The sequence below is a fragment of the Dermacentor variabilis genome, chromosome 8 (genome assembly GCF_050947875.1).
Source record: "Dermacentor variabilis isolate Ectoservices chromosome 8, ASM5094787v1, whole genome shotgun sequence".
Classification (NCBI taxonomy): Eukaryota; Metazoa; Arthropoda; class Arachnida; order Ixodida; family Ixodidae; genus Dermacentor; species Dermacentor variabilis.
Window position 1 is genome coordinate 17612070 of NC_134575.1, and position 144179 is coordinate 17756248.

The 144179-nt window shown below is 45.4% G+C and overlaps 3 protein-coding genes and 1 pseudogene across 5 annotated transcripts; all 4 read right to left on the reverse strand.

Annotated features, from left to right (window-relative positions):
- Positions 1-3924: 3924 nt before the first annotated feature.
- LOC142589730 (uncharacterized) lies at positions 3925-20988 on the reverse strand. Its single transcript, XM_075701293.1, has 9 exons — positions 20923-20988; positions 16252-16298; positions 15594-15632; positions 14378-14413; positions 13665-13761; positions 12486-12628; positions 10245-10292; positions 9638-9673; positions 3925-6419 (listed from the first exon to the last, which is right to left on the reverse strand). Exons 5-9 carry the CDS (start codon positions 13747-13749, stop codon positions 6228-6230), a joined length of 504 nt encoding a protein of 167 aa, XP_075557408.1. The 5' UTR covers positions 13750-13761; positions 14378-14413; positions 15594-15632; positions 16252-16298; positions 20923-20988; the 3' UTR covers positions 3925-6227.
- Positions 20989-28418: 7430 nt separating this feature from the next.
- On the reverse strand, positions 28419-56754 carry LOC142589729 (uncharacterized). 2 transcript variants are annotated; one of them, XM_075701292.1, is made up of 18 exons: positions 56681-56754; positions 50706-50822; positions 48670-48716; positions 48011-48049; positions 46717-46752; positions 46009-46105; positions 44832-44974; positions 42594-42641; positions 41986-42021; positions 39510-39705; positions 36510-37618; positions 36395-36433; positions 36245-36277; positions 34314-34413; positions 31602-31714; positions 31220-31267; positions 30011-30046; positions 28419-28643 (listed from the first exon to the last, which is right to left on the reverse strand). In XM_075701292.1, exons 2-18 carry the CDS (start codon positions 50773-50775, stop codon positions 28434-28436), a joined length of 2400 nt encoding a protein of 799 aa, XP_075557407.1. In that variant the 5' UTR covers positions 50776-50822; positions 56681-56754; the 3' UTR covers positions 28419-28433. The 2 variants fall into 2 exon arrangements, 1 of the variants encoding a protein (XP_075557407.1); XR_012829918.1 differs by lacking the exon at positions 56681-56754 and having other exon boundaries at positions 28472-28643; positions 36385-36433; positions 50706-50957.
- A 1826-nt stretch (positions 56755-58580) lies between these two features.
- LOC142589728 (uncharacterized) lies at positions 58581-86719 on the reverse strand. Of its 2 annotated transcripts, none has more exons than XM_075701290.1 (15): positions 86685-86719; positions 86111-86207; positions 84420-84565; positions 81502-81549; positions 79398-79433; positions 75399-75594; positions 71217-73114; positions 71102-71140; positions 70952-70984; positions 69093-69192; positions 67828-67940; positions 67444-67491; positions 66171-66206; positions 64642-64807; positions 58581-58719 (listed from the first exon to the last, which is right to left on the reverse strand). In XM_075701290.1, the coding sequence occupies exons 1-15, from the start codon at positions 86697-86699 to the stop codon at positions 58712-58714; spliced, it is 2979 nt and encodes a 992-aa protein (XP_075557405.1). In that variant the 5' UTR covers positions 86700-86719; the 3' UTR covers positions 58581-58711. The 2 variants fall into 2 exon arrangements, with proteins under 2 accessions (XP_075557405.1, XP_075557406.1); XM_075701291.1 differs by having other exon boundaries at positions 71092-71140.
- A 36509-nt stretch (positions 86720-123228) lies between these two features.
- LOC142590844 (uncharacterized) lies at positions 123229-125105 on the reverse strand (annotated as a pseudogene).
- Positions 125106-144179: the final 19074 nt, after the last annotated feature.

Consider the following 144179-nt stretch of genomic DNA (forward strand, 5'->3'; position numbering starts at 1 on the left):
TGACATTCTGAAACGTTCCGGCACATGCCTGTTCAAGATTTCCTCATTACAGCGATACGCGTTAAGAATACTTTATTAAATTTTTCTCGCGTCTGTCACACAGGTCCCCACTCTTCCTTTCATTGTCGTGTTCTTTGCCCCATAAATCGCCAGGAAAGACATTTCTTCCCCAGCCATGATTGCGTTCCGAGACTGCGGTGGGCGAGCCGTCCTTCTGTCGTCGTTCCGTCGTACCATGATCGCGCTTTCGCCGTTGTGCGTGTTGTTGTTGCCACAGGAGCGGCTGCCCCTGATTTCGGGGGCCATAGAAATGGTCTTTCTTTGTGCGAGCCTCTACAATGCCTATTCCTTCACAAACAACGCAGGTTCCACAACAACTCAGCATCGTTTTCGCGTGGATACCGGAAAACTAGTTGAACAATACAGCTCCGTACAGAAACTTTCGCTATCAAGTTGCTTGCGCTAGTTACTGTGTCCAAAATGGCTGCACCGTATTATTGACATAGAATTCAAGGCCTCCCTTCGCGAGCCTTGTCCCTTGGAAAAGTTTTGTTGTCGACAATAGGCACTGTTTGCGTCGAACATTTTTTTGTTGTGCAGGGAGTGACAGCTGGGTGTTGTCGGTGCCGCTTTAAGAGTGAATCCTCCTGTCAAAAGCCCGCTTCCGGAATCCCCACGCCGCGTAGTTGAGGTGGCCGTGAATTTTTGAACGAGTAACACCAGGCACTCCCTCCCTTCCCTCCTCCTCTATATCAGTCTAGGGGGATGCTTTGCGCTTAAAACAACGTGACAAAACCGTTACACAAACTTTCCACCGTAGTTAAACAAATCAACGCAAAAGGATGGCGGATGACAGCGTTCGCGTGACGCTCTTATCTACATAACACGCCGCTCAAGCTACTGTCATCCTTTCGTGCGGGTAAAAATTAAAGAAGAAAGAAACAAATGGCCGCCTATAGCCTATTCAAGTGTTACTGTAAGCTTAGCACACGCCTATCCAACGGATGACTTCGATTTGTAAGGTTTGTCGAGGACGATTAACATGCTTGAGAAATTGGCAGCTTTGCCCTAAGGGCGAAGACACTGACAGCAATAGCAAGGTTTAGCGTTGGACTCAAACTCATCGGACGGTGTTCTTGCTATAAGCGGGTGGATTATACGCCGGTTCAACATACGCAGATGCGCGCAAATTTCTGGCGCCCTTAAAACGTTCACGTCGTGCAAGGAATGTAGTGACATTGCGCAGGCGCCACTGTGCTGCCCGTAAATAGCGGTACCAGTAACATTACATCACTTTCATATTGTGAGCTGTTATGTTGTTTCACTTTATTCGACAGTATGTGAAAATTAAGATAAATGGCACGCGCTGGGAATGAAATTTTAAATACTTCTTTTTCGCGCTGCAACTCAAACAACTTCTGGGGAATGAAAGGAGCCAAGAACATGAGGCCTGGTTTCAGCAACATCTGTGGCTGAGTGGCACAGCACCTACCTTGCATCTGCGACATACTTCAACATATATCTTACATATACATAAATATATGCGATACGTCACGGTGAATGCGACAGCAAGAAATCACCTGGAGTGACCATATAATTACTGTCGGAATATTAAACTGCTTTACCAGATTGTATAGTCCGCAGCGGACAAACAGCCTCAGCCTGAATCCGGAGCTAAGGCAGACGCTTTGTTCTCCCACTGTTAATAACTTAATATCTCTATCTTCCTGTGGCCCCTCTATCTTCCTCAGTAGATAACAAGGAGGTACCTTTGCAGCGCCAGCATACCAAAGAGATATCACGTATGCAATCGCAGAAATACAATAAATGGTGCCCGTTCTACGATAAACGTCTTACAGTAGTTGTATGATCGCACTGTCAGGCCAATAATTGTAAAGTCTGTATAAAACTGTATTAGTTAGGGCACTTGGTTGTGACTGTGAAAAAGGAAGGCCCGTATTCACAAAAGAGTTTTAGAGCCAGAACTGGTCGCAAGCGCAATCGTCAACCATTTGTTATGTTAGACGTAATGGACAGTTAAAAGGAGTTCCAAAAGGCCTATATGTTTAGTGAATGTGTGGTTGGTTTGGATTTTCTTGTGCACCTAATTGATGTCGCGCAGTAGAGAGCTTTAGATTGTCCGTTAAACACATTACCCTTTTAGGCATAGCGAGTTACCAGTGATGTGGACTGGAGCGAAAAATGCTGATAGCGCCATCCCGTGGTGAAACGTTAAATAAAATATGGCGCAAAGCTATTATATTGCAGTGACCTGCCACATCCAAAGTGGTGTAAAGCGCCGGTAGCGGCGTAATTGCTAACTTTCAGCCCTCTTGTGATTTTCCTGCGGTGAGACCACTCACGCAACAAAGAGACACTTCGGACGCGCTACTGACAGACAAAAGCTTCACTAGATGTCGCTAGCAGCATTGCGCTACTGCCGGCAACGGCACATGCATCCCGGTACTTCATACGTTTGTGGACAAGCTTATTTTTGGCAAACGCGGCGGGCCAATGGCAAACAGCACTTAAGAACGAAAAGCTTTGTGAATTCGGTCCCACGTGTGGACATTGTGTTTAAGATAAAATTTGATGACTTGGAGGACTACATTGTCTTGTAGAACTCGGACAAGGTGTGCCGTTGTCTTCAGAAAGCACCAGTGCTGTAAAACGCCAGCTTTATATATATATATATATATATATATATATATATATATATATATATATATATATATATATATATATATATCTTGATAGCACCTTGATTGCGTTCGTGCGAACCATTTTCCTTTTTTTACATATCTTAAATTTCCTCCTCACCTTTCTTGCCCGGTTCCCCGAGTGCAGAATAGTCAACTGAACAGTTACTGTGATTAACATCTGTGCCTTTATTCTGCTATTTGCTCTATCTTCATCCGTTCTGAAACGTTTCTATGCGTTGCAGAGTAGGTCAGTAAGTTAGTATTTTTGAATCTGGTAGGCACTTTGTTATAATTCATTTCGAAATGCTCTATTTTTAGACATCAGCGCCGTGCGCCGCCGCGAGCCATACCAGTAGAGATTGTACCTGAACCCTACTAAAAATTGCGTAAAGGTCCCTCAGAAACCCATGTTGACGTGGCCGCTGCACACCAGTCGCATCCAGAATCCGTATTTCCATGTGGACGTCCTCCTGGACTTTCGAGCGAAGAAGACAGCCACATCCCCAGATTTCACCTTGGGTATGCTTCTTTCGTAGTGAGGTAGGAAGTTGGGCTTCTTCAATTGGCGCATACTCCAAATCAGCGTGCGAAAGGAAAGCAACGGGACGAGGACACAGGACGAGCCTTGTCCAACAGGTGAATTTTATTAGAGCCAAAGCACAAACAAAGAAACACCACCCTTCACTGCGCCGAAACAGCGCTTCATAAATGCTTCAGAGTTCGAAGCAAGCTCATAACTGTAAATTTTACCACTGATGATTTCGTTCTGAATGAATTAACTAATCTCCATAAGGGTCAAGGAATGAAGAAAGCAAATACCTGAAGGCATGAACAATTGTTTTTTCACTAAATAACGGATTAATTAATTTGTTCATTCATTTTTGAAAACGCAGCTGGTTTACCTTTCTTTAGCGTGCAGGCGAGTTTTCACGTAGGAATTGTGCCAGAATATTCGCTTTCAAGCAGATGCATCACCGCCGTTAATTCGTGGAATTACTTGCAATTCACCTTTCAAGAGATTGTCGGTGCATCGAGCATGTGGCTAAGGCAATGGCATCTATACTTCAAAGGTAGGTTTTTATTTTAGGCTTAATTTTGCGTCCACAGTTTCGCGTACGCATGTCGCGCACACAGGGCTATCTGCACACTGTCCCTGAGATTGCCACAGACATGCGTCGTAGCTCAGTAAATTTGCGATAATAAACACAAAACACATACCATATAAGCACACGAAACATTTTATTACTTGCATACGGAAGAAACGAATACAAAAATTCAAATGGACTTTAAAACGATAAGTTTGCTTGATAACGCTCTGCACAGATGAAAGCTAAAATGCCAGAAAGACAATTCAACAATATTCGTTTGACACCGGTGCTGACACTAGGACAGGCACGGTCCAATCATGCAAACCATTTTAAGGGTAATCGCCGAAAGCTATTACGTAGCATCATGCTGTTCAACTCATGAATACGAACCGTGATTGTTTATTCAATGTCCCGGATAGTTTCCGGCTTAATGTCAGGCACAATGTCACACAGTATGTCAGAATACTGAGCTAGCTGAGCCCGGTTCTGCCCGGCAGCTCTGATGTTTGTATAGCAAACGATAAGCCAGCTAAGAACACTCTGGCCATCCAAGAAAGATAAAAAAAAACTGAAATCTCAAGTTTCTGAGTATATACAATCAAACATCACCGAAAGGACATATTTATGCAAACGCTTCTGCTCTGGTACTCATAAAAATATAAACTGGAATGAGCCAAAGAAATAAAACACTTTAGCAGGTCGTTTAGGAAGACAAACAATTTAGCGAGGGTCCCGTTGCAGTCATTGACTTTAGGACCCGCATCTGCATTCCATCTGTTACATATTCATTGCTTTTGAACAGAGAATAAACTGAAACGGCAATTTGTGACTATATGCACTGAACACTGTCGCACTCATTCCCTATAAAGGATCATATGTCCATTGTCCACCTTTATTCATGTTTTGGCGCCCATGATAAGTGTGGCTACGCTACACAGATTGCATTCCGCATGAGCGAAAGGATATGTAATTTCAAGGTGTGTAACTTCAACGAACCAACAAGCCCACATTGCAACTCTCGTGAAGGATATGTAACGTCATAATACAACCGTGATTCTAGCTGTACACATTAATTAGAAGATACTTCTTTTTTTTATTTAGCGCTGTGCAACGTGACAGGTAGGAACACGAGATTTTTTTTTCGCTGACAAGCTGTGGGGAATTTACCGGCACACTGGTGTCCTTGCACCTGTGGACCTACGCTTCCTAGTATCCCCGCTCCGGGTAAGGGTGGAGACAAGCTTGCATGATAATTAATGGCAGCGTTTTAAGTCAAAGCGAATGACACGGTCTTTAATAATATGACACGTACACCATGTTGCGCAGGACCGAACGAAGATTCCCGGTAAAGGTACTGTGATGATAGCCCTGTATGGCTAGGTTGTACAAATGGCTGTAAATGTGTTTCCGCTGATACTGCCGTGAATGACAATTAATAGCGAGTTAGCGCCTATTCCCAGTATGTTTCCTTCATAGTCCAAAGTGCGCGCCTATTTAATGGAATGCTATTGACATGATATTTCTGTCTTGTCATTTTTTTATTATGATTTAAGTTCCGCATGGGGGTCTAAACCACAGAAAATATACTGAATAGTGACAGCGCGTCATAGATAGTTTAACGGTACTACTTGTTTTGTACACCGGCCTTGGTGGGCGCAATGCCTTTATCGTTGCGCTGCTAAGCACGAAGTGATCGTAAAGTCGTTACTTGTTGGCTCTCATTGTTTCTGCAATCGGGGCAGCGGCGACACAACATCGCCGCCGAAAGAAACATGCACAACATCATTGTTCATTCTTTTCTCGTGAGCAGTGCCACTGTAGTCGACCTTATTGCCACACGACGGGAAGCAGTGTTATTGCTCGGCGTCATGACGCCACAGTAATGTCGATGACGCCGTATTTGCGATTTCAAGACCAATGTTAGTATTGAGTTAATTACCCTATAAGTGCTTACCCACCTTCGGGCTTGCTCAATTTCAACTATTTACGTCTTCTTTAATCACAAGATACAGTATCTAAGACTTCAAATATATGTATTCCTTATATTTTAAGCATGTAAATGTGAAAGAACCAACACAGCAAACGCGTTCCTTTATGCTCTAAGCTTATTTATCTTGTTGTCAGTATAACTTAAACTTATTTGTAGGGTTTACTACCCTGAAACTTCGTAGTGTGTTGTAAGGGACGGCCTTAGGGAAGGTTCGGGAGTCATTTTTGACCACACGCGGTTTTTTAACGTCAACCTTAAGCTTGGTTCTTAACCGCCATCCGTTAACCTTGAATCTAGAAACCGGTACTAGCGTGCACCCGTCAAAACGTCGTCTGTACAGCCTGGAAAAAAGTCGCACCCACGACCTCGCGCTTGGGCAGTCCCGACGCCATATGGTCGCACAACTGTCGTACACGTAGGGAGGCGCTCCTTGCCGTCACAGTGTACTCAGAAGCAGCGGGCGCGCATCGCCAGCTCCGTGCTCAGTCGGTTGGCCGACATCTGAATTCCGGCGGCCAGCAGCAGAAGAGGAAACGCGGCGCTGAATTGCTGCGCCGAGAGCTGCACCAGCTGGGCGAGTGCGCAAGCCAGCCGGCCCGCAAGCGTGCCACCGTCACCGGGAGACCGTCTCAGGAGACACTGCAGCGCGGTGAAAGGCGACGATCAACTTCATTTTTGAGAGAAGGGTCAGAGACAGACTGGCAGAGGTTTGGGGAAGCCCACCAAGCATCACTGAATAATTGAAGAGGGCCACTGACACGACAGTCTTAAGCGCAGCCCCCTCCTCCCCCCCCCCCACACACAAGAAAAGAGATGTAATAACCACTGCAGAAATGGTCCAGAGCAAATTAGTGCATTTCCTTATAGTTGGAGTCTCCATCCCGACAAGTGTTCGCCACTTGACCGAGTTCTAGGCAGCTGTACTGTAAGGATTCCATTCACTTTATTCTGCTCCTTTCTTATCACACTGCATTCGCGGCCTGTTCATACTGTTCATTACGTTGCTCAGCTCAGTAAACAAGCGCGAAAACAAATAACATTGGTATAGGCATATTGGGCAAATAGCGCGGACAGGCAGGACTAAGCAAAGACGACAACATGGGTGCTCACTATCACCTGGTGGTTCTCTTCAAGGGAACGGAAATGTACTCTGGGGAGAGGTGGGAGTCAACGAAGGTAGCCAACGTCAAGCAAAACGCGCAAGCAGCGAGTTATCAAGTACCGAATGAGATCAGACTTACGGCCGGCATGCAACTATCACAGCCCATTCCAAGCTAGTGAAGCGCGTTATTTCAACTGCTGCACTGAAGAACGATCTATGCAGGTCGCTCGTGCATCCCTTACAACAAAACTTCGAATCCCAAGTTCGCCGCCTGAAATCCGCTGGATTTCATGACGAGCATTGAGTATGAGCAGTCATGAACCTTGAGGGACATTGCTGAACATAGCCCACTCAATATTTCCAGGATTCCTAGACAATGACCTAGGAAACGATCCGCCCCGACAGCTCTGATTCATTGTCTGCGCTGTGCCGCACAATATCAATAAATCAGGATGATGTATCGGCATTGAAATTGTTAGTGCCCAGCACACTAACAACCTTACGCGAACCCGTAAATGGTGATGATAAATTGCGACCAGCCTGGGACAAAACAAAAAAAACGCAAGAACCCGTTTGTACCCTTCAAGACACAGGCCGTTATGCTACCCTCTTGACTGGTGCCGAAAGCTATGTTGAGCAGATTGGAAAGGGCTTAAATAATATGTTACGTGAACCTCGCTAAAAGCAACAGCAGGCAGCACCTTGATCTTGCATTGTATTGAATGTGAATGTTCGCTTCAGCTGGATAGGATCTGAGCAACTGGCAAATACCGCCAGCAGCGAGCGCGTGAAAGCTGGGAAGCGTATATCATTCAAAAGAAAGGTTCTACATGTATTAGCACGCCATCCATTTTACTGCATAACAAGGAGAATCTGTATCTCGGCAACTGGCGACCACGTGAATTTGCATGCATATTGTCACTCACCACCTCTCTTGTCATTTTTTACGTTCGCGTTTTTTAATATTTTTATTAGTTGTTTACAGGCATTGTCTGTTATCTTCAATTCTTTTTGCTTTCGTTTTTTGTCGTCGTCATCGTCGTCGTCGTCGTCGTCGTCGTCGTCGTCGTCGTCGTCGTCGTCGTCGTCGTCGTCGTCGTCGTCGTTGTTGTTGTTGTTGTTGTTGTTGTTGTTGTTGTTGTTGTTGTTGTTCGCAAGTGCGCTTAGTTGTCCCGCGCGATGCAATTTGTCATAGCTGCTGGCAGGTCATAGCTCCTGCCTCATTTGAGGTTGGATAACCCACCACTTTTCTTGAGTGTGTTCATTTTTTTTACGTTAGCCATCTTCATTGCTTGCCACCTGTTCCCCCGGATATATTCCCGCTCGTGCCACTTGAATTGATTTCTGGGAGTTTACAAGCCGAAACCATGACTTGATTACGAGGCACGCCGAAGTGGGGGATTCTCGATGAATGTCGCCCACCATGGGGATCTTTGGTGCGCACCCAACGCACGGGACCCGGGCGCTCCTGTATTTCGCCCCCGTCGAAATGCGGCCGCCGCGGCCGGCACGTGATACCGCGACCTCATGCTCAGCCACTGCGGTGGTCCGTTCCTTCCACCGCCAATCGATAATCGGTGCCAGTGTTGTCGTCTTCCTTTAGTCCTGTCTGTGTGCACTGTTTGCTGAATATGTCAAGGTTCAACCAACCAGCCCAAATCCGCACTCTTGGTATACAATCATTAAAATAACATTGGAATAGAATCTTTACACAATGCTCATGACGCCGTGCTAGCCACCCTTCGGTTGCTATCTGCGATCACGAAGTGATCTTTTTTTGCAAGGTTGGTATGGCACTAAGTGAATTTTTGTTATGAAGTTGTGCCATCTGATTAAAATACTTTGCGTCTGATTTCTCTCTGCAGGTTTTGCGGGCGTAGCGCGCGGATGGCAGGAGTGACCTGGTGGGGTTTATGAGCCAATGTTTACAACTAATAAACTCAGTTGGTAGTCAGCACGCGACCTGTATTCTTTCGCTTGTCGCTGTCACAGGCCTATGAAGGAATGTTTCGTTTTTTTTTTTTGAAAGAGAGAGAGAGGAGGGAATGCAGAAGGAGACCTGGGGAAAGGGGGCTGAGGGGAAGTTATCCTGGCGCACAAAAATTTCGTAACTGGTGTGTGCCCCTCCCCCTTCATGGCTACGCCTCCGGTCCCTGTCGAAAGGGACACGGGCATTTCTATGGTTCATGAAGTCGATTGGCAACAGTGACCGATTGTAGGCGTGATGGACAATCACACGTGTTCTCACTCTCTCTTTTTCTTTCTCTTTCTCTTATTTTATCATCCCTCTCCCGCTTTCCCTTGCGTAAGATGGTAACCGGACGCACGTTTGGTTAATCTCCCTGCTTTTCTTTCCTTCTTCTCCTCATACTTCTCTCGTCAAAAGTTCTGCTGCTGAATATGGATTGGTACCTACTTGTCCAATTTGCAATCCTAACATTATTGGTTACAAATGTTCTGAATGTATGACTTTACGTTCCTTCTTGAAATAAATATAGCGATCTAAACTTTCAGTTGTGAAAGTTATCTATGTAGCAGATAGACAGAATCCTGTAAGCTAAACTAAACTCAACCGATGCACACAGACATTACTGTCTGCTGCTCTGCTTGCTATCCCAACACAAATGTGAGTCTCGTGAAGATCTTGATGACAATAAGAGGGTTTTCTTTGCAACAACCCAGGAAAATTCTGGTGCACTACCGGAGAAGCGATAAAACAATGTTCATTCGCGCTTAGCGGCAGCCATAAGCTTACCGCAAGGAAGTCGATGAGCTCGGTCATAGTTTCATTCTGAAAAACAAAAAAAACGTTGGTGGACATTTTAGCATTAGGCCAAAAAATTTTACGGCGTGAATGGTCCTTTTTTTCTATTGCTTGTGCTGTATCTACAGGTGCGCTATCCTATGGAACCTTCAGAGCAATGACAGATTATTCGTCAAAACACAGAGGTACGAGCTAGGAAAAGATTTATGGAATCACTTGTCAAAAAAATATGCTAAGTTGAGGTTCCATCAAGGCTTTGAGTTGAGTATGAACATTCACGGTTACTTCCTATGATACGCCAGCCTGCCCCGTTTAAACCGTAGTTCACAACTCGGTTTCCGGGCCAGGACATCCTTTTTTCCTATAGTTCAATGTTAGCTTTCTGTAGAACATATACAGTGATCGTTTGGGCCATAATACATGGTAATATCATTTGGATGGCCATGTATTCTGAGTCACCTTTACCTTTCAAATTTTCACAGAATGGATTTGGTTAATACGTTATCTCCGATACTTCACAGAGGTTAACAGCATCTCGTACTGGTTGCTGGCGTCACCACGTCCTTTAGCAATGTGTAAGGTCTTCGTTTTTACTTACTGTGAGCGTTTCGCCTTCCAAGCAGACCAAGCGGGATGAATTGATGCACTGAAAAGGGAACACTTGGTGTTGGTAATGAATAAGTGTGCTATAATACATTGCTCGTATCAATTTCCTACTATAGTGCAAAATGCGCGAAACAATACCAAGAAATGACAATGCACCAAAGAGTTGCCAGGAAAACATACAAGACAGAAAGAAACGTTATTTCCTGTCTCGCCGTTCCTTCTCATTGCTTCGTGTTTTTACACTATAACAAGTATGAACCCACTAGCTCAGGTTCCGGCAGCAATATATTACGTTATCAAAGAAACATTTTTTTTTTTTGCGAAAAGCTCATTGCACTGAACGATAGGGACCAGAAGTGTTTGGAAGCCGCGCTGTGTTCTCTTAGCAGTACGTTTTCTTTTATCTTGGCAAGAAGAACGAAGTCAGACAAGAGTGTGACATCTTTTAATATGGTATGCATGTGGAGCGCCGTTGCACGTGTTCTAAGATCCGACAAAGTTTGTGCAGCTATTTCCATACTCTCCTCAGTCTCGCATTGGAACTCATTCCGGGTATTTAGTCACTGCTCAATTTCTACCACGTTTTCTCCTTCGAGTTAACATGGAAAGGCGTGATCTCCCTTGAAACTATGGTTTTTAAGTCGTGCCATTTACAAAACTCGGCTTCAAAATCCAAGCATGTTCTGATTATCACTCCCTGGGACTAGATAAACGGTTCGATGTTATCAGCATCCAGGTTGAAACACGTTGGTAATTGATGCCGCCAAGCTCGCTTTTAATCTTTGTACTGTTTTTTTTTTCATCAGACTTCAAGCTTTGTTTTTCATGATAAGAAACCATTAAACCAGGAAGAAATTGACATACGCACCACCAGTGCACGGCAAGGTAGAGCATCCTTTCGATGCTTTATCGCCTATCGCTTACAAAAGGAAGAACAATTTCTCAATGTGACATATCCGGCTCAAAAATGCTGTTAATTTCGTGATTATTTCTTAAATGTGGCATAGGGAAAGTGTAACTTTATGGTTATCTTTACTGTGCATATGTGATGCGACAGTCGGCAGGCAGACCGCCCACGCCTTCTGCTAATCACTGTGTCTGTCCATATTCTTAGACAAGGGGATGATGACGAATTCCACAGCTGGTACAATCGAGGAGCTCTGCCTTGGCACCACTAGGCAATAAGTCGGAATGCGAGATGCGATGAAATGCCCGGAATGGAGGCACGATTTGTACTGTTCCTACCGACGTCTAGCCCTCTCGCCATACAGAATACCTATAACCAAATCCCAGTGCAATTAAATTCGCTTATGACTCGCGACTACGAAAGCATTTAACCATTGGCTTCTGGGGGAAAGGAGGTGGGGATTCTGTAAGCGGCCACCTTGTGGACATTTCCATTTCGTCTGCCGCTGAAATGCTGATTGGTTGGGAGCGCCTCTCTTCTTCTGACATGTACCCCAGCCCAGGCAATGAGTACTTCAGCAGCAGAGCAAATGGACATGCCTTCTAGGTGGACACTTACAGAATACCCCCCTCCCCCGAACTGTTCATTGAGAAATCTGTCAACTACGCCGTGGGTGAACTCTTCGGTGGCAGCGCAAGCACAACGCACCACTCGTCCCCCCCCCCTCTTCCCAAGCCGTGGCTCTACAATCAAGTGCGCTGTCCGTTTACTGAGCCCATTGCCCGCCTGCTCGGCGCCAATCTCCCAAGCTATAGCATCGCACCATAACTCAAACAATGAAGCCAAGCAGAACTCCACAACGTTCGCATTTCGCCCTGTGTTTCTATGGTGCCATGAACCAAGTCGCCTGATTCAGGATGTAAGAGAGGACTTTGGGTCTATGCAGATAATAAAAAACCAAAACAAGAAAATTCAGCTAGCAGCGAGCTTAACCAGACAGAGATCCATTTAGTTACCCTGCACGGGAAAAAGACGATGAGGGATGAAAGAAAGGATGATAAAGCAGAAGGAGAGAGAGTTCACGAACGCACAGTTGCATACATGGGAAGACTAGACGCGTCTTCTAAGGTCTTTGATTCCTAACAAAACAAAGAAATCCACTGAACATAGTTGGTGAAGCTCGCCTCACTTAAAAATGGGACTTGATGTCAACCAAGTATTCGAAGCAAAGTTTGTGCTGGTCCGTTCAATCTTAATCAGACAATGCCAAAATTACATTTAGTTGAAAGTGAAGCGTCAAATTTGAAACTCCTGCATTCAACTTACGTCACTGATCCCGAAGGAAGTTGGCAGACTGATGTTTATGGGTGGCCCGCACGTTATTGGGCCGGGAAGGCCATTGTCACAGCGAAACAAAGGCAGCCCGAATGGGTTGCATAGCATGTTGGATACAGCGATGGGATTGACATCTGAAAAAGCCACAGGTTTTACTCACAGTTAGCAATTCCCGAATAGGCCTTATTATCCGAGTAGTTATCCTCTTGAAATACTGTGACAAGAGCACAAAAAATCCCCAATCTTTTTTTTTTTCGGTGAGTGACAGAGCCATCCTGAACAGAAGCTCGCATCAAGCTTCTATTTAGCCCCTTGGTATCAAGGAACAAGTATTTACTCTATTAATAAAAAAGACTCTGGTCATGTTCAAAGACTTCGGGCAGTTGTTTGAAAGTGGCAGTGCTTTCTTTCAGACGTAGTGCTCATTGTGCTACATTTTTCAATGTAAAAATAAATGCTAAATTATCATTTTGCTATGGATAACAAATCAGTTTTGTCACGGTAGCGCGGGCAACAAGTTTCAACATTATTGGTTTACCAAGCGCGTAGTATCAAGTCATTTTTTTATCATGAAATCCATTTACGTTCACATCATGCTTCTCTGAATACTGGTTAGGTGTTCCCACCCACAGTGGACCGTACTGTACGTATTTTGTCGTACTTTATATCACATCCCTTAGGCTACATTTCACATTCATATACGTGTAGTGTCGTTGAGGGCAAATACGGGTGGGAAGAAACGGAGTGGACAGGACAGAACGTCTGTCCTGTCCACTCCGTTTCTTCCCACCCGTATTTATGCTCAACGACACTACATAATGCACCAACTGGCCCCAACAGTGCGCTTCTGAACTTCATATACGTGATTTCTATTGCGGATAATATTCGCATATTTGCCTAAGCTTGTATATCATACCTCTAACGTTAATGCTATGCAAGCTCGAACATGTCGCACACTTTTCTTTAGTTTGTTTGACGACATTACAGGTAATGCTTGTTTATTTATGGGATCCCGATTTTATGAAAGCCAGAAATGTTGTCCTGTTCATTAAGCGTCTCATCTCAGTAATGTTGGCATGACGCTCTGGCGTTCAAGAATGCGTATTAATTCGAACAAAACCGCAATTTTTTCTCTAAAACTTCCTTACACAAAGCCTAATTTGAGCTAACCTGATTGCGCCCTGGAAAGCAGTCCGGCGGTTAACGCTCTTAGGTAGAACAGAGATTGAATGGGTCCCGTGACTTGCGGCATCATTCTAAATACACACTGTAAGAAAACGAGAAAACATTGGAAGACATGAGAGCGCATTCCCCACTGGCCTCTCTTTTAGCTTTACATTGTAAACAATGCCTCTAAGACATCATGGTTGGCTCACATAGTTCTTATGGACACTTATATAGCCTAAGAACTCTGTCACTCCTGGCCCGGCAGGTTCTACATTCTCTTACAATGACTGAAGTAGGCGAAACTGCCTTACAGCTTCGGCGAAGTCTTCTCTTCAACTGAGCCTTAGAAACATTGAAATACAGAATTTTATAGGCTTAGGACCAATTCATAATATATCATCAACGTTTCTTAACGTTCTAGATTCAAGGAAATTCCTGCGAGACAGTGAGGAATAATAAAAAATAATATCTCTGCTGTGTAATAATTTAACTTTTTCTTCTACGCTAATCAAAATTCGTTAAATTTGTCTGGTTGTTACGTAGCAGAAATAAATTTCTTGCCCTGCAAGTATTTAACAACGCACAGACCGCGGTATAACGCTCCATCCTAAGACCAACGCTTTCATTTTTTTTTTCTGCAACGCGGAAACAACACGATTAAGGTCAAGAATAAAGATATCAGGATTTCCTGACACTTCATTAATGTGACTGCTTACCGTGAAAATTCTTATAACTTCCACCGTCGCATTTTCCTGAAATAGAAACGTCGGACGTTAGAGATCACACCAGTCAAAAATGTTACATCGTTCCTTTTCTACGAATAAAATGAAAAGAAAACAAGAAATGTAAGAAATTAGGCTAGCATAATAAAAGAACAGCGTCAGATGAGAGAAACTCACTGAAGGCCTGCGAGAATGTCTAAATGCAATGTTTAGTTACAGCCTTGACAAAGTGACTCAGTTGAGCTTGCAGAGACCGAGTTCACAAATCGTTTCGTTCTCAAGTACTGTTTGCCATTTGCCGGCAGCCTTCCCTAATGATATTTCAAACATCATAATTCGCAGGCATATGCTCTTACCGACAATTATATTGTAAGAAAGAAGAAGAAAATGCTCGGGAAAGTATCTCCTTTTGTCTGTGTGTGAGTTGCGAGCCCAAGCGGCACCTCCTAGATAGCACAAGACATGTGCACTCTGATCCATGACGTCGTGCTACATGGCTCGACTGCCATGGAATCTAATGACGATGCTCCTGATGAAGCGGTGGTGATTGTCGCGTCAGCACTTTCGTCACACCGAGCTTGGTCGCGGAAATTTCGGGCCTAGTAGCAAGATGTCATAAATCAGAGTGCACAGGTCTTGTGCTATCTAGGTGGGTATGGCCCAACGCCCACATTCACAAAAAACTCTAGCACTGGAAACTTTCACAATAACAAACGGCAACCTTTCATAGCGCTGGGCATTAGTGAAGGCAGCAGACCAATCACAACCAATGCTTACGAACCAAAAGTTTTGGGAATTTGTCAGAAGTTTATTGAATAACTTTGTGAAGACTTAATGCCTGTGGCCGTGGTGTGGGCTTGTTCTGCCGGAATTCATGGCAACTTTCGTAATTATGTGCAGGAGTTAAGGTTTCACCAGCCACTCTTCAGGGGCTTCCAGTGCAAGTTGTCTACGCATTGCTTACTGCGTTCCTTTGAACAATCAAGTTGATAAGCTTTCTAGTCTACCTGCGGTGACCTTTTGAAGCTCACCTCCAAGCACCATCCTCACGAGCGTAAATGAGCTCTAGCTTGTGTTTGGGCTACGTGCACGTATAAAGTGTGCCCCAGGTACACGTGGTAGCAGAGTAGTCAACATGAACGTGAGAAGACGGGAGAGGTTCTAGCTGAAAGCGAACATTGCAGATGATGGTGTAAAAGTGACAACTCACAGGTCGGTCCAAGCAGTAGTCGGGAGTCAGGCCGAGACACTTGAAAAACAAAATGGAAGAAAAAGTGAAATTAAAGAATGTTATTCACGGCGAGCTCTGCGACGTTGGCAACCGATGTTACGTCGTATATGGGGCGCTCTCTTTCGCGAGGTAATAAGACCATGATTTGAGAGGTTGCTTCAAATATGAAACGAAACAGTTTGAGCTAGTAACACGGGGCCCTCAAGTCTTTTGCCTTCTTTGTAACACACCTGATTCACCGATGTTTCAGCTTCTAAGGAATCTGCTTCCTAAAAACCAATATGTTGAAAACCATTTGCACCAGTGCTTAGCAAGAGTTAATAGTTCGAGAGGGCTAATTACCAGTTAAAGCAAACGTTTCCTGCTGAAAACACTGACACGAGGATTTGGTTCTGTTCACGTCGGTGTTTTCGGCCGGCAACATTTTCTTGCAATGTGCAGCCAAGAAGCGCAGCCAAACATTACTTTCAAGCTGATTAGCAGGTTCTGCTAAGTTCCATTTTCACCAGTATTATATCGTAAGTTCACTTTAGATTAAGAATGCAGTGCACCAAATAATACAGTACGTGAACTATTGGATAACAAGTAGTGCAAATGAGCGTCGCTCTTGCCATTCGTTCTAGAGTTGTCTACTCACCGTTCCCAAGGCAAGTACATTGGGCAGTTGTGTTTCGGTACACTGGCCTGAAATTGTACACATGTCACTCTAAAATGAAGGGTAAAACAAATAAAAGGCAACAGCTACATAAAACCAACAAACAATGGGATTTAAGAAAACACTCAGGAAGTTATCTGTTTATTTCAAAATAACAAGTAATACTGGAAAGGCAAATCACAGTGACGACAATTTGCGGCGGTGGGAGTTACGCCAACATGTGCAAGACAAGGTGCCAAGAAACATGCAGTGTAATGAAACTATGTTTTTCTCTCTTGCTGTTGTTCGGCCTAAATTGCTGTTTGCTGTTAGAACGTGGCAACTAGACAAAACTTTTGCCCTTTCCGCAGTATCCGTCATGCAACTTAGCACATACGTAAGGGCGAACGCAAATTAGGACAAAGCTAAATCTGAGACTGAGCGCGTCGGGCTGAAGATGAGTTTATGCATTTATTCATTTAGTTAGTTTACTTCTTTCAGTTACTCGTGGCACTCGAAATGTTTGAAATTTTTCTTTCTGACTATCGAACAACACTTCATGTTCAATAGACCGATTCGAAGGAAATGGGACACAATGAAAAACGCAAGAACAACGGCGGATCATTTTATTCCCACGTGCTTGAAGACGCCTTGTTCTGCACTACACAGTCTCAGCTTTGTCGTCATGCTAATGCTCGCACATGATTAATTAGCTAGAACAATGTACCAATTGCTTGGGCGTTAAATAGGTAGAGAAAACAGACTCAAACGATGGACGATGAATGTCTAGTAACGATGGTTACACAGTCTGCCCCACGTCAACGTTCGTTCATTATGTGTGAAGAAAGTGGTTAAATCGAGCTCGGTTCATTAGACTTTTCGACTAGCTTGAACTCACTGGAACTACCGGCGAGAAGCCATAAACTACGACGGACAGCTTCTTGATTTGCATAATTCGACTACCCCTCACTATGCGCCACAGTAGTTATTAAAAGCTTGAAAACAAAATAACTTAAGCAGTCTGCGCTGCTGGTTCGCTAAGCCACAATGCCATAATGGTAGCGACTTCTTCTGCAGTAATCTTGACGAGTTGCGCTGTGCCCATTAGACAATTTTGTCAGCAGCCACCATAGTTTTTAGGCATTTAGTCAACAGACCATCGATGACGTGTATGGGTGTTGTATTACTGTGTTGAAGTATTCTGTCGATGACGAAATAGTTGAGGCAATACAAAATATTTGAATCCCGGTTATTTTTCCCCGTTTTGTTATTCCGACCTTTTGAATAATTGAACCTCACTTTGTCGTCTCGCAAGTGTCTATGAGTACTTAACGGGAGTAGAACGCAATGAAAACGACCTGTAATCTGTGATGAAGGTTCACAGTAACGTGCTGTCAAGGCTTACAAAGTGGCAGGTAAGTGTCAACTACCATCACAGCAGCATCTCAGCGCCAGCACAACGCATACTGCCACTCTTTTGCGGAAACTCTGCTTGCTTTATCAAAGTTCAGGGTCAGACATAACTGGACTTTGTTGCCCTGGAATTTCGGCAAGCATTATTAGCACTCTGCTTCTCTGAGGATGTCGACGTCCTACACCACAACAAGCTTAATTTAGCCATTAAACAAGCTGTGATTAGAACAAGCTACGACATTTTGCCGCCATAGAAGTCCCCAAGTTTTACTTGACCAAGCGGATTCATCCGTATGTTGCCTGTAATGCACCTCGAATAGAGTAGTGAGAAAGTTTGATTGTAAGATATAGTTTCCGTAGTGCCATCCATATCACAATGAAGTTTAGTTGAATCTCTCCACGTGTCAAAGTATGATAGTGCAGTACATAGTGCGCAAAGTTGTCTACCTCATTGCTTATAAAAATTACGCGCCTAACTTCTTGTCGTTTGCTTTTTTCTCTCGTAAAAAACCACGCAGATTTCTGTCTCCTCAAGCATTCGAGCACTTCGGTTCTCACCTTTTACATTCGTCGAGGTGAGCAATAAGAACAGCGCGAACAGCGCGAAGCTCCAAATTGCAGTAGGCTTCGACATCATCTTCGTAACGACAATTCTGCAAGCGCATCGGTTTCTTCCTTCTATACCTGCAAAGTGGCAGAGGATAAAAAGCTTCACAATGGGCCAGCCTGTGGCGAAAGCTTGCGCAAGCCTTTCTGATCGGCTGGTGTTTGCCACTCGGGTTCCCTTTAAAAGATTTTTTTCTACGCTTGAGTTTTAGTGAGTTGTTTACGGCACGCGCTGCCACAGAAGCTGTCATGTCCGCCATATCAGCGCTGTTTACTTTGGCACGTGGCCACGCACCCATGCCTTGTAGCTACGTCCTTTGCCCTTCGTTGTCGATCGCGACGACAGCTGAATGCAATACATGATTGTGTAGCCCGCGTCGCGTCAGTTTTCAACGACAAAAAGGAGAGTGTCGCATAGCTCCGCCGCTGTCGCACAAGTCCGCGATGCTTGAAGTTTCCGTGCCCACTGTTTGCGGCCTTGTAAGAGTGGAACAGGCCGTTGTTTGCGCCGCAAGTGCAAGATTACTATTAATAGGATGGAAAATCTGAGAGGGTCGGCTTGTCCCGTTGCCCAATCTGGGCAAATCTTTCGTGGACATAGCGTCTTATCGCCCCCTTAATACTGTGCAGTTTCCTGGGTAAAGTGATGGAGAGGATCGTGATGACTCATCTGGAGCCCTAGAGATATACGTTCACGCTTTGGCTGGGTTTCGGCGCGGACGGACGTCTATAGACAGCGTAAAGAACCTTGTTTTTCTGTACAACGTTATGGTATAGGCGCATACGATAATGTTAATGATCTTGTTTTATCTGCGCAACACTATGGTAACGGCGCATACGATAATATACCACATGAAGTCATCCTCGAAACATTGGGGGATGTTAAATCAGGAGGCCACTTCTACTGGTGGATACAGAGAAACTTGAAGTGGAGATCGTTCTTCTTGCAAACAAGGGACGGGGCAAAACTGCACAATTGCAACTGCCATGGCGTGCCCCTTGGGGAAATCTTGAGCCCCACTCTCTTTAGCCTTGCGTTCATCGGCTTTGTTGATGCAGTTCCTTGGTCTCTTAAAGTGTCGATGCATGCAGTCTGCATCTGGGCACCTGGGGTTACGCGCCTCCGCGTGCGTGCAAAGCTTCAGAAAGCGGCCGCAGTGGCGTCTGGGTACCCCAGAGGACGAGGACAGGAGCTGTCATCTGAGAAGTGCTGACTGCTTGCCTTCACACGATATAAAATGATACTAATTAGACCAATGAGACAATAATTAATAGACAGGTGATCAGTTATTAGAAGACCCACCGCCTTCTGGGGGTAATAATGGATCGTGGTCGGTGCTGCAGCGCTAGCATCTCTTATTTGAAACAGAGACTCGACATGGGTCACTCATGTCTTAAGCTTTCTAGTGGAAAAGTCGTGGAGTGCATCGCTACAGCAGGGCTTTAACCATACGCCGTGCTGCTCCTGGGTTTCCTAGGCTACAGATTGTCTGTGATGAGCGGAAACTGCAAAACGAACATTCATGCGGTCCTGTCGCTCCAAGCTCAACTTCCGAGACTATGGCTTAGCTTTCCGAGGTGTGCATCTTCGGCGGCCACTGTGGCCATCGCGCACGATCGCACAATCACGACATACATAAGCGTCGGCGTTTTGAGGGCGCACATCAGATCTCTAAAACGAAGCGTTCGAATGAATTGCCCGCGAAGCCCTTCAGAATGTGTCCAATTAACCTTGCTGATATTGGCCATAACAACGGTAATGGATCTGTTATCTTGTACAAAGCCATCCTGAATGTACGACATGTGTGACCCCTCCGACGTCCGAGCACAGTATGTAAGTTTTCCTTTCGTCGACAGTTGACAACCAACAGGCTTTCTGAACCAGTCAGTGAGCGTCTGTATGCGTAAGCGCCAGTTTGTGAGGTCATTCTCCTGAGCCCCGTACCGCACGCTGGCGCCATCCCTCGTAAGCAGGAACTGACATTCGCCAACGTCAGCGTAACTTCATACCTGTTTTGATTGGTATCACTCGTGATGTTGCTCGCTTTTACTTAGCTACACAGCTGTTGTCGATGTCTCAGTTTTCTTGAATTTGGCAACTTTCAACTGTCATTTTTTGTAAGAAAATGTCCATGTCCATAATATGACGAAGCGATTCTGGAGAAGTTCCCAAATTAAGGAGAGGTTCATGAAAGGAAAACTTGTCCTCCGCCCGACTGCACCACGAAGCTAGAAAAGAAACCATGTAGGGGCTTTAGCTAGCTTTGTAGGAAAAATACGAAAAGAAAGTATTCTGCTTGCAAGGGGTACATTACAATCTGCTTTCCAGTGCAACAAGCCTCATGAAATTCAGTGCATTCGATGCCCGTCCAAACGATTTCTCCGTTCCCGTACCTTAAGATAGGAGCTCCTCGCGTAAATATTACTGTATTCGTCTCTTGGACCCGTGTCCTGAAGATACTTCTTACGCAGGGGCCGCTTTAAGAACAGGCATCTGTTAGCAATGGTAGCAAACACGTTATTACTCACGGTTGCGGGGAAACCACAATCATTTCATAACAACTGTGCAATATATAAATTGAATTCAGTCCCTAGCCAAAAGTCCTTGGACACAGAAAATAGTTTTACAACCTGAACTATGGTGTGCAAACTTACCCGGTGGAGGTATGACAGCTCTACGGAAGCCCGCGCGGAAGCAGCGGGGGTCGTCACCTGCCAAGTGTTAGTTAGCGCTATGCTTCGGTAATAGATGGCGCGAATGTGGCTTCGCTACGGTTGGCGCGAAAAGAGGCTTTTTGCCAGCTTTCAGAGTTGCTTGACCACGACAACTAACATATGCTAAACAGCCTTGGAAAACTTGACATGTGTGTCTGAGGCACGACGCCAACTTCACTTTTTCGGGAAGGAAGGGGAGAGGGGAGAAATGGTGCTTGGAAGTTCTGTTTTTACGTTTAATGCTACAGTAGTCAAAAAGCAGGCACTGAATTTGCTGTGTTCGCTCAGCCGTCCTTTCTGCTACACCGTCGGCGTCATAGGGCCACGTCCTGATCCTCCCGTTTACCTCATCCGTATAGACAAGAACAAAAATTTGCCCACCGTTACGTATCTAACTCCTGTTTATTAGGCAATTTGAACAGAGTAACCAGGCCTCCTAAACACTCCGCTTTGGCTCAGTTTGCGAGGTTGAGAACTTGAATGTAGTTTTATACACCACGCATACTCCTGTGGGTGTGGCGTCTGTGAGCGTATTTCAGAGCCCAGAACAGTCAATGCTGCAGCGGACAAAGTTGACGCTGTGCGCATCGCAAAACAAAGTTCTTGAGAATGTAGCCGTGCCCATATGGCGTAAATATCTACTGCTGCCGCAATAACTGATTTCGTGGAGAGATCAATTGCGCCTCTTAGTGGTAGTGCGGGTGTTTTCGTTGTTGCGTTTTGAATTTTAGCGGCCCATTATTGCTTACTCTCCAACTGCTGTGGTGTTACTCTATTTTGAACACTTTGGTTCCAACATTAAACTGTTAGTGCAGTGGGCGTGTTGCGGCCACCTCGTGTTGTATTTCATATATTATATTTATTATATTTTGTTACCAGATTCTTCACCACTCTTCCAGAGTGGCAAGTTGGCCTGCCAATTCTTGTAAGGTTTCTCCATTCTTAGCCTTTTATTCAAATACTAGATTGTTTGAGCAGTGGGTACGTTCACCAACGGTTGTATATTACGTGTTATAATTGATTATATTGGAGTACCTTATTCTTGACCAATCCTTCAGATTCGGTATCACTCATTGAGTCATAATGCTCTAGATCGACGATTACATCTTCGTGTTTTGAGTGTATTGCTCCTATTCCGCAGAATAGCCTACCGTGGGCGAAAGCTCTGTCAAGCTCCAACTCTCAAATGTTTCTTCATTAGTTGATTTTCTTGTAGAGAAGCAAAAGTAACAAAGACAGACAGACGGACGGACAGACAGACAGGCAGACAGACAGACCGACATAGATAGATAGATAGATAGATAGATAGATAGATAGATAGATAGATAGATAGATAGATAGATAGATAGATAGATAGATAGATAGATAGATAGATAGATAGATAGATAGATAGATAGATAGATAGATAGATAGATAGATAGATAGATAGATAGATAGATAGATAGATAGATAGATAGATAGATAGATAGATAGATAGATAGATAGATAGATAGATAGATAGATAGATAGATAGATAGATAGATAGATAGATAGATAGATAGATAGATAGATAGATAGATAGATAGATAGATAGATAGATAGATTCCAGCAGTTCAAATGCTTCGTGTTATACGCATAGAAACACAACACCATTCACTATGCACATAAGCTGCCTCAAAACTAGTAATGTCTATACGTGAAGTAACAAACTCGAAGAGTCCACAATTGCATCTGGCGGTTTCATGTAACAGGCTGGAAGCACGAAATATAAAAAGAATTATAACAAAGAAGTCGTGATACATCCAATTTTAATGTTGCATAATGAGATCCAAGCGAAAAAAATCACTTGGCGCTGCAAGCGACTTTCGCTCTGTAAAATATACGGCGAAGAAACGGCAGTAGCTGGATACATGGGGTGGTTTTCACTGGCCTGTAACGAAACAAACAAATAAGATTAATAAAACAATTCCCAAATTTGCCAGAATAGATGATAGCATAAAGAACACACACGATAGAAAGTGCCAAAAATAATTTTACCATAGATAAGACATTAATATAGTTTTACTGCTTGATAAAACGTCGGAACAAGATAGCTTGTCGTTGACTTTTTACATCAGAAGTGCATGTTCTTCGTGTCCTTCATGAAGAGGAAAAGATGCCCTTGTTCTGACATGCGACGTCACTATAGCGACAAAGCGCGTAGGTTCCAGATAGGTGCTACAATACAACGCAGAAAAGACAACGATGGAGTGTCATCTGTCCACTCACGTTCTCAAAGAATGTGATGTATGTTGACTCAGGTGAATGCATTCATTGCCAGTGGCGTCGACCGTTGTCACACATGTGATGACTTCTTAATAGAGAAGGAATATCACACACGAAGATGAATGCGTTATCAAGGGAAGCTTACGTGTAGTTTAGCACGTTATGACCGTATATTTTTGATGTAGCATTGAGAACACTTCTAACGAGGTGTTCTGTCATGTTCAACAGGAGTATTCCAAGAATTCAGCGCCGAATACAACTAGCGTAAATCTTGTACACATGCCAATGCGAATCCCCACGTACTCAGTTTCTGCACCGGCATGAACGTCCTCATTATTTCTAGAGGCAATGGGGCTGTTTTTTGTTGACGCACTTTGCTTGCCTTTAAATTAATTTAATTGCCTCGGTCAGGTACAATGTATCTCAACTGCAGCACGCACATGTTCCCTGAAAGAACGAGAAGCATTGCCAGTATAGGGCCAACATCAGACTCCATTTGCCTTGCCTACATAAGACTACGTTGGGCTCACTCAAGTCGACGTTAACTCGTTTTTCAGAGCTTCATACTTCGCATTTAGCGCTCTCCTCAGGATTACTGAAAGGTTCCCCGGGCGAGGTGCCAGGATAATTCCTTTCCAAATCTTCTTTTTGCAAACTCTATGGTATTAGAGTTGAGCTTAGCTTCATTTTACTTGCTTTTAGTGAGGCGAGGACGCCAGACTGAGGAACTTGCACATAGTGAAGATCGGCATGCAGATACACTTACACTTAATAGAGGTTGTTGTTCATAGGACAGCACTACGAGTGCTCGGGCCTACCCGAAAACCCGAACCCGGCCCAGTCGGGTAAAGTAGCTTTAAGGGTGGGCTTGGGCTGGGCTCAAGCCAAAGTTGGGACTGAAGCTCTAGGCTTCATGTAGGGCCCGGGCTTCAAGCGACGGGCACGGGTCGGGTCTGGCTTGTTATCGGTACGCTTTCTATTTGTTTTCACATAGTTTGCGTACACATACATACGTTCCAGAAATTTTATCAGAAACAAGCGGTTTTTTTATGGGAAACAAATCACTTGGAGAAGTTTTATCTGGAATACCAGATTTGTTTTGCTTGTTGATGCTTGATTTAAGAAGACCGGAAGAGAAGCAAGTGCATCAGCCGCTCGTTCCAGTTAACTTCTATTGCCTCACAGCAAAGATGTTGCCGTGTATCATCTATCTCGCTATTTTCTCAGTGCTCTTATTTGCCTTTTTCAAATTATTTTATCTTCTAAGTATTATTTTATAATCGCACTGATAACTGTAATATGAGAATTATTGTTTACCGCTGCAAGAGGGTTGAGAGGGTCCGAAAGCTGGGAACTTTCGTGAAAACTGTCGTCATGCACAAAACGAAAGGTATGCTCGAAGTCTCGTACGTTCACTAGAGGAATATTTTCCCAGGGCTCTATCACGGCTCCCGGTTGTCCTGGGGCGCGGGATGGACACGCGGAGGTCGCTTCCGCGCGTGGCCAGGTTAACGCGTGCGGTAGCTTTAAGGCCCATCCAAGTTACCGGCACGGCAACTCGCCGCACGCAGTTTGCCGCTCGCGGACCGCCGTCCTACGGCGGTTTTGCAAGCGAACGGCAAGATTTCTTTGCCGTAGAGATGGACCGGGACCCATCTGTGCGGTAGACGTACAGCGAAGTGGCCAATCATCGACCGACTCTGGCACCGCCGGCAGCCTCTCACCGCGGCTGATCGCTAAGAACATGGGAAATTTGAGTAGTGGGCAAAAAATGCAGAAATTTAAATACGGAAATGTTCGGGAAACAAACCTCTTCGTAAAATATAGGTTCCCTGTATCCTAGTTCAGCTGCTCTGCAACAAAGCCTATAAATTTGGCTTTCATTGTCGGTTTCTTTTGCTATGGCAGCCTCCTACTAAAGTAAGGACGGGTGCAACAAATAATTTTGCCGGCTGCAATGTCTGCTCGAAAACGCACTTAACGGTACCCATCAAGGTATTTCCATAAAGTTAAGTACAGTGCGGCCGCAGCTGAATAAACGCCCCTCGTACCCTTTATATTTCGTCATATTTCTCCACTCTGGGGCCTCTAGTAAAATAAACAACTGAAAGTTAGAGTAGTGCCAAAAAAAAAACCTCAGTTATTGCTATTTGAAACACAATGCTCTCGAAAGAACATTCGGGCCTCGGTCGGGCTTGATTAGCCGTCAGGTCGGACCGGGGAGTTTGTTTTCGGGCTCGGGCCGGACCCGGGTTTCGTTTTAATCCGGCGGGCAAGAATCGATCTGGTGAACATTTACAAGTGCCTGGCCCAGGCTTAGAATCAAGGCTCGTGCAGTCTTCTAAGCCATAAATTCTGCAGACTTTTCGTGACAGTACGTAGGTTCTTAATCTGAACTGCTTTCTTCGTTGTCGAACTTGGCTGTAAGTGTTTGCGTTGCGCGTAACCGCGGCCATGTTTATTCTCGCTTAACTACTAAGGAGGTTCTCCTTCTTGCACGTGTAGTTTGTGTGTGAGTGGCTTTTTTGAAGTGCGGAGGATGGCAAACAGAGGCCGCACAGTTTCGTGGCTCGGACCTCTCGTGGCCTATCCTCGACTGGTCGCTGACCAAAAAGTTCTGCAGCATGTTGCACTCCTGTAACACGTGAAGGCGAAAGCCTGCTGCACACTTGGTAATGCTTTAAGTTATACAATCTCATGGGGTCAGACTTCTAGCAAAGCTTAACGAGCCGCAGTGGGAAATAGACGTGTGGTAAGCCGTTGTCTGCGAGCTCCGGCTTCCTCTCCACGTTGCCGTCTCGCATCGTCACGTTGCTTCCTTCATGTTTCGGCTTCTTCGGCCCGTTGTCGTCACTTAGTTGCAGCTTCGCGCGCTCTTATAGCGGGGTCAGACTCACGCCAACGACGATCCTCTTCGACTTTACGTTACATCCTCTCAGCAGGGGAAAGCATCACTCACGGCCAAACGCCTTGCTCCTGCCGCTTCGCACGTCGCAACTCGTTTCTCACTTGGCGAGCATCCTCGACCGGAACGTGCTTCGGAGGGGGATATGGAATGCTTTGATAGTTCAGATGGTTGTTTTGAGCTTGTTCTTTATTAAAACGTATGCTGTTCTGTGTGGTGTGTGGGCGATTTCAATGAATGTATGCGCTGTTCGCTTCACTTTACTGATGGCTTGTAGCCTCTGGCTTAAGGAGGTATGCGCCATTGCATTTTTGCTTGCGTACGAGGGCATGAGCCATTGCTGATGATGATAACTTTAGTACCACTCGACTAGGCATCACGTATTTTTTCAATGCCATCACGCAACTATCCACTCAAGACTTTCGCCTTTAAAATGTCGCTCTCCTGTTACCGTTGCCTGTTGCCGTACGTACTTATCCCCGCTGTGTGTGCAAGTTGTGTATAATGTGTGCGTGTGTGCTATGCATGTGAGTCATTTAGAGCGGGGCCATTTAGCATCTTAGGAATATGGCCAGACCAGTCCTTCTAGCGTCGAACAAACAACAAATCTTGTTAACCTCCAAATTTCCGCTCGTCCGTTCATGATCTTGAATTTCGGACAGCACAAGAGGAAACAGAGAGACAACTATGAGTGTACAAAGCACTGACTTTCAACTTCTTCATTGCAACAGAACAGACACGAATAATGAGACAAAATGAAAAGCAAGTAAGTACGAAAAAATTACACTGATATGTATTCGTTTCATGCCACTCCCGTTGAGGATATGATTACTGATCAGTTACATTGTTTGGGCTTCTTTTTTCTATTTTTTTCTTTCTATAGATGTATGCCCTTTCGCAATATAAAAGCTTTGGAAGTCAGTGCTGTGTGTATGATTTATTTCTATCCTTATCCAATGTTGCACTGTTCAAAATTTGAGATTAATGAAGACTGAGTACGAGATCTTACAGCGCGACCCCCCCCCCTCCCCCCGGACTGTACAAGAAGGGAACACGAAAGTGACCTAGCCAGGCTCTGTTTACTATTTCTTTCTTGTCCTGCCCGTTCACGCTGCCATATCTCGTACTGAAGAATTATGTTGCAACTGGCCAATGAAACAATTCTTGAAGAACATATTTCTTTACGCGCAAGCGTACATGACCAGATAGAGCAATCGGCGAATGTTTGTTCGAAGCCGCAAGGGAAGTGGAGGAGGAAGGCGCCTGAAGGGAAAGCAACGCCACCTATAGGAAAGTCTAGGTGGCGTTGAACGAAGTGGGGAAGGAGAAACGAGGCGAGGCGTCGCGGAGGAGGAAGGTAGGTGGAGGCGCGCTGGGTTGAACTCCTCTGGCAGTAGCTACAGGTTTTGTTTGCGATACGGACGTACCGGGTTCGTCTCATGATAACATTGTCCTCGTACGCATAACGTTTTGTGCGGGGGTGAAAGCGTGCGATGGTGAGCCGAGGTGGTGGCTGAACCTCGCATGCGCAAGGGATGAAAGGGAGAGGAAGCTCGCATGGCGTCGGGGGAGGGCAAGAAGGGGGGTGTTGTACTTCGGCTGTGCGCAGCTACGCGAGGTTCATTTCGAAAGCGATCTTCGTTGGGGGACAGTCTAGATCGGCCGATGTCTCGTAGCTATGCGTGCGCTGTGTTCTCGCCGGTCAGTTTGCTTTGAAGTGATAGACATCATGACATGAACGTCACTTCGCTCGCTGCTGCTGCTGCCGTGATTCCTCACGCCTGCGTTTTGACAGCGAGCGTCCGCGGTCATCGAGTGTGATGGGCTCATGTTTAAAATTAAATTATGGGGTTTTACGTGCCAAAACAACTTTCTGATGATGAGGCACGCCGTAGTGGAGGACTCCGGAAATTTTGACCACCTGGGGTTTCTTAACGTGCGCCTAAATCTAAGTACGCGGGTGTTTTCGCATTTCGCGCCCATCGAACTGCGGCCGCCATGAACGGGATTCGATCCCGCGACCTCGTGCTCAGCAGCCCAACACCATAGCCACTGAGCAACCACGGCGGGTGTGTTCATATTTGCCTGTGGGCGCTGACACAATGCTTGTTAATTTAGTTAGTAAGCGAATGTTTACGACGAGGAGGCGTTCTACTCCAGCGCCTGTTGCCTATGACGCGGCCGCACGAGCCCTGTCTTGAACACGATCTGCGATGGGAACAGTGTAGGCGTGGGCCGATAGCTTCGTGTGCGCTACAGCACCCATACGCGTGCATGTCACCCGCGTTCACTAAGTGAAATGTCACTCTAACGTTTTTGCTCGCTCCACCACGGAGTGGCACTCACATCCGACGGTCCTCCTGAGAATATTCAGAACCGGCTTGAGCAACCTGCGCAGGAATCCGAAGTAGGGCAGTTGGCGGACCTTCTCGGCCAGAACGGACGACACCTCGCAGAGGATTTCCGAGAGGACGCTCGTAGGGGCGTCGCCGACAATCGTGAGCAGAATGCACTGCAAGTAGCAAGAAAAAAAACGGAACCTGGTTGAAGCCACGCAGTAGATTAGCCCAATTACGGGGTGTTCTAGATGAAATGCGCTAATAGAAAAAAATAAGCAGGAAAAAAATTACACGCAAATCTGAAGCTCACATTTGTATGCATCTGAAACGAAGCTTTCATGAAGTGCGTAATGAAATGCTACACAAGAAACGGTAATGCGCATAATTCTGTTTATTTTCATCTTCTGCAACGTGTAGCCTCGCGTAACGTTTATTTAAGTTCATGCACCGGAAAAGGTGCCAACAATTATATCACGCAATTTCCATATTCATGCGCTGCACCGTTCACAAGCTATGCTGAAATTCAAGCAACAAGGCAAGCGAATGCACAGTGTGAGACGCAGTAAAGTCACATGATCGAACGCTATGTAAGGTGCTCGTTGAATGGAATAATGGCAATCACATGGGCATGTAAAAACACCACAACAATGTTTTTTTAATAATTTTGTGCCATACAGGTGTGGCTTGCTAAATCATATCACTGTTGTTAAATTCTGCGTCTTGCATACACACGCTTGCACTTATGTTTATTTTTGTTCGGTGTTTCCCCATTATTATAATTCCATTATGTTTAATCAATAGCTATTGTAATCTGCTAAATCTGTGTCTAGTAATAATGCTGTTCTAGTATTATTTTAAAAATTTCGGTATTTCATGCTTGATATTTTTAAAGAACCTGTCACTACTTTGCAGCCCAGTAGGCAGTGGCTTTTCTCCCAGCATCAATCACGTACAGCACATGAAAATAAACATTGAATTCAAATTCAAGTATGACACATGTGTCTTGTGTCACAGGGGCACATCTCCATTGCGAAGAACGGGCGTAGTGGGAAGCTCAAGCTTAATTTAGACCTTTGAACTTTAGGCCCTCTGGTACTTCTGCCACTCAATGTTCGAGTAATTAGTGTTCCCTAACCGCTCCCGCCGGAATGCTACGGCCTCCACCGAGAGCTGGAACTCGTGCTCGCCAGCAAGACACCACAGCTCCCTTTTGTTCTTGGCCGTTCGTTCCACACTAAATTTGTGTCATTGTCACCAAAAATTCGGCAAACTACAGTCATACCACCTTTAAAAATACCACTGGCATACGTATTTAAATAAGCGCATTGCTTTTCGGTCATCACTTTCTTTCATCACACTCTCAAATATCTTACGTTTCCCGCTCCTTTAGGGTAGAACAGCAGGCTAGAGTTTGCTTCTTTGGGCCGACACACTGCTTTCCTGTCAGTAAATTATCAGTCTGTCTTTCTCTGCCTATCTAAAGGGAAGAAGCCGTACTTCGGATTGCACGTGTAGTTAGTTCTCCTAACAGGCTACTTACCTTGACTTGGTTCATCAGAGAAGATACCAGAAATTCCTGCAAAGAAACAACATTACTCATCGTTCATGACACACACGGGGAGTCGGAAGCATCGGTGCATAAACTTACTGATTTGATAAGTTCCATATATAGATACATATACATATCATCTGCACCGGTACACATGCTAAATTAGCTACTGCTGTGATGCCCTCGCAGGCCAAAGAATAATGCTGCTAGAACTATGGGGACTGCACTGCGAAATGTCAGGTTAGTGTCACTATAACTATCGAGATGTCATACGGGGTTCTATCTATGCGGATACGCTGCTGTAGAATAATTGTAATCCCCACTATTTCCCAAGGCTGCTCGTTACCGTCAAGTCTACCCAAGTAGCACTCGGATTGGGGCTCAGGTAGGCGCCAGCTTGGGCGAACGTGCCCTGACATTGGAGCAACACTGGCCCCGCACGCGGCGCACTCTGACATGTTCTCATACAATATCAACAGAGTCAAATGTCAATTTACTTCCCTTCATTATAATGCGAAACTACGGTTCGATACGTTTAGAGCAACTTTAGCATGCATTACTTCTGGACATAGGGAAGCACGAAGACTCCAATCTGGAAAAGATAAACGCGAAAACTGCGCACGACGAAATCGTGTTCTCTCTTTTCTTTCTAAAGGGCTACCACAATCTTGTTCCTGAATTGAGAAGTGTTCGGCTGCGTCTCGATGTTTCCCGCTATTAAAACACTTTACAATTGCAAACTCGAGAGGGCATGTGACTTTGAGGAAGTAGGTGTACTATCTGAACGCATCAGAGGCTTTTATCCGGTGCTTTCGTCTTGGCCACGTCCACGTTTTAATTACAGTATTTGGATTGCTGTCAGTTCAAGTGTTATCACTCCTCACTTCTCTTGCAAGTTTTTACCGCTAATTATGTGACTGGGAATCATACGACGCGTCCAGTGTACTATATATATATATATATATATATATATATATATATATATATATATATATAGGGGTTTCCTCAAGGTTCAGCACGCAGGACCCGACTGTACTCTGACGACAGCTGGTCCAGCAGCCGAAAACGTTTAGTAAATAAGTCTTCCGAAAAGTTCGTTGTCTCTTCCTAAGTGTGTATATATATATATATATATATATATATATAAAGGTATCGTTTGGCAGAAAAAGGTATCGCAAGGTAGCTAATCAAATCGCTCACCTGAATAGGCTCCTGTCCTCTGCAAACTTCAGTGCTTCCGTTCATGCACTGCGAAGGAATTAAAGCCAGTTTAATAGTATACGCGCAGCAAGACATCGCATTAGAGAGCATCTTTCTTTTTTTTTATGTGAAGCATCTTTCGGTTTGGTGAACATAGTTTCCTAAAGCCGCGTGCAGCAAAAACAGGTCACATTATTATCCTTCACACCTTTTCAAACCCACTATCCACATGGCTTACTTTGGTATTGTTGTGTAGAAGAAGAACGTGATTACTTCATCGTTCAAAGGTCGACTACGCACGTGACGATAATTATGGCACTGATGATGGCTTCACTATACAAAGGATGCCGCATTTTTAATCGCTATTTTTCCGCTGACGTACCTTCGCGAACCTTCTTGGAAATGTCAAGCTCAAGTTGCCGCTGCAGAACAGCCCGCCTAGAGCCATATTGTTGCATGTGAAAGGACTCAGTACACTCGCGAGGCTGTCGTCTCCTGCAAAATAGGCGTTTGTACAATAGTACACGTTTGAAAGTATTATTAATACTGGACACATCACACCTGAGAAAATGTTGTCAACGGCCCACTGAAATAGTTAGGCGTCTCTAGCGATACAAGTTTACAGGAAATGTTAAGCTCAATTCTTTCCCCATCAACGAATGAGCCCATTCTAACTGAATTCGTGCTTCTAAAGAAATATGGCGTTTTCTAGCACTTGCTCTCAGAATTTTCCTTTATTTTGTTGGGATCCAATAGCTTTACAGATATTAAAGAAATAGAAAAACAAAAAAACCGGAGTATCAGGTGTGCGAATGTGTAACCCCTTAACACAAATACATGCCTCAATCTTGTTAGCAGTCATGGAGCGTCTATCAGGAAGGGAACATTTTCTACATTATAACTCCAATTCGACTTTATTGACGAGTGTACCCAATTATGAAAATGTGGGGATTAGAGAAAGAATTATGATTTTTGCTATTCGACATTCACAACTTTTCACTTCAGTGCTTCGTTAAGAAACAATGCTGTAATATATGCGTTCATAGTTCCTGTACTGAAGCTTTGTATTGTGCCTATTCGGCATTCTTTTCATCCCGAAGGTATAAGACATACTAATTTTTTCTTTAGATATTACGTACCTTGCTTGAGTTGGAGAAACCGCGTGTTACTTATGGAGGACGAGCGCGAACTGACTGCTGTGATTGTGCCTGTGGACACGTACGCACATAAGCTTTCCTACGCTGCATTGTTGTCTGTAAGAAGAAATAGCCAATCGTGGCCCGCATTCACAAAAAAAATGATTTTAGTTCATATGTTCTGCTCGCGCTGCGCGAGCCTCAATCGCTAATTATTATTCCTAACATCCATATTAGCTGGTAATCCAACCTTGCGCACAATTCTAGCGTAAAAAAGAACTTTGTGAAGGAGGGCCTTATAGGATAGACTGTTTTCCGAGGAGCGTTCTTATTTATTTATTTATTTATTGATACTGCGGTCCTGTTTCCAGGACCTTAGCAGGGTGGATACAAAGTGAAAACATCCAAGTAAATATACAGCGATACATAACATAGGTCACTCGCGATGTACAAATGCAAGCAGTTACAGTAAATCACTCGCTACATAAACATAGGTGCGACTCAAATAATGGCAATGAGCATTGAGTTACAACGTCATCAGTAAGATTATTCCATTCAACAATAGTTCTGGGGAAAAAGGAAAATTTGAAGCAATTCTTTTTAGTAATTAACGGTGTTATTGTCTGTGAGTGTCGATGACGTGTAGCATAACCAGTAGAGAAAGTGATAAAGCGTGACGTATCAATGTTGTAGTGCCCCTTTATGAGCTGAAATAAAAACTTTAAACGGCATGTTTGGTTCCTTTGTGTTACAGGTGGCAATCCACTTCTCTTGAGAAGCTCCGTAACTGAAGTGCGGCCATACGAATTATATATGAATCGTACTGCCCTTTTTTGAACTTTTTCTAGTTTAGTAATGTTTCTTTTAGTAAAGGGATCCCATATGACAATTGCGTATTCCAACATTGGGCGAATGATGGCATTGTAAGAAAGAAAACGCACAGGAGGCGTAGCGAATTTTAGAGAGCGTCTTAGGAAAAATAGTTTTCGTAGGCAGGTTGCCGTGACAATGTCAACATGTTTGTTCCATGAGAGAGTGTTAGTAATCAAGAGGCCAAGGTATCTATATGCGGTTACCTCAGAAAGCATGATGTTTTCGGCATTGTAGTTGTACAATAAAGGCTTGTTTTTTAACGATATTCTCATAAAGACAGTTTTATCGAAGTTAATTTCCATTTGCCAATCAGTGCACCATGTTACTATGCTTTTAAAGGCATCATTCAGTCTAATTTGATCGTCAACAGAGGAAATTTTTTCGTACAGAACACAGTCATCAGCGTACAACCTAATACCCACAGAAATCTGATCCACAATGTCATTTATGTAAAGTAAAAACAGAAGCGGACCAAGAACTGATCCTTGGGGGACGCCGGAATCAACGGGCACCTTATCTGAACTGGCTGAATTTAGTGTTACAAATTGACGTCGGTTAGTCAAATAACTCTTTATCCAGGCGAGTAGTTTGTTATTTTGCAGAATGTAGCTTAGCTTATGCAACAATTTGTTATGCGAGACTTTATCAAACGCGTTACGGAAATCCATGAAAATTACGTCTGTTTGTTTACCCTCGTTTATGGCTGCTGCAAAGTCATGAATGATTTCTGCAAGTTGAGTATTAGTTGAAAATCCTCGCCTAAAGCCGTGCTGCATGCAGGTAAGTAGCTTATGTTCTTCAATAAAAGCAGTTATATGTTTGTGAATAATATGCTCTAATATTTTACAAGCTGTTGAGGTTAGCGAAATTGGACGATAATTCTGAATGAGTGTTTTGTGACCAGATTTGTGTAAAGGCACGATTCTGGCATCCCGCCAATCATCAGGTACTGCAGCTTCGTTTAAACACCTAGTGTACAGAACACGTAAGTATTTTGCACACCACTCAGCATAACGTAGCGAACAGATATGCTATGGCTGTTCGGTGAATGCTCCTAGCGCGAGCGAAAATGTAGCAAACATTACCTTCTGAACTGAATCTCCTGAACGCCACAACGATGATGTCCTTGACTGCAGCAAGTACGCACTGCAGGCTCAGGGATGTGCTGAGTACCCGGATTGTGCACTGTAACAAAGACGTGCGGTTCGGTATCGCTCACTCCGGTCAGCACGCGTAGCCTGTTAACTCAAATCGAAACTTGATTTGCTGCCCTGACAGGTGAGGTTACAAACATTATTTGGCCTGACTTCTCAACAACAGACCGCTGCACATAGCAGCACCTTTTTCACGCTTAACTAGGCGACGGGCGACCACATCACTTGAGAGGGCGCTTTAGTTCAGGCCCAACTCCGACGCGGCCTGTTCAAATACATGTAAAACGCAAAAACGCTTTTCTGAGATGACCCCTGAACCGATTTTGATGAAATTTTTCGGAATTGAGAGAGAAAGGTCAATTCTAGTGACTGCTGGAAGCGGAATTTCGATTTCAGGCTTGAATTTTATTACATAAATTTTCAAAAATTCGAATGTTCAAAAATATAGAAGCACAAAGTTTACAATTTCATAGCTCTGCATCAGGTTTAGATATCGCTGTTCTGTAAATGGTACTCTATTGATCTCTCAAGGCGAACAAATTTCATATGTCGATTTATACCCTACGTGAATTCGTTACGTTGTGTACAAGGGTTCTGCAAAAGCTGTATTTCCACATTGCTGCATTTTTGGAGATATTAGTGTAACATATCAATTTATACCGCTTTAGATGTGCTATGAGATGGAGTTACAGAATTGTGCTATCATTTTTCCTTGCTTAGTTACAGAGTTGCAAACTTGATAGTTTCGTTTTCTGAAAATTTTCTGTATTTGACACTCTTTAATAAAAATTGACGGCCCAAATCTAAAATTCGAGACCAGCAGTCACTGGATCCTAGGTTTTTCAATTAAATTCAACAAACCTCGTCAAATTTGGTCCAGTGGTTGCCGAGGAAAACGGGTTTTCATTTTACATATATTTAGATAGGAGCACCCGAGCTAAAGCTTCCTCTTAAGCAGTGGGCTCAGCACAAAAGTTGATTCTCTCTCTTCTGTAATCTGTACATTCTTATACGCTGTTTCCATAAATTCAAACCATGTAAACGAACATTGTTGTGCATGTGTCTCTGAGTCCAGCATGTTGTGCACTAAGCATTTTGGGCTCACATTTCTTCACTGCACTTGCTAATAACTTTTTAAAGAAAACAACTATTGAAATTTACACTATTTCGCCTTTATTTTTTCCTTATTGTGCTGCATTTGATGTGTCACATGATCGCTCTTATTACTACGCGCTCCTATTTTTTTTTTTTTTGCTCTTGGTGCTGTCGTTTTGTTTTGTCTTGTTAGTAAAGTGCCCCTTATCATTATTCTGCGCTTATGTTCATGCACAAATGCAGTTAGCTGAAGGAACAGTGGGCGACCGTCAAGCCCTACTGTGGCTTTTATACCACGGCCCTCAACATCTGTACTATTCTTATCGTAATGTTCAAATGATGTGATTTGACTTTATTTTGATTGCGCGTTTTCAGAATTTCTTGGATAAAGCAGTGCGGGGAATAATTGAAAAAGAATGCCTAGAACACATTGTAGTTTCCGCTAGCGTACTACCGCTGCAATATTTTATATCAGACAAGCAAAAAAAAGTACACGACAATCAAACAGCAGCTAGCACCATAAAATTCATGTGGTAGGTTTCCAATACTGCTTGCTATATTATGTTTTTTTTGCGTTGTAAATAGTGCCTTGCGCAATCTCTAGAGGTTGTCGTTTGCGAAACGTCACACATCTACGCTCATCAAGTAGATTAAAGTAACTCCACTAAAGTGAAGGAAAGGGCATTTATTAACGCTGTTTTAATTCGCGCGTCCAGCTTAGCACTTTTTTTGTCTTTCTTTTCTGCCCGTAAAAGCACGGCACTTACCGTGACCACGCTTCCAGCGATCTCGTAGACGTCCTAGTGAATGAAATGAAAGAAACTGCATTCAATGTGATCCTCACGAAGCTCCAAAAGTGCTCACAAACCAATACGCAACATGCGACTCATACCAAGAGGAGGCATACCGCAACTCACGTTGTCAGTAGGGCAAGCATCAAGGGTGCGTCCAAGGCACTGGAAAAAGTAAAGCTTCAAGTCAACCACCGCGCATGTCATGTGTGTGGTAACTGCATGACAGAACTCGGCTTACCGTGTCGAGACCGAAGAGGTTTGGCAGCGTAACGTTGACACATGATGCCGATGAGCCTGTACTCGGGCTGGCGGATGTCACTGCCGTTGAGACAACAGAGGTCCGTTCTGTCGTTTCGTTGCTACCTTGCATCGTCGTGGCACTCGTGGAAAGACTTGCTGTCGAAGTCACGGACGATACGGTCATAAATGACGTCATGTTGGTGCTGCGAGCTGTCGACGTCGTAACCGGTGTGGAGTTGTTGGCTGAACTCTGGTCGGAAACAGTGCTGGAAGTTTTGGGATTAAATGTATTTGAGGAAGATGGCAACGACGGCCAGAAGCTTGTGCCGTCTGAACTGGCGCCCGGGCTTGAATTGCTCGCCGTTGTCGTACGACTGATAGTTTGACCCTCAGTCATCGACGTCCCATTAATGCTGCTGTTGTCGGAAGGTACGCTGACTGTGTAACAGGTGGGGATATTTGACGTCGTAAAAATTGTAGTCACCCTTATTGGTGTATTGCTATTTGGAGGCTCGGTTGTTTCACCTGTCGTTGTTGTCAGGTTGTATCGAGAAACTGTCGTTAGAGAAGATCCTCTTGTTGTCAGTGTTGCAGAAGTTGTGACCGCGTTACCATCAGGTGGGCCGGTGCTTGTTCGTTGAGAGATCGCGGAAAAATTCATAGTCCTAGCGCTTGTCGTAGGCGTGCCTATGTTTGTTGTTGGCAAGCCTCCCTGGCGACTTGTAGCCGTCGCAGACGCTGTCTTTGAGTTTGTCGTTTCAGAATACGTTGGCACGATTGACGAAGATTCTTGAGTGCGCGTGCTGCTCAAGGCTGTAGAGAGCGGAGTTTGATTTGGGGAAGTGGTATTTGATTCAGAAGCAGACGAAATCGTTGTCCCCGTACGGTCGCCCGTCATATTTGTAGTGTTCGAGCTTACTGTAGTTGCTTCACTGGAGTTTGTCGTAAATAGTCTCGTGTTCGTGGATGTGCTGTTTGAAGTCGGAGTGTTATACGGAGAATCGGCCGAGGACATCACTGTTGCTGTTGCGGAGCTTATCCGTGTAGTTGAACTTGGCAAGGTAGTAGTGATGCTGCTTGCACTGCCACTTGTTATGGTAGCCATTTCTATGGAAAAGAAGAAAGCAAGCAACACGCTGATCATAAACTCGGGCTTTTTGCTTGATCACAATTATTGTAGCATGAAGAAAGAGGCAGTGGTCTCTTAGATAAGATCATCTCATTCCGTGTCAGTATCATTTTTTGTTCATGCAACAGACATTGATTGACGCGCTATTAGATAACTGCGTTTATGAAAGTGCAATTACTGTCTCGTTTTGGTGGAAACACAGTATTTTTTATATCAATAATGACAGCAAGCACTGCGGGCTTAGAGTGACCTGCACCTTTACTATCTGCATGAAAAGCGAAGACAAAAGATGGCGCGAGCTGATTTCCGTTCTTTCTTTTCTTTTTTCCTTTTTTTCTTTTTTTTCTGCGAGCTTCTACGAGTAAATCAGCCTATCAAAGGACAGGGGAGGCGGGGTTTACCTAAAGTAATATAAGACATATAATCGTTTACTGCTTTGCGGGTCCAACCAAAATGGCGCGAGTTTCCTAATTAAGATGAATGGAGCTCGGACGCTTCTTGCTGTTTATCAGATTTTATTAGACTTCATTTTATGTTATGTATATTAGATTTTATTAGAATAAGTATTAGACGTCGTTCACACTGCATACGTGGCATCTAATTGGAGGCTGGCAGCTGTTATGACGAGAGGCCACGTGAGTGGTCACGTGGAAAGAAGACTGCAAGGGTATCGTGATGGCAATGCAGAAGGCCATGGCGTTCCTTATTGGTACAAGATGTCTGTAGCTTGCGCGTTGGTTGGAGGATCTACTGTGACGAAGCATGCAGAGTGTTTCCACCGCCTATAATAAACAGAGAATAATTCGTCGTTTAGACGAAATTACATTGGCGCAGGGTTTCGCAATTAAATTACAAGAGCCTAATCTGAAACCAGCGGTTCCGCTAGCCGACAATGTATCAACGATGCCAGCGTGCTAAACGATCACTTTAGCTCCGCTTGAAGAGCCAGTTCCCATGATCTATCAGAAATTTCGGTTACACACAACAATTCGCAAAGTTTCACCTGGGCATCGTTTTATCGCAAAAATTATTTACATTCGTTCATTACTAGAGGATATACGTAGGGAAAATTATTCCTCCCACACCGGAAGGAAGGGCCTCGTCGCGTTTACGTCACAAACCCCCAGTATCCCTTTTTTTCTCTGCCTCTTCCTTTTTCGCTGCTCGCCGCAAATCGTGGGGCAGTTTTGTGCCTTCTGCGTTGGATGAATAACCGTAGTCGCGTGCCATAGTCGGTGACGTTGCTGGTGGTGCGTCTGACGTAAAGGCGTTTCTGCGCGTGAACTCGACTCTGCAGCAATAAGTCGGGTTTCTCAAAGAGGAAGGCTGCGCGGGCTTTCGCTTGAAATTTGCGCTGTTCTTGCGCCCTGCGGTGGTTTGACACTTTGGCGACACGATCGTCAGCGCCTGAGCTAGGCTGCATGCTAACATGTTTGCATTGTGCGAATGTGGTGAGGGGGGCCCTTTAAAAGAAAGCTGTACTGTAAGAGCATTTTGACTTAATGAAGTGCTCACGGGTCACCGGAACGTATCCCTATAGGACCTAGGGATTTAGAAACCTCGAAGAAACGAAGTGACTTTTACGTCTAGCCCGATTTGATGACTTTGTTTGAAAAATAGGAGTAAGACAGTAGGTCCCTGGAATTCTGTAGTCCTTAAAATGCCTCGAGAGTTCAAACCGCTCAAACCTAATTTTGCCAATATGTTGTCCATCCTACCTCATTTAAAGCGGCCGTAATAGTCGTGATGCGCCGTATTAGTTCCTAGAAAATCTCAAATTTTATTTAGCTCAACGGGTTAATTCAAATTTAGATACTGGCACGACGAATGAGCGTCGATGCTAAAAATATATATATATCCTTTGCTCACCGCTCTGGCATTTGGCCAAGTGAAGTAGCAGCGTGGCCAGCTGTTCCACCGAGTCCCGGACCTGCTCGGCGAAGAGGGGCCACGTGATCACCTCGGCGAACTGCTTCAGAGCGAGCCTTAGCAGTTGTACCAGTGGACAAGCCAGGGAGCGCGCCAGTCGTGGTCTGAGGTTTTCAGGGGCACCTTCGAAGACGCACTGCGAGAGTTGAAGACTCCCCTCAGAGTTTTGCACAAGAACTAAGGAAGAACTATCGCTGCCACTACTAGAGAGACATAATACAAAGACTTTAAATATAAATTAGGAAATTCGCGGGCGCTAGTTGGAATCGCTTGGCACAGGACAGGGGTAATCGTCGATCGCAGGGAGAGGCCTTCGTCCTGCATTGGACATAAACTAGGATGATGATGATTACAAAGACAAGTGATGAGCAGTCGCACTCCCAGCTCGGAGGCTTTGCGCTAACCACCCAATTCTGGGCCAATCCCCCTCAGTGGTTATGTGTAACTTGTGCAAACGAAGCGTTAATGGCAGCAAAGTTGCCCTCCTGACTGACCACCCTCTGTTTAAAGCCTACATCGCTGTCTGGCCTTCCTTCGCATCACATTTGCGGCAAAACCCCACATGTGATGTCCCACCGTGAGGCTTCCTAGCTATGATACATGAATAAATAAAAGCACAAATAAGTTGTGGATGAACATATAGTAAGACTCAACCTGGAGCCAAGACAATGACCAATTTATTACGTCTTTGAGAACAGTCAGGCGGACAAGTCGTCACGACAAAAAAATATTTGTTGTTGTTGTTGTTGTTGTTGTTGTTGTTGTTGTTGTTGTTGTTGTTGTTGTTGTTGTTGTTGTTGTTGTTGTTGTTGTTGTTGTTCGCAAGTGCCCTTAGTTTTCCCGCGCGATGCAATTTGTCATAGCTGCTGGCAGGTCATAGCTCCTACCTCATTTGAAGTTGGATATCCCACCAATTTTCTTGTGTGTGTTCATTTTTTTTACGTTAGCCATCTTCGTTGCTTGCCACATCTTCCCCCGGATATATTCCCGCTCGTGCCACTTGAATTGATTTCTGGGAGTTTACGTGCCAAAACCATGACTTGATTATGAGGCACGCCGAAGGGGGGGACTCCGGAAGAATGTCGCCCACCATGGGGATCTTTGGTATGCACCCAACGCACGGGACCCGGGCGCTCCTGTATCTCGCCCCCATCGAAATGCGGCCGCCGCGGCCGGCACGTGATACCGCGACCTCGTGCTCAGCCACTGCGGTGGTCCTTTCCTTCCACCGCCAATCGATAATCGGTGCCAGTGTTGTCGTCTTCCTTTAATCCTGTCTGTGTGCACTGTTTGCTGAATATGTCAAGGTTCAACCAACCAGCCCAAATCGGCACTCTTGGTATAGAACCATTAAAATAGCATTGGAATAGAATCTTTACACAATGCTCATGACGCCGTGCTAGCCACCCTTCGGTTGCTATCTGCGATCACGAAGTGATCTTTTTTGCAAGGTTGATATGGCACTAAGTGAATTTTTGTTATGAAGATGTGCCATCTGATTAAAATACTTTGCGTCTGATTTCTGTCTGCAGGTTGTGCGGGCGTAGCGCGCGGATGGCAGGAGTGACCTGGTGGGGTTTATAAGGCAATGTTTACTACTAGTAAACTCAGTTGGTAGTCAGCACGCGACCTGTATTCTTTCGCTTGTCGCTGTCACAGGCCTATGAAGGAATGTTTTTTTTTGAAAGAGAGAGAGAGGAGGGAATGCAGAAGGCGACCTGGAGAAAGGGGGCTGAGGAGAAGTTATCCTGGCACACAAAAATTTCGTAACTGGTGTGTGCCCCTCCCCCTTCATGGCTACGCCTCCGGTCCCTGTCAAAAGGGACACGGGCATTTCTACGGTTCATGAAGTCGACTGGCAACAGTGACCGATTGTAGGCGTGATGGACAATCACACGTGTACACACTCTCTCTTTTTCTTTCTTTCTCTCTCTTATTTTATCATCCCTTTCCCACTTTCCCTTGCGCAACATGGTAACCGGACGCACGTTTGGTTAATCTCCCTGCTTTTCTTTCCTTCTTCTCCTCATACTTCTCTCGTCAAAAGTTCTGCTGCTGATTATGGACTGGTACCTACTTGTCCAATTTGCAATCCTAACATTATTGGTTACAAATGTTCTGAATGTATGACTTTACGTTCCTTCTTGAAATAAATATAGCGATCTAAACTTTCAGTTGTGCAAGTTATCTACGTAGCAGATAGACAGAATCCTGTAAGCTAAACTAAACTCAACCGATGGACAGAGACATTACTGTCTGCTGCTCTGCTTGCTATCCCAACACAAATGTGAGTCTCGTGAAGGTCTTGATGACAATAAGAGGGTTTTGTTTGCAACAACCCAGGAAAATTCTGGTGCACTACCGGAGAAGCGATAAAACAATGTTCATTCGCGCTTAGCGGCAGCCATAAACTTACCGCAAGGAAGTCGATGAGCTCGGTCATAGTTTCATTCTGAAAAACAAAAAAAAACGTAGGTGGACATTTTAGCATTAGGCCAAAAAATCTTACGGCGTGAATGGTCCTTTTTTTCTATTGCTTGTGCTGTATCTACAGGTGCGCTATCCTATAGAACCTTCAGAGCAATGACAGATTATTCGTCAAAACACAGAGGTACGAGCTAGGAAAAGATTTATGGAATCACTTGTCAAAAAAATATGCTAAGTTGAGGTTCCATCAAGGCTTTGAGCCTAGTATGAACACTCACGGTTACTTCCTATGATACGCCAGCCTGCCCCGTTTAAACCGTAGTTCACAACTCGGTTTCCGGGCCAGGACATCCTTTTTTCCTATAGTTCAAAGTTAGCTTTCTGTAGAACATATACGGTGATCGTTTGGGCCATAATACATGGTAATATAATTTGGATGGCCATGTATTGTGAGTCACCTTTACCTTTCAAATTTTCACAGAATGGATTTGGTTAATACGTTATCTCCGATACTTCACAGAGGTTAACAGCATCTCGTACTGGTTGCTGGTGTCACCACGTTCTTTAGCAATGTGTAAGGTCTCCGTTTTTACTTACTCTGAGCGTTTCGCCTTCCAAGCAGACCAAGCGGGATGAATTGATGCACTGAAAAGGGAACACTTGGTGTTGGTAATAATACATTGCTCGTATCACTTTCCTACTATAGTGAAAATGCGCGAAACAATACCAAGGAATGACAATACACCAAAAGTTGCCAGGAAAGACATACAAGACAGAAAGAATCGTTATTTCCTGTCTCGCCGTTCCTTGTCATTGCTTCGTGTTTTTACACTATAACAAGTATGAACCCACTAGCTCAGGTTCCGGTAGCAATATATTACGGTATCGAGGAAACATCTTTTTTTTTTTGCGGAAAGCTCATTGCACTGAACCATTCTCTACGATAGGGACCAGAAGTGTTTGGAAGCCGCGCTGTGTTCTCTTAGCAGCACGTTTTCTTTTATCTTGGCAAGAAGAACGAGGTCAGACAAGAGTGTGACATCTTTTAATATGGTATGCATGTGGAGCGCCGTTGCACGTGTTCTAAGATCCGACAAAGTTTGTGCAGCTATTTCCATACTCTCCTCAGTCTCGCATTGGAACCCATTCCGGGTATTTAGTCACTGCTCAATTTCCACCACGTTTTCTCCTTCGAGTTAACATGGAAAGGCGTGATCTCCCTTGAAACTATGGTTTTTAAGTCGTGCCATTTACAAAACTCGGCTTCAAAATCCAAGCATGTTCTGATTATCACTCCCTGGGACTAGATAAACGGTTCGATGTTATCAGCATCCAGGTTGAAACAGGTTGGTAATTGATGCCGCCAAGTTCGCTTTTAATCTTTGTACTGTTTTTTTTCATCAGACCTCAAGGTTTGTTTTTCATGTTAAGAAACCATTAAATCAGGAAGAAATTGACATGCGCTCCACCAGTGCACGGCAAGGTAGAGCATCCTTTCGATGCTTTATCGCCTATCGCTTACAAAAGGAAGAAAAATTTCTCAATGTGACATATCCGGCTCAAAAATGCTGTTAATTTCGTGAATATTTCTTAATTGTGGCATAGGGAAAGTGTAACTTTATGGTTATCTTTACTGTGCATATGTGATGCGACAGACGGCAGGCAGACCGCCCACTCCTTCTGCTAATCACTGTGTCTGTCCATATTCTTAGACAAGGGGATGATGACGAATTCCATAGCTGGTACAATCGAGGAGCCCTGCCTTGGCACCACTCGGAGGAGGCAATAAGTCGGAATGCGAGATGCGATGAAATGCCCGGAATGGAGGCATGGTTTGTACTGTTCCTACCGACGTCTAGCCCTCTCGCCATACAGAATACCTATAACCCAGCGCAAATAAATTCGCTTATGACTCGTGACCACGAAGGCATTTAACCATTGACTTCTGGGGGAAAGGAGGTGGGGATTCTGTAAGTTGGCCACCTTGTGGAGATTTCCATTTCGTCTGCCGCTGAAATGCTGGTTGGTTGGGAGCGGCTCTCTTCTTCTGACATGTACCCCAGCCCAGGCAATCAGAACTTCAGCAGCAGACCAAATGGGCATGCCTTCTAGGTGGACACTTACAGAATACCCCCCCCCCCCCGCCGCGAACTGTACATTGAGAAATCTGTCAACTACGCCGTGGGTGAGCTCTTCGGTGGCAGCGCGAGCACAACGCACCACTCCCTCCCCCCCTCCTTCCCAAGGCGTGGCTCTACAATCAAGTGCGCTGTCCATTTACTGAGCCCATTGCCAGCCTACTCGGCGCCAATCTCGCAAAGTATAGCATCGAAGCATAACTCAAACAATGAAGCCAAGCAAAACTCCACAACGTTCGCATTTCGCGCTGTTTCTATGGTGCCATGAACCAAGTCGCCTGATTCAGGATGTAAGAGAGGACTTTCGGTTTGTGCAGATAATAAAAAACAAAAACAAGAAAATGCAGCTAGCAGCGACCTTAACCAGACGGAGATCCATTTAGTTACCCTGCACGGGAAAAGACGATGAGGGATGAAAGAAAGGATAATAAAGCAGAAGGAGAGAGAGTTCACGAACGCACAGTTGCATACATGGGAAGACTAGACGCGTCTTCTAAGGTCTTTAATTCCTAACAAAACAAAGAAATCCACTGAACATAGTTAGTGAAGCTCGTCTCACTTAAAAGTGGGACTTGATGTCAACCAAGTATTCGAAGAAAAGTTTGTGCTGGTCCGTTCAATCTTATTCAGACAATGCCAAAATTACATTTTAGTTGAAAGTGAAGCGTCAAATTTGAAACTCCTGCATTCAACTTACGTCACTGATCCCGAAGGAAGTTGGCAGACTGATCTTTATGGGTGGCCCGCACGTTACTGGGCCGGGAAGGCCATTGTCACAGCGAAACAAAGGCAGCCCGAATGGGTTGCATAGCATGTTGGATACAGCGATGGGATTGACATCTGAAAAAGCCACAGGTTTTACTCGCAGTTAGAAATTCCTGAATAGGCCTTATTATCCAAATAGTTATCCTCTTGAAATACTGTGACAAGAGCACAAAAAATCCCCGATCTTTTTTTTTTCGGTGAGTGACAGAGCCATCCTGAACAGAAGCTCGCATCAAGCTTTTATTTAGCCCCTTGGTATCAAGGAACAAGTATTTATTCTATTAATAAAAAAGACTCTGGTCATGTTCAAAGACTTCGGGCAGTTGTTTGAAAGTGGCAGTGCTTTCTTTCAGACGTAGTGCTCATTGTGCTACATTTTTCAATGTAAAAATAAATGCTAAATTATCATTTTGCTATGGATAACAAATCAGTTTTGTCACGGTAGCGCGGGCAACAATTTTCAACATTATTGGTTTACCAAGCGCGTAGTATCAAGTCATTTTTTTCTCGTGAAATCCATTTACGTTCAAATCATGCTTCTCTGAATACTGGTTAGGTGTTCCCACCCACAGTGGACCGCACTGTACGTATTTTGTCGTACTTTATACCACATCCCTTAGGCTACATTTCACATTCATATACGTGTAGTGTCGTTGAGCGCAAATACGGGTGGGAAGAAACGGAGTGGACAGGACAGAACGTCTGTCCTGTCCACTCCGTTTCTTCCCACCCGTATTTCTGCTCAACGACACTACATAATGCACCAACTGGCCCCAACAGTGCGCTTCTGAACTTCATATACGTGATTTCTATTGCGGATAATATTCGCATATTTGCCTAAGCTTGTATATCATACCTCTAACGTTAATACTATGCAAGCTCGAACATGTCGCACCCTTTTTTTAGTTTGTTTGACCACATTACAGGTAATGCTTGTTTATTTATGGGATCCCGATTTTATGAAAGCCAGAAATGTTGTCCTGTTCATTAAGCGTCTCATCTCAGTAATGTTGGCATGACGCTCTGGCGTCCAATAATGCGTATTAATTCGAACAAAACCGTAATTTTTTCTCTTAGACTTCCTTACACAAAGCCTAATTTGAGCTAACCTGATTTCGCCCTGGAAAGCAGTCCGGCGGTTAACGCTCTTAGGTAGAACAGAGATTGAATGGGTCCCCTGACTTGCGGCATCATTCTAAATACACACTGTAAGAAAACGAGAAAACATTGGAAGACATGAGAGCGCATTCCCCACTGGCCTCTCTTTTAGCTTTACATTGTAAACAATATCTCTAAGACATCATGGTTGGTTCACATAGTTCTTATGGACACTTATATAGCCTAAGAACTCTGTCACTCCTGTCCCGGCAGGTTCTACATTCTCTTACAATGACTGAAGTAGGCAAAACTGCCTTACAGCTTCGGCGAAGTCTTTTCTTCAACTGAGCCTTAGAAACATCAAAATACAGAATTTTATAGGCTTAGGACCAATTCATAATATATCATCAACGTTTCTTAACCTTCTAGATTCAAGAAAATTCCCGCGAGACAGTGAGGAATAATAAGAAGTAATCTCTCTGCTGTTTAATAATAGGACTTTTCCTTCTACTCTAATCAAAATTCTTTAAATTTGGGGTTGTTACGTAGCAGAAATAAATTTCTTGCCCTGCAAGTATTTAACAAGGCACAGACCGCGGTATAAGGCTCCCTTCTACGACCAACGCTTTCATTTTTTTCTGCAACGCGGAAACAACACGATTAAGATCAAGAATAAAGATATCAGCATTTTCTGGCACTTCATTAATATGACTGCTTACCGTGAAAATTCTTATAACTTCCACTGTCGCATTTTCCTGAAATTGAAACGTCGGACGTTAGAGATCACACCAGTAAAAAATGTTGCATCGGTCCTTTTCTGCGAATAAAATGAAAAGAAAACTAGAAATGTAAGAAATTAGGCTAGCATAATGAAAGACCAGCGTCAGCTGAGAGAAACTCACTGAAGGCCTGCGACAATGTATAAATGCAATGTTTAGCTACAGTCTTCACAAAGTGACTCAGTTGAGCTTGCAGAGACCGAGCTCACAAATCGTTTCGTTCTCAAGTAATGTTTGCCATTTGCCGGCAGCCTTCTCTAATGATATTTCAAACATCATAACTCGCAGGCACATACTCTTACCGACAATTATATTGTATATTATACAATTATACTATTAGACAATTATATTGACAATTGTATTGTATATTGTAAGAAAGAAGAAGAAGAACATAGATTTTATTGAAAATAATGCTCGGGCAAGTATCTTTTTTTTGTCTGTATGTGAGTGGCGAGCCCAAGCAGCACCTCCTAGATAGCACAAGACATGCGCACTCTGATCCATGACGTCGTGCTACATGGCTCGACTGACATGGAATCTGATGACGATGCTCCCGATGAAGCCGTGGTGATTGTCGCGTCACCACTTTCATCACACCGGGCTTGGCCGCGGAAATTTCGGGCCTAGTAGCATGACGTCATAAAGCAGAGTGCACAGGTCTTGTGCCATCTAGGTAGGTATGGCCCAACGCCCACATTCACAAAAAACTCTTGCACTGGAAACTTTCACAATAACAAACGGCAACCTTTCATAGCGCTGGGCATTAGTGAAGGCAGCAGACCAATCACAACCAATGCTTACGAACCAAAAGCTTTGGGAATTTGTCAGAAGTTTTGTGAATAACTTTGTGAAGACTCAATGCCTGTGGCCGTGGTTAGGGCTTGTTCTGCAGGAATTCATGGCAACTTTCGTAATTATGTACAGGAGTTAAAGTTTCACCAACCACTCTTCAGGGGCTTCCAGTGCAAGTTGTCTACGCATTGCTTACTGCGTTCTTTTGTATAATCAAGTTGATACGTTTTCTAGTCTACCTGCGGTGATCTTTTGAAGATCACCTCCAAGCACCATCCTCACGAGCGTTAATGAGCTCTAGCTTGTTTTTGGGCTACGTGCACGTATAAAGTGTGCCCTTGGTGCACGTGGTAGCAGAGTAGTCAACACGAACGTGAGAAGACGGGAGAGGTTCTCGCTGAAAGCGCACGTTGCAGGAGATGGTGTAAAAGTTACAACTCACAGGTCGGTCCAGGCAGTAGTCGGGAGTCAGGCCGAGACACTTGAAAAACAAGATGGAAGAAAAAGTGAAATTAAAGAATGGTATTTACGGCGAGCTCTGTGACATTGGCAACCAATGTTACGTCGTGTATGGGACGCTCTCTTTCGCGAGGTAACAAGACCATGATTTGAAAGGTTACTTCAAATATGAATCGAAACAGTTTGAGCTGGTAACACGGGGGCCCCCAAGTCTTTTGCCTTCTTTGTAACACACCTGATTCACCGATGTTTCAGCTTCTAAGGAATCTGCTTCCTAAAAACCAATATGTTGAAAATCATTTGCACCAGTGCTTAGCAAGAGTTAATAGTTCGAGAGGGCTAATTACCAGTTAAAGAAAACGTTTCCTGCTGCAAACACTGACACGAGGATTCGGTTCTGTTCACGTCAGTGTTTTCGGCCGGCAACATTTTCTTTCAATGTGCAGCCCAGAAGCGCAGCCAAACACTACTTTCAAGCTAATTAGCAGGTTCTCCTAAGTTCCATTTTCACCAGTGTTATATCGTAAGTTCACTTCAGATTAAGAATGCAGTGCACCAAACAATACAGTACGTGAACTATTGGGTAACAAGTAGTGCAAATGAGCGTCGCCCTTGCCATTCGTTCTAGAGTTGTTTACTCACCGTTCCCAAGGCGAGTACATTGGGTAGTTGTGTTTCGGTACACTGGCCTGAAATTGTACACGTGTCACTCTAAAATGAAGGGTAAAACAAATAAAGGGCAACAGCTACATAAAACCAACAAACAATGGGATCTAAGAAAACACTCAGCAAGTTATTTGTTTATTTCAAAATAATAAGTAATACTGGAAAGGCAAATCACAGTGACGACAATTTGCGGTGGTGGGAGTTACGCCAACATGTGCAAGACAAGGTGCCAAGAAACATGCAGTGTAATGAAACTATGTTTTCCTCTCTTGCTGTTGTTCGGCCTAAATTGCTGTTTGCTGTTAGAACGTGGCAACTAGACGAAACTTTGGCCCTTCCCGCAGTATCAGTCATGCAACTTAGCACATACGTAAGGGCGAACGCAAATTAATACAAAGCTAAATCTGAGACTGAGCGCGTCGGGCTGATGATGAGTTTATGCATTTATTCATTTAGTTAGTTTACTTCTTTTAGTTACTCGTGGCACTCGAGATGTTTGAAATTTTTCTTTCTAACTATCGAGCAACACTTCATGTTCAATAGGCCGATTCGAAGGAAATGGGGCACAATGAAAAACGCAAGAACAACGGCGGATCATTTTATTCCCACGTGCTTGAAGACGCCTTGTTCTGTACTACACAGGCTCAGCTTTGTCGTCATGCTAATGCTCGCACATGCTTAATTAGCTAGAACAATGTACCAATTGCTCGGGCGTTAAATAGGTAGAGAAAACAGACTCAAACGATGGACGATGAATGTCTAGTAACGATGGTCACACAGTCTGCCCCACGTCAACGTTCGTTCATTATGTGTGAAGAAAGTGGTTAAATCGAGCTCGGCTCATTAGACTTTTCGACTAATTTGAACTCACTGGAACTACCGGCGAGAAGCCATAAACTGCGACGGACAGCTTCTTCATTTGGATAATTCGGCTACCCCTCACTATGCGCCACAGTAGTTATAAAGATTGAAAACAAAATAATTTAAGCAGTCCGCGCTACTGGTTCGCTAATTAAGCCACAAAGCAATGATGGTAGCGACTTCTTTTGCAGTAATCATGACGAGTTGCGCTGTGCCCATTTGACAATTTTGTCAGCAGTCACCATAGTTTTTAGGCCTTTAGGCAACAAACCAACGACGACGTGTACGGGTATTGTATTACTGTGTTGAAGTATTCTGTCGATGACGAAATAGTTAAGGCAATACGAAATATTTGAATCGCGTAAATTTTTCTGCGTTTTGTTATTTCGACCTTTTGAATAATTCAACCTCACTTTGTCGTCTCGCAAGTGTCTACGAGTACTTAACGGGAGTAGAGCGCAATGAAAACGACCTGCAATCTGTGATGAAGGTTCACAGTAACGTGCTGTCAAGGCTTACAAAGTGGCAGGCAAGTATCAACTACCATCACAGCATCATCTCATCGCCAGCACAACGCATGCTGCCACTCTTTTGCGGAAACTCTCCTTGCTTTATCAAAGTTCAGGGTCAGACATAACTGGACTTTGTTGCCCTGGAATTTAGGCAAACATTATTAGCACTCTGCTTCTCGGAGGATGGCGATGTCCTACACCACAACAAGCTTAATTTAGCCATTAAACAAGCTGTGATAAGACAGCCGCTCGAGTGAGCACCTTGTGGAACTTAAACGCGTGTTCACTTTTCTCGACATTACTTCGAGTGTCACTACAACATTTTGCCGGCATAGAAGTCCCCAAGTTTTACTTGACCAAGCGGATTCATCCGTATGTTGCCTGTAATGCATCTCGAATAGAGTAGTGAGAAAGTTTGATTGTAAGATATAGTTCTTGTAGTGCCATCCATATCACAATGAAGTTTAGTTGAATCTCTCCACGTGTCAAAGTACGACAGCGCAGTACATTGTGCGCAAAGTTGTCTACCTCATTGGTTATAAAAATTACGCGCCTAACTTCTTGTCGTTGGCTTTTTTCTCTCGTAAAAAACCACGCATATTTCTGTCTCCTCAAGCATTCGAGCACTTCGGTTCTCACCTTTTACATTCTTCGAGGTGAGCAATAAGAACAGCGCGAAGCTCCAAATTGCAGTAGGCTTCGACATCATCTTCGTAGCGACAATTCTGCAAGCGCATCGGTTTCTTCCTTCTATACCTGCAAAGTGGCAGATGATAAAAAAGCTCCACAATGGGCCAGCCTGTGGCGAAAGCTTGCGCAAGCCTTTCTGATCGGCTGGTGTTCGCCACTCGGGTTCCCTTTAAAAGTTTTTTTCCACGCTTGAGTTTTAGTGAGTTGTTTACGGCACGGGCTGCCACAGAAGCTGTCATGTCCACCATATCAGCGCTGTTTACTTTGGCACGTGGCCACGGCGCCCATGCCTTGTAGCTACGTCCTTTGCCCTTCGTTGTCGATCGCGACGACAGCTGAATGCAACACATGATTGTGTAGCCCGCGTCGCGTCAGTTTTCAACGACAAAAAGGAGAGTGTCGCATAGCTCCGCCGCTGTCGCACAAGTCCGCGATGTTGGAAGTTTCCGTGCCCACTGTTTGCGGCCTTGTAAGAGTGGAACAGGCCGTTGTTTGCGCCGCAAGTGCAAGATTACTATTAATAGGATGCAAAATCTGAGAGGGTCGGCTTGTCCCGTTGCCCAATCTAGGCAAATCTTTCCTGGACATGGCGTCTCATCGCCCCCTTTATACTGTGCAGTTTCCTGGGTAAAGTGATGGAGAGGATCGTGATGACTCATCTGGAGCCCTAGAGATATACGTTCACGCTTTGGCTGGGTTTCGGAGCGGATGGACGTCTATAGACAGCATAAAGAACCTTGTGTTTCTGTACAACATTATGGTATAGGCGCACACGATAATGTTAATGATCTTGTTTTATCTGCCAACCATGGCATGTATGGTAATGGCGCATACGATAACACTATGGTAATGGCGCATACGATAATATAACACATGAAGTCATCCTCGAAACATTGGGGGATGTTGAATCAGGAGGCCACTTCTACTGGTGGATACAGAGAAATTTGAAGTGGAGATCGTTCTTCTTGCAAGCAGGGGATGGTGCAAAACTGCACCATTGCAACTGCCATGGCGTGCCCCTTGGGGAAATCTTGAGCCCCACTCTCTTTAGCCTTGCGCTCATCGGCTTTGTTGGTGCACTTCCTTGGTCTCTTCAAGTGTCGATGCATGCAGTCTGCATCTGGGCATCTGGGGTTACGCGCCTCCGGGTGCGTGCAAAGCTTCAGAAAGCGGCCGCAGTGACGTCTGGGTACCCCCGAGGACGAGGACAGGAGCTGTCATCTGAGAAGTGCTGACTGCTTGCCTTCACACGAGATAAAATGATACCAATTAGACCAATGAGACAATAATTAATGGACAGGCGATCAGTTGTGAGAAGACCCACCGCCTTCTGGGGGTAATAATGGATCGTGGTCGGTGCTGCAGCGCTCGCGTCTCTTATTTGAAACAGAGACTCGCCATGATCACCCACGTCTTAGGCTTTCTAGCGGAAAAGTCGTGAAGTGCATCTCTACAGCAGGGCTTTAACCATACGCCATACTGTTCCTCGGTTTCCTGGGCTACAGCTTGTCTGTGATGGGCGGAAACTGCAAAACGAACATTCATGCGGTCGAGTCGCTCCAAGCTCAGTTTCCGAGACTATGGCTTGGCTTTCCGAGGTGTGCATCTTCGGCGGCGACTGTGGCCATCGCGCACGATCGCACAATCACGACATACATAAGCGTCGGCGTTTTGAGGACGCACATCAGATCTCTAAAACGAAGTGTTCGAATGAATTGCCCGCGAAACCCTTCAGAATGTGTCCAACCTTGCTGATATTGGCCATAACAACGGTTATCGGTCTGTTATCTTGTACAAAGCCATCCTGAATGTACGACATGTGTGACCCCTCCGACGTCCGAGCACAGTATGTAAGTTTTCCTTTCGTAGACAGTTGACAACCAACAGGCTTTCTGAACTAGTCAGTGAGCGTCTGTATGCGCAAGCGCCAGTTTGTGAGGTCATTCTCCTGATCCCCGTACCGCACGCTGGCGCCGTCCCTCGTAAGCAGGAACTGACACTCGCCAACGTCAGCGTAACTTCACACCTGTTTTGATTGATATCACTCGTGATGTTGCGCGCTATTACTTAGCTACACAGCTGTAACGTCGATGTCTCAGTTTTCTTGAATTTGGCAACCTTCAACTTTTTTTGTAAAAAAATGATGTCCATAGTATGACGAAGCAATTCTGCAGAAGTTCCCAAATTAAAGAAAGGTTCATGAAGGGAAAACTTGTCCTCCACCCGACTGCCACCACGAAGCTAGAAAAGAAACCATGTAGGGGCTTTAGCTAGCTTTGTAGGAAAAATATGAAAAGAAAATCTTCTGCTTGCAAGGGGTACATTACAATCGCAATCGATAATCGTGGATCCATCGCCAGGCCAGCGGCCGAACGCTGGCCTATGAGGAAACGCTTGTACGTAAAAGAAGTTTTCTGAGTACAGTCCCAGGGCAATTACAGTGTAAGCTCATTGTATGTCATGGCAGCTGATAAGAGTTAGCGTTAATGAATGGCGATGATGCGAAGCCCGAGAAACGATATCTGTGCGCCGCGCCATATTCACAAAAAAACCTCCTATGCTAGATCTGTGAAAAAAATATGCCACGGTCTGTAGAAACGTTGGACCTGTTATTGGAGACTACGGCTACCCAATGGCAAATAACTCTTACGAAAGCAAAGGTTTGTAAAGGTTTGTCGATCCAGTCCAAGCTCATTCGAACTCTGTCGTGCACTGCAAGTGTCGTAAGTTCAAGAGCCATAGAATGGCATGAAACAGCCAGGCATGCAGCCATGAATTGTAATCCTGAAGCAGTCGCGTATCAGGCGTATCAGACCAACATATTGTTGTGCTACATCATCGGCAGCACGCGCATGTTGCGCAGGGATTAAGAGGTCGAAACCACACAGCTTTACATTCATAAGCGCTGATTTCCAGTGGCGATCATTGGCGTGAGCTCTTACAAACCTTTGCAGCGTAAGTACTTTTTTTGTGAATGTGGGCCGGCAAATTATATTTCGTGCAGTCTCACCCTGTAAGCTTCTGACGCTGACTGTGCGTGAAGTCAGCGCTTAGGAATCGACCTGCTAGCTCCAAGACCGTTCCCGCCAGCTCCGCTAGCTGTACCTTCATAAATAGAAGGCACACAACGGAATCCTTTGTTTCCATCCCGTTTATTGACGGTCAGTGCAACGAGCACTGCAGCCGCTCCTCTTTAGCACAACCAGACGGACTGGCGAACGGGGGAGGGGGGGGGTCAATATATTTCTACCGGTCTCACGTTGGCCATGCCACGTGACACTACCGCAATAGCTAGCCATTACCATCCAATAGGAGCAACCCAAAATATTCGTCGCCCAATGGGAAGCCCTCACCGCATTACTATCCGATCTGAGCTGCGGTCCCCTGTCAACGTCGCAGCGACCAGCCGTTCGTCCTCACTGCAAAGAGCCTTCGCCACTAGCCCATCTGTCTTTGTTCCCTTCCTATCGCGGCCGCTATTTTCCAAAAATAAACGCAGTGCAGATCCTTGAAGTGAGACAGCATTACTGGGTAAGTTACTGACAGTAATGTCGGCGGGTAAGTTACTGAAGGTAACTTACCATTGACAGTGACAGTGACATTACTGTCACCATTATCCATTATTAGTTACTGAAGGTAACTTACCCGCCGCTACCTAATCTACGAGGGCGAATCAGAGAGCATTTTCCCCTATATTTCTTTAGCCAAATTGCTGCTGTCCATTCCCAGCGTGGACCCAGCGGTGGACCTTTATCCATTATCCATTCCATATTCATTCCCAGCGGTGGACCTTTATTGGACAGGCCCGGCCTTATCTGCCGGTAGCTCCGCGGCACGGCACTGCTGTCAGTTGTTGAAGATGGAAATTGTGATTCACACGTCCACGGCGTACGTGCAATGAAGTGTGATTCGTTTTCTATGGAGCGAGGGACAAACGCCCACCGAAATTCACACGCAAAGGCAACCCACGTTAGGGGAATGGTGTCTCGCTTTGAGAAGTGGGAGGTGGAGGTGTTGCGAGTTCGCGAAAGGCTACGAAGACTTGCCTAACAATGAGCTTTCGGGGAGTCCGCGTGCCTCGCTGACTGACAATTGACGACAGAGGCACCTCAAATCTTGTGCGGCGATGGGACATATGTTTGAACCTGTGTGAGGACTACGTGGAAAAATAGTGTAAGGTACGTTATATCTGTAATTACCTGTACGTACCTTACTTTAGCTAATAAAAAGTAGGGGCAAAGACTTTCTGATTCACCTTGGTGTATTCAAGTAGACAGTGTTCCAATTACAGTAATTGTCGACACTAGAGCCCGAATCTCATTAATGAGCATCGATCCGTGTAATCGACTCCGAATAGTTCTTGAATCGGCTGACCAGTGCGCACTACAATTTTCAGATTGTAGCTCACTAGCCGCTCTTGGGCCGCGTACCATTCTTCAGAGCATTGCAGACCACCAGATCAGACTCGTATTTGCCATGCTCAAACGCTGCCGTCATGGCTTGATTCTCGGCCTCCATTTTCTGTTGACATACTCTACTCTCACTGACTGTTGGCGAAGGAAGCCGGCCAATTATAAAACGATTTTGTGAAACAACACCTTCGTGAACTTGAGGCGGGTTCAGTATTCACACTAAAGCTCTGACGGTAGGTCTGTTCGCAGAAGCCGATTGCTGGAAATCGTAATATCCAACAAATTGGTAGCGAACACAATCAGCCAATGTCAAACAGCACTTACGAACGGTGGGCTGTGTGAATTCGGATCTAGCATCTTTATTGACAAAACCCATTTGCGACAGAACTGGTCGTCGAGGCATCTGCCAGTCATTCGGTACTTCTCTCCGCTTTTCCTTTCCCCAGTGCAAGGTAGCCAGCCGGCCTCAGTCCTGTTTAGCCTCCCTGCCTTTTATTTATGCGTTTGCTCTCTCTCTCCCTCCCCCTCGCCTCTCTCTCTCTCTCTCTCTCTGTCTCTCTGTTATTCGACATATTCGCGAACGTTGCCCATGAATGGAATAGCAGCTTTAACAAATTAAAAGAGCTTGCAGGATGGGGATCCTGGGCCCGTATTTCCGAAGCCGTTCTCACTCTTCGCCAACTCGTAAGCATGAAAAGATGAAGTAATCCGAAACGAAGTCGAAGACAGACGTAGAAATACGTAGACAAGAGAAATGCTCACTTCCAACTATTTATTATCTTTGAAGGTTTGCGTGAACGTCTGTACTTTGTCCACCAAAGAAAACATTGTTTCATTAAGAGGATTAAGAAATTTCTTGTCATTGCCAAGCAAACAAACCATTGTTTTACGAATGCTTTTATAATTTCATGTGCTGTTTTATGTGCAGTCTCGCCTTGAAACTTGACTATCTGAAGTAATGGTTGGCACACCGCAATTTTGGCGATGCAAAACTAGGTGGGCCCATTTGCTACTATTCCTTAGACATAACTTTTGCGTGGCTTTACCTAAATGCAGTTGTTTTATTTTGTCTACAATCTATAACAGTAAGCAGCCAGTCTTCGAAATAAAATATTTGTAAGCGAATATTTCCTTTGCGTCCATTTAACTTTTGAAAAGATAGATTCCAATATGCCTAGCATGAAGCAAAGTAAGAACGAGTTCTAAGCAATAAGGATTGCGAGCATAATATTAGCAAATTCAGGTGGCTAATAACAAACCTTTCTTGAAGAAGAAAATATTTGTGTGTCCGTCTCTTGGACCCGTGTCCTGAAAATACTTGTTACGCAGGGGTCGCTTCAAGAACAGGCATCTGTTAGCAATGGTGGCAAACACGTTATTACTCACGGTGGCGGGGAAACCACAATCATTTCTTAACAACTGTGCAATATACAAATTGAATTCAGTCCCTAGCCAAAAGTCCTTGGCCACAGAAAATGGTTTTACAACTTGAACTATGGTGTGCAAACTTACCCGGTGGAGGTATGACAGCTCTACGGAAGCCCGCGCGGAAGCAGCGGGGGTTGTCACCTGCCGAGTGTTAGTTAGCGCTATGCTTCGGTAATAGATGGCGCGAATGTGGCTTCGCTACAGTTGGCGCGAAAATAGGATTTTTGCCAGCTTTCAGAGTTGCTTGACCACGAAAACTAACATATGTTAAACAGCCTTGGAAAACTTGACATGTGTGTCTGAGGCACGACGCCAACTTCACTTTTTCGGGAAGGAAGGTGAGAGGGGAGAAATGGTGCTTGGAAGTTCTGTTTTTACGTTTACTGCTACAGTAGTCAAAAAGCAGGCACTGAATTTGCTGTGTTCGCTCAGCCGTCCTTTCTGCTACACCGTCGGCGTCATAGGGCCACGTCCTGATCCTCCCATTCACCTCATCCGTATAGACAAGAAAAAAAAAATTTGCCCACCGTTACGTATCTAACTCTTCTTTATTAGGCAATTTGAACGGAGTAACCGGGCCTCCTAAACACTGCGCTTTGGCACAGTTTGCGAGGTTGACAACTTGAACGTAGTTTTATGCACCTCGCGTACTCCTGTGGGTGTGGCGGCTGTGAGCGCATTTCAGAGCCCAGAACAGTCAATGCTGCAGCGGACAAAGTTGACGCTGTGCGCATCGCAAAACAAAGTTCTTGAGAATGTAGCCGTGCCCATATGGCGTAAATATCTACTGCTGCCGCAATAACTGATATCGTGGAGAGATCAGTTGCGCCTCTTAGTGGTAGTGCGGGTGTTTTCGTTGTTGCGTTTTGAATTTTAGCGGCCCATTATTGCTTACTCTCCAACTGCTGTGGTGTTACTCTATTTTGAACACTTTGGTTCCAACATTAAACTGTTAGTGCAGTGGGCGTGTTGCGGCCACCTCGTGTTGTATTTCATATATTATATTTATTATATTTTGTTACCAGATTCTTCACCACTCTTCCAGAGTGGCAAGTTGGCCTGCCAATTGTTGTAAGGTTTCTCCATTCTTAGCCTTTTATTCAAATACTAGATTGTTTGAGCAGTGGGTACGTTCACCAACGGTTGTATATTACGTGTTATAATTGATTATATTGGAGTACCTTATTCTTGACCAATCCTTCGGATTCGGTATCACTCATTGAGTCATAATGCTCTAGATCGACGATTACATCTTCGTGTTTTGAGTGTATTGCTCCTATTCCGCAGAATAGCCTACCGTGGGCGAAAGCTCTCTCAAGCTCCGACTCTCAAATGTTTCTTCATTAGTTGATTTTCTTGTAGAGAAGCAAAAGTAACAAAGACAGACAGACGGACGGACAGACAGACAGGCAGACAGACAGACCGACATAGATAGATAGATAGATAGATAGATAGATAGATAGATAGATAGATAGATAGATAGATAGATAGATAGATAGATAGATAGATAGATAGATAGATAGATAGATAGATAGACTGATAGATAGATAGATAGATAGATAGATAGATAGATAGATAGATAGATAGATAGATAGATAGATAGATAGATAGATAGATAGATAGATAGATAGATAGATAGATAGATAGATAGATAGATAGATAGATAGATAGATAGATAGATAGATAGATAGATAGATAGATAGATAGATAGATAGATAGATAGATAGATAGATAGATAGATAGATAGATAGATAGATAGATAGATAGATAGATAGATAGATAGATAGATAGATAGATTCCAGCAGTTCAAATGCTTCGTGATATACGCATAGAAACACAACACCATTCGCTATGCACATAAGCTGCCTCAAAACTAGTAATGTCTATACGTGAAGTAACAAACTCGAAGAGTCCACAATTGCATCTGGCGGTTTCATGTAACAGGCTGGAAGCACAAAATATAAAAAGAATTATAACAAAAAAATCGTGATAAATCAAATTTTAATGTTGCATAATGAGATCCAAGAGAAAAAAATCACTTGGCGCTGCAAGCGACTTTCGCTCTGTAAAATACACGGCGAAGAAACGGCAGTAGCTGGATTCATGGGGTGGTTTTCACTCGCCTGTAACGAAACAAACAAATAAGATTAATAAAACACTTTCAAAATTCGCCAGAATAGATGATAGCATAAAGAACACACACGATAGAAAGTGCCAAAAATAATTTTAGCATAGATAAGACTTTAATATAGTTTTACTGCTTGATAAAACGTCGGAACAAAATAGCTTGTCGTTGACTTTTTACATCAGAAGTGCGTGTTCTTCGTGTCCTTCATGAAGAGGAAAAGATGCCCTTGTTCTGACATGCGACGTCACTATAGCGACAAAGCGCGTGGGTTCCAGATAGGTCTTACAATACAACGCAGAAAAGACAACGATGGAGTGTCATCTGTCCATTCACGTTCTCAAAGAATGTGATGTATGTTGACTCAGGTGAATGCGTTTATTACCAGTCGCGTCGACCGTTGTCACACATGTGATGACGTCTTAATAGAGAAAGAATATCACACACGAAGATGAATGCCTTATCAAGGGAAGCTTATGTGTAGTTTAGCACGTTATGACCATATATTTTTGATATAGCATTGAGAACACTTCTAACAAGGTGTTCTGTCATGTTCAACAGGAGTATTCCAAGAATTCAGCGCCGAATACAACTAGCGCAAATCTTGTACACATGCCAATGCGAATCTCCACGTACTCAGTTTCTGCACCGGCATGAACGTCCTCCTTATTTCTGGAGGCAATGGGGCTGTTTTTTTGTTGACGCACTTTGCTTGCCTTTAAATTAATTTAATTGCCTCGGTCAGGTACAATGTATCTTAACTGCAGCACGCACATCTTCCCTGAAAGAACAAGAAGCATTGCCAGTATAGGGCCAACATCAGACTCCATTTGACTTGCCTACATACGACTACGTTGGGCTCACTCAAGTCGACGTTAACTCGTTTTTCAGAGCTTCATACTTTGCATTTAGCGCTCTGCTCAGGATTACTGAAAGGTTCCCCGGGCGAGATGCCAGGATAATTCATTTCCAAATCTTCTTTTTGCAAGCTCTATGGTACTAAAGTTCAGCTTAGCCTCATTTTATTTCCTTTCAGTGAGGCGAGGGCGCCAGACCGAGGAACTTGCACATATTGAAGTTCGGCACGCAGATGCGCTTACACTTAATAGACGTTGTTGTTCATAGTACAGCACTGTGAGTGCTCGGGCCTACCCGAAAACCCGAGCCCTGCCCGGTCGCGTAATGAAGCTTTAACGGCGGTCTTGGACCGGGCTCTAGCCAAGACTGGGCCTGAAGTTTTGGGCTTCAGGTCGGGCCCGGGCTTGAAGCGGTGGGCACGGGTCGGGTCTGGCTTGTTCTTTGGCACACTTCTAATTAGTTTTAACATAGTTTGCGTACACACACATGTTTCAGAAATTTTATCAGAAACAAGCGTTCTTTTTATGTGGAACAAAGCACTTGGAGAAGTTTTATCTGGAATACCAGATTTGTTTTGCTTGTTGCCGCTTGATTTAGGCAGACCGGAAGAGAAGTAAGTGGATCAGCCACTCGTTCAAGTTAACATTTTTTGGTCTCACAGCAAAGACATTCCCGTGTGGCACCTTATGTCGCTATTTTCTCTGTTCTCTTATTTGCATTTATCATATTATTTTATATTCTAAATATTATTTTATAATCGCACTGATAACTGTAATATGACAATTATTGTTTATCGCTGCAAGAGGGATGTGAGGGTTCGAAAGCGGGGAATTTTCGTCAGAACTGTCGCCATGCACAAAACGAAAGCTCTGCTCGAAGTCTCTCAGGTTCACTAGCGGAATATTTTCCCATGGCTCTGTCACGGCTCCCGGTTGTCATGGCTGTTAATTGTCGCAGCCGAGTGAACGCGTGCAGTAGTCTTAGTCAACTATAGGCTGCGAGAGCTCCATGGGACCCCCATGACAGTGTTACAATATGCATGAATATACTGCCATTAAACAAGGCGTGTGCCGCAATTCTTTTGTCAGGCTTGAACGACCCAGTTAGGGGATGGCCCCTTACCTGGAACCGTAAACACCCAATCGGTAGACAGTGCGAAGCTTAGTGGGGCTGTTGTCACCTAACTTCTTCCAAACGAACGCCAAGAATAGCTCGAAGTCTCACAAGTACATGCGGTGCACGAAGACTTCTCTAAATCAAGAACAGGGGACAAAATTTTAGTCGCGGGTAAAAAACGCCGCAAATTTCAATAGGGAAATGTTCGGGGAACAAGAAGCTTCGTTAAATATAGGTTCCTTGTATCCAAGTGCAAGCGCTCTGCAACAAAGCCTATAATTCATTCTTGGTTTCTTTTGCTATGGCAACCTCCTACCAGTGTAAGGACACGTGCGACAAATCATTTTGCCAGCTGTAATATCTGCTCGAAAACGCACTTAACGATCCCCACCGCAGTATTTCCAGAAAGCACAGTACGCCGCAGCTGAATAAACGCTCCTCGTAGCCTTTATGTCTTTTCATATTTATCCACCTTGGGGCCTCCAGTAAAATAAACAACTTTATTGAACTTTATAAACAACTTTATGCTTTATTGATGGTTAGGAACATTGTTTTGAGCTTGTTCTTTATTTAAACGTATGCTGTTCTGTGTGGTGTATGGGTGATTTCAATGAATGCATGCGCTGTTCGCTTCACTTTGCTGAGCGCTTGTGGCCTCTCCCTTAAGGGGGTATGAGCCGTTGCATTCCTTGCTGGCTTACGAGGGTATGAGCCATTGCTGTTGATGGTAATTGTGGCACGACTTCACTAGAGTGAGTGAGTGAATAAACTTTATTGCAGGTCCGGCGAGGACGCGAACTCGTCGCGCACCCGGCTAGTCCCACGTCGAGACCGGAAGGTCTAGCCCACCGGCCCGGTCGCGGGCACGCCGGACGGCCAGGATTTGCTTTTCTAGAGCGGGGCTACGCAGAAGCGAGTCCCACTCCTCCTTGATGAACTTGGGGTATGTCGACCCGCACTCCGAGAGCATGTGATGTAGAGTGGAGGTCTGGCCGCAGGACGGGCAGGCGTCGTCGCGATACACGTCGGGGTAAGCCTCGTGGAGAGCGGACAGACACGGATATGTGCTGATCTGTAGAAGCCTAAGCGAAACGGCTTGCGCCCTATTCAACTTGGGGGGGGGGGGGTGGAAAGACCCTTCTGGACATGTAGAAATATTTGATCATCTCGTTGTGAGTAGCGGAGCGTCCCTGTGACCGTAGAGAGGACGGCAGTCAGTGCTCTTTATAGAGGAAGCGCGGTCGGTGAGGTCACGCGCAGCCTCGTGGGCAGACTCATTGAGGTTCGTGGGAGCACCCTCTACCGATCGTACGTGAGCGGGAAACCAGTGAATTGAATGGTTTGTGAGAGCATGCGGACTCGAGCCGTTAAGAAGACGAACAGCTTCCTTGGCGATGCAACCCTTCTGAAAAGCCCTAACTGCCGTTTTCGAATCACTATAGATTTCGGACCCACGACCGTCTAGCAGGGCGAGGGCGATGGCGACTTGCTCGGCGACTTCGGGGTCTGAAGTGCGAATCGAGGCGCTATTGGAAATCTTTCCGCTCGAGTCGACCACAACGACGGCAAAGGTCTTCCCGTCACTGTACTCCGCGGCGTCGACGAAACTTGCTCTAATGTCGTGTTGCTTGATCTGTTTGAGGATGGCTGCTGCTCTGGCCTTGCGTCTGCCCTCGTTGTGGACGGGATGGACGTTTCGGGGCACAGGGGCCACTACGAACTTGTCTCGAATGCACCTAGGGATCTGGGTACTGACAATCGGGAATTCCGCAGGGTGGTAACCCAGCTCTTCGAGGATGCGTTTACCTGCCGCTGTGGTGGTCAGGCGACTGAGTTGCGCGCGTTCTTGGGCTTCGGCAATCTCCTCGGCGGTGTTATGTACCCCCAGCTTCAAGAGATCCTCGGTATGGGTCCTGATGGGCGGCCCAAGAGCCCTCTTGACTATTTTGCGGATAAGAACGTTGAGATTGTCTCGCTCCGCTTTGAGCCAGTTGTGCATAGAAATCGTGTACGTGAAGTGGCAGAGTACGAAGGCATTGATCAGCCTGAGAAGATTGTTTTGCTTCATGCCTCGATGCCGGTTTGCGATTCTGCGAACGAGGCGGAAAGCGTTGTCCGTCTTTGCGATGATCTTGCGGAGAGCAGTTCCGTTCCCGCCATTGAATTCGACAAACATTCCCAGGACCCGAATAACGTACGTCGACACTTGACTAGACGCCATGTTCTCTTTTTTTTCAAGGCCATCACGCTAAGAGTCACTCTAGGCTTTCGCCTTTAAAATGTCGCTCCCCTGTTACCGTTGCCTGTTACCGTGTGTACTTATCCTCGCTGTCTGCGCAATTTGTGCATAAAGTGTGCGTTTGTGCTATGTAAGTGGGACTGATTTAGAGCGTCGCCATTTACCATCCTAGGATCTTAGCATCCAGGCCAGTACTTCTAGCGTCAAATAAAAAACAAATCTTGATAACATCCACATTTCGGCTCGTTCGTTGATCATCTTGAATTTCAAATAGAACAACAGGAGACAGAGAGAAGCGTACATGAGTGTATAAAGCAGACTTTCGACTTCTTAATTGCGACAGAACAGGCACGTATAAACAGACAAAATAAAAAGCAAATAAGCACAAGAAAATGACACTGATATGTATCATTTCATGTTACTCCCGTCGGTAATATGATTGCTGATCATTTACATTGTGTGGGTTTCTGTGTTCTATTTCTTTCTTCATATATATGTATGCTCTTTCGCAATACAGAAGCTTTGAATGCCAGTGCTTCGTGCATAATTTACTTCTGTCCTTATCCAGTGTTGCGCTGTTCAAAATTTGATATTAATGAAGATTGAGGACGAGATGTTACAGCGCGAACGGACTGTACAAGAAGGGAACACGAAAGCAACCTAGACAGGCGCTGTCTGCGTCGCTTTCGTATTCATTTTCTGTCCCGCGCGTTCGCGCTGCCATATCTCGTACTCAAGAATTATGCTGCAGCTGGCCAACGAAATAATTCTTGAAGTAAATATTTATTTTTACGCGCAAGAGCAACTGACCTGCTCCAGCGATCGGCGAATGTTTGTTCGAAGCAGCGAGAGAAGCGGAGGAGGAAGGCACCTGAAGGGAAAGCAACGCCACCTGAGGGAAAGCCTAGGTGACGTCGAGCGAAGTGGGAAAGGCGAAACGAGGCGAAGCGTCGCGGAGGAGGGTGGTACGTGGAGGCGCGCTGGGTTGAATCCTCTGGTAGTTGCTACAGGTTTTGTTTGCGATACGAACGTACCGGGTTCGTCTCGTGATAACATCGTCCTCGCGCGCCGAACGCTTTGTGTGCAGGTGAAAGCGTGCGACGGTGAGCCAATGATAGTGGCTGAATCTCGCGTGCGCAAGGGAGGGAAGGGGGAGGAAGCGCGCATGGCATCGGGGGAGGACAGGAAGAGTGGTGTTGTACTTCGGCTGTGCGCGGTTGCACGAGCTTCATCTTCAAAGCGATCTTCTTTTGGGACGGTCTAGGTCGGCCGATGTCTCGTAGCTTGGCGTGCGCTGTGTTCTCGCCGCTCAGTTTGCGTTGAAGCGATAGACGGCACGAAGGTCACTTCGCTCGCTGCTGCTGCCGTGATTCCTCACGCCAGTGTTTTGACAGCGAGCGTCTGTGATCATCGAGTGTGATGTGTTCATGTTTGCCCGTGGACGTTGACACCATGTTTGTTAATTTAGTTAGTAAGCGAGTGTTTCTGAGGGGGCGTTCTACTCCGGCGGCTGCTGCGTATGACGCGGCCGCGCGAGCCCTGTCTTGAACACGATCTGCGATGGGATCAATGTAGGCGTCTAGGCGCACCGAGGGCCAATAGCGTAAGCGCGCTATAGCACCCATACGCTTGGGCGTCACCCGCGTTCGCGAAGTGGAACGTCACTGTAACTTTTTTTCGCTCGCTCCCCCGCGGAGCGGCACTTACATCCGACGATCCTCCTGAGAATCTTCAGAACCGGCTTGAGCAATCTACGCAGGAATCCGAAGTAGGGCAGTTGGCGGACCTTCTCGGCCAGAACGGACGAGACTTCGCAGAGGATTTCCGAGAGGACGCTCGAAGGGGCGTCGCCGACAATCGTGAGCAGAATGCACTGCAAGTGGCAAGAAAAAAACGGAACCTGGTTGAAGCCACGCAGTAAGTTAGCCCAATTACGGGGTGTTCTAGATGAAATGCGCTAATAGAAAAAATAAACAGGAAAAAAATTACACGCAAATCTGAAGCTCACATTTGTATGCATCTGAAACGAAGCTTTAATGAAGTGCGTAATGAAATGCTACACAAGAAACGGTGATGCGCATAATTCTGTTTATTTTCATCCTCTGCAACGTGTAACCTCCTGCAACGTTTATTTAAGTTCATGCACCGCAAAAGGTGCCAACAATTATATCACGCAATTTCCATATTCATGCGCTGCACCGTTCACAAGCTATGCTGAAATTCAAGCAACATGGCAGGCGGATGCACAATGTGAGACGCAGTAAAGTCACATGATCGAACGCTTTGTAAAGTGCTCGTTGAATGGAATAATGTAAATCACATGGGCATGTAAAAACATCACAACAATGTTTTTTTTATAATATTGTGCCATATAGGTGTGGCTTGCTAAATCATATCACTGTTGTGCAATTCTACGTCTTGCATACACAGGCTTGCACTTATGTTTATTTTTGTTCGGTGTTTCCACATTATTATAATTCTATGATGTTTAATCAATATCTATTGTAATCTGCTAAATCTGTGTCTAGTAATAATGCTGTTCTAGTATTATTTTAAAAATTTCGGTACTTCATGCTTGATATTTTTAAACAACATGTCACTACTTCGCAGCCCAGTAGGCAGTGGCTTTTCTCCCAGCATCAATCACGTACAGCACATCAAAATAAACATTGAATTCAAATTCAAGTATGACACATATCTCTTGTGTCACAGTGGCACATCTCCATTGCGAAGAACGGGCGTAGTGGGAAGCTCAGGCTTAATTTAGGCCTTTGAACTTTAGGCCCTCTGGTACTTCTGCCACCCAATATTCGAGTAATTAGTGTGTTCCCTAACCGCTCCCGCCGGAATGCTACGGCCTCCACCGAGAGCTGGAACTCGTGCTCGCCAGCAAGACACCACCGCTCCCTTTTGTTCTTGGCCGTTCGTTCCTCACTAAATTTGCGTCATTGTCACCAAAAATTCGGCAAACTACAGGAATGCCACCTTTAAAAATACCACTGCCATACGTATTTAAATAAGCGAATTGCTCTTCGGTCATCGCTTTCTTTCATCACACTCTCAAATATCTTACGTTTCCCGCTCCTTTAGGGCAGAACAGCAGGCTAGAGTTTGCTTCTTTGGGCCGACACGCTGCTTTCCTGTCAGTAAATTATCAGTCTGTCTTTCTCTGCCTGTCTAAAGGGAAGAAGCGGTACTTCGTATTGCACATGTAGTACTCCTAACAGGCTGCTTACCTTGACTTGGTTCATCAGAGAAGATACCAGAAATTCCTGCAAAGAAACAGCATTACTCATCGTTCATGACACACACGGGGAGTCGGAAGCATCGGTGCCTACACTTACTGATTTGATAAGTTCCATATATAGATACATATAAATATCATCTGCACCGGTGCACATACTAAATAAGCTACTGTCGTGAAGCCCTCGCAGGCCCAAGAATAATCCTGTTAGAACTAGGGACTGCACTGCGAAATGCCAGGTTAGTGTCACTATAACTATCGAGATGTCATACGGGGTTCGATCTATGCGGATACGCTGCTGTAGAATAATTATAATCACCACTATTTCCCAAGGCTGCTCGTTACCGTCAAGTCTACCCAAGTAGCACTCGGATTGGGGCTCACGTAGGCACCAGCTTGGGCGAACGTGCCCTGGCATTGGAGCAACACTGGCCCCGCACGCGGCGCACTCTGACATGTTCTCATACAATATCAAGGGAGTCAAATGTCAATTTACTTCCCTTCATTATAATGCGAAATTACGGTTCGATACGTTTAGAGCAACTTTAGCATGCATTACTTCTGGACATAGGGAAGTACCAAGGCTCCAATCTGGAAAAGATAAACGCTAAAATTGCGCACGACGAAATCTTGTTTTCTTTTTTCTTTCTAAAGGGCTACCACAATCTTGTTCCTGAATTGAGAAGCGTTCGGCTGCGTCTCGATGTTTCCCGCTATTAAAACACTTTACAATTGCAAACTCGAGAGGGCATGTGACGTTGAGGAAGTAAGTGTACTATCTGAACGCATCAGAGGTTTTTACCCGGTGCTTTCGTCTTGGCCACGTCCACGTTTTAAATACAGTATTTGGATTGCTGTCAGTTCAAGGGTTATCACTCATCACTTCTCTTGCAAATTTTGACCGCTAATTATGTGACAGGGAATCATACGACGCGTCCAGTGTACTATATATATATATATATATATATATATATATATATATATATATATATATATATATATATATATATATATATATATATATATAGGGGGTTTCCTCAAAGTTCAGCACGCAGGACCCGACTGTACTCTGACGAAAGCTGGTCCAGCAGCCGTAAACGTTTAGTAAATAAGTCTTCCGAAAAGTTCGTTGTCTCTTTCCTAAGTGTATATATATATATATATATATATATATATATATATGTGTGTGTGTGTGTGTGTGTGTGTGTGAAAAGGTATCGTTTTGCAGAAAAAGGTATCGCAAGGTAGCTAATCAAATTGCTCACCTGAATAGGCTCCTTTCCTCTGCAAACTTGAGTGCTTCCGTTCATGCACTGCGGAGGAATTAAAGCCAGTTTAATAGTATACGCGCAGCAAGACATCGCATTAGAGAGCATCTTTCTCTTTTTTTTTTTGTGAAGCATCTTTCGGTTTGGCGAACATAGTTTGCTAAAGCCGCGTGCAGCAAAAACAGGTCACACTATTATCGTTCACACCTTTTCAAACCCACTATCCACATGGCTTACTTTGGTATTGTTGTGTAGAAGAAGAACGTGATTACTTCATCGTTCAAAGGTCGACTACGCACGTGACGATAATTATGGCACTGATGATGGCTTCACAATACAAAGGATGCCGCATTTTTAATCGCTATTTTTCCGCTGACGTACCTTTGCGAACCTTCTTGGAAATGTCAAGCTCAAGTTGCCACTGCAGAACAGCCCGCCTAGAGCCATATTTTTGCAAGTGAAAGGACTCAGTACACTCGCGAGGCTGTCGTCTCCTGCAAAATAGGCGTTTGTACAACAGTACACGTTTGAAAGTATTATTAATGCTGGACACATCGCACCTGAGAAAATGTTGTCAACGACCCAATGAAATAGTTAGGCGTATCTAGCGACACAAGTTTACAGGAAATGTTAAGCTCAATTCGTACTTCTAAAGAAATATGGCGTATTCTAGCACTTGCTCTCAGAATTTTCCTTTATTTTGTTGGGATCCAATAGCTTTACAGATATTAAAGAAATAGAAAAACAACAAAACCAGAGTATCAGGTGTGCGAATGTGTAACCCCTTAACACAAATACACGCCTCAATCTTGTAAGCAGTAATGGATCGTCTACCAGGAAGGGAACATTTTATACATTATAACTCGAATTCGACTTTATTGATGAGTGTACCCAATTGTGAAAATGTGGGGATTAGAGAAAGAATTATGATTTTTCCTATTCGATATTCAAAACTTTTCACTTCAGTGCTTCGTTACGAAACAATGCTGTAATATTTGCGTTCATAGTTCCTGTACTCAAGCTTTGTATTGTGCCTATTCGGCATTCTTTTCATCCCGAAGGTATAAGACATACTAATTTTTTTCTTTAGATATTACTTACCTTGCTTGAGTTGGAGAAACCATGTGTTACTTATGGAGGACGAGCGCGGAGTTGCCCATTTGTACGCGCAAACATCTGAGCCCGTATTCACAGAAAACGTTCTTACGCTAGAATTGTTGGCTAGAGGAAATGTCGGTAAATCATGCTTGCGTATTAGTGAAGGGGACTGGACCGTGGCATAGCAGCATTTACCAACCAACTGACTGCTGTGAATTGTGCCTCTGGACACGTACGCACATAAGCTTTCCTACGCTGCAGTGTTGTCTGTAAGAAGAAATAGCCAATCGTGGCCCGCATTCACAAAAAAAATGATTTTAGTTCATATGTTCTGCTCGCGTTGCACGAGCCTCAATCGCTAATTATTATACCTAACATCCATATTAGCTGGTAATCCAACCTTGTGAACAATTCTAGCGTAAAAAAGAACTTTGTGAAGGAGGGCCTTATAGGATAGACTGTTTTCCGAGGAGCATTCTTAGCGAACAGATATGCTATGGCTGTTCGGTGGATGCTCCTAGCGTGAGTGAAAATGCAGCACACATTACCTTCTGAACTGAATCTCCTGAACGCCGCAACGATGATGTCCTTGACTGCAGCAAGTACGCACTGCAGGCTCAGGGATGTGCTGAGTACCCGGATTGTGCACTGTAACAAAGACGTTCGGTTCGGTATCGCTCACTCCGGTCAGCACGCGTAGCCTGTTAACTCAAATCGAAACTTGATTTGCTGCCCTGACAGGTGACGTTACAAACATTATTTGGCCTGACTTCTCAACGACAGACCGCTGCACATAGCAGCACCTTTCTCACGCTTAACTAGGCGACGGGCGACCACATAACTTGAGGCGACGCTTTAGTTCAGGCCCAGCTTCGACGTGACCTATTCAAATACATGTAAAACGCAAAAACACTTTTCTAGGATAATCCCTGAACCGATTTTGATGACATTTTTAGCAATTGAGAGACAAAGGTAAATTCTAGTGACTGCTGGAAGCGGAATTTCGATTTGGGGCCTGAATTTCATTACATGAATTTTCAAAAATTCGTATGTCCAAAAAATATAGAAGCACAAAGTTTACACATTCATAGCTCTGCATCATGAACAGATATCGCAGTTCTGTAAACGGTATCCTATAGATCTCTCAAAGCGGACAAATTTCATATGTCGATTTATATCTTACGTGGATTTGTTACGCTGTGTACAAGGGTTCTGCAAAAGCTGTATTTCCATATTGCTGCATTTTTGAATATATTTGTGTAACATCAATTTATTTTGCTTTAGATGTGCTAGGAGGTGCAGTTACAAAATTGTGCTGTCATTTTTCCTTGCTGAGTTAGAGTTGTAAACTTGATGGTTTCCTTTTCTGAAAATTTTCTATATTCGACACTCTTTACTAAAAAAATTGACGACCCAAATCTAAAATTAGAGACCAACAGTCACTAGATCTTATGTTTTTCTTTTAAATTCAACAAACCTCGTCAAATTTGGCTCAGTGGTTGCCGAGGAAAATGTTTTCTCCGAGCACCCGAGCTAAAGCTTCCTCTTAAGCAGTGTTTTGTAATCTGTACATTCTTCTACGCTGTTTCCATAAATTCGAACCATGTAAACGAACATTGTTGTGCAAGTGTCTCTCAGTCCAGCATGTTGTGCACTAAGCATTTCGGGCTCGTATTTCTCCCCTGAACTTTTTAAAGCGAACAACTATTGAAATTTACACTATTTCGTCTTTATTTTTTCTATCTTGTACTGCATTTGACGTGCCACATGATCGTTCTTATTACTGCGTGCTCCTATTTGTTTACTCTTGGTGCTTTCGTTTTGTTTTGTTTTGTTTGTAAAGTTGCCCTTGTCATTATTCTGCCTTATGTTCATGCACAAATGCAGTTAGCTGAAGGAACAGTGGGCGGCCGTCAAGCCCTACGATGGCTTTTATACCACGGCCCTCAACATCTGTATTATCCTTATCGTAATGTTGAAATGACGTGATTTGACTTTATTTCAGTTGCGCGTTTTCATACTTTCTTAGATAAAGCAGCAGTTGGAATAATTGAAAAAGAAGGCCTAGAACATATTGTATTTCCGCTAGCGTAATACCGCTTCAGTATTTTATATCAGTCAAACAAAAAAGTACGCGACAATAAAACAGCTAGCACGATAAGATTCATGTGATAGGTTTCCAATGCTGCTTACTACATTATGCTTTAGAAATAGTGCCTTGGCGTCATCTCTAGAGGTTGTCCTTTGCGAAACGCACGGAGTAGGTCACTCATCTAAGCTCATCGAGTAGATTAAAGTAACTCCACTAAGGTGAAGTAAAGTGTATTTATTAAAGCTGTTTTAGTTCGCGCGTCCAGTTTAGCACTTTTTTTTTGTTTTTTCCTGCCCGTAAGAGCACGGTACTTACCGTGACCACGCTTCCAGCGATCTCGTAGACATCCTAGTGAATAAAATTAAAGAAATTGCATTCAGTGTGATCCTCACGAAGCTTCGAAAGCGCTCACAAACCAATACGGAACATGCGACTCATACCAAGAAGAGGCATACCGCAACTCACGTTGTCAGTAGTGCAAGCGTCAAGAGTGCGTCCAAGGCACTGCAAAAAGTAAAGCTTCAAGTCAACCACCGCGCATGCCATGTGTCTGGTAACTGAATGATAGAACTCGGCTTACCGTGTCGAGACCGAAGAGGTTTGGCAGCGTAATGTTGACACACGATGCCGATGAGCCTGTAGTCGGGCTGGCGGATGTCACTGCCGTTGAGACAACAGAGGTCCGTTCTGACATTTCTTTGCTACCTTGCATCGTCGAGGCACTCGGGGAAACACTTGCTGTCGAAGTCACGGACGATACGGTCATAAATGACGTCATGTTGGTGCTGCGAGCTGTCGACGTCGTAACCGGTGTGGAGTTGTTGGCTGAACTCTGGTCGGAAACAGTGCTGGAAGTTTTGGGATAAAATGTATTTGAGGAAGATGGCAACGACGGCCATAAGCTTGTGCCATCTGAACTGGCGCCCGGGCTTGAGTTGCTCGCCGTTGTCGCACGGCTGATAGTTTGACCCTCAGTCATCGACGTCCCATTAATGCTGCTGCCGTCGGAAGGTACGCTGACTGTGGAACCGGTGGGGATATTTGACGTCGTGAAAATTGTAGTCACCCTTATTGGTGTATTGCTATTTTGAGGCTCGGTTGTTTCACCTGTCGTTGTTGTCAGGTTGTATCGAGAAACTGTCGTTATAGAAGCAGAGATTCTTGAAGTGCTGGCTTGCGTGACGGACGTCCCAGTCTGCATCGTAGCATCAGGTGTAGCATTCACACCTGCTATCGTCAGGCTTGTCAAAATTGTCCTCTGCGTAGTAGAAAGCCTCTCAGTGGGGGTCGTGTTCGATGAGTCACTATTGACTTCGGTCCTTGGAGAGCGCGTCACCGTAAACGGTGAGCCGACTTCTGTTGGCTGCATCGATGTCATCTCGCCACTCGCGGATGAAGGAATAGGCGACGTAGACGTGCTTATGATAGTTGAAAGTGTAATTGAAGCGTTATTTCCTGTTTGCGTGGGGGCAGTTGTAGACGTAGGGACACTAGCTGGATTGCCTGTCTCGTTGTTTTCTGCAGGGGCAGAGCTTGGACCCTGCGTTGAAGTATGCCCGGACGCCTGCGACGATGATGATGGAACTGATGACGTTGGTGTCGAAAATGGTGACGAAGTTTGCGAAGATGGCGGTAACGTCATCGATGATGCCGTTGTTGAAGGGGGCGATAGTGTTGGGGATGAACTACCTGTCGTTGGCTCAGAAGATGTAATAGTCCGAATTGAGAACCCTGTGGTACTAGAGGTTGTACTCGTGGCTGGATAGCTCGACACCACCGCAGAGGTGTTTGTAGTAACGTAAGTTGTAGACGAGAGAGTGTTCTCGCCAGACCCTGAAGCCGGAGAAATTGTCGTCGTCGGCACAGTCAACGTTGTCGTTCCCGAATTCGAGACGTTCGGGCTTGTAGAAACCGTGTCCTGGTCTGGGTTGACCGAAGATGATCCTCTTGTTGTCAGTGTTGCAGAAGTTGTGACAGCGTCACCGTCAGGTGGGCCGGTGCTTGTTCGTTGAGAGTTCGCGGAAAAATTCATAGTCCTAGCGCTTGTCGCAGGCGTGCCTATGTTTGTTGTTGGCAAGCCTCCCTGGCGACTTGTAGCCGTCGCAGACGCTGTCTTTAAGTTTGTCGTTTCAGAATACGTTGGCACCATTGACGAAGATTCTTGAGTGCGCGTGCTGCTCAAGGCTGTAGAGAGCGGAGTTTGATTTGGGGAAGTGGTATTTGATTCAGAAGCAGACGAAATCGTTGTCCCCGTACGGTCGCCCGTCATATTTGTAGTGTTCGAGCTTACTGTAGTTGCTTCACTGGAGTTTGTCGTAAATAGTCTCGTGTTCGTGGATGTGCTGTTTGAAGTCGGAGTGTTATACGGAGAATCGGCCGAAGACATCACTGTTGCTGTTGCGGAGTTTGTCCGTGTAGTTGAACTTGGCAAGGTAGTAGTGATGCTGCTTGCACTGCCACTTGTTATGGTAGCCATATCTATGGAAAAGAAGAAAGCAAGCAACGCGCTGATCATAAACTCGGGCTTTTTGCTTGATCACAGTTATTGTAGCATGAAGAAAGAGGCAGTGGTCTCTTAGATAAGATCATCTCATTCCGTGTCAGTATCATTTTTTGTTCGTGCAACAGACATTGATTGACGCGCTTTTAGATAACTGCGTTTATGAAAGTGCAATTACTGTCTCGTTTTGGTGGAAACACAGTATTTTTTATATCAATAATGACAGCAAGCACTGCGGGCTTAGGGTGACCTGCACCTTTACTATCTGCATGAAAAGCGAAGACAAAAGATGGCGCGAGCTGACTTCCGTTCTTTCTTTTCTTTTTTCCTTCTTTCTTTTTTTTTTCTGCGAGCTTCTACGAGTAAATCAGCCTAACAAAGGACAGGGGAGGTGGGGTTTAGCTAAAGTAATATAAGACACATAATCGTTTACTGCCTTGCGGGCCCAACCAAAATGTCGAGAGTTTCCTCATTAAAATGAATGGAGCTCGGACGCTTCTTGCTGTTTATCAGATTTTATTAGACTTCATTTTACGTTATGTATATTAGATTTTATTATAATAAGTATTAGAAGTCGTTCACACTGCATACGTGGCATCTTATTGGAGGCTGGCAGCTGTTATGACGAGAGGCCACGTGAATGGTCACGTGGAAAGAAGACTGCTAGGGTATCGTGATGGCAATGCAGAAGGCCATGGCGTTCCTTATTGGTAGAAGATGTCTGTAGCTTGCGCGTTGGTTGGAGGATCTACTGTGACGAAGCATGCAGAGTGTTTCCACCGCCTATAATAAACAGAGAATAATTCGTCGTTTAGACGAAATTACATTGGCGCAGGGTTTGGCAATTAAATTACCAGAGCCTAATCTGAAACCAGCAGTTCCGCTAGCTGACAATGTATCAATGATGCCAGCGTGCTAAACGATCACTTTAGCTCCGCTAGAAGAGCCAGTTCCCATGATCTATCAGAAATTTCGGTTACACACAACAATTCGCAAAGTTTTACCTGGGCATCGTTTTAAAGCAAAAATTATTTACATTCATTCATTACTAGAGGATATACGTAGGGAAAATTATTTCTCCCACACCGGAAGGAAGGGCCTCGTCGCGTTTACGTCACAAGCCCCCAGTATCCCTTTTTCTCTCTGCCTCTTCCTTTTTCGCTGCTCGCCGTAAATCGTGGGGCAGTTTTGTGCCTTCTGCGTTGGATGAGTAACCGTAGTCGCGTGCCATAGTCGGTGACGTTGCAGGTGGTGCGTCTAACGTAAAGGCGTTTCTGCGCGTGAACTCGATTCTGCAGCAGTAAGTCGGGTTTCTCAAAGAGAAAGGCTGCGCGGGCTTTCGCTTGAAATTTGCGCTGTTCTTACGCCCTGCGGTGGTTTAACACTTTGGCGACACGATCGTCAGCGCCTGAGCTAGGCTGCATGCTAACATGTTTGCATTGTGCGAATGTGGTGAGGGGGGCCCTTTAAAAGAAAGCTGTACTGTAAGAGCATTTTGACTTAATGAAGTACTCACGGGTCACCGGAACGTATCCCTATAGGACCTACGGATTTAGAAACCTCGAAGAAACGAAGTGACTTTTACGTCTAGCCCGATTTGATGACTTTGCTTGAAAAATAGGAGTAAGACAGTAGGTACCTGGAATTCTGCAGTCCTTAAAATGCCTCGAGAGTGTAACGTATTGCCCATAAAAGAAATTCCATCGTTTTGCGGAGAAAGAGAAAACTTTCTGCGCAATACTTACCTCGGGATACAACGACAACTGAGATAATAAGGAAACCACTCTGCGTCTTTCCAATGAAGCTCAGCTAAATCGCGAGAACGTACATGTGATTCTCACGGTGGTCGTGCGATCGCAGCGACCCATTTCCTTATAGTAATTCTACCGTGAAGCGTTGTCCTGTTTGAAGGCCCCTTAAAGCGCTTGTTCGCGGACTCCTGGTGGTGACATGTGTAGTGGGCGGTGCTTGGGAACGATATCATCACCGCTGCACCAGGCCTATAACATTGCGACGTAATGGATAGATGAGTAGGTGCAAAGAGACTAATTTGGAAAGCCTGCAGTTCTTTAATCAGCGCTCAAACCTAATTTTGCCAATATGTTGTCCTTCCTACCTCATTTAAAGCGGCCGTAATGGTCGTGATGCGCCGTATTAGTTCGTAGAAAATCTCAAATTTTATTTAGCTCAACGGGTTAATTCAAGTTTAGATATTGGCACGACGAATGAGCGTCGATGCTAAAAAATATATCCTTTGCTCACCATTCCGGCAGTTGGCCAAGTGAAGTAGCAGCGTGGCCAGCTGTTCCACTGAGTCCCGGACTTGCTCGGCAACGAGGGGCCACGTGATCACCTCGGCGAACTGCTTCAGAGCGAGCCTTAGCAGTTGTACCAGCGGACAGGCCAGGGAGCGCGCCAGTCGTGGTCTGAGGTTTTCAGGGGCACCTTCGAAGACGCACTGCGAGAGTTCAAGACTCCCCTCAGAGTTTTGCACAAGAACTAAGGAAGAACTATCACTGTCACTACTAGGGAGACACAATACAAAGACTTTAAATATAAATTAGGAAATTCGCGGGCGCTAGTTGGAATCGCTTGGCACAGGACAGGGGTAATCGTTGATCGCAGGGAGAGGCCTTCGTCCTGCATTAGACATAAAATAGGATGATGATGATGATTACAAAGACAAGTGATGAGCAGTCGCACTCCCAGCTAAGAGGCTTTGCGCTAACCACCGAATTCTGGGCCAATCCCGCTCAGTGGTTATGTGTAACTTGTGCAAACGAAGCGTTAATGGCAGCAAGGTTGCCCTCCTGACTGACCACCCTCTGTTTAAAGCCTACATCACTGTCTGGCCTTCCTTCGCATCAATTTGCGGCAAAACCCCACACGTGACGTCCCACCGTGAGGCTTCCTAGCTATGATATATGGATAAATAAAAGCACAAATAAGTTGTGGATGAACACATAGTAAGACTCAACCTGGAGCCACGACAATGACCAATTTATTGCGATTACGTCTTTGAGAACAGTGAGGCGGACAAGTCGTCACGACAAATAAATATCTGTTGTTGTTGTTGTTGTTGTTGTTGTTGTTGTTGTTGTTGTTGTTGTTGTTGTTGTTGTTGTTGTTGTTGTTGTTGTTGTTGTTGTTGTCGTCGTCGTCGTCGTCGTCGTCGTCGTCGTCGTCGTCGTCGTCGTCGTCGTCGTCGTTGTTGTCGTCGTCGTCGTCGTCGTCGTCGTCGTCATCGTCGAAACGTTGGTCCCGAAATATGGCTTCCCTCATTCCTCCACTGTCGATTAGTTCAGGCCTACATGTTTGTGTGTATGGTAAGGTCAACCCTAGGTTGACGCGGGCCGCTTCCCACGTATGGACTGTCAGACCGAGCCCTTCAGCCACATCGCGGGCCTTCTGGACTGCCCGTAATTGGTCAGAGAGTGATTCACTGTGTAGCATTTGCCGCCGCCATTCTCGTTCCTTGTCACAGTCTGTGAAGACCGCGAGGCAGTGCGAAAGCATGTGGTCAAGATTAATGATGCCATTGCGCTTATTACAGTTGGTTTGAGTTTCCCTCTCCGGATAGATCCTGTTAATAAAATCTGGACTTGGGTATATTCTTGTCTGTAGCAAACGTACACCCCGTCTTTTAAAATACAAATCGGTGTATGTTCGGAAACGAATGAATGCGTGAAGAAAGAATGTGCACTGTTTTGTTCAACCCTTGTTTTGGACTATGAAATAAATCGCGCACCGGGACAAGGACAGGAAATGACTGGTGTGTGCTTTAATTCGCCGTAACACGGAACGATAATTAGCCTTGTTTTATAAGCTAGATTGTTTTTCGTGTCATTTAGTTATTATGAGTAAATCCTTCTGTATTGTGGATGTTGTTTACGAGAATACAACAGTTAGAATCGAAGCTCCGCTGAGTGGTAAATCGTTAGTAGTGGTATTGTAAAACGTCTTATGACATATTACGCTGGCGATAGACTCTTAAGGGTATTCAGGGAGTGTTTTTGCGCTGCTGCAAAACCAGTCCCGGTGTGAGTGTGCAACTCGCTGTAAAAAGCTGTTGAAAGTGGCTCACCAAATATTGTCACGTGGAGCAGCCGACCATTTTCATGTCTTGCTCATTGCCGGTAGTGGCAGCCACTTTGCGTGGTAAGCTTTACGTAACGGTGCAGATTTTTATATTTGACGATAACAGCCAAAATGTTATTCTAAGTAATATCAACATCCCCTTTGCTTCTCATGCATTGGTTATTTTTATTCAAGTTCTAACGTAACATCGATCGAGGCAAAGTTTACAGAAGTAGGTCGTAAGCAACTGCTGAGGACACTGGGTGATATTTAGCCTGCAAAGCACGGTACCGAGGGCCATAAATTGCACGATCTGCGTTGGAGCTCAGAGCTTTTTGTCGAGCCCCAGAACACATAAGTCTTAGCTTTGGTAAAGTTGGTATTCTGCCAGTATGAAGCATATGATGTACAGCATAAACATTTCTCTTCACCGGGCAATCGAAAACTTAATCGCGGGACGTCTGCTTGGAAAGTAAATTTATATTACAAGAAAGAAAACCGAACCGAATGCACTTAACCAATTTATTTATTTATTTATTTATTTATTTATTTATTTATTTATTTATTTATTTATTTAGTTATTTATTTATTTATTCATTCATTCATTTACTCTCAGGGCCGAAGTATTACAGAGGGGAGTGGGTAGAGAATAAGCGTGGTGCATAATAACATAATAACAACAAAATAATAATAAACTTAATAAACATAATATGACAAAGCATGGTAAGGCATGGTAACTCCTAATTATACAATGTTAGCAAAGGTAGACTTAAATCGTGTGTTATCATTAATGGAAACAATGTCGGAAGGAAGGTGATTCCAGTCTTGTGAAGTTCGAGATAAAAAAGAGTAAGGAAAGGTTTTAGTATGACATGGCTCGATGCCAACCTTAAAGGGATGGTCAACATGGTCAGATATATAATGTGGATGAAGAATGAATTCGTCACGGAGGGTCGGGTGATAGTAAAGTCGATGGAAAAAGTGCAAGCGAAAATTTTTGCGGTGGGATGCTAGAGATGGAAGAGAGATATCAGATTTCATAGAAGATATACTGGCAGTGCGGTTATAACAGGAACAGATGAAGCGAGTAGCGCGATTCTGCTCCATTTCTAATGACGCAACCAAATCGATAGTGCTTGGATCCCAGACTGGAGTGGTGTATTCTAATTCAGATCGAAAGAGTGTTTTATACAACAAGAGCTTTAATGACGCAGGGGCTGCCGAAAAGTTACGACGTAAGTAACCTAACATGCGATTAGCGTTGTTAATTATCTTCTCAATATGCAAAGACCAACTTAGATTAGATGTGACATGAGCGCCTAAATATATATAGGATGAAACCGCGGCTAAGGGAGAGTTGTTTAGGTAATATGAAAAAGGACTACTAGATGCGCGAGCGACAGGCATCACTTTGCACTTGTTAATATTTAATTCCATTAGCCAAGTATTGCACCAGTTACATATAGAATTTAGATCTGACTGGAGAATGTTAGCATCGCTATCACTAACTATTTCACGGAAAATTACGCAGTCGTCAGCGAGAAGATGAATATTAGAAGAAACTAAAGAAGGAAGGTCGTTAATGAAAATTGGAAAAAGAAGGGGGCCTAATACGGATCCTTGTGGGACTCCAGATTGAGCAGGAGATTGGTTTGAGGAAAGTTCATTGGCTACAACAAATTGGGAAAGATTTGAAAGGAAATCTTTGATCCATAAATAAAGACTACTATCAATATTAATTTGACTAAGTTTATGAAAAAGAAGTATGTGGGAGACCTTATCGAACGCCTTAGAAAAATCTAAATAAATACAGTCAGCTAACGAAGAACGGTCAAGAATGTGGTGGTTTATTAGTAAATGATAATAGCTGCGTTTCACACGAAAATTATTTCCGGTAGCCATGTTGAGCTGGTGAGAAAAAGGAGTTAGATTCAAGAAAGGCGACAAAGTTAGAGTATATAATGTGTACTAAGAGTTTGCAGCATGTGATAGTAATGGAAATGGGCCGATCATTACATGGTGAACCTTTATTGCCTGAGTTGAAGATTGGAATCACCTTCCCAACTTTCCCTTAGGTTGGAAGAATTGGTGTGTCAAGCGATTGCTGAAATACCCTTGTTAGTATGATTGAATCGTCTTAGACATGCTTTGCAGGTGACTCGTATCCAAGCAACTTTTACCTACCGTCAGCATATCGAAGAGGGCCTTTATCGTCCCCTCCTGGAAAAAAAAGAAAAATAGCACGGACTTAAGTAAAAACAATCACTATTGTAGCAATGCTTGAGAGGCAGCTTCACGTCAGGCACTCCTGTTTAAATGCATGGTAAAGGAGAAATCATTTTTGTGAGCAATCACTGCACCAGTTTTGATTATATTTGCTGCATATAGGGGAGAAGTTAGAACCTATTAAATTTAGGAAGCAGATTTATTATGGAGACCGTTCAATTTTTAGGAAATATTCTTCAAAATCACAAAATGTTAAACACGTCGACTGTCAAGTTAACAACATTATACCTCAACATTAAAAAACAATACCACAGTTCTGGAAGTTGCACCTGATAATATTTGCGCAAGATAATATCGATATATTATATATCGCTCCGGAATATGCCACTAGTTTGAAAGACATTTGCAAAACCCCTGTAATCATTGTGAAAATCTTACGTAAGCGGTGAATTTATATATTAAACTTGTCTTTTCTAGACGCTCTAACGGGTGGAGTTTACAAAACTGTGATATCTGTTTTGGCAGAGAGTTACGTATGTATAAACATTGCGCCTGAAGTTTTTTAAGCTTGCCAACATTCGAAAATTTTCTGCAAAATTCCAAGGTTTGAATCAGAATTGTGCTGCCAGCTGTCACTAGAATTTAGCTTTGTCTCCCAACTACAACAAACTTCATACAAATTTCTCCAGTGGTTGTGTCATGAAGTATTTCTTAGTTTTACAGTATTTCTCAGTGCCCACTGCACCGAACTTGGTAGGCTTTGCGGCATTTAAAAGGAACAATTTATTCCTACCGACTATAAAAATAAATGTTTGTTTTTGCTGTCAACATTTTGATAAAAGTTATTAAAATTCTCAAAAATTTTAAAATCGACAGGAAGTGTACAACACTGTAGTTCAGCAATACAAATACATATAAAAATTCTGTAATCCCGTAGCTGTTGAATATCTCAAGCGTTCAAAATAATGCATTGAGTAAAACGTTTACAAAATTTTTCCAAATATTGTAACAGTTTTTCGTAATATGTAAGTCTTGTTCCAATTTTCGGCAACCGATCGAGTTTAAAAAAGTACGATGCCTTTCTTGGTAACTGAGACACGTATTTGCAAACTTTGTGCTTCAGTTTCTTTTCCTTTCTTAGGTTGTCAAACTCTGACAATTTTCGTGAACCATATCAAGTCTGTAGGCCAAAGTTTTGGTCCTACAGTTGGTGTCCTAAGGCTTTCTTTTTCTTAAATGCATCAAGTTTAATATTGATAATCACTTCAGCGGTTCTATAACGAAAGTATTACTGCTTTTCATCCATAATTGAATGTGACAATTGGAGTGGGCTCCGGGAAGAAGTTCTCATTTAAACATTTCCTTAAAAATTATTTTGACAACATAATAAACAATACCGGAAGAGAAATCTACAACTGATAACAACGAAATGGCATGCCATTCTGGGCATCGTAGAATTCAGCTGTTACACTACATTCGCCATCTTGAGTAATCTAAATGGATAACAAGGCAGTCGCACCCTGTTTGGATGACTCGAGAAAGCAAATATGGCGCAATTCGCCATACAGCAGGTGTGAAAATTCTCTGTTTTAACACTCCCGTAGTGAACACGTGGCTGACCATGCCCCTTGCATTTCTGCTCGCTTGCTTGAAATATGTGAAGCCAGCTGAAAGATTGCGTCTCTCTAGAATCCACATGGTCTTATTATAGTTCCATCCGTTTCCTTGTAAGCAACCACAAAAGAAACGTGTTTGCTTTCTGAATGAGCCTAGTAGAATCAAATCAAGGCTGATATGTGATAAATAAACAGCACAAATAGCTCGTTTTTAAATTAAGATGGTCCAATCTCTACGCACGCTTTGGCAGGTGCAAGCAAAATAATCGTCACCTTGCAGGTCATTCGTCCGACAGTGTTCAACAGCAGTTGGTGAATTATCAGATGATATTTAGAACATACACAAATTTCGTGTTACTCCTTCTTTTTTCATTTTTTGCATGGCAGTGAGGCTTGATTCATGCGTGATTTCAGTGTACAGCAAACTAAAAAGAAGAAAATCTTACCTTGGGTTGGTCACCTTCGAAGCAAATCAGAGCAGATCTATCGACGCACTGAAAAAAAAAAAAACATGCACAGGACATAACGCCAATCAGCATGAACATGTAAACCAAAAAAAAGCTTTCGAAAAAGCAAGTGCGCTCAATTAAGACTCATAAAAATGCATGAATCTGGAACAAAGTGCCTTTAGAATAAAAACAGGAACAGCGCATCACAGGACAGAGCGCTCTGTCCAATCAACCAACCAACCAGCCCCATTGAACACACAGCAAAGTGTCTATCGTACACAGAACTCGGCAGCAGAAAGCAGAAATTGCACCCGGCCGATTTCAAACGTCTTCTTTCTGCTACATGCATAATAAACGACGTTGGCTTAATAGTGTATGCGTAAAACGCCGTGTTTCGTTGGTCTATACGAAAAGCCTAAACTCGCATCAACCATATCTTCCGTCTAATCGACTATACGAGCGTGACTATGTACACCAGTGAAGACGTACAGAATTTCGCGCAGTTATTTTCACCACAGATGCTGAAACCAAGGTGGCCTATTTGCCCTACCAGCCACCTTTAAACTCGGATCATGTGTCGGTGTCGCTGTGTGTGCAATCTAAGCAGCCCAACATACGCAATAAAGCCATTTGTGTACGCGACTCTCTTGTGACAGCTCCGTCCAGATAGTGTCACGGGAACAAAGATGGCCGTTCACCTACCGGTAAATTGAACCCGCTACTCACCGTGTTTGAATTCATTTTTTTCTCCAGACTGGAGGGTATCACTAAGCGCGATCTCTTTGCTGAATCCACTAACATGTTTGAGTGGATATTCAACATACAGCGTTTCATCGACTACTGTGGAGGTATACTTTTTTGTTCTTTCCTAATGATTATTGCAGCCGATAATTAACTTGCGGATGTGCTTTGAAATGATAATTAAACACTTTAAGAAAGAAAGCTACATGACTGGCTGTACACTAACTGCACGTTCAATTACCCTTTAATTACGAGTACTCACTAAAAAAGCTCGAAGGAACCACGCCGATTTTCAGTGGAGTCTGCAGTATGTTGGAATAAAAATTAGCTAACTTTCAGACATTCGTTCACAGCGCATCATGATTTGCGACTCAAAGCGATTCACACGACGGTAGTATAGCAGCCACGTTGACATCCGCAGTGACAATAAAATTTGCAGTGCAGTCAGCACACGCTGTTGGGCAAGTCGGTGCAGTTTCTACATCTTATCCCTCAGCGCATCGCGTTGTGTCGCCGTCTATGTGTTTTGTGTTTGCAGTGCAGTCAGCACACGCTGTTGGGCAAGTCGTTGCAGTTTGTACATCTTATCCCTCAGCGCATCGCGTTGTGTCGCCGTCTATGTGTTTTGTCTTTGTTTTGCGCCCAGAGCTAAGATGTCCAATAGAATTCGGTTACCCACGAATTGGTCGGTCACCGCGCAGGGTTTCCATATCTCGGCTCAGTAAGATGGGGAAATGACACAACTGGCGGTTGAAAATGGAAGTTCTCCTTCTGGCTATGATGACAATCATGGGCCTGCCCTTTGAAGTTGGGGGGATGGGGGGGGGGGGGGGAAGTGTAGGTACTGGATTCCCCCGCGCACAATTTTTGCTCTTGCCCGACGAGTCTTAATCTTCACCTACGACACAGTGCTGCAGACCAATATCTAAATACTCCGCCAGGAGGAATGTCGCCACTATAACACCTAATTCGAAATAAAGCCCCGTGGTTTAAACCAGCACTACTCTATGACCCATCGAACATTTTGTCAGGATGTAAGGCGGAACAGGATGGTTATGTGCAAAGCATTCCTCTTTTCACTCTTTCGTTCATTCTCTCGGATATCACTGCTAACATCCTGCCGAGACACCAGTAAGAAATCTAAATGTTCCGGGGCCCGCATATTGCGACTTTCCGCTTACTAACAGTGCCCAGCAAGATTCAATCCGTTAAGCCACCGCGCAAGCTGTTTGTATCTGTTTGTTCGGTTAAATCAAATTGCAAAAAGTTACATTCACTTGCTAAGTACCTAGTTTAGAACCAAGTGCAATGAGCTAAGTCTGTGCGCTCTAAACAATCGAGCAACTCATTTTCGACATCCAGCGGTAACGGAGTTTAAACATTTTATCTCAATCCATTTCTAGCATCTTTTTTCTTTTCTTGGTCTTCTTGGTCATTGTCTCTCAACCTTTCACAACCTAAACAGAAGTCTTGTGACTCTCATTCATTTTTAACCTCTTGCTTCATATAAACAAGGAGAGAGAGAGAGAGAGAGAACTTTATTTATCCCATCATAAAGGGAAAGGGGCTGCGAGGAGAAGGCGAGGGAGGTTATCCTACTCGCGGTAGGCCTCCCCTACCACCTCAGCTCACCTCAGGATAGCTTCCTGAAGTTCGGGGTTGTAGCTCCACATGGCTGCCTCCCACGGCTCCCTACTACTTAAATCTCTACAAAGGTTAGGGGAAGGGGAGTGATTCTTGCATCTAGTTTATTCCACTGCTTAATAATTACAACTTTATTTATTATCGCTTCGAATGCATTTCAATTCGGGAATGGCAAGGGAACGCGAGCACAAACGTCTTCCTCAAAGTGAACATCGCAACAACAGGATTGAAATGAAACCATCGACTTACATAACGCCTGCAATAACACGGCACACAAGACAACATCATCCGGACTCACTAACACCCTATTATGCTCGAAATGACACGTCTAAATTTTTTTTCACCAGAACAATATCAGACTGGAACGACAGTTTGCAGACACAGCGTGATTAAACATTGCATAAATTTGTACTGGCTTGTTCCTAATTTGTTCTCTTTTGTTTGTATGCATTCTATTCACCCTCTGCTTGGACGGAAACGTACGCAGTGTGTACTGAATAAATAGAATAAATATGCAAAGCTCGTCTTGCCTGGCGCACTGCGAACGACGAAGGAAAGAACACGCTGAGGAAGGAGCCGCAGCGAGCGTCTCCGGACACCGCAGGCTGCGCGCAGGCCTCCAGGGAGAAGTTGAAGCGGTAGCACAGGAGCGTCGCCACGGAACTCACGTTGACCGCTGCGGGAAGGGCACGAAAGAAGCTCGGAATTTCCCACAGCAAATATCATCCCAGAGGAATCTGGCACAACTGGCTCGCACTAGTGACCGAATGCAGGCAACATAATTTACCGGCTTCCCCACCTTGTCGTCGCCATCCTAAAGGTTTCCGCGTTTAAATCTGCCATTGAAGATTGTTCGGTGTAGCTTACGACATGTACTTTTCTTCCGGGCTTCCTTATGTAATGCCTTCGGACATTGAACGTATTCGTGTATTCATATATATAAATAAAGACATATATGGAGATCTGAAAACACTAGACCAAAACTAGACGAACTAGACCAAAATATGCGACTCAACTCCGTCGCCGTTGGCAGTGTTTTTTTTGGTCGCAAAATTCAAGGAGGGAGTTTTGGCCTCTTATTGTCTCGGCTGAGGACAGAGACAAGCATCTTGCGATTGATTGATTGATTGATTGATTGATTGATTGATTGATTGATTGATTGATTGATTGATTGATTGATTGATTGATTGATTGATTGATTGATTGATTGATTGATTTTTGGTGCAAGGGCTGCAGTTCTAGCCAGAGAGCGCCAGTACACCACAGAAATTACGGGCAGTACGTGGACATGCCTAATCTACGTCCTGGCTTCAAACGACTTTGTGGCTACTCGAATTTATCATATGCAACAAAATGTTGCGATGCAAGCATAGCAATTCACAATTCATCTGCATGCGCGAAGAGAATAAGTTTAGAAATTTACGAGCGCTTCAAAATCGGGACAATTTCTGAGTTTGTGAGAAATGTCGTCACGGTCCAAGTAATTATGTTACTGCGAAAGATTTCGAAAGGATTTTATTTAAACGCGGTGAGGAGTAGAACGCAACCAGCCGTCACAGCAAGTACAGATGCAGAGACGTTCAACAGGCTCGTCGCAAACACATCTGTCGCACGAACACTTGTAACTCATCCCGGAGAGGAGCGAATAGATCTTCGTGAATTCCTCACCCATCCACAAGTGACACAATAATGCGGCATAGTCGCGGGGGAGGCCTTGTTGTAGCTGGAGCTTCATAAAGGGTCGGCTATTCGCAAGCAACTATTGGAGAGGCAAGCGAATGCGAGGATACTTGGGAAGCCACAAATGGGGGTGCAGGAAATGAAAGAAATGTGGCGACACCGCACTTAGATCCCCGCACCAGCTCTTCGCAACGTCAATAATTTTTTTCGCAGCGTTTCTCCGCTGCTTGTTATGCACTCGGCATTGAGGGAGGATGACCTTGCATTTGAAAGTATAGAGGCACTCAAAGTGGAACGCTCCGGGGTCATTTTCTGCACAACAGCGGACGAACTAGACCAAAATATGCGACTCAACTCCGTCGCCGTTGGCACGGTTTTTTTGGTCGCAAAATTCGAGGAGGGAGGTTTGGCCTCTTATTGTCTCCGCTGAGGAAAGAGGCAAGCAAAAGTTATTTTGCTTGCCTCAGCATGTGATTCATGCCAAGTTGCTTTCATCAATGGCCGGGAAACCTGGCGACGGAAAGGAAGAAGCCTAACTCACGCAGTTCGAGTTCGGCGAGCACCGCTTGGTAGAGGCCCTCGAGATTGAAGAGCGCTGCGGCAGGATCAGTGATGCGGGGCAACTCGTCAAACATGCACTGCGAGATAAAGTGAGCACTTCTGCGTCATGAAAGACCGCACATTCTTATCCAGAGAAAACAGGGGGAAGGCGGGAAGTGGAAATTCAAGACGATGAGCGAAACCAGAACAAGGTGAAATCAGGCGCCAACGTTTCGACAAGTGGACTTGCCTTCTTAAAGGCTGACCTTGAAAAATCCTTGAACAGTCCTTGAACAGTCTTTGAAACAATCCTTGAAGAAGACAAGTCCACTTGTCGAAACGCTGGCTCCTGCTTTCGCCTAGTTCTCGTTTTGCTTCATCGTCTATGCATTGTTAAGTCGTTGCTCTACGCCGGCGTCGTACGCGCAACCTCCCATATCACGTCCTTGCGTCTCTCCTTGAAACTACAAAAAAAAAGTTTTCGCAGCTCCAACGTGACCGAACCTATCAAGATGCGTTCCCTGCAGTGAAGCACGTCATTCATATTTCGTCGTCAGTATGACTCGAATACTCACTATACTCCGTTCCATACATAGCAGTCAACGCTGTGTAAGCTACGCAAGAAGTTCAGTCAAGAAAATGTATAACTCCGCGCGTTCCGTCTCTGCTTTCTCTCGCGCGTTCTCTCGCGCGAGCATGTACGTGAGGTTCCTCGCAACGGGTTGCAAATAAAAAAAACTCGAAAAGAACAAAAATAAAAATGACATAAAGCAACGCATTAGCAGCCGTACATCACAGTCTGTTCTTTTCTAACCATTAAAACCTGTTTCATTCAATACTGAGCCTACATAAAAAAAACGATTGCGCACAATTGCGGTCAAAAAACATCGAACTATATCCAAGTGCGAACGAAGCCACCGCAAGAAATCTCTCTAGCCTCCACTGCGGTGACTGCTTTGTATGGAACGGAGTATAGCTACAATTCTTGGACTGAAGTATGTCCTGTAAAGTAATTGATTAAATGTTAGTTGACTTAATTATGTTAATTGTTCTTTGATTTCTCGTGCAGTTAATGGCCGCCTCATTTATTAATTTATGTCAATGGTTAGAATTGTGCTGTCTACCACAGTCCATTTTTAAAGCTCTGGTGCCGCTAAAAAAATTGACAGTCACTAAAGTATCCTTATGTGATCCACCTTAATCTACTTTACTTCAACTTCATTCCCTTTAGTTCACCTTAATTCACGGTATTCCACCTTAAGTCACCTTACTCTAACTTCAAAACTTTATCTTAATCCACCTTAATCAACTTTATTTCACCTTCTTGCAGTTTACTTCACCTTAATTCACTTTCCTCCACCTTAAGTAACGTTACTGTAACTTGCGCTAACTTTAATTCATTTTACTTCACTGTAATTCACCTTAATCAAGGTGAATTACAAGTTGATTCAAGCGAGCCCGGAGGCCCGGGTTCAATGCCCACCCAGACCAAGATTTACCAAATTTTTGTTTGAAGAATTAATTTACTTTGTTTACACGAGCATCCTTGAGAAATCTTACGTCAATCCGAGCATATTTTGACGCGTTTTTACTCCTTGAGCCGTCGGCCATTATTCCAACCATCGCTTGATCACGCAAACTTATTGATCACGCAAAGCAAACTTATTTTCGGCGTTTCTCCCGGGGACCAACCTCTATAAATAATGGTTTAACATGCGTAACGACAGCTGTTTTAAGCATTTCAGCTAGAGTCTTAGTACAACATTGCGCGATAACTAGTTTCGACGCAATGCAGCACCGTTGGAGCCCACCGCGTATCTACAATTCCCTTTCTTCCTTTCTTTCTTTCTTTCTTTCTTTCTTTCTTTCTTTCTTTCTTTCTTTCTTTGGTTTCGCGCTGCTTAACACGACGAAAAACGAACCAGCCTGGTTTTATAGTACTGGCATGATTATATCTGATTATTTAATATGGCTGTTATGTGGGAATATCAGATTTTTTGTGCCCATTTACTCTTCATAAACTGGCACCCATAGATGTCCTAAACATCACACGTGCGGAATTAAGCAAGACTCCGTGTATCATCCTGTGATTACTTGGCGTACCGCAACCAGAAGCGCAAACATTAAAATCTTGTGGTTCATGCCACCAGGCCTTTGCAGATGCCCCAAAATCAAAGTATCAGCTAAAGAAGAAAGAAATGAGGTATTATGTAAATTTGAAGCAAAAAACATGATAGTGTACTTACATCAAAAAATTGCTCCAAGTCTTCTCCTAGCCCTTCCTGCGAAAACAAAAGGAAAGAAATATTGCTAACTTCTGCGAAGATTTAGACGTCCTCCAGTCGCAAGTGCAGAAAAGGCAAATCATGAACTTACAGGATTCGTGCCACAGTCACCTAACCTCATATCGAGACACTGTGAACGAAAAGTAAACGGCGTTACTTTTGTTTTTATTCAAACGTCATGACGTTATCTCGGCCCTTACCTGTGACAAACCTCCAACGTTCGGCAACAAGACGTTGTCACACTGCGCTACAGAGAAAATCACAGCTGCATTATTGTGATGCAAAAGGCGATCTCGTTATTATCCTTATCGCACGAATAACCACAATATTATTCAAGTTCATCCTTTCGCAATGGCAGTCGTGCCTACATGTGTGCTCCGTCTCACAAACTAATAATGAAACCTGGCATGCGCAGATAAATATTTACGCTATTTCCTTAGTGGTTTGACAAAGATTTCATCTAATGTACAAGGTGTCTTGGTGAACGCTCGGTAATTGAAAATAGCCCAGTCAGGTTTTCCGCGATAATAATACCCACGCCTGCAGACGTTAGAATTAGCACAGTCATCGCTGTCTTAATATTTCAGAACTTAAAATTGATGCATCAGCAGCTAATTATGTAAGTCATTCAGAGCGTTAAAATTTAAATATTGAATTCGGTTAACGCTCATCGTATCTCTGGTAACAGGAATCCTTAAATATTTGTCTAGAAATCGTTAATCATAGACACTGACACCCAACGCCGTATTGTTTGGCGGAGCCAGAGCAAGCTATTCTGTAAAAATATTAGGTGCAATGCAAATGCGCTTCGCCTCAAGCTTGAAGGCATTTACCTCGGATATCCGTTGATGCGCGGTTATACAGCCTGAAAATTCTTGTTAACCGAACATCATTTCCTTAACCAGCTTCACAATTACATATTTCCTCAATTTAAAAAAAATTATTTCATTATCGTTTACTGGTAACGAAAGAGGTAACCAGTGCCTATCCAAGATTCCCCTATGTCTGGTTACCTGTAAAGTTCCTTACTGTGGCCCCACAGCATTGTCCTAAGGAATACAAGCATTCCTTGAAGCCGCTTGTATATTACCTAGCGAAAACTAAAGCAATACAACAACGCAATGGGAAAAAGGACAATTGGACAACTACAGCGCGACGCGCACAATGCCCTAGAGAAGAACTCGCCTTATGGCATGGGAGCTAATCATTTCAATGCGGAAAGCTCCGTTTTCGACATGGTTGAGAAATGTCAGCAATACAAGCAGAAAGACACAACCAACTTACCGCATGACCGGGCGAGTACTGAAACAAGAATGACGCAGCTCAGAACACTCGGGAAACTCATGGCTGCAACGTTAGGCCTTGCGGTGAACTCAAACAACTTAAGAGAACCTAACCAAGTGGGGTGTGAAATTCCAGTGAGGGAGTGTCTTGCGGCGCTTCGAGCGCCCTTGTCAGCAGGCCGGGAAGCGAGGACCAGTGCGCCGAGTCCTTGTACCTGCTACGTCATCGGCACACGTCACGTTCGCAGCCATTGTTTTGCCCCCGGTGTGTGAGGTTTCTTCCACTAGGCAGTGACACAGCGTTTCCAAAATCAGTGCTGAACTTGTATACACTTGTGTGCGTGTGTTTTAAACTTAGACCCTGCCAGCGGAGCTGCCTTGGGCACTTCCTTCAGGTCGCTTTAGTGTGTCAAGAACGATCTGTTCTCGTTTTATAGCACAGTTGAAGTGAGCTGGGACAAGCACGTAAACATAACAAGGGACTATAGAGCAACGGCTTTTCTATATGTTATTGTTCCCGTCGCTGTTTTTTTTTATTTCGCTCTGTTATTTTTGTTTTGGCGGTTGCTGCCCTTATTGGTGGTGCTGGTGGTTGTCGTCGCGGTCTCAAAACGTGTTGCTGAGGTTTTGTTTATCGATCCGATTGGACATGGCGCCTACCCACAGGAGGTGATTGGCCATTAATCGGGTGGGCGAATCAAGCGGATGAAAAAAACAAGGGAATTAACACTTTAGACGTTGGGCCTTACAAAGTGAAATTTATTGTGTGAGGAACAAAAAAGGAAATGTACAAGAACGCAGTCAGAACGAAACCGCGGAAAACATGTATGCCCACGGTTATGGTGTCGTTCGTCGTTGATGATGATGATAAGCTAAAGCATCGGCTCCTTCCGTGCGTTATTGCTTCCGCGGTCGTTTGTTGTTGCGCATGGTTGTTGAGATAAAATTAAATTCTCAGGTTTTGCGTGCCAAAGTCACCATGCCGTATTGGGGGACTGCGAAATAATGCTAACCATCTGCAGTTCTCAAATGCGCAAACTAAATCCAAGCACACGAGCGTTCTTTTTTTTATTTCGCCACCATCGAAATGCGTATCTCCCCGGCGGGATCGAACCCGCTACTTGCAGTCCTGCGGCATAACTCCAAAGCCACGGCGCTACCACGGTGGCTTATAATGGCTGTTGTTGCGGCCTCGAAACATGCCCATGGCGATGGTGGCAGTGTGGTCATCGTCGATGATGATTTGCGCGTCATCAGCATTGCGTCCATAGCTCTCGCGGAAAACGCGAGTCATGATAGGTATGACCTGTGTTGTCATGTTCATTGCCTCTTAAGTAGTACAGCCTCCGTCGTACTTAATCCCAACGTTCCTTAAGCGCAATTTTTTTCGTTTTCCCTGCGGATGGTGCCGTATTATAATGTTGTGGTTGGTGCGCCTTTCCACTGCGAATAGCTTAGTTCCTCTTCCTTCCAAGGCCTTCAATATCTGCGCCTTACGGGCCGCGTATGTTATAACAAAGCCGCTAGGGGGGCGCCTTGATCTGTCCGGTGTAGTACGACGGCGGCTGTACACTCACAGTGTCAGGACATTCCACATGGATGCAGTAAAATACATCAAATTCGTACGCTTACCTTTACTAGTTCATTCAATTGAAAGAACACTGATATCTTTTTTTTTCATGCGGTGTTAGATTACTAAGTCTGACGCATCAACCTTTTTTTACGATTTCATAAGATTTTCTTTCAAGATGGCACGGATAAAAAATTACGTCCAGCATTCAGTACAATTTAACTTCCTTTTTTGAAAAAACGAAAGAATGTTTAATGAAATTGCTTCGACTGCGCCGTCTACGAGTTTTTCTACGTTTCACAAGCCACTTTAACTGGGAAGGCGAGAACCATGGTTAAGCACAATGTCTATTTCTTTTTTCAGCAGAAAGTACATTAATAGCAAGAGCTTCTGACACAAAATCAAGCTTTTATTTCAATTGTCCAGTTTGCAGCGTTGCCTGCGGAGAAGGCTGGCGCGAAAGACGTTGTTCGTTGGACTCGATCATTCGCGTGGCGATGCTACTGGTGGTTGGGCGATAACAAAGTCACTGTCCTCATCAACCTGCGTATTGAAAGGGGACCGATGAAATCACACAAATATATGATTGAACAAACAAACGGCGAAAAAAGGGAAAGGGCAAAAGAAAAAGGCATACAAAACGTCACTTGCAGCTGCTCACCTAGATACACTATCTCACTGACACGCGAAACGATAGATAGTTCATCGACACATATTTGAGTCAACCTGTGTAATGCATTACACGACATTCACTCAGCTAAAGCTCTGTGCAGTTCCCCAGGCCCCGGGAGATGAATTGTTATCAGAATAACATGAGCATAAAGCTGCTGATTTTCATCAATTGTTTTATGTTCGAAGGAACATTGATAAGGCTTGAACAGTAAAGGATCGCTAAGTGGAGCTTTGGACAGAAAAAAATGATAGTGGTCTTACATTAAGGAACAGGAAGATGGGAGGAGGCATTAGAGAAAAGCCAATATTCTCGTTGACATTGAGAGCAGGAAATGGAAGCGGGAGATCACGTAACAGCGTAGAACACACAACTGCTGGTCTATTCAGTTAATGGCATATGCAACTCGAGGTAAAAGAGACCACATATGAAAACGACCTAAAATTAAAGAGATTGGTCAGATCAGAAAATGTTGCAACCACACAAAGGAGTCAGCTGATGCAGAACAGACATAATCGAAAATCGCTGGAAAAGGCTTCCTTCTTCATAGCGATGGTCGGGGTGATTGGTGTAATGAGGCTGATGGTGGTAATTCGGTAAATCTGTGTAGATTGGCAGCTGTAATATTCGATCCGACCCAAAGTTGCATATTCTGTTTCTTTTTTATCTTTTCTTGTGGGATCACCTCGTGCCAAGCGTGTGCCGAACCGTGATGGACGTAGAAATGGAGGGACTGTTGTTAATAGGAAACTGGAAGTTTGGTGATTCAAACACGCGAAAAGAAAGCACAATAAAGGGAATATTAAATCCTACACAAGGTAGTCTAGTGTACAAAGGCATTCGTTAATCATTTGATGATTCGTTGCCACTATGCACTGATCGGAACGGCCAGTACAGAATGCCGCTGGAGGATGAACGAGCTTGGTTGCATTTGCCACCACCCCGTTCCAGAGGAGATGCTCCCGATGGCTCATTCATACACTCATCCATCCGACCCACCCACCCATTTATCCATTCGTTCACTCACCCGCCTATCCATCCATCAATCCATGCATCTATCCGTAAAGCCTTCATGCTAGTCTACATCCATCCATCCATCATTTGATGGCTTCAAGGTAAACTAAAAACTTCAGCTTATTCGAGTATGTCGTACGATCGAAGTTAGTTGGTCAACTACAAAACAAAGCGCCAACGGATAAGGAATGCAGAAAATAGACTTTTCTGGTTATACATGTAATATCTTTTCTTTTTGTACATTAGTGAGCCCCTCGCCACCTTTGAGAACCGCAAATACAGAAGCATCGCGTGTAGCTTACGAGTTGGCGATTCTGCCCCTAGATTGTCAAACCGTTTCGTAGAGCGAAAACAGCTTTAAAAGCACTATTCTGTAGATGGAGGCCCGCTTGCTGCTGCAGAGTCCAGCTCACGTTCAGAAACGCATCAACGTAAGAGACGCACTGCCTGTAACGTCACCGATTGCGCTACTTCGTCGCATGCAGAATGCGTTAAACTACAAACGCAAGTATGCCGCGGAGAAAGAAAAGTAGGGGAGGAAAAAAAAGAGTGTGGCAGTGCCGCCCGAAAGCCAAAGCATTGATGGCAATAGCAAAATAACGTACAACTACGCGAAGAAAGGCTTGTGGTGTCATCGGTCATCTCGTAATTGCCGTAAATACTAGTTTATTAATTGAATTAACCATCATGGTGTCACGCTGTCCGCCGCGGTGTCTTAGTGGCCATGGCATTGCGCTCGAAAGCTCAAGCTCGTGGGTTCGACCCCGGCCGCGGCGGCCGCATATCGATGGGAGGTGAACGCAAAAGAGTTCGTGTAGCGCGCATTGGGTGCGCGTTAAAGAACTCCGGGTTGTCAAAATGAATCCGGAGGCCATCACTACGGCCTGATTGACAATCATATGGAAGTTCTGGCACGGAAAACCTCAGAATTGTGTTATTTATTTATTTATTTATTTGTTTGTTTGTTTCTTTGTTTGTTTGTTTGTTTGTTTGTTTGTTTGTTTGTTTGTTTGTTTGTTTGTTTGTTTGTTTGTTTGTTTGTTTGTTTGTTTCACGTGCGCACAAGCCAACATGAACAGATATTACTCGATGACCACAGACACTCGCTGTCACAACGCATGGCGTCTTGAAAGCGCCTGCCTGGAGGAGCGAACGCGTCGAGTTGCCTCTCGTTTCAACGCGTACGTGTACGCGTTTACGACGCTTCTGACTACGCGACCTCCAACAACAGGCGCGAGAGAGGACAGCGTACGTGAAGAGACCAGCCATCTCGACTCGCCCGTTCCTCGCAACCGCCGAAGACTAGCTCTAAGACGGCGGTTGAGGTGTCCTCTGCTGAGAGACAGTTACTGCGCTGCACTTTACCCCAACCTTTCCTTCCCATATTCAAGAATCTCCTTCTCTCTCTCTCTCTCTAAGACGAAACGCGCGGGCGGCGTCACCATCCTTCGCGGCTCACCCTCGCGCACTTTGCCTCATACCCGGTGAAAACGGCGCGCGGGGCGCGATCTTATCGCTCCTGCTCTTTATGCCGAACCTCACGGCGACGCCGACGGTGACGACGACAGCGAAAATTTGCCTGGAGTGTGCGTGCGATTTCTGTCGCAACAAAAGGGGAGGCGGGGCTTGTGACGTAAATGTGGCCCGGTATCCCCTGGCTCCGGTGTGGGAGAAGGCAGGGAAAGAATGGCGCTTGCCGACGATAGTCGATGGAAAGGGAGAGAGCGCCATTAAGAGGAGGCTTTAGCTCTGGCGCTCCTATGTAAATACATGTAAAAGGAGAATTCGTTTTTCTCGGCAATCACTGCACCACATTTGACGAGGTTTGTTGCATTTAAAAGAAAAACTTAAAATCTGGTGACCGTTGGTTTCAAATTTTTTATTTAGGTTTCCGACTTTTTATTTAAAAAATGGCTAAAATCGAAAATTTGCAAAAAAAAACAAGACTATCAAGTTTACAACTCTGTAACTCAGCAACAAAAAATGATAATACAATTCTGTGAATTGCAACTAACAGTAAATCTAAAGCGGACAAAATTGATATGTTAAACATGAATCTAAAACCTTCAGTAATGCGGAAATACAGCTTTTGCAGAACCCTTGTACACAACATAACAAATTCACGTAAGATATAAGATCACATACCGAATTTGTCCGCTTTCAATGATCTAATGGATCCCGTTTACAGGACCGCGAGATCTATTCTTGATGCAGAGATACGAGTTTGTAAACTTCACGCTTCTATTTTTTTCAAGCTTTCGAATTTTCGAAAATCTCTTTAACAAAATACAGGACTACAGTGAATTTCCGCTTCCAGCAGTCACTAGAATTTAACTTTCTCTCTCCAAAGCAATAAATTTCATTAAAATCGGCCCAGGGGTTATCTCAGAAAAACGTTTTCGCGTTTTACATGTATTTCGCGTTTTACATGCGATTCAGAGCAGCCGCCGCAGACGGACCTACGCTCATGCAGCGCTTTGTTTCCATACAGACGTTGGATGGATAGATGTATGGATGGATGTTATGAGCGTCCTCTTTGGAACGGGGCGGTGGGTTGTGCCACCAAGCTCTTGTTATTATATTGCCTAATGTCCTACCTAGGTAAAACAATAAAAAAGAAAAAAAAACACTATGAACTCCCACAACCAAATTTTTTGATCCGCTATTGCAAACTTTGCTTTTGTACGTCTCCGTTTTCTGTAGTTTTCCCACTTTTTTTCCACCAATCCTCCAACCGCCTCTTACTAATCCCTATGTCGCGCATGTTTAGTTTTCCACTGCTCTCGCTGAACCCAAGGGCTTCAAGGAGGCCAGTGGTGCCTATATCGACCGCAGGGCAGACCTATTCACATTCTAATAAAACGTGCTCCATAGTTTGCCTAGCTTTACCGCAGCAAGCGCGCGCTTCTTCTTCCTTCTTATATCTCGCTTTATAGGTGCGTGTTCTAAGGCATCCCGATCTCGCTTCGGAAAGTAATGACGACGCGCGCTATTCTGGCGCCATCTCGTAGCCATCGTCGCCGCAAATCCCGTCTTGCGTGGCACTACGCTTTCCTTCTCACGCCTTCGCCATGCCCTCCTCGTCCACTTTCCTCCGCGCTGTCTTCGCTGTCAGCGTCTTTCATCCGCGCTCCAGGGTCGCTCGTTCACCTCTTGCTGTGCTCGTTCGCTCGGTCGCGAGGACGCCGAGGGACAACGACGACGCTCGCCGCAGGAACGGGCGCCTAAGAACTGCGCTTTAACATTCATGTAGTGAAGTGCTCCCTACATGGCGCTTTACAAGTCCCAATGTATGGCGAAAATGTCCGGCGAAGCCCGGTGTGCGTCCCTTTATACGTTTTTGTAGTTTGCGAGTAGCGTCCATCTTTGCTCTGCTACGTCCCTTCTCTGTCGGCTCTTCATTCTGACGATGGCAGTGTACCAAAGTGCTGTGGTTTCGGTTCTTTTGCAGTTTCTCAAAGGCGGACGCAAAAAGTGAACTCACATGATATGGTCTTCAGGAACTTTTTGAAGATGGCCGTCAGGATGCTGGGCAGAATGGCGAACGCTCCTCGGATGACGTCGCACAGGGTGTCTCGAGTTATGTCCCCGAAGGTTGAAGTCAGCGCGTACTCCGCCAGACACTGCGGGTGAGGGTTTCAAATGGACAGAACAAAATTACGCATAATATATGGAACACACGTCGAAACCTACGAGCAGCGAAGCTTTTGAGATGCGCCTAATTAAATGATGTGCAACTAAGTGTGATGCTTATGATAATGTTTATCGTCGACGCCGTGACGTCACGAGGACTAAAGCGATGTATGACGGTTGTCGACGGGAAGACTGGTGATTAGATGTACTAAACTAACTAATACGACACATATATAAATACATTAAAGATTCTCTACCCCTTTGTCACAGGAATACATGCCCATTCAGAGGCATTGGACATGAATGGGAACGTGTGCAGTTGAATATATCCTCTGGTCCAAGAATGGGGTAGCATAAGAATAAGAAAACCAAAGAAAATCAAAGAAAACGTTCACTGTCATGCTCTGTTCTATTAAGAGCAAGCGGCCCCCGTGGTTTAGAGGTTGCTATCAGTCCACTTTATTACGTATTACGTGGATTATGAAAGGACTTATTGTTTTGTTACGCACAAGAAAGGTGGACGCACTCGCACAACTTTGGCACTCGAAATTCCGTCTTATATACGCCGGTTTAATTGCGAGGCAGCACTGAAATAGTGAAACTTGGAGTTTTAAGAAAAAAGGTCCGTGCGATGTATTTACGCAACATCGAAGCACTTGCTTGGACGATTCCCTTTCATCAAAGTGATTTTTTTCTTTATCCTCTCCACAGTTGTGACGTTCATTCAAGCAATGTTAAAGAAAGCAAATAGCAGTGCTTTTGCAAAAAAAATAACATAAGAAATTATGGGGTTTTACGTGCCAAAACCACTTTCTGATTATGAGGCACGCCGTAGTGGGGGACTACGGAAATTTCGACCACCTGGGGTTCTTTAACGTGCACCTAAATCTAAGTACAGGGGTGTTTTCGCATTTCGCCCCCATCCAAATGCGGGCGCCATGGCCGGGATTCCATCCCGGGACCTCATGTTTAGCAGCCCAACACCATAGTCACTAAGCAACCACGGTGGGTAAAAATAACATTGCGTGAGAAGGGGCGAGCAGGTGATAAACAACATGCATCGAAGATTCGCTCGTGAGTCGTAGCAATATTTTTGTTATTTATTGTGTCGTATTGAAGCCCCAGAGGACTGTTGCAGGAGTGGAGAGTAAACAATACGACAAAAAAATTAGTGATTCACAATTTACTGAAGAAATTCTGCACACGATTAAGATCTCAAACGACATGACCAAACGTTCTGGTATTCTACAGTGCGGAGAAACAATAACTGCTTTTAAATTTCTCAGTGAAAGAATAAATGAAAATAACGTCAACGCATGGTATTGTCTGTTTTATGTGGGCCTGGTGGGAGTGATGCAGTTGCTGAGGAGAGGAAATTGGAAAGATACTAAGTTTAAGCACTCAACAAGGCTACCAGTAGGAAAAGTGACAAGCTGAACATTGGGGTATAGAAGTTGCAGAAACAACGATAAAGTGCCTCAGAAAGGCTGGCCGACGTTTCAACAGATGGACCTGTTTTTGTCGAAGGTAGCCTTGTCAACCCTGGTGGGTTAGTTTGACCTGGTTAGTAGGGTGACGTCACATTCAGTAGTTATCGGTTACGCCTGGCTTCCGCCCACAACGACCGAACATGACCCCACCTTACTTCAGGTCATTCTATAATGAATCAAATTTGTCCGCTTCAGTTGTCTTAATAGGCGCTGTTGACAAAATTGTGATATCTTCTTTCATTGCAGCGTTACAAACGCCTTCTACATATATAGATCCAACTGCCATAACGTTGGCCAGGCTTCCTCTGTTTATGTAACTTCTATATCCCACTGTGCTACTCCATCTGTCGGCCCCCATACTCATTTTAAAGTTGTAAACATTATATTCAATTTTTTTTTACTTTGAGAGCTTCAAGAACTTCTAGTCAACATTTCATTACTCTTAACTGCAACAACGCTGATCAAATCTGGTGCAATGCAAATCGTAAAACTGAGTTCTGTGTTTCCATGTATCTGCATAAAACCTCCCGAGCTAAAGCTTCCTCTTGAGAACTAGCTGACGTCGTCTCTGAAACACACCCAGCATACATTTTGGCTACCTTCAGTCCTAGCAGAGAATACCAGTAATTCATTTCATTGGGCTTACGTTGAGCAGTACCAATGACGCTGAGCTAATTATCTTTGGTTATATGACCAACTTTACAAGTGTACCGAACACACCCAAAATAAAGCGAACAGGTATTCGCATCGTTTCATTCGTACCTGTATGCAACAACCACAGTGTTATTTCGCAGAGATAGAAAGGCATTCTTACCACTATAAAATCTGCCAAAGATGAGACCACAGACTCCTGCGAAAAAAAAAAGAACGAGGAAGGGAGACATTGAGACATAAGCACAATTTCTCGAACATGTTCATGTTCGCAATTTCAACGTGGTCGGAACGTTCTCACGTGGCGTGCTTTATTGTTCTTACGCATGGTTCTACAAAACGAACTCATAGACAAGTCTCGGAAGAGGGGGGTATGGTCATGATGCTCATTGGAGACCACGTGACTGTTTCCCACCCTTCACTTTACGTTTGTTGGCTACAGTCCTTAAATGGGCACTATAAAGAAAAATAACTTGAGTTGGATTAGTAAATTATCTTTACAGAATTTAAAAAAGCAGTACCTTCCTCAAAATAGGGTTAACGTGCAAAGAAATCCGAAAAAAAAGACAAAATACGGGTGACAACGCCACCGCAAGACTGTGCACCAGGGAGGCCGTGAGGTCATGAATTTTTGACGTAGTATGTTTGGGAGTAACTAATCTTTTTATTGGTAAATATGGACTATATTGCACACTAAAGGAATAAAAGACTGAACATATCAAGTTTGGACAGCGTCTTTGACGGTGCCATAGTGGCCCGCATAGGAAAAATTGCGGCAAATCAGTTCTGCGGAAAACCCCCAATATTCAGCAAGGTTCATGACAGGGAAAAAAAGAATTGCTATCCACGCGACTTGCAGCACGAAGCTACAACGGAAACCCAAGAAGAGGGTTCCGGAGTTTTAAGCAAATGAATCCGTCCTGGCCCGAGCTCGAACCCTCTACCAACGCCTCTACGGAGTAGTAGCTCTACTACGTGAGCTAGAAAGGGCGCTAGCAGATTAATTGCAAAGCGAAGCCTGAATCGACCGACAACTCGAAGCGAAGAGACACTGAATATGAGAGGTCAGTTCTGTGGGTAGCGGCAAGTCGCTACAACTGCTCTAAGTCTGAGGATGAGAACTTTTTCCCCTTTCGCGCGAGCAAGTACTTCGAAATCCATGACGCCAAGCATTCTTGGCCTGTGACGGAAGCCTTGATTTTTCCTCTTACATCGAAATTGGCAAAGAAGTTTTTGAAAGAATACCTTATCTCAGGCTAAGCCTACTGAGCATTTCTCTTCCGTTCTGTGAGAGCGCTAATAGCGCCTAAGGGCCATTACACTCGTATAAAACATTAGTATTAGTATTCGTTACCCTTACATACAAAATGAGCATACCACATTAGTATTATCATTTGTAAACATCAGGTGGAACATAACAATTTGTTAGCATTAAGTGTAGCCTGAGCGCTATCACATATCACAGTAGCATTTGTTAGCATATAGCGTTGAATGTTAGCTTTGGTATTTGTAAGCGCTACATACAACATCACCATTACCATAAAACATTGATATTTGTTAGCATCAGCTAGAGTACAAGCACATTCGCACAGAACATTAGAATTTGTTAGCATTAGACAGAACGTAGGCGTCAGTGTAGATTATTAGCAGTTTTCGCTTACGATACATGAGCATTAGCATACCAAATTGGCATTGGCATTTGTTAGTATTGCATAAACTACAAGCATTAGCATAGATCCCTAGCATTTGCGAGTATCAGATGGAACGTTGTTAGCATTAGCATATAACACTAGCATTAGCACAGATCATTAGGATTGATTCGATAGTATTCACCTAGAAGGCAAGCATTAGCAGTCGCGGGCTTTATGCCACCACACCATTGTTTTAAACTTCACGAAAGATACTGAATCACAATCGTGTCGGACGCAAAAGAAAACAAAAAGAAACCTGTCAGCGGGGTTCACTTGAGTCTAAGACCTTCAGCCCATGCTTACCTTGATCAGGCGTCCCTTCTCACACTGCTCAAAAGTGTTGTCGAAGCACTGCAAAAAAAAAATAACACAAGTAAATTTTAAAGTTACACTTTCTCATGCGAACACTTCGGGACTTGGCTGAATGTGTCTGGTGCTGCTACTGTCTCGCCGAATAGCTCCAGCATGAGACAGCACGCACATGCATCATGTCTAGGCTTGCATATGGCCACCTGTACTACCCCTATAAGCATGCTGGAGACCACTCTGTTGTCAAAGGGATTGCGCAATGAAACATCAAGTGTAACCCAGATGTTTGCTCACTGCAACAAATATATACTCCTTCGAGTGCATAATTCCTTTGTCAAGTCAAGGCTTTATTTGATCTCCCTCAAGGAGTTTGGCGCTTCTGTGTGGTCGGCTTCTTGCCGAGTAAAATGGGGCAGAGGGGGGATCCTGGAGATGGTGCAATATATCAAACTGGGCTGGTCCCACAGATGTGGGGTGAAAGGTGTACCGATCCTTGAGGCAGTGTAATCCGTGGTCGCATGCACCATGCGACACAGTAGTATTACATTTATTTTTAAATAGCAATGACATCGTAGCCAAGATAGGAACTTCAAGTTCACACAGGAGGTTTGTTACAATTTACTAATGCTATAGCTAAACGACGAGAGGCAACATACTCATCACCCTAACAAGAACATGCGACAAACGTCGTTTGGAAAATCCCACCTGTGGTGGCCGCATTTCGAGGGGTCGGAATGCGAAGACCCTCGTGAGGTTTAGGTGATCGTTAAGGAAACCTAATTAGTCAAAATTACTCCAGAATTCTCCGCTACCACGTGCCTTCTAATCGGGTCGTTGTACTGGCACGTAAATCCCAGAATTTATTTTTCGATCAGAGAAACAAACATGGTCGCTTACGAAAGTATCGCCAGTAAAAAACGGGCAACTAGTTCGCCCGCTTGTATTCAAGTGGGCTCAAGCTTACCTTGCCTTACCTTGCCTTTGGCAAGCCTTACCTTGCCAAAACTGCTGGGGAAACCGGCTTTAATAGTCCCGTTACAGATCTCCTTGCTGTGACTCGGAGTGGGAAACTGCTTAGCCATCGACGAAAGGTCAAATTTCCCTGAAAGAAGGAAACCATAAATTTGGTAGGGCCATGAATAATTTTGGTGCACGAATTTGGGTGCAAGCCTATGCCAAAGATGCGATACCGCGCAGACAATTAAGCGTAGGAAGAAACAAATAATTAAGCCAGTTAAAGCACGGGGGAAATACTTGTTATGTGTAAAAGAAGTGTAGAAACAAAACTTCAGCAGCGATTCAGCGGTAAATGCGAGAGGAATGCGTTAGCATCACGTCGCACCTCTTTAATGTCCGGGGTGTTCAATTTAAACCACGTACACCACCTTGCAAGGTGTTGTTTAGGAGCTCACACGGCACACATCCTGCCTCTTCGAAGAGAGAAGTGCAACTGATGGGGTCCGGAGCAGCACACTGTCAGTTGCACTAAATCATTATCAGCAACCTATATATGTCCACTGCAGGACGAATGCTTCTTCCAGTGATATATATATATATATATATATATATATATATATATATATATATATATATATATATATATATATATATATATATATATATATATATATATATATATGATTCAAGGAAAAGTTCGGTAGGTCCGGTGCATAGGTAGTTGAAGAAACGAAGGAGCGCACTTACGAAAATTGCATCATTTAATGTTTTAACATTTCGGCCGTGGCAAGCCTTCATCAGAATAAAAGAGTTTATTATTTATTCTGACGAAGGCCGTGCCACGGTCGAAACTTTAAAAGATGCAATTTTCCTAAGTGCGTTTCTTCGTTTCTTCAACTATATATCATAAGATGCCAACAAGGACAGCGTCGGGCAAATTACTTGTACGCAGTAATCCTATTGAAGAAATGAGAAATAAATGGAAATGAAAGGGGGTGGATGAAAATAACATCTTTCCGCAGGTGGGATACGGACCCACGTCTTCTCATTACGCGTCCGGTTTCTTACCAGTTGAGCTACCGCGGCGCCGTATTCCCGCCCGAATTCTGGGGTGTTTATGTTCTTTCTACGAAAACTAACCCTGGGAGCGTTAGCCAGCGCCACCACTCACAAGGCTTGGCGGCGTACACACGTACACGTGACGCCTGCGGCAGAAAGAACGTGTTCCACACCCAACGCCAAGGGGTGTGAGTCACTCAGCCAGCCTCGGCAAGCCAACTCCCCTTGATGCCATTTCCTTCGCTTTTTTCCCTCGAAAAGACGTCCCAGCACGTGACCGCCGACACTCGGCGTATTGGCGGAGATTGTATGATTCCCGGTAGTTTCTAATCGATGCTGACTTGTTCGGCTGCTCCGCCTTCAACTCTGCCTGAGGGGCGCGAACGGACTGGGAGCACTAAAACCTACCGCGCGCTCTGACGTTGCGATCACGTGTTGGACCGACTCGTTTGGCTTCGATCGTGTCGAGCGATGTCGCCCTTTCTAGGTATTTCCGTCCTCCGTGAATTATCCAATGCAGAACGCGCCGTACCGCCAATGAGATGGACCGTAAGGCAAAAAAAAAAAAAGGAGAGGGAAAAAAGGGAGCCAGGGCTCGTGGCGTAAATGTGATGCCGTTCCTCGGCTCCGGTACGGAAATCAGGGAAGGCAAGCCGGTACCGAGTCGAGGTAAAGTCGGAGTCGGGAAAGTGGGCCCACCTTGACAGTGAAGCTCGCTTCCTGACAGCGGAACATCTCAATTACTTCGATCTCCTTCAATAATGCAGCAATTTGGTATATTATCGCGATAAAACGCTTCTTACACGGCACCTTACAACTTCCAATGCATAACAAAAATTTGCAGTGGAGCCTGGTGAGGGGCCTAGTGAGGGGCCCTTTGGGCTGCACCGTGACCATCGCGTGCAAGGTGTCACACAGTGCGTGTTACACTTGGGAATATCCGTGGTGCTTGCTCACGGACCGCAGCGCCAGTGGTCGCCAGTCTGGAAGCTGCGTTCCCAACGAATTATTTTTTGTTACAAATTTTACAAATGTAAAGCATTCCAAGTTGTCAAAACCGGTTATGCTCATAGCTGAAGAGCCTTGTACGTGGGGTAAGCTTACGCTGTGACTTAAGTGGCACCAGCTTGTTGAGCAACGAGGTGAAAATCTTCTCTATGAGGAAAAGCGCCTGGGCAGGACTCCATCGGTTCAGCAAGCCGGTGATGGTGCACTGCGATTGATGAGATGCGTCAGAGAATCTTGGATGCGCGTTAAAGAATATTAAGACCGGGCACATTCTCACTTAGCTCAGGTTGCGTTTTTGACTTTTCATTTACGTCACGGAGCTGTAAATAATTTGCTGTATCACATGTTTCAGTTATCAAACGCACGAAGCGACAGACAATGAAGCCAGAGAAATCATATGGGAAGGCAATTGTTATGAACGTAAAGATAACTTGCCGCATTTGGAAGTCGATCCCACATCAATCGCATTACCCGGGCAGCGCTTTACCGGGGATTGGTGGATGCTATGAGCGTCAGCTTTCAAACGGGGCGGTTCGCGCCACCAAGCTCTCGTTATTATCTTGCCTAATGTCCTACCTACACTTAGAAGAAAAACACGCACAAGATTCCCAGAATGAAACTTCCTGAACCCCTATTGGGAACATTGTTTTTTATGCCTCCATCTGTGTTTCGCCTCCCCACTTTTCTGCCACCAAACTTCCAATCGCCTCTTACTAATCGGCCACTTTCTGTGCAAGTGCTGCTGGAACACCGCCCCCATCGCCCGTCGGCCCATAAAGCGGTGAAGGCGCTTTTGTGTTTTTTAAGGGCGACGGGTTTGTGCGACCATCTGTGACTTTTAATGCAATTTCTGTAAGACCTCACGCGTCAGTGAACTCGCCGCAATTTCCTTCTTTCCTTCCCTCCTCTCTCTCCCTGTGATCTTTGTTTTCCCCTTTCCCATTCCCCCGGTGTAGGGTAGCCAACTGGACGTTATTCTGGTTAACCTCCCTGCCTTCTACTTTTCTCTTCCCTCCTCCTCTATTGCAGACATGTTTACTTTCCCCCTGCTATCGCTGAACTTAAGGGCTTCAAGGAGGCCAAATGATCTTAAACCACAAAAGGTTGCGGTCTGCGTTGTCGTACGCTCAGGGAATGTCTAAGAAAGTTACATATAATGGCCTCCTTTCTTGTTTGGATCTTTCAATACACTCAGTAAGAACAAATAAGGTGTGACCCAGACACCTACCGATTTTGAAGCCATTCTTAAGTTCTCCCAATATGCCATTATTCTCTGACAATGCTTGCAGTTTCAATTTATTTGCCTGCATTCCTAACCTGCATATTATGATGTAATGGTCACCAGTCTGTGTGAGACCGGTGACTATCGCCCCTTTTAATCGTTAGCGGGAGTTAGTGGGTGAGCTTACGAGCTTAAGTAAAGCCCCGCACGCGTAATGTGCAAGGATATGATTTCGCTCCCCTTCTGCTGCGACTTCTCTTTTCACCCACTTATAGTTCACTTGACTTGATTATTTCTACATTTCAATTACGAATAACAGTCACCTTCCCCTGCGCTTACTCAGGCTTCGTAGTCTCTCACTTGGTACGATTTTGGCTAGCAAAAGATCGAGCCCCTCAGATCCCCCTATAGGTGGTGTCGAAATCGACGCCGCAGTGATGGTTGCCTCTAAAAACGGAAAGAGATATCCAAGGCTATGCTTTTGCGGGCTGCATGCTCCGGAAGTGATTGCAGAACCGGATACAAGCCAACACCGCCATGTTCGGACACCACCTATTCTCCTAGCTCATTGTTTCTACGAACCGGTTTCGGCTTCGGTACCCAGCCGGTGGATTCGTCATGATACACTCCCTCGCTCCGTTGAACCGTTCTTGCAAACGCTGCGGGCCACCGCATGCGAGCGGAGCCAAAAGAAAAGCACCCAGCACTCTTTCTTTCTATATTATTTCTTTTTCTAGCAGCATCCTCATACCTAACCTAGTTCCTACACAACGTCAGCTAATCTTTCTCTGTCATGACGTCACGACTATATCGACTGCGATAGGTCCGGCTTTCAGGAATAACTTTCGTGTAAACTTTAAAAAATATACATTTCCCAACCTTAGCACTTGCCAAGTGTCATCATTTTTACCTGAGAGAAGCCTGTGGTCGAGTTTCTGCTATTTTGTAAATATATGCCTGAGTATTTATTAAAGGAATAAATGGCGTCCGAAATACACAGGTCGTTCTGTCACTGATAGCCTCCCATGCCACCAGCCATCTAATATTCATGCATTCCTTATCGAAAAAAACCATAAGCCCCGTATGAGCATATGTGGGTCCCATATAAACGCCAGTGTTTGTTCCCATATATCATATGGTGGCCTCCCACGTATGTGTTATGGAAGGCAGAAATGGACAGAGAAACAAGATTAAACGTTTATTCTAACTTTCGTTTATGTGAAAGCGGACTGTTTTTCGAGCTATTCAGTAAATTTGCACTTTCGTTTTCAAATTATTCCACGTTCATTCAACACTACATGCGCGACAAGTAAGACCGCGTGGTTAGTGCGCTTTGGCTTGGCTACGGCTCGTTAGCCAACGCACAGGGAAGTCCATTGCACCAATATCGAGAAAACGTACGAGTCGCAACTGGTGATGCGCTCTAGGAGGCCTGCGATCTTCTAATCGTTGGCTTGCCCTAGCGCAATTGATTATAATCGCGCTTTCGTCAGCAAGCCAAGAAAACAGTTCGCTTTCCGAACCATTATGAGATCGTACAACCGGTTCTGCTGCTTCACATCCGGCAGTGCTTCGCTTTGCCGCCTACCCCTCGAGTATTCATGAAGGTGGCGCTACAACATCCGAGAATGTGAACAGCCAATTCGGCACAACAGCTAGCCAGGCATTCCAGGGTGAGGGGGCGCATTTTGTAAGAGTCCACCTGTGGACATCACCATTTCGTCTGCTGCTGAAGTGATGATTGGCTGGAGTGCCTGCCTCCTTCTGAAGCGTACCCCAGCCCAGCCTATCAGCACTTCAGCAGCAGACGAATTGGACATGTCATCTAGGGGGACTCTTACAGAATACCCCCCCCCCCCAGAACAACGCGAGGTCCGGAGAATTTGAAGCGGGTCAGAACTGCGTCCCAGACGTAAGCCACGGGACAGCCGGACCACGGCACTAAAAACGTCACGTGTCCCATCTAAGTCGGAACGTCTTGCGACCTCATTAACTAGCGGTACCACGGCTATGTTGGTCACAGTAAATAAATTAGACATGTTCGAAAGCCTGCTTACGGAATTTTGCAACAGGTTGCAAGGCTAGGTCCGCCTGCAGCAAGCAACACTGTCACCTCGTTTTGCCGGAAGATAGAACGACAGAACTTACCGCAAACAATTTCACTAGTCCTCGCAGAAGAGTCTTGTCAGGTCAAGCGCACATGAAAATAGAAAATATGACACTCGCTGTCATTCATGATCGACGACTCGTCGGAGCTGCTCTATCTGAGCCAGAAAGGCTTTAACAAGAAAGGCAAAAGGCCCTACGGCTCTACCGAGTAATTCCTTGCTTTTTGTTTAGCACAAATAAACATATGCACGCAAATACGCAAATCGAGATACAGAAAGAGAGGGACCCTAATGAATCACTATCTGGATGAGCTTGTTTATATCAGTATAGTGAAGTAGTAATTAAAAATTCACCAATCCTTCCCCTACCGGAAAATGAGGGTAAGTGAAGCTTGTCCTGCGTGCACCTGACCTTTGTCACGGTGAGGTAACCCACAGGTAATGGTGCCGGATTGCTTCGGCCTCCCGCTCCCACAGCTCGGGATCTTTTGCTCGTTTCTGTCGGATCGCCTGGGCTAGGGCGACTGTAACGGCTTGATCGGCGCGCTGACGGCGAGCCCATTCACAGGCGAGTCCTCGCCACAGCTCGTCGAAGGCTGCCAGTTCCTCCGGGAAACGGACAACGCGTGTCCCTCCCATCTGTTTTCCGAGAAAGAACTGAACGGAAACGAAGCCGACGGGAAGCGCGCGCGAGAACCTTTCCTGACCTTTCCCTCTCCGACGTAAGCGAAACGGCTCTGATTGGTTGAGCGCGTGGCGTGAGCACGGGCATAGCGCGGGCCTGTGCAGCTGCAATCCTTGCTAATGACTCACGTTCAGGCACCGGCGCAGTTGTCAACTCATCAAACCGCCCTTTCCCGCAGCTGCTCTGCTCTGGGAGCAACTGGGTTATTTTTTTTTCTTTTGCGGGACTATCTCGGCACCGAAACTTGTGAGCCAATACAAGCTTCACTGGAAAAAGAACCAGCAAACATGTATACACCCGAGGAGGTCTCGTAGATGGAAAGTGAATTGGGACTTCTTGTGCATGCTAACAGGGATCATAAATCCAAAAGTCACAACAGATAAAACTTGTAATCGCAAAACTATAACTATTATCAATAGATTAATGAGCGAAGTACAGTGTATGACTGTGAATAAATAAAACGTTAGTAATGAACTTCAAATTTCAAAGGCACGCTATTTCAATAGTAGAGAAAAAAATGCCAACGAAAAATGCAGGAAAAGAAAATAATAAAGGCATAACCTACTCGGTTGATCAATAGAAGCAATTGTCAACCCTACTGCAGGCAAGGCTTGCTACTCATAGATAGGATGATTGTAACGACATGACAAGGGCAAGAAAATGATTAAAAACAAAATGAAGGAGAAACAATATAATCAAAATCAAATACCGAATGGCCTGATAATCTCCTGGCTAACATAAACAAAAACAATGCCATCATGGCTAGTCCCAATTTGTGTCCCAAGATCCTAGAAAATTACTAATCGGTATGCTATTTTACACGTATATCGAGCAAAGTCTTTGTCGCCAACCGCGCATTGGTATAGCGCCGGCAATGACACATCCCATTTTCAATATCCACATGTCGTACAAACCTTTTTAGTTGCTCCATACTTTACTCGGGAACTCAAATCTTTTGTGTAAACCAGGCCCTCATACTTTGAACGCTTCTTTCACCTATCTCTTATCAGGTTAGCAAGTACATATAGGAATGAACTGATTCATTATGTGCAAAGAAAAGCAGGACGAGTAATTACCTCCCCTTGCTTGCACAAATACAGATCTGATCCCAGACACTGAAACGGGAAGAAAAAAGGAAGCACCGTTTATTAGAAGAACACTTTTTACTGTTCCATATAACATAAATTATTCAGGTCTGGATAAGAAGTGATGGGAATTGTCGGCACAGGTAGCAAGCACATTTCAATGCGAAGTCCGACTGTAGGGGCCGACAATACAATGTCGTGTATTCTGAGAACCTATGTAAATATGAAAGTTAGGAGAACTTTTAGGACGGAGTCAACAGCGCGTAAGCTGAGGACAAGCGAAAGAACGACAACAAAAGCGTTCTTTCACTTGTCGTCGTCTTACGCGCCATTTACCCCTTCCAAATATGTTACACCAACTAACCCAACGTCGATCCTTCTCACAAGAGCTATTTTGTCCTCTGTTTATCTGGGCCAACCTAAAAGAAAAGGCAGCCTTTCAAAGCACCCGACTTAACTTCCAAAGGAGTCATCAGGGGTATACCTCTCGAAGATTCACCCCGGGACATCACCGCCCAGGTCGTTACCCCCAAGAATCCTACGGCAATCGCTGCGAAACGACTCAGCAATACCACCACGGTCATCGTGCTGTTTTCCGGACTGAAAGTTCCCTCCTTCGTCCGCTACGGAGGTGCTCTCATCAGGTGCGCGTTGTACAGAAAACAACTTGACCTGTGCTTCCAATGCGGCAGACTGGGCCACCGCATGGACGTGTGCCCCAGTCCGCAGGACCGCATCTGTAGAGGCTGCGGCACGGCCAACCCAGGTCTCGACCACCAGTGCAACCCCCTTTGCCAACTTTGCGGGGGTGAGCACTTAACGGCCGATAAGAATTGCAAGGCTCGCTTCAAGACGCCATATATAGTCAAGAGACGACGCTGGGAACGACAACGACAACAGGAAGAATTTCTAGCATCGGAGGCTACGAGGGAATCTGTTGGACGCCCTTCCCGAGAGACCAGGCCCCGTTCACGCTCGAGAGCCCGCTCGAGAACCAGAAAGTCCAGATCACGGAGCCGCACACCCGGACCGGCCCGAACCAGATCCAGGAGCCGTACGCGGTCGCGTTCCCGCCACAGCGGAGGCGGCCCGGCGGTAGAAGAGGCCACCAACAAGGTGAGCTGGGCAGACGCGGTCAAAGGCTCGTCGCGCCGCGGCGGAACTGAGGAGACTGCAGCTTCTAAAGAAATAGCAGAAATGAGACGGGAAAATGCGCAGTTGAGAGAATTAATCTCACACCTCACGAGAGAAATCGAGGAACTTAAGAATAGTCGAAGGGTGGAGATATCTCCCCGTCTGAGTACTTGTAGTGCAGGTGCAGCTGCGGTAACTCCTAATAATAGCATGGAGGAGGACGACAACCCTCCGCCACCTAAGAGAAAGGCCCCAGCCGTTAGCAGCCATACCGGATCACAACTGGCAGACCTAGGACAGAAATTAACAGAAATGCAAAATGTACTCAAAGAACAAGCGGAAGCCGTCGGCAACCTCACGCTGGCGGTCTCGACCATAATGTCGAGAATTGACAAATTCGAAAGCAACGTGGCCAACCTAAGTCTTAGAGTAGCCAAGCTGCAGCCAGTTACCACCGCAGGGGCCCCCATAACTGGGGTCGCATCTAATCAATTCTACGACACCCCTGTAAACAACGCAGGAGCATCTGGGGCCGTTCAGACCTCCAGCCCTCGACCAGACCAAAATAGGCAAGCACGGTAAAAGAGGCGCGCTGACGATATGGCAGTGGAATTGCAGGAGTTACGCCGCAAAAAAGGCGGTCCTGCAACAACACCTTAAAAGCAAATCGAAACCCGATGTAATAATGCTACAAGAGACACACGAATTAGCAAAACTACCCGGTTACCAAGCCATCGGTTCCCCATCCGGGGAGAACCAAGCGGTAACTACTTTGGTCAGGAAAGGCTTAGTGGTCGTTCGTCACGACCTTAAGGTAGCGCAGATTGAACAAGTATTCGTAGAAATTATACCTAAAAGCAAGAGCCAAAGCAGCACGTTTATCCTCAATCTATACAGCAAGCCAGCACACATACGACAGCGCTTTCTAACACTTTTTAGAAGGGCCACCGACATCGCGGGCTCCCATCCCCTACTAATCGGGGGAGATTTTAACGCCCCGCACGGAGCGTGGGGCTATGCCTATACGAGAGCGAAAGGCAAGGCTTTATGGCAGGATATACAGGAAACAGGCCTGACCCTCATCACCGACCCCAGCTCCCCCACCAGAATGGGAACAGGGCTGACAAGAGACACCACGCCCGATCTAACATTGGTGAAGAACGCAAGAGGAGCGAGTTGGAATAACACGTTCGAAGACCTTGGTAGTGACCACAGAATTCTCGAAACGAAATTATTGGAGAATTTAAAGGTCGAACCCAACAAAACCTTCAAATGGACGGACTGGGACCAGTTCCGCAAGAATCGAGCCGGAATGACGCACGCGCCCATCACAGACATTCAACAATGGGCCGAAAAAGTGATGGCTGACGTCAATGAAGTTACAAAGACCGTGACGCCAGAACTTGCCGTCGAGAAGATCGACAGCCGCCTGGTGCACATGTGGGAGGCCAAACGATCGCTTCAAGCCAGGTGGCAGAAACAAAGACACAATAGGAAGTTGAGGAAACGCATAGCGTTACTCAACAAACAAATAGAAGAACACTGCAAAACTCTTAGTAAACAACAATGGGATGAGATCTGCAACGAGATGGACGGACGGATTGGCACCGGTCACACATGGCGCCTGCTCCGACACCTGCTAGACCCGACCAAGACCAAGGCAACACATCGGGAAACCATGCGCAAGCTAATGCACACACACACCAAGGACGAGGAAGAAATCCTTTCCGAACTCTGCGACAGATACGCCCCGCACAGCCCGACTATTCAACACGGGGAATACACGGGAAATCCCAATTTCTCTCTGGACAGAGACTTTGGCGAGGCGGAAATTCGGGCCGCTTTGCAAAAGCTCAACAGCAAGTCGGCCCCGGGACCGGACGGCGTAACTAATAAGACCCTTCGTAACTTGGACAACGAGACCATCTCCGAACTGACCAAGTACATCAACGATTGCTGGACTCGAGGATGCATCCCTGATCAGTGGAAAAGAGCAAAAATGGTGCTCATCCCCAAACCAGGGAAACCCCCAGATCTGGCCAACCTTCGACCAATATCCCTTACGTCGTGCGTCGGCAAGTTGATGGAGCACGCCTTCCTCGCCCGTATCAACGCGCACTTGGACGACGTGGAAGTGTATCCAGACACCATGCTCGGATTTCGAGCTCATCTCTCCACGCAGGATGCAATGTTGCAAATCAAGCACCAGATACTCGACAACAAGACAAGAGGTACCAGGGCTATTCTAGGATTAGACCTCAAGAAAGCCTTCGACAATGCAGCTCACGCAGCCATACTACGCAGCATTGCCGCACTCAATCTAGGAAACCGAGCATACAGCTATGTTAAGGATTTCCTCACAAACAGGAAAGTCTCCTTAACGCTGGGCAAACTCGCATCCGAAGACAGGAACATAGGCAGCGTCGGCACCCCGCAAGGCTCGGTCATCTCGCCGATGCTCTTTAATCTCATTATGATCGGCCTCCCCGAGCGCCTCAACGCCATCGAGGGAGTGCATCACACAATATACGCGGACGACGTTACGATCTGGGTGTCCGAGGGAAGCGACGGAGAAATCGAACAGCGATTACAGACCGCGGTCGAGGTGGTGGAGGAGTACCTCGTCGGAACCGGTCTCGTCTGCTCACCAGAAAAATCGGAACTCCTCCTCTACCGCCCCACGCTTAGGGGAAGACCCCCCAAGGCTTACATCCAGCATGCTGCATACGAAGAAATTTGCATACGCACCAAAGACGGACAAGAAATACCCAGGGTGAAGCAGATTAGGGTGCTCGGACTCATCATAGAATCGAACGGCAACAACGGAGAAACGGTCAGGCATTTGGAGACTAAGATCACGAACACGATGAGGCTCATCAGAAGAATCACCAACAGACATCAGGGTATGAGGGAGGCCAACGTCGTCAGACTCATACACTCCTTCGTTATTAGCCACATTACCTATGTGGCCGCCTACCACAACTGGTACGCGGCCGAATATGCCAAACTGAACACCCTCATTAGAAGAGCACACAAGATGGCACTGGGCCTCCCAGACAGCACCAGCACGGAACTGCTGCTACAGCTGGGCGTCCACAACACGCTTGAAGAGTTAATTGAAGCACACCAAATCTCGCAACTCGAAAGACTAGCGAAGACACGAACGGGCAGGAGTATCCTGGACAAACTCGGGATAAGTTATCACAAGCAGCACGGCGACAAGACATCCCTTCCAAGCGCGATCAGGGAAAAGCTGCAGGTGGCTAATATACCCAAGAACATGAGCCCCGAATTCAATCAGGGTCGAAGAGAGAGTAGAGCCAAGGCTTTACTCCAAGCCTTCGGAAGGGACAAGGAAGCGCTATACGTAGACGCGGCAGAATACGAGGATCGACGTGCTTTTGCAGTGGCCATCCTCAATACCGAGAAACAATTGGTCAGTTGTTGTAGCATACGTGTAAAAAACCCCGAGGTAGCGGAAGAGGTGGCGATAGCCCTAGCCATCGTTAACCCCAGTTGTAGATACGTAATCAGTGACTCGCAGACGGCGGTCAGAAACTATGCACAAGGCAGAATTTCGCCGAAGGCTGAGGCTATACTCAAAGCCAACGCGAACTATGTCACCTCCGAGGAGACGGAGGAACGACACATTATATGGTTCCCGGCTCACACGTCCCCCGACACCCCCGTACCCAACCTCAACGAGGAGGTCCACCGCGTAGCGCGAGGTCTCACGTTCCGCGCCCGCGAAGAAGGATCCTCTCTTGGGGTTGGAAATCCAACGGAGGCATGGACAGAGAGGGACAGAATGACCAGATACTGCGATATTACAAAATTTTATCAAAACTCAAGGCGGGTTTATCCGCCCCCTAACCCCAAACTCGACAGGGCCCAAGCGGTAGACTGGCGGCAGCTACAAACAAAGACCTTCCCCAACCCCGTCCATCTCAGGAGGATATATCCGGACATCTACTCAGATGATAACTGCAAGCTATGCAGCAGGGCTCACGCAACTCTTAGACACATTCTCTGGGAATGTGACGTTATATGCGAAGAAAATGCAGTTTCCCCAGATGAAGCTGCGGCGCGATGGACGGCCGCGTTGCGCAGCTCAAACCTCGAACATCAACTATGGGCCATCCAGCAAGCCCGTGAGGCGGCGAGGAGACAGGATCTCCGGACCTCCTCAGGGGCGGCCTAGGCCCAGGCCACGAATTTGCCGGATTGTTAATAAAGTTGTTACCACCACCACCTTTCAAAGCGCGAGAGGATTCCCCATCGTAAGTCATGTCATGGTTACAAAGTTTTCTGCCGGCACATTGTAAACGCGCCTCATCTAACAACATATCAGACATCATCAGAAATCGCAGAATCGGCGTTGTGTGACCATCAAGACGTCTGATCGCGACACAGCACGAACACTATCTACAAGACCTGTAGCGGCAAGGATATCTGGTGGGATGAGAATAGTGCCTTGAAATATGGCAAAGACCACTCTTGTTACGTCGAAAAATAAATAATGTTGTCATTGCGCGTGAGTATGTTTAAAAAAGTGCTGCTGTTTATCTTGCTCGGTCATCTCCTAAATTAGAAACCATACGAGTTATCGAAGACTGCGAACTTTTTGGATCTGAGCATATGACGATTAACTGCCGTCGTTCAATCCTAGCACTGTAAAGCAATAGGCCTCAAGACAACAGGATTCCTGGGCGGCTAAAGTTCATTGTACGAAAAAAGCGACGCTGATGTGTCCAATAATATAAGTAGAAAGAGTAATGTAAGGCTAATTTGCTCGTAATTGCTTATTACTAACTTAAAGGATACAGTTCATTTCTGGGAGCAAGGGCATGGGAGCGATTACGAAGAGAGAATCGTTATCCACCAATATCTCGCTTGAATATTCTCGTAAAAAAATTGTGTAGACAAAGCAAACATATCGTCGACACAACTAGTATAGACAAAACAAGTTATTGTTAAATGCCGCATGCTTCGTCAGTAAGAACACCAGCAATACATCTCTCTTCCAGCTAAACCGCCTGCTTGTCGGCGGCGAAATTTCCTAGGTCGTATATTTCGCTGGATCTAGTTTGCTTTCGCGTTACCGAGCATTACCGGAATACTTCGTTCACAATAAATTTTAACGCAACTCAGAATACTACAATTTCACTCCAACGAAACACTCGCGCCATCTGTGGTGGCTTTCAGCGCAAATTCTTGTGCCTGGAGGTCCCTCGGAGCAAAGGCTGCAAATGTGCAGCTGTGGAGCGCTATGCACGCTTCGTCGTTTTCTCGAAGCCAGGGAGCTGGCGACTAAATCAGCGCCGCCTGAGACTAATGGACAAGCAATTATGTTTCGTTTCTTCGGCTGTTCGACCGTTCAGAGCTGGCGGGAGAGAAGAGTTATGGGACCCCATGCGGCAATGGGTCATCGGCCTCATGCGTCGCTAAACGGCCACGTCGCTCTTTGTGCGTTTGCCGTGCGTGGACCACCAGCGCCCACCTGGACTACGACGGGGGCCGGCGCCGACTGTGACGCGCAAACAAAGGAACTCATGGATGGATGGATGGATGGATGGATGGATGTTATGAGCGTCCCCTTTGGAACGGGGCGGTGGCTTGCGCCACCAAGCTCTTGCTACTATGCTGCCTAATATCCTACCTAGGTTAACCAATGAAAAAAAAAAAACACTATGAACTACCACGTCCAAATTTTCTGATACCCTATTGCGAACTGTGCTTTTGTACGTCTCCGTCTTTTGTCTTTGTCGTTTCCCTACTTTTCTTCCACCAATCCTCCAATCGCCTCTTACTGATGTCTATTGCGGTCCTGTTTGCTTTACCACTGCTCCCGCTGAACCCAAGGGCTTCAAGGAGGCCAGTGGTGCCTAAATCGACCGCTGGATAGACGTCTTCACATTCTAATAAAATATGCTCCGTCGTTTCCCTAGCTTTACCGCAGCAAGCACATGCTTCTTCTTCCTTCTTATATCTCGCTTTATAGGTGCGTGTTCTAAGGCATCCCGATCTCGCTTCGAAAAGTAATGAGCTTCCCTTTGAGTTATCATAAATGGTTTCTTTCCTAATTTCGTTTTTTCCCCTTAAGTAGTTACTCATGGCAGGTTTCTTTTCCATTGCCGCCACCCATGAGATTAATTCAGCCTCTCTGACTTTCCGCTTGACCTTCTTTGTTGCTGTGTTGCCCACCCCACAGGCCGCATACTTGCTGGTAAGCTTCCTAGTTCTTTTCCTCCACTGTGAATCAATGTTTTGCCTGTACAGATACCTGAACACTCTCCCAGCCCATTTACTTTCCTCCATATTCCTCAGCCGTTCTTCATACTCAATTTTACTGCGAGCTTCCCTCACTTCAAAACTAGTCCAGCCCATATCCCCTTGCACAGCTTCATTTGTAGTCTTCCCGTGAGCGCCCAATGCGAGGCGACCCACTGACCTTTGGTTCCCGTCGAGTCCTGAATGTACCCCTGATTTAAAGCAAACAACCGCATTTCCAAAAGTAAGTCCTGGAACCATTGCCCCTTTCCACATACCTCGGAGGACCTCGTGCCTATTGTATCCCTATAGCGCTCTGTGCTTCATTATGGCTGCATTTCTCTTCCCCTTGACTGTTATGGTTTTTTCCTGTGTTTCCATATATCCGTTGCCTTCGTTTATCCATATACCAAGGTATTTATATTCTGTTACCCGAGGTATTTCTTGGCCCTGTATCTCCACTGTCTGTTCACTGTTTTCATTGAATACCATAACACCTGATTTTCTAACACTAAATTTCAAACCTAAATTGTTGCCTTCCTGTCCACAGATATTAGCCAGACGTTGCAAATCACTCTGCTTGTTTGCGAGCAACACAATGTCGTCCGCATAAAATAAACCTGGGAGTTGCTGCTCTATTACTGTACCTGCCTGTTTGTATGAGAGATTAAACCCGATATTACTTCCTTCTAGCGCCCTCTCCATCCTCACCATGTACATCATAAACAGCAGCGGGGATAAAGGGCACCCCTGCCTCAGTCCCTTGTTGATATGAACTTTCTCCGCGCTCCTCATCCCTTCCCATTCAACGCAAACAGTATTTTCTAGGTAAATCTCTCTCAAAAGCTGTATACAAACGTTACCTAAGCCTTCCCCTTCCAGAATATCCCACAAAATGCTGCGGTCTACGTTGTCGTATGCTCCTGTAATGTCCAAAAAGGCCACATACAACGGTCTGCTCTCTGCTTTTGATATTTCAATACACTGAGTAAGAACAAACAAGTTATCATCCAAACGCCTACCTATTCTAAAGCCATTCTGAAGCTCTCCCAAAATGCCATTATTTTCTGCCCATGCTTGAAGCTTTAATTTGATTGCCTGCATTGCTAGCCTGTATATTACCGATGTAATGGTCAACGGAATTAAATTCATTCTACTTTGTCGCCAACTGTCTGGTATTCGTCTATCTTTTAAAGTTTTTTCAACTGCTTTCACGAGAGCTTCCTTACTTTTTGGTCCCAGTTCATTTATCAGCCTAACGGGAACCTCGTCTAGCCCTGTGGCTGTGCGCTTAGGAATTTTCTCTTCCGCTTTCTTCCAGTTTAAATTTGTAAGCACTAGCTCCTTTCCCCCTTGGGTCTCTTTCATGCTCTTTTTTTCTTCAAATACAACCTCGTCCTTGCCTTGGAAAGATTCGGCTGTTACTTTTTGGATGTAATTTATTGCTGCTTCTCCTTCCAGTCTGTTTTCATCTTCGTCTAGGATATGTTGTTGTATTGTTGTTGACTTCCTGCCTAGTAATTTTATGTGATTCCAAAATATTCTAGGTGCGGCCTTCTTTTTCTCACGTATTTCTGACAACCAACTTTCACTTTCACCTTTTAATTTTGCTTGCACCAGTATTTGAACGATAGACTTTTTCTCCCGGTATATTTCCCATTTACTGGTTACTTCATCCTGTGGCAACTGCGCCTTCTTTGCCTGCCTGTGCTCTCGAGATGCTTTCTGTCGTTCGGCGATCGCTTCTCGTATCTCCTTGTTCCACCAGCTTTTCGGTTTCTTTTTTCCTTTCCAATGAACATGTTGTTTCTCTTTCCGTATTTCTGTCGTTACTACACTTAGAAGCTCACCATATTCCCACCCCTTACTTGGCGACCTGCCAATTTCTTCCTCCACTCTAGTGACTATATTTGCTATTTGTTCAGAGTTCAAATTTGGACTGGCCATTTTACTTTCGTTGCTCTCTTTCCCAACTACATATCCCATTTTCAAAATGATGCGTTTATGGTCACTCCCTATGCTGCTAAACCCTTGCTCATCGATGACCATTTTTCTCAACTTATCATGAATTCCTTCTGTCATCAGACAGTAATCAATGGTCGATTGCCGGTTTCCCACTTCCCACGTGATCTGTCCTTCACACTTAGGCCCTGTATTCACGATCACGAGGTTATGTTGCTCGCAAAGGTCTAGCATTGACTTCCCGTTATTGTCGGTATAGCCATCTAAATCCTGTATGTGGGCATTCATGTCACCTAATAGGACTATCTCAGCACCATTCCCGAAACCCCTAATATCAGCGCTTATGCATTCCACTAACTCTTTATTCTTCTCTGTGCAATTTATTCCGGTCCACAAATACGTAACTCCAAGCCAAGTTTCTTTCCCACTCATTGTACCTGATAACCAAAGATGCTCTTGACATTGTGAATTTACTCTTTTCCATTTGGCTCCCTGATGGATGAGCATTCCGACTCCCCCTCCCTTTCTTTCCGACTTAGTTCTGTTGCACCCTTCCCATACATAATTCTCAATAACTGGCGGCTCTTCTGAGTCTCTAAGGTGCGTTTCTGTAACCGCATACACCCCTATTTGTTCTCTATGTAACTGCTCCTCAATCTCTGCCCACTTTTCCTTTCTTCTGCCGCCCTGCATGTTTATGTAGCCTATTGCATGGCGAGCTCTTGTTCTTGCTTTCCTCCTTTTTCTCTTATCGACGGCGATGCTCTTCTGATGTTCCCCTAGGGGACCTTCTTTATTACTACCTACTCTGACCTCCTGAGCGCCCGCGGGCCCCCTAAAAAAGCAACAGCGCGACCCCCAAGTCGCCAGCCCACTTCTCGTGCTAGCCTGTAATTGAAGTGGATCCCATCTCGTTTAAAACCACCACAACTTCTCACTTCCCTGTTTACTTCGACAACCTCGAAGCCTTTCTCTCGGCTCATTTTCCATATTGCCTCATTGGCAGCCATTACGGCTCTTTGTACGTGACTGTCACGCACAGGCACCTCCGGCACCGTGCACACCACGATCTGCACCTGAGGGGATAGCTCGCGCAAGTCGTCCACCCCCTTCGCCAAGCGCTGGGCTAGTCCTGGCCCTTTCCTGTTCAGGACGTCATTTAGCCCACCTGCTACTACGACAAGGTTGCGCACGTGGGCATTTTCCGTGAGCTTTTCTTTTGCTCGCTCCATGACAGAACCCAGTGTCTGCCCTGGAAATGTCCCTACCGCCACTCTTTTGTCGCCTTTCACCCTCTCCACAGTTGCTTTTGAGCACCCAGCCATGTTTGAGTCGCCAGCGATAATCACCCTTTCACTCTCTCATACCTCTCCCTGCTTCCCGGCTTCCTGTGGCTGCAGCGTCGCCTCACTCGGGGCGTGTTGCGCTGCTTCGCTATAGCTACGCCGATTCACCGGTGGCGAGCTGGCGACCGCTTGCTTTGGCTCCCTGCCTCCCACTTCGCCCTCGCTTTGGTGTCCTGACCCGACATTATCCGCTGCCCGAGTCTCAAGAGCGTCGAGCCGCCTTTGCAGTTCGGCGCTCCTTTCTTTCGCCTCCCCAAGCTCGGCCACAGTCCTCACCAACTGCGCGGCCTGGGCCGCCTCCACCTTGACGAAATTTTCAACCTTCGCCTGCAGTGCTACCCGCTTCTCCTGCTCCTCCCTCAGGTTTGCCTTAAGCTCTTCAAACTTAGCCGCCCAATTCCCTTCCAGTTTTAGGACGGCTTCCCTGACGCCCTCGCACGACCTGCACGTGAAGCTAGACCCCACCGCGTCTGCTAAATTCTGGAATTTAGTCTCGTCGAGGAAGCACCAGCGCAGGCACTCGTCGCACTGCACTTGCTCCCCGTCCCCCGCGGCCTTCACGTTTTTCGATTTCATCGCTAGGCCTACGTCCCTAGGCCCAACGAGCAAGTTCGCCAAATCACTCACGCAAACCCGACCTCGACCGCTATCCCAAACAAAAACAAAGAATTATCACTCCCTACTCCATGTAAGAATCCGAAGAGCTAGCTGAAAGAACTACCCCCTAGGCCTAACGGGGGAGCCGCCAGACCTAGACAAAGCCGGTACGTTTCCTACTCCTACCAAAAATTCAAAATTTGCGCCCCTACTCCATGCAAAAGAAAACACTTCAAAACACTCGCTAATAAAGATAAAAGAGTACTTAGCTACGAACGAAGTCGCTGAAGCCTCGTCCACAGGAGCGTCCGCGAGCCACGACCAACCACGGCGGTTGTTCCAGACGACAACCGCCGCCCTCCGTGGAAGCGGTAACTGCTGCGAAGGCCAGTCTCATTATCCTGACAAGCTGACCGTCACGGGAAACCCACTAATTGATTCAAGAAGCCAACGTCGAGGACTTCCGTGGGAACTGCGTTGGCTTGAGGTTGCCAAATCCGCCTCTTTCATTTTCCTGTGCTGCCCTCTGCCGCACGCCTCTCAAAACGTTTTGGAAGGGTCCCGGGGCTTTCGCCGGTTGATTTGTGCACCTGCGCCCACGTTGAGTGCGCGTCGGTTGTGCGTTTCGTGGATCGCAAATCATTATTAATGGCTTCTTCGGAACAGCATGTCGTTCCTGAAGCCATGTAGCCCTCAATGATTACTGGGAGAGCAGGCCTGAGAGCGCTGATCTGCAAACAGTGCGGCCGATAAAGGCACGCTGAGTTCCGTTTGGCGGCACGGCTGCCTTGGAATTTGTCACTGATTTCTGCACTTGGACATCACTTCTTGTATTCTTTTTACACGTTATTCAGACGTTTCGCATATTCAAAAAGTTTTCGAGCGCAGCCTTCTGCGTCGGATTTATTAAAGCGGTGCACTTGTTTACATCGACATCTACAGCCGCAGGTCGTTGTTCTCGTCAAATATTGTGGAACAGGTCCAACGCTGATATGAAATCGTGTCAAAATGTTGCAAAACATGCATATCTGCACATATGTGCCACATTGTTACACCCTGAGACGAGTAAATATGAGCGGCCGAACCACTTACACAACGGCAACTGTGATCCAGATACATATCTTACGGGCTGTTAACTTATTCTCGCTTTTCTTTAACTTCATCATACTTACAGTTTTAACGTGCCATAGGAGCATTATTAGAGAAAACAGTGCTCGCATAAGTGCTCATCCGTGGGCCATGTTGTTCTCTCACGAAAACGCCCGGATGGCATCGCTCACACGGCGTTGGTATAAATGAGCGAGAACGTTGTTTATGCTGCTGTACACCGAATACACCGTCCCTTGTTTGCCGCTTGACGCCGAGGCAAACAGTGAATCTCTGAAATTGAGAAATGTGTCCGCAAATCAACACGTACAGGTCCACCAATATACGTAGCGAATGCGGCCGACAGCCTACAGGTACGGTGATGTACAGATGTCGGCACAGCGCTGTGCCGCCGCTTACCGCTTATTGTGTACGCGTCGTGCGAAGTGAAGAGTAGTTGATTTCAAATCGCTAAGGCCCGAACTGAACTGTAAAAGCAGTTTTTGTCGACCTAACTGCTTACATTCCAGTTCAGGTCCGCCAGCAGCGAGTGCACAAACTCGACGGCGCCAGGTTAACTTTCGCTGAACAGGATCGACATTGGCTCAAACTTCGTGGCCACGGCTTGAGAGGGTTAAAGCTTGTGCATTTCAACTTGGTAGGCGTGCTTGACTCATGTTGAGCACGACTAATTATATATGCAAGCGAAGACGCTGTCGCTATCGTGTTGTCGGTTCGATGGCCGATCGCGCGGGGTTAGGTCGAGCGATGGTCGGCACGTTGATTTTGCCGGTATCTTCGACAAGAAAGCCTGTCGCAGTACAACTCGCGCTCGTCGGTTGCGTCGTTGTCGACCTGGTATGATAAAGTGGTTTCAGTGACGCCCAATAATTGGTCGATCATTGGAGTGAGCGTCTTGTCGGTCTCGTATCAACCCAGAGTTGCCGCGCCTTACGAGTACGTGCAGTCAGGAAGGCGCTACCATCACCAGCAAGTGAGGACCAATGCTGCAAAAAGACTTCGTCAGCCACGTGATGTACTTAAGTGTCGCCCGGGTTTTCCGTTAAATTAGCGAGCCATTCATGAAAGGCGGCAACTACCTGGCTCACAGTGCAGTCCGGACCACTCGGACGATGCCCTGGCCGCTTTCTGCTCTAAAGTAGAGTTGCGGTCTGACGCTACGCACGTATTCGGCACCGCACCGACGTCGAGCTACCAGTAGAGTTTCAACGCGGTACGTGGCACGAGTGCTTGCAGCAGCGCGCGCCCGAGCGCTTTCTTTTCTTTTTCGGGGGAATTCCCGGCGCGCAGCCACACGCGCGACCCTTCCAAAACGTTTTGCGACTAATCCGCTAAGGCAGGGCGCATGCGCCGCCGCGCCATGAAAGAGGCGGATTGCCACGTGGTGGCCTCGTATGCAACGTGCAACGTTGGATCGTGCAATGTTGGAGGCGGAGTCTGGCGGAACTGTGCGACGTCATAGGCGGGATTTTGCGAACGGTTCGATGATTGTGATTGGCTGAGAAGAAGGACATTGAGTTCCTTCGATGAGCGAAAGGAGGAATTGAAATGCTTAAAAAGAGGAGCGGGATTGTTGTGAAGACGTGCTCGGACATGCAAAGACTTTACCGTGTAGTGTGTTCTAAGAATCATGAAGCCCTTCTTGTGAAGCACCATCATGTAAATTTGTATATAAATCATTTTTCTCATCGCTCGGACGTCACTCTGGACCTCTCTTTTTCCCGTCACCTGGCACTGAAGCAGCCATGGAACCTTCGTGGCCACTCGGACCCCCGACTTCACAACAGCATGTAGTTTAGCTAGAAGAGTGATGGGAGTATCTGCATGGACGCTCCTTCTGACGGAACATTCGACATGTAAGCAGTTAAATTACTCTTCAGTAAGACATGTGTAAGGGACCGGAATTGTATAGCGATCATTACCTTTCCAATGCCGAGAACGTCTGGCATATTGGCTTTGATGCAGGAACCTCCCTTTGGTGGCTTAGTTGGACGAGTATGGCCATTTGTTGGTTTTGTTGGATGAAGCGTTGGAGGGCGGGTTGTCCAGACTGGTGAGCTCGATGTCGGGCTAGACGTTGGGATGTATGTGGTGCTTGATGTCGGGCTAGATGTCGGGCTAGACGTTGAGCTGGGTGTCGGGCTGGGTGTCGGGCTAGGCGTCGTGCTGTATGTCTGGCTGTATGTCGAGCTTGATGTAGGGCTAGATGTCGGGCTGGATGTCGGGCTAGACGTTGGGCTGTATGTGGTGCTTGATGTCGGGCTAGACGTTGTGCTGTATGTCGGGCTGGATGTCGAGCTTGACGTAGGGCTTGATGTCGGGCTAGACGTTGGGCTGTATGTGGTGCTTGATGTCGGGCTTGATGTCGGGCTAGACATTGTACTGTATGTCGGGCTGGATGTCGAGCTTGATGTAGGGCTAGACGTTGAGCTAGATGTCGGGCTAAACGTTGGGCTGTATGTGGTGCTTGATGTCGTGCTAGATGTCGGGCTAGACGTTGTGCTGTATGTCGGGCTGGATGTCGAGCTTGATGTAGGGCTTGATGTCGGGCTAGACGTTGAGCTAGATGTCGGGCTAAACGTTGGGCTGTATGTGGTGCTTGATGTCGGGCTAGATGTCGGGCTAGACGTTGTGCTGTATGTCGGGCTGGATGTCGAGCTTGATGTAGGGCTTGATGTCGGGCTAGACGTTGAGCCAGATGTCGGGCTAAACGTTGGGCTGTATGTGGTGCTTGATGTCGGGCTAGATGTCGGGCTAGACATTGTGCTGTATGTCGGGCTTGACGTTGTGCTGTATTTCGGGCTGGATGTCGGGCTAGACGTTGGGCTGTATGTGGTGCTTGATGTTGGGCTTGACGTTGAGCTAGATGTCGGACTGGGTGTCGGGCTAGATGTTGTGCTGTATGTCGGGCTGGACGTTGGGCTTGATGTTGGGCTGGATGTCGAACTTGATGTCGGGCTGGATGTTGAACTTGCAGTACTTGCGGTAGTTTCACTTGTGTCGCAGACACAGCTTGGACTTGCAGTCGTACTGACAGTAGAGATAGAAGTAGGGCTGGAAGTAGGGCTAGAGGTAGGGCTGAAAGTAGGGCTAGAAGTAGAGATGGAGGAAGAGCTAGAAGTGGGGTTAGACGTAGGGCTGGAGGTAGAGCTTGATGTAGGGCTAGAAGTTGGAATGGAGCTAGAGCTAGAGGTAGGGCTCCAAGTAGAACTAGAAGTGGGGCTAGACGTAGAGCTATATATAGTGCTGGAAGTAGGACTAGAGGTAGGGCTGAAAGTAGGGCTAGAAGTAGAGATGGAGCTAGAGCTTGAGGTATGGCTCCAGGTAGACCTAGAAGTAGGGCTAGGTGTAGAGCTATAAGTAGGGCTAGGAGTAGGGCTGGAAGTAGGGCTGTAAGTAGGGCTGGAGGTAGAGCTAGAAGTAGGGCTGGAGGTAGAGCTTGAGGTGGGGCTAGACGTAGAGCTAGAAGTACGGCTACTGGTGGATGACCATGCTATGCTTCCGGTGGAGGTGCTTGTAGGCGCTGTAAATACAAAAAGTTCTTAGGTTTTCTGGAGTAAACCACAAGTACCTGCGAACAACAACACTCTGAAAATGGCTCGATAAATTTATTCAAATAGAATGCTCCATAAATAAATGTTGGACCTAATCTATTCTACATATCTTGCGCGTTCGTAGAGCTAGACCCACACAACGGGATGGATTGCTGATTCAATCCGTGGATGAGCATGACGTGGCCCGGTGCAGCCGGATCACGCCCCGCTCAGGGACGTCATAAAGCAGCTGCAAGCGTGGCGATTCGTTGCAGCTAGACCCCGTCACACTCACCTGCGGATTGAATTGACGGTCCATACTGTCATGTGAATCCAGCTTAACATGCGAAGTACTAGCGGAGTCGGTTAAGAACCTCTGAAAGGTGTCAGAGTTCACAAGGTGACGACTTAGGTGAATGCTTGACTCATTCATTTACTGACGACGTGGTGTAAAGAGAGTTAAGTGCTTCCATTAAAACCGTTGCTCCCGCAGCTATTCATTTTGCTTTGTAGAGGAACACATTAATTAATTTCCATTGGAACATTAATTACCATCATCTGAATGTCAGTGCCTTGTTCAGTCGTTCTCTGTTCTTTTTTCGGGCCGTTAAGCTTTTCGCTTTACCTTTCAAATACGCAATAAATAGCAAGGCAGCCTAGCCGGCGATAATGACTTTGTTGCTGTCTGTCGATCCCATCACCATGGCTACGAGATGGCGCCAGAGTAGTGCGCGTCATCTGTATCTAAACAAAGCATGAGTGGAGGTTGTCTGCGGCGGATGCTGTGAATGGCGCCCACGCTTCACCCACGCGCACCTTCTCGCGATCTCCAGATTCGCGAGGCAGTCGCGCCCCACCTAGCTCCGTTTGCAACGTGCCGCACGAGGCAGACTGTCCGTGCCAGTCAGTGTATCGCGAAGTGAAAACACATACACAGCTGCGCTCAAGTTATGCCTATGGCACCTGGAGGAAAGTCTATGTGCCGTTGGAGCGAACCGGGGAAGGAGAAATGAGGCGAAGGGTCACGGAGCAGGAGGGTAAGCGGAGGCGTGCTGGGTTGACCTCCGGTGGCAGTTCCTACGGGCACTGTGTTTGTTATGGACGTGCCGGGTTCGTCTCGTGATCGAGAGGCCGAGCGTCGAGCGAGAAGGAGGGAGCAGCGACGCAAGTGACCGCAGGCCGAGTGCGAGTCGACCGACTGCGAAGTCGTTGCCAAGCGCCGGGCTCGAGCTGAATAAGTCCGGTAAAAGGCGCGGGCTTGGCGTGCCGGGGAGACTCCCGAGGAATGTTCCAGGCGCGTTGCCACAATGCAAACATTATACGCGTAATGCACAAAAAGGGAAAAACACTCATACGCTTGTGCATAATCCGCGTTCACCAAGTGAAACGTCACTGTAAATTTTTTTTTTATTGATGTGACTCCGAGTAAAAGCGCCGCTGCCCGTGACGGCTATTGATTCTGATTTCGAATTAATCCGGCTTGGCCTTATTTCGGTTACTGATTAAACTATATATGTTTATGACCTCTGCGTGCAACTAGCGATGTTTCCATCCCTAATAAATGTTGCAAATTATTACAGAAGAAGAAGAAACATTATTAAAGAATGGTCCGGCAGTTTTTGTTGTGGTGGCCTCAGGTGGTGGCTCGAAGTCCTTGGACTTTGGGTGGCATCTTCGGCTTACCGGATGGCCCAGAGCTGGTCTGCCACCTCTAAACTTTTGAGAACCGCCTCCCAGTGGCGGCGACACAGAGGGAGAAGGTCCCCGGCGGCTCTCGCAGCCGGGGCGGCGTTGGAAAGAAACGAGCTCGAGGCTTCCCGTACTCTGACTACGGCCGCGATTATGGACGCGTCGCGAAAGGAGGTGCTTTCAGTATCGTTGTTTCCAGCACATTTCCAGAGCATGGGTCGCAGCGTTGCTATCTGTCCGCACGCTTTACACGCATCTGTTGGATGTAAATTATTACAAGAGTTTTTTTTCTATGAGTCGTTAGCATTTCCTACTGGAAAGAGAAGCAATCCTGCGGCACATCTCGTTCGCATTCATTTCACACACCCTTGATACAAGACTCTGCCGACACTGAAGTCTGCAAGCTTTTTCACGGTCAAGAAAGTACGGAAATCAATTCGAAGCGAAGACAACATGCAGCTACAAATTCATTCCTTATGCATAGGCTATCCATTGCATTAAAGATGCTTGCTAGTTGGCCACATTCTCCCTTGGCTTCGGCATCGCCGGGGAGGGGCGAGGGCTCTGCTCCCCCCGGCGATTCCCTGAAAACATCGCAAAGACCTTGTGCCAGTCGGCGCCTATGCTCGTCATCATCCCATTGTCACCATACCATTGCAATGCCATCGTCGTCATGCACTCCTCGTAATGCATTATTTGTACTACATTCGGCGTGATGCCATTGCGGACATTCGATCGCCTTCCCTCTAACTTCGACATCCATCTCTCATCATGCCGCCGTTGTCACGCAATCATCGTCAGACCATTGTCATCGTGTCATCGTCGTCGTTGCATCGTCGTCGTATCATCGTCGTGATGCCGTCGTGGTCATTCAATCGTCGTCCTTCCAAATTCCACATCCGACTTTCGTCACGCCGTCCTGGTCACGCAATCGTCATCACACAGTCCTCGCCATATCATTGCCGTCGTGTCATGGTTATCGCGCTGTCGTTTTACAATCGTCGTATCAGTAAAGTCATCCAATTGTATCACCTCATCGTCATCAGTCATCGGCTCGTCGTCGTCACACAGCCATCGTCAATCCATCGACATCATTCCTCTTTCGTCAGTCTATCTTAATCATGCTGCCGTCACTCAATCGTGATTAGGCCGCCACTGTCATGCCATCGTCGTCAATGCGTCGTCTTCCGACAGACGCCGTTATGCATCCGTTATCACACGCCGCCGTTGTCATGCTTTCGTGGCAGTGCCATCGTCGTCATCGCAGCTTCGTCATCCCTCTGTCATCATACCATCGTCATTGCGCAATGTCGCAACCTTATTTCAATCATGTCCTCGTCGTCACGCTGTCATCATTATACCATTGTCATTATTTAACGTTATCTCATTGTGGCCATGCCTTCATCCTCGCACTGTTCTTATCGTTCCACAGACGGCGTGGAGTCGGCGTCATACAGTCAGCACCACGACAAGCTCATGGGCGACCTTGGCAAGTGAGCGTCATAGCGAAGTCGGGCAATAGTGGAATATGTTGAGTATAGATGAAGCAGCGGCCGTCTCGAAATGACCGCTACATACCCGCCGTGGTTGCTCAGTGGCTATGGTGTTGGGCTGCTGAGCACGAGGTCGTGGGATCGACTCCCGGCGGCCGCATTTCGATGGGGGCGAAATGCGAAAACATCCGTTTACTTAGATTTAGGTGCACGTTAAAGAACCCCAGGTGGTCGAAATTTCCGGAGTCCTCCACTGCGGCATGCCTCATAATCAGAAAGTAGTTTTGGCACGTAAAACCCCATAATTTAAAATGACGGCTACAGACATTTAATAAACGTGACCTCAGAAGTACGGTGTGTCGTCACATAGATCGAATGCTAATCGCTTTACCATCGACAGACAACGCCAGATGAGTTCGGCCTTCATTTTTTCGGGCGTGCCTGGCGAGAGACCAGAGGATAACTTGTTGTTCTTAAATTTTGAAGTATTAGGTGCCAAAACCACTACCTGATTATAAAGTGCGCCATAACTGGGGACTCCCGAGTAATTTTGACCGTCTCGGATTCTTTAACGTGCACCTACATCTAAGTACACGAGCTGTTTCTTGCTCTGCTTTTCGCCATGAAGCAGTGCCAATAAGCTCGGGTTAAGGCTCTTTTAAAATGCACGAGCGTTTTCGCCTTTTGCCCCTATTTAAATGCGGCCTCCGTGGTCGGACTCAAACCCACGACCTCATGTTCAGCAGCGCGGCTCCGTAACCACACAGCACAATTGATTAGACCCTTAAGGGTGTTTTCGCACTGGTAACAGTGTTAACATTAGAGCCTTCTAAAAATTTATAAAGGCCGACAACGTAGCTCTAGCCAGACGTGCGATGACAAAAGACGTAGTTGAAAACTAGGTAATTATTCTGACAGCCTTGGGCACACAGAAATATGCGACAAGAGAAGTTCACCGGCAGGGACATGAAACTGTCCTGTCGCATATTTCTGTGCGCCAAAAGCTGTCAGAATCATTACATAGTCTTCAACTACGTCTTCTGTTATCGCACGAATAGTTAGAGCTGCGTTTTCGTCCTTTATAAATTTTGCAAGGCCCTAACGGTAAGGGTGCTACCAGTGCAGCAAGAAAACACACTTAAGAGGAAGCTTTAGCTCGGGTGTCCTATCTAAATACATGTAAAAGGAGAATTCGTTTTCCTCGGCAACCACTGCACCAAATTTGACTAGGTTTCTTGCATTTAAAACAAAAACTTAAAATCTAGTGACTGTTGGTTTCGAATTTTCGATTTCTGTCGTCAATTTTTTATTAACAATTGGCGAAACTCGAAAATTTTCGCAAAACGAAACTATCAAGTTTACAACTCTCTAACTCAACAACAAAAATTTATAATACAATTCCGTGCATTTCATCTAATAGTGCATCTAAAGCGGACAAAATTGATATGTTACACATGAATCTCAAAAAATTTAGTAATATGGAAATATAGCTTTTGCAGAACCCTTGTAAACAACGTAAGCAATTCACGTAAGATATAAACTGACTTATCGAATTTGTCCGCTTTCAATAATCTAATGGATTCCGTTCTAATGGATATCTGATTTTATGCAGAGCTAGGAATCTGTAAACTTCGTTCTTCTATTTTTTTCAAACTTTAGAAGTTTCGAAACTCTTTTAAACGAAATTCAGGACATAAATAGAAATTCCGCGACCAACAGTCACTATAATTTGACTTTCTCTCTCAAATGCAACAAATTTCATTAAAATCGGCCGAGGGGTTATCTCAGAAAAACGTTTTTGCGTTTTCCATGCATTTGAATAGGCCGCGTTGGAGTTGGGCTATATCTGCCACTCAACAATAATCGTCATCTGCCTTGTTTGCGTTTCCTTTCTTCAAAATGCCACGCCCGCTACTTTCCTGTCGGGAATGCTATGTCATGCTGATAACGCGCATGCCGTTCGTTACTGGGAGGTTCCGGGCTCGCAGCCTTAAAGAAAGGAAATGAGGGCAAGACAGATGATGATTATCGTTGTGTGGCAAATATACACCCCAAAGGGTGCAACTGTTTTTAGAGTGTACACTCTTAAAACTGTTGCACCCTTTGGGGTGTATATTTGTCCCAGAACAATAATCGTCATCTGCCTTGCTTGCGTTTCATTTCTTGAAAACTCGGCGCTCGCTACTTTCCTGTCGAGAATGCTGCGTCACACTGATAACGCGCATGCCGTTCGCGACTGGCAAGTACCGGGCTCGCAGCGTTAAACAAAGGAAACGCGGGCAAAACAGATGGCGATTATTGTTGCGGGACAAGATAAGCCCCAAAGGGTGTAAATTTTTCTAAGAATGTAGGCGTCGTGGTGCTGTCGATGGCGAGGACATATTTGGGAACCCTGCGAGGAAGTGAGCGCAAGCAGACCTTTGCCCTAACCTTCACCTAACGCTTCTAGTAATGATTTTCATTTGTCTGTGATGATGATATGTTTAAGAAAGTTTGGATAAACTAGATAGTTTGCCTCCTCTAGCACTGGACCATACTTTGGGTCTACAATAAGTTTGCATAAATTTGCCACACCTTTCCTTTAAGAATGTATTGTAGTGGGCCACTTGGTTGTGTTACACGATGGAACACGGCGTGGCGAACCAATGCTCTGAGCAAGGACGTCAAAAACTTCAGCACTAGACACACATGGAGCTCAGTTGCTATCAACTGTTTCACAAAACAGTTGATAGTCTGTGCTGCGCGTGTCTTTAGTGTCCTACTTCTTCACTTCTTTGCCCACAGTATTGATTCGCAGCGCACTGTTCCACCGTAAAACAATTTTTGGGCCTCTTCAGCTTTTCTTTTCTCGCCAGCCATTGAAGGGTGCGAAGCCCATGCTGCCTTAGACGGCATCAGGTGCTCACCTTCAACTGTCGTCTTGGTTGGATGAGGGTAACAATGCGGCGGCTTGCCGACTTCTGTGGAGGAGAGGTGAAACAATTAGCGCCTATTTGTAGACCGGTCTTGCTGCAATGACGACGTAATTACTTTGTCATCGTAGCAGCCCTACTTTGGGAGAGCCAGGTCTAACAAAGCCAGCATTCCCATTTGTCTGCAGTTACTACAACGATAGGACTGCTCTTGCAATAACAATACGTCAGCCATGCTGTCTGAATCAACTTCACTGCCACGAACCAACGACACATAACATTGCTTAACATAACATAACCTACTTATTAAGTCACTTTACTCTGCGCGATCCACCGCTGCTGTATATATAGAGCACTGCCATGGTAGAAAGAAATATCGAATCTTGGTGGTACACACTGTTTTTTACCAGAACTAAGCTACATAGTGTAGTTTCTAGACTCAACAACCTGTTGATCAATGTTGGATTTATTGAAATGCACGTGTATGCCTGCCACAGGAGTAATTTCCTTTCTTTGTTGACGTGCTTTCTCGTGTGTGCGTTTCCTTCAAAATATTTTACTTTGCAATTCCGATTGAGCATAAATGTGCAAGAAAAGAAGGAACCGACTGCTGGATTTATTGTTTAAGCCATACTGATCCGACCAGCCACACTCCGTATTCGGCACCTAGTATCAATAACTAATATTTTGAGAATTCTTCTTGCATTTGTACTCTTAAAGCATGTCACGTAATGATCGTGACCGTGAAACAAGAACTATCAACATGTTCAACTCACCCGGACCCTTATGGGGCGTTGGTTTAGGTTTCCTTGTCCCATGGCCACCTGCGAGAAGGCAAGATAGATGTTCCAGGGTCCATGCAAAAATGTTCAGTAACCTCTATACCTGAATACAAGGATAGCCAGTGTACGAAAGTAGAGGAATGGCCAGGTTAGTTGAGACTTACGTTGCCTATCTTTCTCCCTTTTTTTCCATAACTTACCTTATTACATTTCCTTATATAAGATCGGATCTGAACTGATTTTACTGCGATACAAATTATGCGTAACATATCGAGGCGCATTCTCGCTGTCGCCGTTGGTACGTGCTGTCAGTCCTGTTATCAACGGTGCCTGCGCTGCTTGCAAGTGGAGCGCAACAAGGGCTCCAGATTCGCACAGTGCTTTATGATAGGTCATGAAATGAACCTTATGACATGCGTATCAGGTAGGTCATGCAAAAACCGCCTGCGTCTTGGTGCTCTCATGGTAGTTTCGTTAACTTGGCAGGCTCATCGCACAATGCTGCTCATAAAATAGATTGCCATATTGGGGGGGGGGGGGGGGGGGAAGGCGAGGCATACGCACCTAATTTATGGCCGCGCAGAAGAGGGGACAGGGACGAGAAGTTTTCGCCGAATGCGAACTGCGCCCTCTGGTTTCGTGAAACTCCTATTGAGCCATTATGAAAGCGCTGTTGAGACAAGACTTGTGTACAGGCTATGCCTAAAAAAAATCATCTCACTGCTGTGTGCCTTCTGATGCGTGTGTAGGTTGCACACGTGGCTGAGAAGCTCATGGACGAGATTAAATGTGCGCGGAAGTGAGAGACATTTGCGGGGGGCCTCAAGTGCACGAGTGAGTTATGTTTCTGGCGTGCCGTATATAGCTGTTTTCGTAATTGAAGGTAAGGTGTGTCGTGGTGACAACAGAGCAACTGTGCGTTAATCAGATCATTACTCGCATCATTCTTTCAATCTTTCGTCATTCTTTGCAATATCTGTCTTTCCCGTGTTGACAGTAAATGCACGTCCTTTATTATGTCCTCTGATCTCTGTGATCCTGTCTCTGGTGCTAAATACATTATTGCTCGACATGCACCAAATAACTCAGCGGCAAGTACTATTGAACAAAGTAAACTTACGCACAGCCTCGGGGCTTAGGGTGCAAATGGATTCGTGAACAATATGGAATTCAACTTTATTTCGCTTTTCCAAAAGGAAGGAGCGGGGTCAAATGGCTGGCGACTGTGACGGGGCTACGGCCTGCACTTCTTTTCGGTAACGTGCGAAAAGTTCACAGAACATAACATATGACATGAAACACTGCAGCAGCAGACACAGTGAGCACGTATGTGCTGAGTGTAGTTCACGCGTTCTACATGTTCCTTATGAAATACAGAAGGCTGAACTAGGCAGGCTTGCTGTTCAACGGGCATCAGCTTTTGCAGGCCTTTTTCGAGGCGATGACACCCAAACTGAGCTTTCCCTTGCTTCCCTACTTCGCCTGCCATCCCTCACCACTACGGGTGTGCGTGATGTCGTCTTTTTCTGCATCCATGGTGGTGGTTCATGTCTTGAAACGAAGTTTTGGAGCACTTCATCATGACTTCAAGGTGTGAATTTTGTGAAAATTAAGGTTGTGCGAAAAGTAATTTTCAAGGCAGCATGGTGTACGGATTGAATCGTGCCATTAGTGAACCGCATCGAACCGGATATCGAAATTTTTTTGAACAGCTTTCTAATAATTAGGAACGGCTTTCATCACTGGAAAACTATTTTCAGACCCTAGTATACCCACAACGTTAGCAATTTTATGTAATTACACTAGGCATCAAGAAGATTTGTTCATCAATTGACAGCATGATGAACAAATAAGGAGTTTTTTCGCGTATTCCTGGCTCTTCGGCGAGTGGGAATGGCAGCGCCTTAGCCGGGAAGGTCAAGCTCCCTGAGTTGCGTGTAACGATCTCCGTTACGTGACTTAGGTGCTTCTCGTGCTTCACATCTACTAAGAGTCCCGTTATGAAATTTGTACCACTTTCGTTACGGTTTTTACGTTTGATCGCGCACACTTGATAATTTATTATAACATGGTGCGCGGCGACGACGTTATCGCCTTCGCACTATGTAAAGCACATTACGGCGACGGCGTCGGCAGAAATGCTCCTGGAGTGTCATGTAATTGATATCGCAATAAATGTTTCGAATATTCGGGCCCCTCCCCCCGGGGATACGCCTAATAACAGCGTCCACCATTTTACATAGCAATCACTCGCGGGTTATGAAGAATACAAGGCTACTCACCTAATTTACCCTTTCCATCCTTGGGGAAGCCCCCATTCTTGTCTACAGGAAAAGTTCAGAAAGAAGAAAAAATTAAACATGCAGGTTGTGTAGTTAGCGAAGATCTTAGAATTTCTAAATATTGGCTGCAGTTCAACGTCTTCCATGTTTTTTCACTGACCTCCTCAGACAGATTTTGCACCCTTGTGTATTTTGGATTTTATTGTCTTTGGAATGAAGCAATATGTGATAATCAAGAAAAAAAAATGCGCTCTCACTTGGAGCCCCACAACATGTCAGGGTTAGGAAAATTACGTTGTGTGAGACCTCTGTATTATCGCCGATGACTTAAAGCTCGCGTGAAGCACTTTTTTCAGTGGCGCGAGCTGAGGCGTCTGTCCAGGACACAGCTCGAACATAAATCTTCACGCGGAATTAAACCGAAATCTGTCTTTTCCTTTGATGAACCCGCCGTGGTTGCTCAGTGGCTATGGTGATGGGCTGCTGAGCACGAGGTCGCGGGATCGAATCCCGGCCACGGCGGCCACATTTCGATGGGGGAGAAATGCGAAAACACCCGTGTGCTTAGATTTAGGTGCACGTTAAAGAACCCCAGGTGGTCGAAATTTCCGGAGTCCTCCACTACGGCGTGCCTCATAATCAGAAAGTGGTTTTAGCACGTAAAATCCCATAATTTAGTTTTTTATTTTGATGAATGTGAAACATCATCAGTTTGTCCAAGTCGTCGTCGGTGTAATCATAAGCCTATTTTACGCCCACTGCTGGACTAATTACTTTCCCAGCGACCACAAAGTGCATCTTGCACCAGCTGACTTCCATCACATAACTTCCAATTTCCTAACAAAAGATTTCCTAACATCACAAAAGTTAGTTCTCCGTGAGGCTCAACTGCGTTAGCGTTCAGTAAATCACATAAATTGTGATGGCAACAGAAATAAGCTTGTCAGAACGCCTGTTGCACGTCATTACATGAAAGTTTGACGTGTATTTTCTCTGTGGCCAGTTTTTACGCTAGGTGGTTCACAAGCGACGGGCTTTCGTCATGTTCCACAGTGCTGCGCGCCTCGTTTTTTTTTTTTTTGATCCCTCTCATGCGGCGGGTTTCTGAGGACAAACTGAACGACATACTGGTATACACTTTAACGTCTCGTAATCTCTACCAAACGAAGGCGCTTGATTGGAGCAATTGCATGCTGGCCGTTCCCGCTACGCCAGATGCGCCTGCAATATTATTCTCCGCCTCGTTCCCAAAAAAAGGCACCATGCCTAAATGTCCATCAGTGTTGCCGTAGCAACTTCTAAGGGTTCTACTTAAATTGAGGATGACGCAACGAGCTATGGAGAGAAGAATGATGGGTGTAACGTTAAGGGATAGGAAAAGAGCAGATTGGGTGAGGAAACAAACGCGAGTTAATGACATCTTAGCTGAAATCAAGAAAAAGAAATGGGGGGCGTGGGCAGGACATGTAATGAGGAGGGCAGATAACCGATGGTCATTAACGGTTACGGACTGGATTCTAAGGGAAGGGAAGCGTAGCAGGGGGTGGCAGAAAGTTAGGTGGGTGGATGAGATTAAGAAGTTTGCAGGGACAACATGGCCACCATTAGTACATGATCGGGGTAGTTGGAGAAGTATGGGAGAGGCCTTTGCCCTGCAGGAGGTGTAACCAGGATGATGATGATGATGATGATGATGATGATGATGATGATGATGCCGTAGCTGCTGCTTTATCAACAGGTCTGCTAAGTTTTTTAAGGACAAATAATGTCTTGGCTAGTTATCCCCCCCTTTCCGTATTGGGTTTGTGTGTTTTGACCGGGGACAGTTCAGCCTAAAAATGTGGCCGAAATTTAAGGTAGCGCAGTTGAAAGCAGTTCCCGTCGACATGTCCAGTCTGTAAATTTGGGCCAGCACTGAGGTTACCATCATGCGGTACTGGTTGTACTGGTGACACCCGTAGTACCGGTGGTATGAATGCTGGCAACAGGGGTACAGGTGGTACCACCATACTACCACACGGTAGTGATAACGCGTTGCAATGATACCGGTGGTAAGGAAAGCGTTCTTGGATTCTTCCCTCGTAGTAGCTAGCAGTTTGAAACAAGACACCGTCCTTTAAGACGCTGAGGGTCCGGCCTCTCATAATGAATTCTCATTCATATGTTCCATGCACCCCATTCCACCCTCCCGATTCCTCGATCAGGAAAACATTGTTTTTCATCGATATCGACAATAGAGGTTGAATCACCTTCCGGCGTCTTTATTCCTAATTTTCAGTGAATCGATGATCAAGGTTCGAAACCTACTACTTTTTTCGGTGTTCTTCAGCGAACGACAGCAAAGTCAGCTACTTTTCTCACCTTTTCCGCTTTTTCTACCACTTCGAAATCTACATTTTCAAAAAATAACTGGTAATGCGTGATCGAGCTTTACTGCACGCTAGTAACAAGCGATGTGTGTCCTTTTTTTTTGTTGTTGCTTTTGACTCCAGGACACACTGAACACTTCAGGCTTCAGGTACGAAACGTTGTCATCTGAGGTCCTTAAAGAATTTGTTTGAAGGTCGGAGCAAGGCGTCCGTTTATGTTTTTGCAGTTGAAAATCCACTGGGTGCCGTTTTCCTTCTTTTTTTTCGAACCACACACAACGCCATAAATTTCAGAGGTCGTTAAATTTTATAACTGCTTCGCATAAGGCACATTATACAGCTAAAAGGAAGCACTCCATTCGTATCAGCAATTATAACTTATTTTAGAATACCTGGTTTGCCTGCATCAAGCAGTTAGTTTTCTACTGGTTTTTGAGTCATACAGAAAATTAGTAAAATGTTCTGTTACCTGTGGTAACACTGGACTCAAGGCCCTTTTTTTTCTCTGGAGAGAGGGCTTCAAGGAACTTAAAGAAATGCAGTTTTTCTTTAAAGGGGCACAAAAGAGAAAAATGATTTCTTCTGCATCAGTAAATTACCTTTCTACGGAACTAAAAACACCAATCTTACCACGATAAGACGCATGGTAAGCCAGAAAAAGCGCAAGAACCAAAGATTGGTGGTGACGCCTCCTTGAATTTCCCACACCTGGTCGCTGTGACGTCATGGATTTTGACGGCATCTTCTAGGTCCTACTTGCTTATACATTGGTACAGATTCACTACATTGTGTTCTAAAGGAACCATATATTAAACACAGCAAGTTTCGGTAACATTGACTCAGCCAACGCGACCCAAATGCAAAAACATACATTGGAGTCCCTGACGTCACACTGACGTACCGGCGTCGGGGTCTCGGCGCGAAATTCAAATACTGATACTTCCACCTTCATTCTCTCATCTAATAATCAAACTATTATTTTGAAATGACTGCCTGCAGGTTTCTCAAACAATGCTTTATTAGTCTCAACTGATTTATTGTTTCGCTTTAGTGTCCCTTTAACCTCCTTGGGGGAACCTGTCTGCGCCGAGAAAACGGACAATGATGGCCAACTCACTCGGTAACTGACAACGGTTTCGACCTTGTTGCAGCCCATGAGAGCCATTATAAAGCACCGCTGTGTTAGACGCCCACTAAACGATGTCTCGGGCTAGAAATCTGAATGCATATGCGTAGAAACTACTCAATACGCCGCTTCTGTAACCTTAAAGTGTAGCTCCTTAGGAAGCGTTACCTAAGGAAGGAAGGAAGGAAAGAGAAAAGCAGAAGGCAGGGAGGTCAACCAGAATAGCGTCCGGTTGGCTACCCTACTCCGGGGGAATGGGAAAGGGGAAAACAAATATGACAGGGAGAGAGAGATAGGAGGGAAGGAAAGAAGGAAACTAGCGCTGAGCACGCTGACGCGTGTGGTCTAATAGTAATTGCACTAATAGTCACAGAGGTTCACACAAGCCCGTCGTCCTCAAGACGCACAAAAGTGCCTTCATCGCTTTATGGGCCGACGAGTGACGGTGGCGGTGTTTTAGCAGCACCTGCACGGAAACCGGCCGATTGTCCAGTTTTTTGGAAAACGTTAGCAATTTCTTGTCTTTCTGGGGCATATCGTGGACAGTGGTACAGCAAATGCTCGGCATTTTCTTCGCTACTGTTTTTTTTTTTTATCTAAGGAGCTCCTGTATACATACACAGGGCGGAGAAGTCGTTTAGTTCGGCGTCCGCTCCACCGAATTCGATATGTTTTGTTTCGCTTAAAAGAAGAATAAAGAAAATGTTCTAATGTACCGATAGAAGGAAGCATTATTTTATTCTGGTCATCGTTTCCTTTTTTAATTATTGTTCGAAAGTGCGAGATACAAAGAAAGGAACTGATGCACGAAGTTTACAACTATGCATACCTAAGCGTTAAAACGGCCTCACAGTTCGGTAAAGCGCTTCTCCTAATACATTTAAACTGGATAGAATTATAGCCCTGTCACACGGCAAATCTAATGTCATTTCCAACAAATGACATTTGTTGCGATTAATGTCATCATTAGTACATGTGCCAGAAATTCCTAAGTACGACTTTTGCTGCACCCTCGCGAATATAGTAACAAATTTAAGTTAGCCGGAAACTCGTAGATCGCATTGATCCTCTTCAGCCGCTCCAACAGATGAGGTTCACAGAACAACGATGTCTGTTTTTCGTGTAGAGTTGATAATTTGTATAGTTGGCATTTCGTTTTTTTTTAATTTTCTAACTTTCCAATTTACGGGCTATCTTTTGTAAAACTTGAGTCCCTAATGCGAAATTCTTCTCCCTACTGTTCGCAGGCAGCTATTTTCTCCCTCAACTTCATCAAAGTTCCTCCATATTGCTTTCCACGGTTGTTCTATGCGTTCATGCATTTGGCGTGAATAGGAAATAGGAGCTGGAACTGAGGATGAAGCCTAAATAACCCGTGCTGTGTTAGTAAATTACTTCTATGTAATTTTGTTTTCAAAAAGCCGCGAGGCTTGGCATGCGGGAAAAGCAAATTCTTACCGGTAAAAATGGACTACAGTGTTCGAGTATTCAAAATTAATCAAAAATTGAACTTCAGAAGTTTCACCAACTTTTAATGCGATGAAGTCGTTCTTCTCGGCAACCGCAGCGTCGATTATGATCAAATTTGTTGCATTTAAAATTGAAGTATAAATGTAGCTAATTTAGAGTGGATTTTCACTTTATTCCACTGATGTATTTAGGAAAATTCTTGAGAATTGCAACATTTCAAGGGAAGCTCAGCGTCAAGTGCACAATTTTAACTCAGCAATAAATAACGATATCACAATTCTGTAAACTTCACTTATCGAAACAAATGAAGTGTGCAAAATCGATATCGTACACACAGCTCTGATACACAGCTCTAATATGTGAATCGGAAACTCACAATGCCTTCAAAACCGTTCCAACGATTCTGCGTTTGCTGTTAAAAAAACTGTATGGATCGTACTTTTCCGATTTAAATACCCTAACAGATATAGTTTCAGAACTGCGATATCTGCTTGTGGCGCCTAGTTACCGATATGTAAGCTCTATGCGTTAATTATTTTGAGCCCGCCACATTGGCTCAGCGGCTATGGTGTTGTGCTGCTAAGCACGAGGTCACGGGATCAAATCCCGGTGCCACATTTCGATGGGAGCGAAATGCAAAAACGCCCGTGCCCCGTGCATTTGGGGCGCAATAAAGATCCCCCAGTTGTCAATATTAATCCGGAATCCCCCCACTACGGCGTAGCTCATAATCAAATCACGGTTTCGGCACGTAAAACCCCAGAATTCATTCAACTATTTTGAATCTCACCGATATTCAGCAACTCTTACAAGATAACTCGAGGTCCTCAATCAAAATTTAGCTTTTCATACCTTCTGCAGCGTGACATTTTCTCTCAAATGCAGGAAACTGTTCAAATCAGTCAAGTGGTCATCTTAAGAGAGTATTTCTGCGTTTTAACCTGTATTTGAGGGGGGGAAATCGGAGTTGGCCCCGCGAGCTTAAGCTTGTTCTTAAGATCGCCGCGTCGGTCATCGAATCATTCTGTACCTGAGCCGGCAGCCACGAAGGCCAGCAAAAGCAGGACGCCCGGTAGCAAAGCCCTTGTTCTCGCCATGAGTGCCGGATGTGACAAGTGGACCGCGACTGCGTCGCGCGCAACTGTACTGAGCCCTTTAAGCTCTCACTTGGCGACCCTGGCCTGCGAAGCCTTGGAAACGCGACCCGTCATCGAGCGCGGCCGCAATTGGGACATGCGCTCGTTCAGCGGGGAGAAAGAGGAGTTTATTAATTAAAAAAACAAATATGTGCATAGAAAGTGTGTGACATTGGATCTGTGTGCTACAGCCTACAGGGCGATGCGAGCTTTCCTTTTTAATCGTATTTTAGGATATCTATCTTTATGTCCACTGCAGGACGAAGACCTCTCTTCCGGCAATCTCCAATTGCCCTTGTCTTGCGCAAGCCGATTCCAACTTGCGCATCTGCAAGTTTTCTCATTTCATCAAACCCCCTAATTTTCTGCCGTCCTCCGTTGTGCTTCCCTTCCCTTGACATCCGTTCTGTGACTCTAATGGTCCACAGGTTATCTGCCCTGCATATTACGTGGCTCTGTCCAGCTCCTTTTTTTTTTTCTCTTAATGTCAACTAGAATGTCTGCTATTGATCCACACCGCTTCCCCTCTCAACGTTAGGCCAAGCATTTTTCGTTCCATCGCTTCTTGCGCGGCCCTTAACCGGTTTTTGTGCTTATCTGTATACATACATACATGCATGCATGCATGCATGCATGCATGCATACATACATACATACATACATACATACATACATACATACATACATACATACATACATACATACATACATACATACATACATACATACATACATACATACATACATACATACATACATACATACATACATACATACATACATACATACATACATACATACATATGTACGTACGTACGTACGTGCGTGCGTACGTGCGTGCGTGCGCAAGATCAGCAAAGTGCTGCCGGTTTCTCATTTATTAGCATGCTCTTGCATGCGAAAATCAATGCAACGACGCCGTTTGTCCGTTGTATAGAAAGCACTGCAGGACGTGTGGGATCTCCTGCCCGACTACAGCCTCGTACAGAAGGTCGCCGTCATTCGGTGGAGCATTCTCGGTTGTGTCCTCGCAAACACATGTAGAGCAAGAATAACGAATAATGTTATGGCGCGACCAAGAGTGGCGCCAGTCCGAAGAAGACGATTTGACGCGTAGAAGTGGAAGCAGTCTCGACAGCCATCTTGTTTATACTTCGTTGTCTATCTTGGAAATATTGTAAGTACGTCTTTATATGTGACTTCTGCAACGTAAGAATATCAATAAAGAATCTAGCAGAAATAAATCACTTAACTATTTTTAATTTAGCTATTTCGTGTTACAAGTGTTTATCATTTATACTTTCGCGGTTTTGCTTTGTACGGTATGCCTAAATACAGTTAATATTGCATTCTTTTGTTTATTGTATAGTTTGGAGCCTTTCTTTGTCATACAGTTATTTATTGCTGTAATTGTTCTTTTTCGTGTTGCTTCATAACCACTTTTATGCCGTATGGCCATGAGGGCAATGAGGGCAACATAAATCAATAATCTGCGTATTGTTTTTTTTATTATTTATTTAATTTATTCCGGGATTTAACGTATACCCAAACGGCACAGTGGTTTGTGATGGAGGCCGTAGTGGGGGGGGGGGGGGCACTACGGGTTAATTTTGTCCACCTGGGTTTCAAAAACGCGCGCCCAGGGCATGAGTACCATGAGCGTTACTTCGTTCTGCCGCCCATCGGAACGCCGCGGCCCCGATTCGAACCCGCTACCTCGTGCTAGGCAGCAAAACACCATAGACTGAAAGGGCTGGCACAGCACACCAAATTTCTAGCTTTCAATTGCTGTCAGAGTGAAAGAGTTAGTCAGTGCTCGAATCTGCAGCATCGCCCTCGTCCCGCTTTTTCCCAAAGTAAAAGAACGTCATGTGATCTTTCTTTTTTTCTCCGCGAGAAGGGGGGAGGTGGGGGGAAGGGGTGGAGAGGGTTCCTGCTTGCGTTACTGTCGCACCTTACGGTCAGAACATCTCACCCAGTTGGAAATATCGCACGCTGTCAAGGGCGCACTGTTAACGGACGGCACTGACTCTGGCAGAAACAAGGCAGACAAGGACCCCGTCCGCGATGGCCGCGCCCTCTAGCGCAGAGCCCCACGAACCCGCTTCTGCATTTCCAGGGGCACCATGTGGCGTCCCACTTTATTCTCTCGCGCCACTGCTTTTACTTTCCTTCAACGGCCTCTGTATTCGACCTATTTAGCACGCGAAATACGCGAAGCCTTTTTCATCGCGCTTAGAATTTCATTACCCGAAAGTTGAATAAATTGTCTGACAAGGTCGAGTTAAGGACGCGTTGTCTGTGATACCCGACATCCACGTTAGTACGATGCATTCGCGGCGTTCAAATTGTTCTCAACGCTCACAGTCAACAACACGATGTGCGAAGAGTTTTTCGGCCCGCGTTCACAAAACTCTTACGCTTCTTCTGATGACAGGTGTATAACCGCCTCTCATCATTTGCAGCAATAAGGCTACGACGAGACACTTATTGAACTTCAAATTTTTTCTCCTCATCGCACCAGACATGTTCATTTTCGACGCATTTCGGCTCAGGTGTCGTGTAGACGTCCAGCTCCGCACCGTCGAGCGATCCTAAGAGGTCGGCGCCGAGCACCGCCCGACAGGCATCTGGCCCGCCTACCGACACCATGAATTAATCCCCCCTCCCACCTGACGAAATAAAGCTTTTTCTCTCTCTCTCTCCGGCGCCTAGTGTGGAAAAACGTTGCAGTTCCGTCCGAAAGGCGAAGCATTAAAGGGACACTAAAGTGAAAAATGATTTCTCCTGCATCAGTAAATTACCGTTCTACAACACGAAAAACACCACTCTTACCACGATAAGACGTTTGGTAAGCCAGAAAAAGGAAATACGGGTGGCGACGCCTACTTGAGTTCCCGCACCTGGGGGCTGTGACGTCTTGGATTTCGATGGCATCTTCTAGGGCCTACTAATTATATATAGCGGTACAGATTGCATTGGGTGTTCTAAAGGAACCAAATATTAAACATGGCAAGTTTCGGGAACCTTTATTCAGCCAACGCGGCCCAAATGCGAAAACATACTTTGGAATCCCTGACGTCACGCCGACGTACCGGCACTGGGGTTTCGGTGCGAAATTCAAATGCTAATACTTGGATCTTCATTTTGTCATCTAATAATCAAAGTATTTTTTTTAAATGACTGCCTGCGGGGTTCTTTAACAATGCTCCATTAGTCTAAACTAATTTATTGCTTCGCTTTAGCGTCCCGTTGTGTATTAGAGAAATACACGAAACAAGTTTCTTTGTTTTGTAGGCCGCATCAGTTGCAATAAACAATCGCTTGCTGAATCAATTAAGCCGATGCACCCGAATACAAGCATACGGATCTCTCACACGATGCTGACACGTCGAGGAGCACCGGCAGTCGCGAGCGCCAGTGCTTTTCTCAAAGCGAACGTTCCACGCTACCGCTCCCTTCATCGTTACAACTGTGTCGCATCTCCGAAACTCAGATTACGGGACCTCCCACCCTCGGCAAGAAGCAGGACAGTGCACGTAAAGCGTCTCGGCCTGCCCTTGCATTCGCACCCTTCGCCCCGGCTCCAGCAGCGGATGACCTCCAACATGCGGCGCGGGGGCAGCCACAGTCGTTCTAAGGGACTGTTAATCTAGCGCCACCACGGGGCAGCGCGTACTCGGTTTCGTGACTTGGAGCATTGAGCGCGGAAAGGCAGCCCGCATCAACCTATCAACGCTCTCGGCTGGCCCTCGCATGCTGAACCCCCTCACGTGACCGCCGACGTACGCCGTGCGGGCCCCTAATTCTCCTCGCCCTTGCATTTTATTCGGCAAGGCACGGCGGCAATGGCGAAAATGGGCCTGGAGTCTCTGTATAATTTCCATTGCATTATAAAAGCCCGCTATCCGGAAATATTCGAAAATGTTAAATATGCAGCACCTCTCCGGCATGTGCATGGCACTAAAGGTCCCAGTGCCTGCTACATGTGGCATCGAAGATAAGGGCTTGGATCCCACGGTAAGGGTTTATGCTATTAAAGGGAGCGAAAACAGATTTTTAAGGACTTAGCTTTTTCGGAGCAACGCAAGCCTCACCCTCGGTTGTGTTTACATCTGCAGCGGTTACTTCCAAACGGGAGT

What these genes read in the sequence shown, in the direction of transcription:
- LOC142589730 (XM_075701293.1), bottom strand. Translation starts at nt 13,749, where the DNA reads ATGATGCCGCAAGTCACGGGACCCATTCAATCTCTGTTCTACCTAAGA. An exon ending in TGGAAGGCGAAACGCTCACA is followed by an intron (nt 9,674 to 10,244) that starts GTAAGTAAAAAC and finishes TTTGTTTTTCAG; the next exon opens with AATGAAACTATGACCGAGCT. An exon ending in AGCTCATCGACTTCCTTGCG is followed by an intron (nt 6,420 to 9,637) that starts GTAAGCTTATGG and finishes ACCGCGCTGCAG; the next exon opens with TGTCTCCTGAGACGGTCTCC.
- LOC142589729 (XM_075701292.1), bottom strand. Translation starts at nt 50,775, where the DNA reads ATGATGTCGAAGCCTACTGCAATTTGGAGCTTCGCGCTGTTCTTATTG. An exon ending in AGCTCATCGACTTCCTTGCG is followed by an intron (nt 39,706 to 41,985) that starts GTAAGTTTATGG and finishes CAACTCTCGCAG; the next exon opens with TGCGTCTTCGAAGGTGCCCC. An exon ending in CTTGGCCAAATGCCAGAGCG is followed by an intron (nt 37,619 to 39,509) that starts GTGAGCAAAGGA and finishes TCTTTTCCATAG; the next exon opens with AAATGGCTACCATAACAAGT.
- LOC142589728 (XM_075701290.1), bottom strand. An exon ending in TCGAAGGTGACCAACCCAAG is followed by an intron (nt 79,434 to 81,501) that starts GTAAGATTTTCT and finishes TTTTTTTTCCAG; the next exon opens with GAGGGGACGATAAAGGCCCT. An exon ending in ACGCTTGCACTACTGACAAC is followed by an intron (nt 70,985 to 71,101) that starts GTGAGTTGCGGT and finishes TTTATTCACTAG; the next exon opens with GATGTCTACGAGATCGCTGG.